This window comes from Pholcus phalangioides, unplaced genomic scaffold (assembly GCF_987345545.1).
Source record: "Pholcus phalangioides strain wild (caught in Gottingen) unplaced genomic scaffold, Ppha-v1.0 ptg000027l_1, whole genome shotgun sequence".
NCBI lineage: Eukaryota > Metazoa > Arthropoda > Arachnida > Araneae > Pholcidae > Pholcus > Pholcus phalangioides.
This window is the reverse complement of record NW_028301617.1, coordinates 13,979,904-14,124,082: the sequence shown is the minus strand read 5'-3', so window position 1 is coordinate 14,124,082 and position 144,179 is coordinate 13,979,904. Positions and strand designations below refer to the sequence as shown.

At 38.5% G+C, this 144,179-nt stretch overlaps 3 protein-coding genes, 1 long non-coding RNA gene and 1 other non-coding gene across 8 annotated transcripts; 1 reads left to right on the top strand and 4 right to left on the bottom strand.

Moving 5' to 3' along the window:
* Positions 1-19,180: 19,180 nt before the first annotated feature.
* On the bottom strand, positions 19,181-21,876 carry LOC149068511 (uncharacterized). Its single transcript, XR_016195235.1, has 2 exons — positions 21,465-21,876; positions 19,181-19,383 (listed from the first exon to the last, which is right to left on the bottom strand). It is a non-coding gene; the product is annotated as an uncharacterized LOC149068511 (long non-coding RNA).
* A 5,449-nt stretch (positions 21,877-27,325) lies between these two features.
* Positions 27,326-36,754, bottom strand: LOC149068510 (putative defense protein 3). Of its 2 annotated transcripts, none has more exons than XM_089251871.1 (4): positions 36,630-36,754; positions 33,303-33,508; positions 29,378-29,594; positions 27,326-27,550 (listed from the first exon to the last, which is right to left on the bottom strand). In XM_089251871.1, the coding sequence occupies exons 2-4, from the start codon at positions 33,493-33,495 to the stop codon at positions 27,487-27,489; spliced, it is 474 nt and encodes a 157-aa protein (XP_089107997.1). In that variant the 5' UTR covers positions 33,496-33,508; positions 36,630-36,754; the 3' UTR covers positions 27,326-27,486. The 2 variants fall into 2 exon arrangements, with proteins under 2 accessions (XP_089107997.1, XP_089107996.1); XM_089251870.1 differs by lacking the exon at positions 36,630-36,754 and adding an exon at positions 36,471-36,599.
* A 6,689-nt stretch (positions 36,755-43,443) lies between these two features.
* Positions 43,444-90,801, bottom strand: LOC149068509 (uncharacterized). Of its 3 annotated transcripts, XM_089251860.1 has the most exons (3): positions 90,654-90,795; positions 63,528-63,653; positions 43,444-45,804 (listed from the first exon to the last, which is right to left on the bottom strand). In XM_089251860.1, the coding sequence occupies exon 3, from the start codon at positions 45,030-45,032 to the stop codon at positions 43,959-43,961; it is 1,074 nt and encodes a 357-aa protein (XP_089107986.1). In that variant the 5' UTR covers positions 45,033-45,804; positions 63,528-63,653; positions 90,654-90,795; the 3' UTR covers positions 43,444-43,958. The 3 variants fall into 3 exon arrangements, with proteins under 3 accessions (XP_089107986.1, XP_089107987.1, XP_089107985.1); XM_089251861.1 differs by lacking the exon at positions 63,528-63,653; XM_089251859.1 differs by lacking the exons at positions 43,444-45,804; positions 63,528-63,653 and adding an exon at positions 79,872-82,241 and having other exon boundaries at positions 90,654-90,801.
* A 6,623-nt stretch (positions 90,802-97,424) lies between these two features.
* On the bottom strand, positions 97,425-140,276 carry LOC149068507 (trypsin-3-like). Its single transcript, XM_089251872.1, has 7 exons — positions 140,211-140,276; positions 117,874-117,952; positions 117,621-117,700; positions 117,237-117,358; positions 110,315-110,601; positions 106,263-106,402; positions 97,425-97,740 (listed from the first exon to the last, which is right to left on the bottom strand). The coding sequence occupies exons 3-7, from the start codon at positions 117,633-117,635 to the stop codon at positions 97,540-97,542; spliced, it is 765 nt and encodes a 254-aa protein (XP_089107998.1). The 5' UTR covers positions 117,636-117,700; positions 117,874-117,952; positions 140,211-140,276; the 3' UTR covers positions 97,425-97,539.
* Positions 114,357-114,428, top strand: TRNAA-CGC (transfer RNA alanine (anticodon CGC)). Its single transcript has one exon. It is a non-coding gene; the product is annotated as a tRNA-Ala (tRNA).
* Positions 140,277-144,179: the final 3,903 nt, after the last annotated feature.

Here is a 144,179-nt window from a genome sequence, read left to right as displayed (position 1 = left end):
TATATATATATTTTAATTTTTTTTTCTTCCAAACAAATGTGTCAAACGTATTCATATACCATAACATGATCAGTCTGTCAAAGTTATTAGAGCCTGGATTATATGCACTAAAAATGTGGCAAATATGAACTTAACAAAGCCAAAATATGAATTTAAAACTGCCTAAATATGCACTAAAAACTCCCCAAATATGCATAAAACTCTTAAAATATAAACTAAAAATCCTGAAAAGTTGAAAATTTCCGAAATATGTACCGAAAATGAGAAAATATGCATAAAAAAAAGAATCACCATGCAAAAAAAAGCAGCTGTTTCTAAAATTTATATTTTCTTTTTCTTAGTGCACATATTAATTTACAAAAAAATATTCTCGCGTATACATACTGCATACGCAAATATGAAAAATATGTAACTTCTACATATTTTTTATATTTAGGCTGGGATCACACTATAAAAATTTCATTAAAGTTCTATCATAAAACTGGCAACTTGTTGAATACAAATTAGCACATTGTATGGAGCCAATTGGATTATTATTTATTTGTTGTTTTTTCAAATTTTATCAAATAGCTTTTCCTAAACTTTTATAGTGTAATCCTGGCCAGTAATTGAAGAATTTTGACACTATTTCTGAAAAATTGAACAGTTTTGACCAATCTCTAGAAATAATCTTACTAAATGCTAATGCCTATTTGTACTACAAAGTTTGTAGTACAAATGTTGTACGATGTTTATTCAAACATCATCACTAAATCCCACCAGCGCGAGAAAAACCCGATGTTATGGAAATATTATAAGCAATATATATTTCAAAAATAGATTGAGAAATATACATTCAAAAATATGCATTTATTCTGAAAATTCTTTGATTTTATGCATTTATATGCATTAATGCTAAAAAAGATCAAGATATTATCTGTGGGCTCTAGTTCTCATGAATCATAAGGAAAGACGCAACATGATTCCATAAAAACAGTTTCAAACATAGGAAATATTCGATCGCGACACAGCAATATAAATGTTTTTCACAATTCTGATGCCTTAGATGGATATCTCAATTCCAAAATATGCTTAATCTTTTTTAATATTAACCATATTTACATGGACAGAGTGCATAGCAAGCAGGGGGTATGGCATTTCACTGATGAGCCATTGATCCAAGACACATACTTGTAATTAGAAAAAGTATCCAAATAACGTGTGGTACTCATATATGTCATTCATGTAGCTAAGGGTTGTGTAGTCATTAAAATAGAAATGTTAACTTTTTATATGGACATCCTGTGCTCAAGGACCCAGATACGCAGTTGTTGCCCTGTCTCTTCTCAGGATAATAAAGAAAATTACATGTTTGTAAGAGCAATGTCCACTGAGATATTCAATTCCAAAAAATGAAAGCAAGTTGGGGAAAAAACCGCATTAAATCTGGGTAAACCGTTTCATCCGCATCTTAAGTTTTTTCTCAACTTTCCTCCGTTTTTTTCGACTGCAAATATCTCAGTGAATATTGCACTTATGAACTTGGAATTGTCTCTTGTTGGCATCAGAAGAGACAGGGCAACAACTTTTTTACTTGGTTCTTGAGCACAGGGTTTCCATATAAAAAGTTAAAATTTTTACTCGAATAACTATAAAACCCCTTGAAACATGAATGACGTTACCTCAGTATATGACATGTTTGCAAATAACGTATGTTATTTGGATACTTTTCTAATTGAGAGTAAGCTATGCCTCTAGGATCAATGGTTCGCCAGTAAAGTACCAAACACCATGTTACCTATGCACCCTGTATATATGCTCATAAAGATGTACTAAACTAATAGGCAGGACCAGAAGTGTGTGGGGAGGGGGAGAACATTTTGAGAAAGAACAAAAATACTGTTATGAAATCATCAAATCTTGCAGCGGTGTGTGTATAGAGCCAGAAAAATCATTTTTGCCTTCCCCCAACAAAAACCAGTAATGCCTGTGACTATGGCTATTGACAATAACCTGCAAAGGGTAGCTTTATTGAAAAATTTATACATAACAGATATTCTTAGCGGGCATTATATTTAAACATATTTATGAATTAATCATTTAATTTCCTCGGGCCACTCGACACAATCAAAGAATATGTTAATCCAACGAAAAAAGTTTTTACCATGTGAAATATCTAGTGTTAATACATTCAAATGCGTGACCTTTCATGTGTCCATAAGGGATACTGAGAAGCACAAAATCTATCGGTGTAGCTAGCAGTATGTTGCATTAAAAGAGTTTCATTAATAATGTAGTTTCCACGTCAATCTGTAAAAAATTACACAGAAAACTACTTGACCTCAAGTGGCAGAAACCTGTGCAAACTGACACAATAAAAAAAAACAACATTTACTCCATTTTTTAAAATAGGATTTGGAAGAATTATTATTGGAATTTTTTTAAGTGAGCGTAATTATTAGGGCTTGGATTTGTATGCCCTAAAGATGAAACGTTGTTGCTGATAGGTTAAAAACCTAAATTTACCTATCAGCAACAACGCTTCATCTTTAAGGACATAAGAATCCAGCCCTAGTAATTATTCTCTCCTACTTTTTATCACTTGAAAGAGAGGTGCAGGTTCTTCCACTGAAATATCATGGCAAGACCAGGGTTTGACGTATCAGAAAAAAAAAATCTAGGCACCAAAACAATTTTTTAGGAGAAAAACAGGCGCAAAACAATGTTTTCTTTTTTAGTTTTAAAGGACATAGTGACACCTTTCCATGTTTGTACATATAAGTTATAAATATTTTATATAGTTCTCGAACTTGAATTTAAAAAACAAAAACCGAGAAAAATTTGGGCACCAATACCAATTCTTTAGTCGCCATGGCGACCAGGGGTTTGTCGAGCCCCCTGGGTAGAACATATTCTCATTCTAAGCTATTTGCTTGGCACTATCAATTCCACTTGGAACTCTTCAGAATGAATCAACATGTGCTTCTTCAGATGAGAACTGGTTAGAAACTTCCGGTAACAAAAATTACATTGATGTGGCTTTTCTCCAGTGTGGACTCTTTTATGGCGAGTAAAATTGCTATGGTAAGAAAATAATTTACCACAGGTTTCACACTTGTGTGGCTTCTCTCCTGTGTGAACTCTTTTGTGGATGTTTAAAGTGTCTGCTCGAGAAAATGTTTTACTACAGATATCACACTCATGTGGCTTCTCTCTAGTATGGACCACATGGTGTGTTTTTAAATTTCCAATTTGAGAAAATGTTTTACCACAGATTCCACACTCGTGTGGTTTCTCTCCTGTGTGGAATTTTATGTGAATGACTAAACTGCTACTTTGAGAAAATGTTTTATGACAGATATAACATTTATATGGTTTTTCCCCAGTATGGACTCTTTTGTGTTTGTTGAAATTGCTAGTTTGAGAAAATGTTTTATGACAGATATCACACTTGAGTGTCTTCGCTTTTGTTTGCACTCTTTCGTACATATTCAAAGTGCTGCTGCTGGAAAACATTTTAGTATAAATATCACAGTGTGAAAGTTTAAATTATCTACAAGAGAAAATGTTTTACACCACAGATTTCACACTCGTGTGAATTTTCCCCAGTGTGGACCGTTTTGTGTTAATAAAAACTGTAAATGTCAGAAAATGCTTTACCACTAAATATCACTTGTACGGCCTTTCTCTACTATAGACTCTCATTTTGTTATTTAAATTGTCTACTTGAAAAATAAATTTTACCACAGAATTCACAATCGTGCAGCTTCTCCTATGCGTGGACTCCTTCGTATCAGTTCAAATCACTGTTGTTAAAAAATATTTAATCACAATTATATGGCTTCCCTCATTTTCTTTCCACAAAATTCACACTCATGTCACACCTCCTCAGTGTTAATATTTGTGTATTTGTTTAAACTGTTGATCTGATGAAACGTTCTTCCGCAGATGTAGCTTCTTTTTATGTAGATTTAAAAGTTGCTGACATCTGAAAATGTTAAATCAGAGATATCACACCGATGTGTTTTCTACTAATATTTCAGTCGAATGTTTTTACAGAAATTAGTCTAAATCATTCCTTTTCATCAATGTTCTTTTGCAACACTGATACTCGTGAGAGTTTTCTTCAATTTGAAATGAATCAGAAGCTATACAGTCTGTCTAGATCAATATAAAACTGGAGTTTTTTCATCCACATCCTCTTTATTATGTAATCTTGAAGATGATTCACCCATATTATTAAAGATATGTTTGAACATAGAGCAGGCAACCAAATCTGTTAGGGCCTATAGTTCCTGCAACTCATCTGAAGTCAGACGTTTTTCAAAAAAAAAAATTCTCAGCATATCCTCTTGTAAAGCTTCTTCTGTTTTTTCTTGAAGATTATGATGGAAATCTTCGATTATCTGCAAAAGAAAAAGTATATCATCATCACAAAGTCTAAACCTATTATAATCAAGTTTGGCAAAGTTTAGGGTAACTCGGTAAAACTCATGGTATTTACCATCCCCAAAGCAGAATATGCCGAAGTCTGTGACGTACGTAGCAGAACAGTCAGTGATATTGCAGAACAATTGGGAAGAAGTTTAAGAAAAATGTAGAAAACACTATTATGGGAACTGCAGAACATTTCCAGTCAGTCGAGGGCTGATTGCAGAACAATGCAAAACATTCTGCTTTGGCGTTTACCATACTGTTCAAAACAGCTGCTTCAAAAACCATGTATGAAAAGTGAAAATCAAAGTAAAGATAATCGGCCATATCAGTAGAAAGAACGAAATGTGCTTACAAGCAAAAAGATCAAAGTAAAGGCAGAAGCTTCAAGTAAATCCTAATCTATCAGTAAAAAGTGAACCGGAGCTACTCATGTTGATACCTGGAAATCTGCTGATTGTGCAGATTACATTGGTTAACAACTTTTAATGTGCTTTTTTCAAATAACAAGAGCGAAATAAGTTTATTTAGACTAATTTTGGGGTGCTGAATTCAAACACGGTTGTAAAAAATCACAGTTTTTTCTGTATCAATGATTGCCATTTCTTTTTTAATTACAAATACACAATGAAAAAGTCTCATATCTAGAAAATGAAGATAAATGACATATATACTATCCAAAGCAAATTATAAACAATTTGTTACGATAGTTTATTTTATCATACTCATTCATCGTTATACATGAAATACCAATACACATATGGGTCAATCTGCAAAAAAATTTAAGCTACGTTCCATATTTTTGAAATGAAAAATTCAAAGTTGAATTTTCAAAATAAAATTGATCTAAACTTATAGCACGGCCATATCTAGGATTTTTGCAGCTCCCACAACTTAAAATTTGATAAGTGTTTTTTGTTCCCACCTAAAACTGCTGCCCACAGCAGTTTTGTTTGCCCCTCCTTATAGCCAGGGGCCGCAACTAGGGGGGGGGGGAGCAGGCGGGTCTAAACCTGAGGGGGAGAAAATTTCATTTTGAAACCTCTCGTTCCGCATTACAAGGGGGGCGTCAAAATGAATGTTTGCCCTGGGTGACGAAGCATCTAGTTGCAGCCCTGCTTATAGCAAAATCACTTGAAGTTTAATATTTCATAAATATATTTTACACTTTATTAAGTAATAATACAACCTCTGACAATAAAGTTCGGTGAATGAAGTCAGAATGGCCGATCTGGCAACACTGGCAAAGCAAAATACTGCACATGCGTAGCGGCAGGTGTTGACCATCTGCCGCCACCGTTGTTCAGTTGAGCGTCGTTTGTGTTCCGTGAAAGACTTGTTTTACAAAGTGCTTGTTTAGTGAGTTGGTTCTTAACTGAGAACAGAAAAATGAACGAACAAAAGATCACTGAGGATGAGTCCTGGTGTCTCAGGTACGACCCTGAAACAAAACGGCAAAGCATGGAATGGCGTTCTCCTGCATTACCTTGTCGGAAAAAGGTCAGAGCAGAAAAATCACGCATCAAAATGATGCAAATCACCTTTTTTGATAGTCAAAGCATTATCCACAAGGAATTTCTACCTGAGGGAATGACGATGAATGCTGCAAGGTACATTGAAATTTTGACCCATTTCATAAAACGTCTACGCTGGGTACGACCATAGTATGCACAACAAGGTTTATGGTTTCTTGTTTCTTGTTCACGACAATGCTCGCCCTCACACAGACAATATCGTCAAACAGTTCCGGGCAAAAAAGGGGATGGTGCAAATTGAACATCTACCATACTCGCCAGATCTTTTTTTTTCTATTTTTTTTCGTAGCACAATTTCAGTATCTTTTAAGACTAACTTGAGCCAAAACAAAATAACAGAAAAGACTCGGTTACAAAAACAATTTTCGGCCAAAAACAGCGTACAAGCAACCACATGTAAATCTTTTCTGTCTCTCCTCACAATATATATTACATTGTTGTTTTTTTTTGGAGTCTTCCAAAATGCAGAGTCTGTCAACTCTCTTCAACAATGCACAGCAAGTTATGAGAGAAGACATGTATGTTTTTGTACAGGAGTGTCATACCACTTTCAAAAGCACAAGTGAAAAATTACAAGATCTGATGTAAGTTAGTCAACTTTTGAAAATAAAAATTAAGGAGGTTTTCGCGCTGACTCGTATTTTACGCTAAAACCTCTCCCTAATAAATACAAAAAGGATTTTTCCAAATAAAATAGGGATTTCGCACACATGGAAGTTAAACCCTTGGGAATAAAATCCCTATGCAAAAAACAAGTGAAATTGGGGGCCAAAACTTCAAAATAGTCTAAAAAAATAAATAACTTTTGTGTTCAATCAAAAACTATGTGAACAAACATTCTGCGCAAATGATCACAAAATCATCGGGAGATGAAGGGGGAAAAAAACGTCAATTTTTGAAGAACACTGACTTTTTGTGACACTTGCTTGATGTTTTTTTCATTTCACATGAGTGATGATGTACAAACAGGACATTGTTTCACTCTTCGCGACTTCTCATCATGCTTTAAAACTTTTCTCTCTAAAAAAAACCATCGCCAACATATAACCAGAAGGGAATATACTATAGCTCTTCAATGCCAGAGCCTAGCTATATTTCTTCTTTTGGTTTGCATTAAAAACTCATTTTAATCGTCACCTCCATAAATGATAAGTTTTTTTCTTTGAACATGGGGCCACATAGAAATGGAATAATTTCTATTTGTTTGTACAAAAATTCATTACAAGATCAATGATAAAGGAGGGGTCATCCATTGCAGATGTGGAGGCGATGGTTTATAACAGGCACCTTCAAACCATTGCTTGTGAGCACGATGGTGCCCTCCAACGCATTCAGAGCGCTTGATACTCATGTCCGATTTTGTGCTCCTGAGGCACTTTAATCAACATTCCAATCAAACACTTTGTAAAAATAGCTTTCTAGGATTGAATTCCTCCCGATTTCATGCATTTATGTGTGAAATTCGCCAACAAGGACGCAGGCAGTGCTCGTGACTAGAAAAAGGTTGCATATAATTATTCTTGCCATGAGCATAAACTTGTATCTGGCCCATGGGGGTCCCGATCCCTCCCACAAAGTATTTGCCACCATCTATCTCCACATTACCTACAGAAATATTGGTTTTGATGGCCTCCCAATATTTCCGGAAACTTTAATGCTTTTTTTTTTTTTCTTGCCCTAGAAGACAAACTTTTCAAAAACTAATTTTCGAAGAATAAACATGATTCGAGATGAGCACTTTAGGACACAAAAAAAAAGATCCTTCGTTGTGTCCTAACGTGATTCGAAACAACCTCTGAAATAGGTCCCAGGACCTCACATGCATCTACTGACCTGTAATTGAATGTGAACTTTTGACCACGAATGGATCCGTCCGACAAGGAAGTGAATCCAAGCACGAATTGATCCTAATTACATCCCCTGGAGACGACCATTAAACAGATCACAATCAGAGACAAGCACGACCTCAACAGCGATGCTCGTTGGAAAAATATTGTCGACCTTAACCACGAAATCTTCTGTCTCGGTTTATACTAGGCCCTTATGCTGCCACGGCCATCCCTAGTATGTTAGATAATTAATACTGAACAACTGAACAACCATCTAGCTTGTATTATTACTCTATAGCCACTTATTACTCTGGAGAGAGTATGACGTCAGAGGTCTTCCCTTGGCAGTGCTGAGAACATTGTCTGCAACATCATTCGTCGGAAGGTCACGTGACTCAGTGGAAACACACAATCCCGTTAAGTGAAAAAGCTGTATGAGCACCCTTCTTAAGTGCCGTTGGCGCAAAGTGCCGAGTCTAGTGTAACCCCGCGAAAAGGAAATAAAAAAGTTTTTTTTCACCACTTGCCTGTTTTTTTGCCATCCTCCACCGCACAACAACAACAATCTCATAGAAATAGGCTGACCATATTTCCCCGAAAGAAATACGGAAACTTGGAATACCAAATACGGGACATTGCCAAAAGTGTACAAAGTTGCCAAATATTGCTGAAATTACACAAAATAGCAATGGCGGGAAACGAAGCGTTACTGTAAATTGCAGTAGATTAAAATTAATTCCACGAAATAAAACGTCCAGCAAGACAAATGTGGGAGATTAATTTTCTTATTTATAGTTGTAATTATCATAATATAATTTATGAGATGAAAAATAATTTCAATCTTTGTGACTTCAGTAAAGAATAAAAATCCAAGTAGGCGTTATGTAAAAAACGGGAAAAACCGGGACACTTTTGCAAAAAAGTTGGGACGGCTAGAAAAAGAAAGAAAACCGGGACTGTCCCAGGAAATACGGGATGTATGGTCACTCTACATAGAAATAATCCTTAGGGCGCACACGTGAAATAATCCTTGGGGCACACACACATGAAATTATACAAAATGTACGTAGTAAATTGAAATAATCCACGCGGGATTGAATGGGCGTTAACTTACACTACCGAGTTTAAAAAAACGTCACGACAATAAGAAATTAAAATCACCAGAAAAATGAATTCCGCGGGGTTTGAAGTTACTAGGCCTCGGCCCGTCAAGAACTAAAAAATTGGGTGCTGAAAACGCGACTGCGAGCAAAATATACTGCAACAACGCGCGATGGAAGTGAAATGACACGTAGTTCAACAATGCATAATCGCAGAAAACGTTTCGTCCAATCGCTAACATAGGTACGCGAATTTGCAAATAAGACGTAGAGGAGGGAACGTAGTAAAATTCCTACAGCTATAATCATAGATGTCATTTTGCTTTTGTCATGACGCCTCAGCTCCGAATAATAATAAAAAAAATGAATACCACAATACAGTGTATATTACAAATATATATTTTCGCGCACATAATGATATATACGCAAAAAAAACGTTTCCGACTATTTTACTAGTAACTGCATCTGTAGGCCGACGTCACTTCGTTCCTCCGGCCGTTAAAGGGGGGGCCCCTCATAGGTGGAGATAGACTTGAAGTCTGGGGGGGGGGGGCACGGTCATTATTGCTGGGGGGCACAATGATGATGATGTCAATTCATATAAGGGGTTCATGTTTTTTTTCACGGAGCCACGTGATCTTCCGACGGAGATGTTGGGGGGGTCACCGTTCTCAGCACTGCCAAGGTGGAGACTGCTTACTCCTTCCCATTGTCGTACGCAAAGGGAGGTTTTAGGTTTCTAACCCCCCCCCCCCCGAGCCAAGATTATAGTGCTATTTTGCAGGAAAAAAACTTAAAACACCCCCCTCAGCAGGGGGAAAAAATCTGAATACCCCCCCCCCCCGAGAAAATTCTGCGTACGCCTATGCTCCCTCCAATAATATAAGCTCGATGGTAGTGACATGTATATGCTGAAGTAGTTGGCACGTATGTAGTAGTAATTGGATACGTATGGCTCTTATTTCCAACTGGATTGCCGCCTGGCAGTCCAGTGGTTAAGGAACTAGCTTCTGACTGTGCAGGTCTGGGTTCGAATGCCGGGTCGGGCATGGATGTCTATTAACACTAACAAATTCCCTTGACAGATAGTAACGATCTCTTGGGAATACGTGCTGATCCCGTTATTTATTATTTAAGTGTCATCATTAGTAAACTGACCATATTCGCTTGGGAAAAATACGGTAAATTAGGCTCAGAAATACGGAATATCGCCAAAATTGATGCTAGAAGTAAGCATATTTGCCAACACGTGCTAAAATCACAGAAAAGTCCCCAATCTCGGGAAATGAAGCCCGCTTCAAATTGCTGTGAATTAAAAGAACAACATGAAAAAAAAATGCGAGTTGATTTTTTCTTGTATGCAGTCGTGATATAATTTCTGAGTTTGGAACATACTTCTATTCGTTGATTTGATGAATAAAATTGAGATTTAAAAGTGAAGTTGGCTTCGTTGAAAAAAAAAGTGAAAAACCGGGACATTTTTGCAAAAAAGTCGGAACAGCCAGAAAAACAGAAAAGACCGGGACTGTACGGAAATATGGGGCGTATGGTCGCCCTCATGGAGGAAAGAATAACAGGAGGTGACGCGACCAGCGCGTCCGTTGAGAAAGCATGGGGAATCTGGGTTGCCAGATGAAGCCTCTATTAAAAGGACCAAGTAAGCCCAAACAAACCGTGGCTTCCCATGCTTTCCTATGAGAAACATCCCCGTTTTTAAAAATCATTTAAAAATTTACTATTCACTTTAGGAACTCGATTTTTTTCCCTCAAATTCTTTGGGTATATTTATACAATTGAACTAGAGCTTTTGCAATTTTAGTTGTTATTTGTTTTCGAATATTAACTTCAACAACATGGAACCTTTTGCAAAAATAACCAAAATTTACCCATATCTTGTGCCCCAAAATTCCTTCTCGGCATTTTAATTAAAAAAAAGTTATGCCAAAGCATGTAATACCTCAGTGCTGAGAGAGACACAATGTTTACAGACACTTGAATAAGCTGTGTTTGAAAAAATCTGACTTTTTTTTTGCGAAAAACATTATATATGCAAAACATTAGCATATATAATGCCTTTCAGCTGTTTATATTAAAAATACTGTAGAAATACTTCCAGTCCAGGTAGAACAACAAAAACTCGAGCACAGACAATGTTAGATTTCAAATTCAATTCGAAACTGTTTTTTTTTTAAACTTTCGTACACATACCACTTTAAAAGCAAAGTAATAGGTACAAAATGAAGAGGGGGGGGGGGGGAAAAAACCAGCCCAAGTGATTATTTTCCTAAATACTACAGGCTATAGGCCAGAGAGATGACTTATCGCGGCTCGTAAAAAAAGTTTTTTATTTTTAATATTTTTTTTGCTCAATACTACATCTACATAGCGGAAGGTTCGGATGGGCGGCATATATTTCAATCATACGTATTTAAGTATATGAGAGTGGAACGGAAGAAGGGTGGTGAAATTTGTACAGCCTACAGGCAGCACAACCATAAATACACCGTGTCGGAGGACGCTCGAGCACTTCCAGTACTTTGAGGCACGGGGGTGGCAAAATGCTGTTTGTCCCGGGTGGCAAAAATCCTAGCTACGGCCCTGTCAGAAGGTGCTCGAGCACCTCAGGATTGATTCAGAAATCAAAATTCCTCATGTAAAGCTTAAGACGAGCGCCCACGGGCCTCAAACACTTTAGAAATGTCCCGGATCTATGATAATGATGAACGAAACGAAAAGGCAAAATAAACAGTTAAAAGAAAAAGTTATGAAAATTGCATTTTAATGGAGCTTCATATTATTTTAATTAAACATTTTCATAGCCATTTAATGAGTTGCATCAAATTTTTAAAATAAATTGAAGGCACTGAACTAAAAACTTGTGACGAGTTGAGAGTGAAAAATGATCTTCCCCCAAAAATAAACTAAAAATATAAAAACCCCTTATACAAGGATAAACTTTTATCTTTCCCCATTATCGGATCATGTAGATTACCTGAAGACGCATTAAACAGTCATGGTGCTTAAATTTATTTAGATATTAATATTTTAATAGAATTCGATCCGGCAAAACACATGTTAAGAGCGGTTTGTTTGGGCTTACTTGTCAGCCCATAGGGTTGCCACAACGGCTTCAATTTTCGTGCCTGATGTCACCTCCTGTTATTCTTTCCTCCATGGGTCGCCCTACGCATGGCTCTTATTATTGCATAGCTTGCTATAATGTAACAGACACGGAGTCAGCCAACTAGAAATATATATTTAGTGCGGTTTTGAGCGCCCCCACCCCATTCTAGAAATATGCACGAATATATATATATATATATATATATATATATGACAGTCTCCCCCTCCGATTTCTTTTTTTATTTAGATCATGTTTCGAGATTAATTTACACGTGCGTGGTTTATCTATATATTCTATAATACAAAATCACAAACTGAAAAAGGGCCTGTTTCTATGCACCAGAAATCCGTTACGTTTTTTGGTGAAGTTTTCATTTAACTCTTGAATATATCGGGAACCGTTTGACCCATCACGACCAAATTATGTGCATGTACCGAGAGGCGTTTAGGCGAAGTTTCGCCAACGCTTGGCGTTAAAAGTAACTCCGCAGATTACGCGCGCCAAGTGACCGAAAAAAAATATACAGTGTGTGAATTTTTGTAAATAAATTAATGTTGTGATTGTTGACAAGTCGTCTTATAATTGGAGCGGAGTCAGATATGCGTTATCATATCAGTCAGTTAGCATCCCAAAGCATGCCCCCCCCCCCACATCCTGCAGCAGGGCTCTTATGCTGGGATAGTTGGCGGGCCCCCAGACCAGCTTTTTCACGGGGGGGGGGTGGCTCTCTGCGGTTAATTTATGCTGTGAAAAATCAAAAAGTGGTAAGAATCTTTCCTGCCCCTGTCAGCCTGTCCTTTTGGGAACCATGCCGAGATGTATGTGTATATATCACCACTGCTCGCAGCACACAAGGTCGGGGTACCCAGGGAGTGGTATTGTACATGTACATATACCTTCACGGGGAAAGCATAAGGTTCCATTTCTAATAGCCTTTGATGGATCTCGTTTTCTTGCTGCTTTAACATTGAAAAATTTGCAATAGCGGAAGCCCAAAAAAAATCCAGTCGGGCCCCATAAAAATCTGCGAACTGGATTCCGGTTCCTTGATTGGGCGGACCTGGATTTTATTCATTGGTAAAATGACTACAAATAAAAATTATTCGTGGCCCTCACAGAGGGGAAGACTGACAAGGTTCCAGGTTGGTAGCCCCATGTGGAAGTTGTCAGGGTTCATTTTGGGGGCCTTGCATGAATCGCATTGTTTTTTTTTTTGGTTGTTTTACACTGCGTGGTAGCCCGGTCGATAAGATACTTGCCTAAAGTACCAAAGGATGTTTAGAGGTGTCGCGAGTTCGATACCCGGTTCGTCCTTGTCAGAAAACTTTCCTGGCACAGGGGTACAACAAAAACGGCGACTTGACCGCAACAAAAAATTGCTACCGCAGGGGGCCCCATCGAGGAGTTAGCGTACCAACCTCTCGATGAGTATAAGAAACAAGCCTGCCGTTCGGAATCGGCATAAATTGTTGGTCCCGGTCTAATTAGCCCTCGTGTGCAGAAAATGACCGTGGTGCGACAAAAATGATCAAAAATGATCTGTACAATTTGCAACTGTGGAAGACCGAGATAAATCCAGTCTGGGCGAATTGGATCCCGGGTCCTCGATTGGGAGTCCTGGAATTTATTTGTACGTAAAATGAACACAAATGAAAATTTTTCGTGGTCCGACAGGGCTCCAGACTAGGCTAATTAAAATCATAATTAATTAAATAATTAGCCATTCAAATTCACGAAAATTAGTAAAATTGCTATTTTTCTAATTTTCATAAATTTGGAACCTTGTCATTTATCAATCACAATTGAGAAAATTGTATGAATGCTGATTTCATTGAGAACTTATAAGAACTTATAAAAATATGTGTCAATTTTGACATCTCGCTTCTGTAAAGTTTGCTTCTTTTACATACATTGCAGTGTGCGGGAGAAAAACAAACGCAGCAGCAATTTAATAATGATTTTTATATTTGTACAATTACATTTTTTGGCCGATTACAGCTTCTTCTCACTTATTTTGTGTGAAAAATTCAATTTTCTCTCACTTTTTAGCTATAGCACGGGCGACTTTTATGGTCTGGAACTGGACACGCTAGTGATCTGTAAATATTCCGCGAGTCAATTGAGTGGAATTTTGGTTCTGGTAGCTTAAGTGTTCTGGAAGTGTGCCGCGGTGATGTGCAAATATGCCGCGGGTCGGTTGAGGGCGGTGTTTGTTTAAATTATAGTCACAGTTTTTGGATAAGGGATTGGTTAGAAACTCGAATTGAACCAAGATGAGGGACCAAGACTTCTATGAGAGAGGCATTATGAAGCTACCTTTAAAATGACAACAAATTATACAATACAATACAATACAAATACAACGCCACAACAGGCAAATTGCCCAACGAGGTGGCTGATTTCAGAACATCATGGATCCCCGAGCCAATTTTTGGAGGCCCTACCTACTACTACTACACCACACATGTGCCCCGCCCACCCCCCCCCCCGGAACCCCCCAACGAATCGGTACATGCGGGAATGTGCGTGTACGTGTAGTGAAACCTGACGTGAAGTTTTGTTGTTTCTCTGTAATGCTTGTTATGTGTAGTGCTGCCATCTGCCACTAGTTTTTCTAACTATGAGTGAAGTGTTATGATTGAATGATTTATTGTTGTAGGACTGTTGCTCGCTGTGGCGAGACTTTTTAACGGGGAGATCGGCTCGCATTTGCGCCTTGAAGTTGAGAACCACAGAAAACTAACTTCAGCCGACCAAAGAACAACGGTGTATATTTGACCAAAATTGGTAATTCGAAAGCCTTTGACACGGACGGAGGGTCACGACAGATGCTCACGTGGCGAAAACAATTTCGCCTGAAATTTAAAAGAAAATCTCGAATGATTTTCGTGTTTCATGGAATGTTTCTATATTGAGCCAAGTCCCCCCTCCCCCCACGTGACTTTCTCCGTCTCTTCCCTTCCTCCTCCCCTCTCGCTCTTTGGTATACACAAAGTTTCAATATCCCTGGATTAGACGCAACACCGCAAACTAAATGCGGCCCTAAATGTTATCTGATGTGGCTTGATCCCCCTCAAACCTGATTTTGCGCTGTAGAATATTTCTCTCTGGCTCGTCAGCTCTGTCTCTGGAATCGGCGGGTAATTTCAAGAGTTCTCATTGGTCATTGAACCATCTTTCACATCCGGGAGCTCATACTAATTTGTTTATGCTCCTGGGAGAGACAAACGGAACGACCAAAAAAAAGTCGTCTGCTCTCTCTCTCGTATCGGGACATTTCAAGCCCGATGGTGTTACTTCTAATCCGGGGATTTTGAAACTTTGCTTATATCAAAGAGCGAGAGGAGGGAGGGAAGAGACGGAGAAAGTCACGTGGGGGAGGGGGGGATGGAGGGAGGGGATTACGAAAAAATATTCTTTGCATTTCGTTTGAAATTACATTTTTTTGTCATTCTTTTCACAAATTTGTTCGTGGCTCTCTTCTTGCAAGATTTTCATCCGTGGCCCCCGCCCTGGAATATGGGGCCGTTCAAGTATTACGTAAGCAAATTTTTAGCCATTTTCCCCCCTCTCCTCCCCCCTTGTCAGCAAAATTTCGTCATCAGCTCTGTCCATCTGAATCCTAACTCATATTTTCATAAAGGGTGGTTGAATACGTAAGCATTATCCAACCCCACCCCTTGTCATCAAAAGTCAGCAAATCGGAAACCCCCTCCCTCCTCCTCCCCCCAACGATGATGACGTAATACTTGAACGGTCCCTATCCTAGGCCCCCGGTTGAGAACCATTGCTATACAGGACGCATAGCAAACAGGGGGTATGGCATTTTACTGGCGAACCTTTCAACATAGAGGTATACTTCCAGTTAGAAAAGGTTTCCAAATAACTTCCGACTACAGCGTCAGTAATGTAGAACTCGTATTCTACATTACTTTAGCTTGATTTCTTTCTTTTACGCTAAACTTCTGTCATTTTTTCCAATGACATCCTCTCTAATATTTTGGTTACAGTAACATAAAGTTGGTTTTTGCTGAAAAAATTTTATAAATTGTGAAAGAAGGAGGGAAAGCTCCAGTGTAATTCTTCCATCTACTCTAAACCGAGATATCACACTTAGTACGAGAAGAGGTTAAAGAGAAGTCGAACTCTCGTAAAGAAACTCTTGATCGCTATTAGTTAATTCTTTCTTAACAATCAACCAGCAGGCAGACTTTCTAGCTTTCATACAAAATAGCGATTTTTTTTTTCGCATGCATTTGTGTTCATCTCAAAGAAACCCCACGCCGCGCGTTTTAGTGATCTCACAGCCCCTCGACCTGGGCTACCGCGCCCTCACGAATCACATCAGTGATCTGCAAATGTCAAATGTGCTCTGGGCCGCAAGAGTGATCTGAAAATTAGGAGAATTGGCACATTGTGTGTATTTGAGGCATCGTGTTGGACGACCGCACACCCCCCCCCACCCCCATGTGTTCGGCAAAGGGTCCCGGACTGCTGCGAGGTATAGAGAGGCGGTCTTACGGCCCTCCAGTTAACTGTTGAATTAACAGTTCAGTCAATTCAACTGACACTACTCAAATTAATTATACTGACAATACTCCGACCTATGCAGCGCTAGTGGACTCATTTCATTGAAACTTGGTGTGTGCGTTATTTGGACCATAGGAAAAAAGACACTGCGATAAAAAAAAAAAAAAAATCGGGGTTCCAATACTTCACCCGATGGTCAAAAATTTAGTTATTTTTTGCTGGATCTTTCTTTTCCCCCCATGGTCCATGTATACACCCCTCTGGCTCCTACGCCTTGTTGTTGTCTAGCCCCCACAGCCCTCCGGTTTTGAATCTACTTCTGAGTAATCGTTTGCTCGTTATATTTCAGATACTCTTCAAACCACCGTCGGTGCAAAAGTTGTAAGAATGTACATTATTCATCCGTTATTATGGAATTCAGTATTCAGTCACCAAATCCTAATGTGAAACCAGCAATTATATGACATATTCAGGGTGGAATGCATTGCATTATACAGTGCAAACTCTCATTCCGGGCACTTTCTCGTCAGCGGACACCTCTCGCTAGAGGACATTTATTTTGATTATGTCAACAGGACAGGTGTATCCTATCCAATGATGAAACGTCCGCATTAGCATCAGTAACATCAAACTGCCTCGCGGGTTACTCAAGTTATTTGTAAATATGCCACGGATCACAAAAGCGATCTGTAAATGTGCTTCGGGCTGCATGAGTGATCTGAAACTGCCTCGCGGAAGAAATTGAAAATTGGCCAGTGTTAAATGATAGCTTGTCAAAATTATGTCAGTCCCTATACAGAGGAACGACACTTAAGGATTGTTTAAAAATTACCCTGCTTCTGGAGGAGTCAAATGCGTCGTGCGCCGCGTGTTTCACCGATCTTCCCTTCATTTTTGTTGTTTTCTTTCCCTTCTCTTAGAACCGGAGCATGCAGGGGACAGAGTACTGCCTTTAGCTGATGCGCCACGCTAGGAAAACACAAACACGTTGCGTGATTATGTAACACATTTTTGCCGGCGCGAAATGGTCTGATTCGGTTCACGCGGTGCAAGAAGCCACTAGGAAAACCCGGCTTAAGAAAACGCGACTTTTGTGTTGTTTTCTTTCACTTCTCTTCAAACCGGAACATGCAGACGACAGATTTCTATTTCGTCAGAGTAGCTGATGCCAGGGGCCATATACTATATAGCCGCCTTGATCTGATGCGCCCCGCTGGGGAAGCGCAAACGCGTAGCGTGATTACGTAACACGTTGCTGCCGACGCGAAATTGTACACTTATACAGTTCGGTTCACACGGCGTATAAAACCTATTCCTAGGAAACCCCGGCTTTAGGTCAGAAATACTAATAGACGTTTCACTTTTAGCGTCATAAAAATCCGAATCGACGTTTTCCATTTAATGTCATAAAAATCCGAATCGACGTTTCCCATTTAGCGTTATAAAAATCCGAATCGACGTTTCCTATTTAATGTCATAAAAATCCGCATTGACGTTTCACATTTGGCGTCATAAAAATCCGAATCGACGTTTCCCATTTAATTTCATAAAAATCCGAATCGACGTTTCCCATTTAATTTCATAAAAATCCGAATCGACGTTTCACATTTACGGCCGTATTCACCACTCACGGTCCTGAAACGCGGATCAGTTGAAACCCGTTTCAGTTTTAGAACGAATTTGGCATTCACCAGTGAGTCTCGAGTGCGTATCAAGTGAAACTCGGTTCAGTTGGCGAGTATTTGGCGTATATTAGCTTGGCGAAAGTAGATCCGACGCTGATTGGATGAAGGGTTTTTGATCTTCTAATGAAGTAGAAAACTCAACGGTTGAATTCTTGTGTTTACGTTTTTCAACAATTTTTTTTTCTATAAGTAAAATATGGTTTTATCATCCCCTTTTTAATGGAAATTCCATTTCATTCCAGCTACGGTTTTCTTTCCTACTTCCGCTATATCTATAATGATGGTTTTTCATTTCACTACGGAATTGCTAATATTCTCAGATTAGATAAATTATATATCGCACGTACAATCAGCTTATGCGCTTTTCATTGCTTTGAAGGGAAAAAAAATGTATCAGCACATACAAATTTTATTAATCGTGAATGAAATGAAGGAAAAAAGGACCGTCGCAATTGTGTAAAATTTATATTTTAAAAAATACTAATAAATTTGGAAATTTTTCAAAAAATAATTTTTATCTGACTATTTTTTAAATTATGATTGTTTTGTACCCGAAATAAAATTTTTAGATACACATATTAAAAAGTACAAAATTCAGTGAATTTGATTTCCAAAATATTTTTTTATGCTAATAGTAATTCTTGCGATGCACATTGAATATTAAATTACTGAACATTAATAGCTATATTTCCTATTAGCCAAATAAGTTAATGTCTGAGACTGATTTTTTGTGATTTGTTGAAACTTGTATGATAGTTGCATGCAATCCTTCCTACACACAAGATGTGCCCCCTCTCAATGTATAAAATGCTAAACCCAACAGTTCAATCAACAGTTCATGATAATCACAATCTAGTAATTCGTTACTTTCAAAATTTGCACTGTAACTTGAACATAATTAAGGCACAAATTCAAAATACGTAAAAAAAGCTAACATTTTCCTCACTTAAGAAATAACGACAAATCAATTATCAAAAATAATTTATTCATATTTATATGGAAGTATTTGAGATTGCTAAAAAAAATAATGGTACGTATAACACACACACAAACATTGTAAATAAATATTGAGATTTTCTTCCATGATTGAGTCAGCTCATCTTCAGTGGCCACATTTTATCATAGATGTGTTTTTACCCTACTTTTGCTCCCAAATACTTGTTTCATCTGAAAAATTAAAAACATGTTTTCATGAAAAGAAATTTCCCTAAAGAATGAAACAAATCATACTCATGTGTTGTGATTTCAAATACAGTGAAATCATACTGCATAATACGAATAAAGCACATGTAATCAGCAATCACGTGGTACTAGTTATGTAATGATAGATTACTTAAATATTATAAATTTCATTCAATCATTGCCCAATGCTGGCATGAACTGCACATAAATAAGGTTCCAAAAAGTAATTTCATGAATTTTTGAATTGGTGTTTTGAGCGCGAAAGGTATGATCACACACTAAAATCTCAATAAAATGATATTCTGCAAATCAAGAAAAAATATCATTGTAGAGGGATTGCTGTTGTATTAAGATTAGAGATGTAAAATTCTTGAGAATATTGTAACGAAGGACTCTGGAAGGACTACTATTGTAAATAACTTGAGAATATTCTTATTATTCTTAACAAGAATATTCTCCAGTTATTTATAATATAATTATATATAATATCCTAGAGAATATTCTTTGGAAAGACTACTTTTATAAATTACTGGGGAATATTCTTATCAAAAATAATAATTATTCTCAAGTTATTTCTCATATTAATATTCTCATCTCACATCTGTAATCGAGTGGCAGCAGTTTAACATTATATTATAGGAATTTATTTTATATCAAGTATCATTGTAGTGAGGTTTAACTGTAAATAATAAACGAATGAACTGCAATAATTATATGCAAAATACTGATGCACAAATAGAATGAAATGAGCTGATAATTATATGATTTTGGATAATGAGAATGCACCACAGAAAATATTTTTTGTTGTGCACGTGTTTTCATTTGTGCAAATACTGTGGATTCTGCTTATAAAGGGTTTTTTTTTTCAAAAAATTACCATGAAAAATGTAAGCGGGAAAAATGCTTTAAACAGGAAATCTTAATAAAAATTAATTCGAGTACTAAGCAGGAAAATATTATACATGGGAATGTTATAAGCGAGATCGACTGAATATAGAAGGAAAATGTCATGTTTACACACAGCAGCAAAATATCAGCAAAGTATCAAATAAATATATTCCTGCCAAGAGGTAAAAGCTAAAAAAAGGTAATATATTTTGCTTGGCATTAATATAAATATTTTCATATTAGAGACAAAACATTTCATACACAAATCTATATTTTAGAGTGTTGTTGAATATTGTTTTGTTTAGGAATTAAAATGCACTACTGTAATGATCGCTTTTGCCTAGTACATTTTGCGAGTTCTTAATGTACGAGGCTCCTCAAGAGAAAAAAAGGCCCCACAAAAATGAGATCTGGTTGAAATTTTCTAGAATTTACCAGGTAGGACCACAGAAAAATTTCTCGTCTCGGGGGGGGGGGGGGGCATCATGCTCTTAAGATGGTCCTGGTTAGGGAAAAAAAAATTTTGTATACAAGTAATACAAAAAAAAATTTTTTTGTATACACTGTATACAAGTGACTATTCCTGCAATTCAAGAGAGATATTCATGACTTCTTTTCAGACCAATGATACATTATTTTCAGAGAGGAAAAAACTTCAAAAGCGTGACACTATACCCTGCCATTTTAACCTTTAGGTCAGGACCGTAAATAAGCTGGGGCAACCGGAGCACTTCCCAAGGGCCGAGAGAATGGGGGCCCTCACAAAAATGTACACTTTATTTTACATAATAATACTTTCAGGGGCCCCCACTCAAGAAAAAAGTCTGCATCGAGAGAGCCCACTACCAGTGCCGTCTTAACGGATGGACCTACCCGGGCACGGCCCGGGGGCCTCGAGAGAAGAGGGGGCCTCACAAAAATGAGATTTGGTTGAAATTTTCTGTAATTTACCTGGTAGGTCCTCAGAAAAGCCACTTGGCCCGGGGGCCCATGGTGTTCTTAAGACGGCCCTGCCCGCTACGACCCTGTTTCAGGTACCATAAAGACGAATTTGTCATTAATATCAATACATGAGTATATTACTCATATTATTAAATAATCATTATTTGATAATGATCATTTTGTTAGCGAATGAAGTTCAGATTTGAAGGAAATCATAGAAAAGTATCATTACTCACCTTCTTTCGGCACTTGTTGATGGCTTCAAGTAATAGTTGAAAGCTTTCATTGATCGGGGATAATTACTTAACATATATTTAATACCTAAACGCGGTCACTCATCACCTTATAATTAATAAATTATTCTAAATTCCCTATTTCATTCCGGGTCATCGTAAAAACAATTCAGCGCGACCGCCATTACTATGTCGATGTTTGTGTTTGCAGCGACGATAATGTTCACTGCGCATGCGCTGAAACTCGATCCACCCTGCTGGATCGCCGATATCGGAGGTTCAGTTTCAGGCTCGAAAAGCTGGTCCGTGGATCTCGATTCAGGGGTGGTGAATACCAATTTTGAGGTGAAACGCGGTTTAGAACCTGGATCGCGTTCTGAACCTGGACGGTGAATACGGCCGTAAATGTCATAAAAATCCGAATCGACGTTTCCCATTTAGCGTCATAAAAACCCGAATCGACGTTTCCTATTTAATGTCATAAAAATCCGAATCGACGTATCCCATTTAGCGTTATAAAAATCCGAATCGACGTTTCCTATTTAATGTCATAAAAATCCGAATCGACAAAAGTCACTTACCTGTTAAGAGTTATCCAATAGTTATCCATTGGAGGGGAGGGGAGGGGGGGGGGGGGGGAAACAGTCACTGAAAAAAGGGGGGGAGGGTAAACGTGCACTGAGGAAAATCTGTGGCTAGCGCACCGTTGCCGTGTGCCGCCAGCCTTGTTTGCCACTACCGGCGAAGAGCACTCGATCTCTTTTGCGGCGTGTTTGAAGTTTTCTCGCTGAAATTGGAGATCAATAATCAATGGGACCCGTCCGGCCTGACTATGGCCTAGGTCCCCGGGTTCTACTCCCTTGGCCGAGCTGAGATATCCTTCTCACCCGGACCCCTACGGGAGAACGATGGCCAAGCGTACAGTGTCTGTCGGATCTGAAAAAAAATGTCATAAAAATCCGAATCGACGTTTCACATTTAATGTCATAAAAATCCGAATTGACGTTTCACGTCTAACGTCATAAAAATCCGAATTGACATTTCACGTTTAACATCATAAAAATCCGAATAAATCAGAAAATTCACAATTTTACTAATTTTTACGAATTTGAATGACTAATTAATTAATTATGATTTCAATTAGCATCAAGATCGTTGAGATTGATAAATGACAAGCTTTCAAATTTATGAAAATCAGAAAAATCGCAATGGAGCGTTATAATGGTATTCCTGTTGAAATTTTTCGGGAGAAAATAAAATTCAGCTTGCAATCGTTCTAACAGTTATAACATACGGGACAAGGGCGTACTTTGGTAATACTGAAAAAAAAACAGAAATGCATTTGATTTACGAAGATGCAAACGGAAGTACCACAGAGGCAGCATGAATGTACTGTGAGCGTTTTCCCCACATAGGTGTTTGCCCAATCCGAAAACATTTGCGTGCTTATTATTACTATGTTGCTCCCTGTATTACGTTTGCATTTCATTTAGACCACAAAGTCTTTGATGAAAATTGTTTGTTTTTGTGTGTACTCTACCACCTCTTAAAGTTTTTCCCATCTTTTCTTAATCACCCTGCATACACGCATTCAGAAATGCCAAAGTTTTTCAAAAAGGTAGAAAAATATGATCAAAATATGGGGGAAAAAAATCGTGCATTAAAAAATGCAGAAACTTGCTTTAAAAATGAAAAACGAGCGCAAAAATATGCACTACAATTAAAAAATTATATGCTCAAAAATGGAAAACAATAATATGCGTATCGGAAGCACTGAAGTATGCACTAAGAGAAAAATATATATATGTGCAAGAAATGAAGAAAACATGCATTTACAAGTGCATAAAACAGTGCATAAACAGGGCCGCAACTACATCATTGGTCACACGCGGCAAGCGCGCATTTTTATAATGTCGCACGAGAGGTTTCAGAATGAAATTTGCGCCACCTCGAGTCTAGCGCCCGGGGCATGAGACCCGCCTGCTCCCCCTCTAGTATCCCTTGCCATTTGATGCGAAGTACCGAGCACTGAGCTCTCGTCTTCTTCGTCTTGGTTTCTCTACTTAGGTAGAGATATTGATCAGTCAATGGCAAAATGGTTGCTTAAAAACAACCACCGGTATTTTTTTTTTTAATTGTATATAACCCTTCATATATAAAATATTCTTACTAATACAAAACAATATCAATATACTGTTAACAGTTTTCAGGGGTTAAAACATCTTCTACTCCATCAGATTACACTTACTTTCAAAATAAATCTCGTCGATTACCACGTCGTTATACCTTTATACGTAAATCAACACTAGCTATTGAAAAGGGTATAAATTTCGTGGAGTATAGTTGTCCTTTCGGTAGTTCAAGGATACCTCGCTACAACAACACTCGATAAAGCTTTCTATAATCGTGTCTTTTTGAATCTTTGTAATCTCATCATCAACAACTATTTTCAATCCACTGCTGGATAAGGTCTCCTCTAAATTTTTCCGTTCTGATGCTTTAGCCATCCAGTTGACTCCTGCCACTTTCCTGATCTCGTCAATCCATCTTGCGTGGGGACGCCTTCTCGGACGTTTAGCACCACGGGGGTACCACTCTAGAATACTTGTGGTCCATCTGTTGTCTTGTCATCTTGCAATATGTCCAGCCCATTTCCATTTCAAACGTTTGATTCTTTCCATGATATCATATACCTTTGTGTGGTTCCTTATCCAAGCGATTCGTTTTCTGTCTCTTCTTGTGATGCCTAACATACATCTTTCCATGCTCCTTTGCGTTATTTGTAGCCTTTGTATCGTCTTGCTTGAGTGTCCGTGTTTCAGCTCCATCAATCAGTGCAAAAACTTTTCTTTTCAGACATAATGACATATGACTCTTCAGAATTACGCAGTTTTGGCCGAAAGTGCTCCATTCACTCCTGATCCTTTTGTTTATTTCATTAATGATTCCGTTGTCCATGGTGATTTCTTGACCCAGGTATACATAGCTTTCTACTTCTTCTATCTCTGTGTTGTTGAGCAAGATTGTCCTCTTCAACGCAAATGGGTTGAACATAACTTTAGTCTTTTGCAGATTCATTTTCAACCCCACCTGAATACTTGTCTTCGCCAATTCTTGTATCATTTCTTCTAGTTCGTCTGGATTATTGCTGATAACAACAATGTCGTCTGCAAAACACAAATGGTTGAGAAACTCTCCATTTATCTTAATTCCTTTTTTTTTTATCCCAATCCAGTTTTCTGAATACTTCTTTTAAAACAGCAGTAAAGAGTTTTGATGAGACAGTATCACCCTGTCCGACTCCTTTCCCAAGTTTAATATTTTTGCTTTTCCTTTATCCAAACGAATCGTTGCAGTTGCTTTGTCATATATTTCCTTGATGATATTGATGTAAGTCTTCTCTACCCCAATTACATCTACAGCTTTAACAACAGCAGATGTGAAGACAGAGTCAAACGCTTTCTCAAAATCAATGAAGGCCATACACAATGCTAATTCGTATTCCTCATGTCCCTCTATAAATTCCCTGATCGTTTGGATGTGATCCATTGTACTAAATCCACTTCGAAATCCTGCCTGTTCTTTTGGTTGAGCTTCGTCCAATTTGGATTCAAGCCTATATGTCAGCACTTTGGTGAAGATTTTATAAATTACTGATAGGAGACTGATTCGTCGATAGTTCTTGATATCCTCTTTCTCACCTTTTTTGTAAAGAAGAACCATCTTCATCTCTATTTATCCTTTTATTTGCGGAAATGATAGTGTAGGATGATAACTATCTTCATCGCTGCTGGAATCGCTAAAAATGTTTTTCCTACCCCGGTTCATAATGTATAGGGAGATACGGTGGTGAACACTGCGTCGGTTTTACTCATTTCCCGGACTTAAAGATTTTTTTTTTTAGTAGCGCACAAGTGAGGGAGAATGGGCAACTAGAGTTCGATTTCAGTTTCCCCGTATGAGGCGGCCCTAACGGTCGCATTTGACTGCTGGTTCCATCCTGAATGCATAGAGACACCTTCACTGACTACAAGCCTTCCAACGATCAGCAGGCAACAACTTCAAAAGATCAAAGACTACCAGCTCGGATAGACAGGTCGGGGGGTCTGTTACGCTCACGTCGTTATACACCTTGGTCGTTAGTGGCGTCACGCCCTTAACGCAAATTCTCAAAAAATAAACTTGATTTTTCTTAGCAGCCGGCGGTACAGTAGAACATCGATTATCCAAACACATAGGGACCAAAGGGTGTTCGGAAAATCGATTTCGAAACTAATTCGATAACACAAAGGAATAACCTGAAATTCAGCAACAAAAACCTTAAAATAATTAAAATTAACCGACTTATTCTGAAAAGTAAATGAAAAAAAGCAGCGCATCACAAAAGAAAAAAATGAATTCATCTTGCTTCAACTTGCTTATACGACATTTTGCCGTCTCATCCCGTAATATTTTCAACATTAAAAATTGAAGCGGATCAGTGTTAGGCCGCGATTCTAACCACGCGAGACATTTTGTGAAACACTGTTCTGTATCACTGTGCGTTATTACATCTGCCGTTGGTTCATCTTCGTCACTTTCACAGTCATCCTTATCAACTTGATCGTTCAATTTCGTAATTATTTCTCAGTCATCCAAAAAAATGATATATCCTGGATCATTTCTATCAATTTTCAACCACTGAGACTCATTCTCTTCATTACAGGACTGGAGAACAGGGAGCTCCTGAAGCATATCAAAGCCTTCTTTCGAATCCGGAAGATTTCGATCGTCTTCAGTGGTTACGTTAGAACCATGAAAATACGGGCATACATCATTTCGTCATATGTATTCCTTCGAAAAAAGTAAATTTTCTTACTTAGGTAGCAAAAAAAAAATATCCGGTCTTTGCAATTTCTCTTTCGTAGTCATTCTTTATAAGATATCATGATCACGTAGCTCACGAAATCAGTTTCCTCTATACAGTTGCTATTGTTATAAAATAAATGACTTAATAGTGTAAAAACTATAAATCATAAATACAGTGTAGAGACTAAAAGTTGGATAGTCATGTATGATTTGTCTTGGTTGTTTCCTCCATCTACGATAATTTTTTCGAACTTGAAACAAGCGTGTATGCTTACACGCATTACCAAGTTACATTATCCATATCATAGCCCCCACAAGGGGGGAGGGGGACTGACAGGGCACGGGACAAATGCTATCATTTTTTTGTTTTTCATGCTGTAAATTCACTATTGAAAGGCCCGTGAAAAGTCTGGCTTGGGGGACCACCAAAGATCCAAGCCTCAGGACCCTGCCCCAGGATGTGGGAGTCATGATCCACATGTACCAGTATTATCTCAATACAATTTTTAACAAAATACGTTTTGAAAACTTTATTCTTATAATAAACTTTATTCGCATAGAATAAGAATTTCGATTATCAAATAACTATATGGGCTATGTCCCATAAACATGAAACGAACGAATTTTTCTAGGATATACTTTTCAAAATATTTTCCAATTGATTTAAAAATAACAAAAGCACAAAAATTCTTTTGTCAGTTTTTCAAAGAACAGTAGAGTGTTTCTTATATAAACTCGAACACTTCGCTGTAGTTAAAAAAAAAATGGTAATTTTTTTCATAAATAAACTTATAAAGCCTCAGCTACACCATAAGCACCTGCAGAACGCTCTGGTCATAGACACATACCGTGCTACAGTATTTTATGTACTATCGAAATTCTTTTCCCCAGCCTGTTTTCAATGACCCTAAGGTGCAGCCGAGACTCTACAAACCTCATGGAGAAAACGAAGTATATAAAACGAATTCATATATATACATATTTATATATATTAGAATCCATAAACACGTCTTAAATATTATTAAAAAACTAAAATTTAATTCATCAATTTATTTTACACTAACAATGATTGCGTAGCTCTATGAATGCTTTCTGTAAACGCACATATTTTCGGCAACTTAGAATGTTATTATCAACCGCACATATTTTCCGTGGTTGGATTCACTTCCAGAAAATGTTAACTGCTGAGTTTAGCTGACAGTCCATGGTAAAATGTGTTGAAGTCTTTCACAATTGTAGCTCTGTGGAAAGAGAGAAAAAATCAGAAGTAAACATTTATGTGTTAAGAAATACTCGTATATGTACAACTATATACAGAGCGATTCCATAATTCCTCTTGCCGCATTTTACTGGCGAGCCGTTAATCCTAGAGGTATACTTCCAATTGCAAAAGGTATCCAAATAACGTGTAGAACTCGTGTACGTCATTCATATTGCAAAAGGGCTCTATATATAGTTATTAAACATAAAATTAACATTTTATACGGACACCCTGTCCTTAGAAACCTAATCAGAAAATTATTGCTCCTGTCTCTCTTGAAGCCAACAAAATATTTCCGTTTCTAAGTGCAATATTCACTGGAATATTTGAATTCAAAAATCGAAGACAATTGGGAAAATAATAGTATAAAAGAGGGAAAGAAGCATTGCCCATTAGTCTCTATGCTGTTCTTGCCTATTTTTTGTCCAATTTTTGAATTCAAATATCGCAGTGAATATCGCACTTATAAATGTTGAATTTTTTTTTGTTAACGTCAGGGGAGACAGGGCAACAACTTTCTGATTGGGTTCTTGAGCACACGGTGTCTATATAAAAAGTAAACATTTCGATTTAAATAACCATACATTCATCCCTTGCGACGCGAATGACATATACCAGTACTACACGTTATTTGGATACTTTTTCTAATTGAAAGCATGCCTCTAGGATCAATGGTTCACCAGTAAAATGCGACAAGGAGAATTATCGAATCACCCTGTATACATATTATATACTTTTTATATATTAGAATAAGAGGAAGTGAATTCTCATCAGTGAAATTTAAACATGACAACAATTATACACAATATAATGACATGTATCTACTACTCTTTAATAAAGAAAATTTACATCCGTATGATTTAGATCTAACTTGTTGAAAAAACTGCCTGGCAATAACATATTATTTGCAAATTGCATTCAAGATTATTAATACTGCAAAAATTTGAAAAACGGAAGAGAACAAATGTGATCGTAGCAATTTTATGACTTCGAGCTATTCCAGACGAAATTAAAATGAAATCAGAACAAAAAATTGTCTGAAATTATGACAAAATACTCTGCAAATATTGTGATTAGACTCATCATAAGATAAATATATTCATTATCTATCTGATTATATGGATTCTTCATAAAGATGATGCTCCAATGAAAATATGTTTTATATGCTACAGGGGCATTTTAGTTATGATCGTAAGTATTGATCTGTGATCATTTGATCATTTTTGTAGCACCACGGTCGTTTTCTGCACACGAGGGCTAATTAGACCGGGACCTACAATTTATTGCCCATTCCGAACGGCAGGGATTTTTTTATACTCATCGAGAGGTTGGTGCGTTAACCCCTCGATGGGGGACTCCCTGCGGTAGCAATTTTTTTTTTTTTTTTTTTTTTTTTTTGCTGCGGTCAAGTCACCGTTTTTTTGTTGTACCCCTGTGTCAGGAAAGTTTCCTGACAAGGACGAAGCGGGTATTGATCTGTGATCATATTTAGCACGAAGAACTTCATGATCATATAGGGCATTCTATTTTAATCATTGATGACAACGACCAATGCGTTCTATGTTATTATCCAATTTTGGTGGTAATTAATTTTGAACGATTTCATGTATATGTTATTTTACCCTTTTCACGAATAAAACATAAAATTTCAAAAATTGAAATTTGTAATTATCCGGACAAAAATATATATAGATGAAATGAAATCGGAACAAAAATTGTGTCTGAAATTATAACAAAATACTCTGCAAATTCTGATTAGACTCATCCTGACAAAAATATATATAGATGACTACTAAAAAAAATTTACCTGAACTTGACGTTTCCTGAACTTCGTGGTGCGCCTACCCATACAATTGTTGCTGATGGCTTGCCCCGGTTGTCACTATGCGTCACCATGTTACATTCTGGAATTTTCTTGAGACCAGCTCCACCTATAAATTCTCCAATTGTTTCATTCGTTCTAGGATCATACGCCTGTACCATAAAACCCTTGAAAGTGGTTTTAGAAGGTGATTGGATGTGAACTGAAATGCAGAAAAGTGAAGCTAGAGTTTGAATGAATCTCGTAGAAAGTTTCCAAATTAGTATGGAAGCGTACATCTAGTGGAGTGCGGTCGCAAATTTTGCTCCGTGCTTTCCTATTATATTTTTCAGGTACACGATCCCGTACGTGCCAAGGAGCCCTTCCCCGACCGGGATAATGAAGAGCGGTGTTTTGCAATGCTGTCTCTTACATGCAAGATTGGTCCCGGAAAAGGAGGAGCATTGGAGACATCTGGGAGAAATTTCCAGGAAATATGTCGAGGATAAGAAGCCAAATGAAAGAGTAACTGAGCTAGTCGAGGCAATTGCTCAGCTCATGTTTGGGCTGAGTAAGGACCAGGTGGCGGAAATCCATGACCAAACCGCCACAAAACGATCCTGCAAGACTTTTTCTCTTTTTAGGTCGACTTACGAGCTATTCGAGAGGACCAAGAAACTCACGTCAGAGGCAGAGAAAATCAACGCCAGGACGGAGTTAATAGATAACTTCTACTTGATGACTGTCATAGCGGACGCGACACACTGCGAGATCGTCCGGAAACGAGCCAAGCAGAGCAAGAAGAAGGTTCCGGAAAACCCTACAGAGGACGCCGGTTCACCAATTTTTTCTCCGGTCCCCTTCCCGTCTCCGGGAAACGTAACGATGCCAGAGGATGCGGCGGTTTCATCTGAAGACGCACAAGCTCCTCCCACTGCATCCACTGAACCAATCAACACCCCTCCTCCTGAGGAGACCACGGTAACCCCGCCTCCCAGCCAGAGCGGGCCAATCGCAACGTCCTCAGCACGAAAGCAGAGAAAAATCCCTCCCATCTACGTCTCAGCAAATGGGAAGTGGAGAACACTCGCAGCTGAGCTGGACAACATATGCCTTCGGGCATTCGATGCAAAAATCCAGAACGGGAAGGTCTTGGTCTTCCCCTCCTCTACTGATGACCACCGAGCCATCACCAAACACTTACGGGAAAAAGGGATAGAGTTCCACTCCTTTTCCCTGGACTCTGACAAACCCGATAGCTATGCTATAAAGGGTCTAGACCCCTCGTCCTCGGACGAGGACATCATGCTTTCGTTACAGGATATAGGTTTCGTCCCGAGCAAGATTCAGCAGATTCGCAGAAGAAAGGATGGAGCCAGACTGCCCATATGGAGGGTAGATTTCCCGAAGGTTCCTGACTCGTCCGCGTTCCTGTTGGTCAATACTCTTGACAAACTCCGGGTCAAGGTCGAGAAATTTCGGCCACTAGGAGCAGCAAAACACGTCATGTGTTTCCGATGCCAGCGGTGGGGCCACCATTCTTCCGGATGTAAAGCGCCCGAAAGGTGCGTGAAATGCATCAGGCAACACGCTACAAGAGACTGTACGAACGTACGCGGGGTCGACAAACCCCAGTGCGTAAACTGTTCCCTGTTTCATACAGCGAACTACAAAAATTGCAGGTTCTCTCCATACAGTAAGAACTTCAAGCAGGCAGAGAAGACCAAACGCTCAAAACCCACGAAGGGTGTCCAGGAAGCAGCGTCGTCAACTCCCAAGCCTAATCCTGAAGCCGAAATCCCGTCAACAGCCGAGGTGTCAACTTCATATTCGCCGGACACCAGTCTGGACGAATCAGAAATAGACCCCATGGACAAACTCAAACTGGCCTTCCAAGATGTCATGGTCAAACTAATCGAGGTCGACGGCCACTCCAGAAATGATGCTATCAACGAGGTCCGCATGACGTTATTCACTACTCAGGAATACGTCGCGGCTATCCTTTCAACTCCTGGCACCAAAGAAAAGCTAGCTGATTGTCGCCGACGAGCTCAAGAAAGGCACCGTCAAAAATTGGCGTTGAAGGACTCCGACGCCTAATTCCTGGCAACTTGTTTCCGGCCGGACCCTCTTCATTTCTTTTTTCTCTTCTCTTTTGTAGCGTCCCCTTTCTAAATGTTATTTTTACTATTTTTATTTATTTTTATTTTTTCTTCTAGGCAAAAAATTTCAAAAACCCAAAAAAAAAAAAAAAAAAAAAAAAAAAAAAAAAAATCAAAAATTTTGAAAAAGAAAAAAAAATTCTCTATCTCTTCTCTTTTTCCTTTCCACCACTGGACTTTTTTATTTCTTCCACAGGTCAACAGCCAATCCTGCGCAGGCGAGCCCTTGGACAATGGCACCCGCTATTGAATGGGGCATATTTTCTTTTTCTCTTCTAGATGCTGGTTGGACTCGGCGGCATTTTACCTGAGGGAAAATTCTTAATGGCTGGAACTTGAACTTAAAAATCCCGAATTTGTCTCTACACCACATCTTACACACATTTTTCTCACACATTCATGCACACGATCCAAAATAGGTCACGTACTTCGTGGCCCGCGTTCTAAGTCTGGTAGAACGGCCATAAAAAATTGTGCCGCGGGACCAGCAAATCACCCTTAATTCAGTTCAGTTCAGTTCAAATTAGTATGGATTTTAGTTCCAAAACTCGTTTAATTAAAAGTGACGAGCATTCAGAGCACGGAATCGTTTTAATTTAATGAAATAGCATCATTCGCGCATTTCGGTCATGGGAGAACATCCGGTTCTGTAATGAATACTCGTAGAAACTCTTTTAGATGCTATTAGAGTTTCGTTCAACGACTTGTGATTCGCTTTTGTATAAACCAGAAACTAGATATTTTTATGTGTCCGCAGTTAACAATCATCAGTTTTGACAATGGAATAAAGTATTATAAAAAGAATGGAAAACGCATAAAAATGAGAATCATGTTTTTTTCCAATAACAGAAACTAACAAATAAGTATCATCATCGGAAGTTGGTGCTATTTGGCTTTTTAATTCTTCATAAAACATGGCAAGTTTACAGCCGTTCGGAATCGGTTTTGAGCTATATATATATATATATCGTGTCGAGGAAAAAAAGAACTATATAGATGTTAGGAAGTACCGATGGAGTTAGCTCTACGGAGAAATACAGAAATGTTGAATATACAGCTTCGAATTGCAATGATGCTGATTAAACCCATCAATTGATGAAGTTGGTATAATGTTTCAATATCTAGATGGGATTTTGAGTTTGCAGCATCGCATTAGTTTTAAACCGAGAAATTTTTGGGTTGAGCTTTTATCAAGAACTTAATAATGTCTTACGCAAACGTGATTTTTAGGAAAGATTGAAATAATTATACTTCGAAACATTATAAAAATATATGTAAATAAACGTAAGAACCAACTTCATATACATAAGTGGATATGACTTAGCAAAGTTTCAGGAAATTCACACATTTCTACTCTTTCAAAAGCTCTTTGTACTTCATACGTAAAAGATTTGAACTTCCAACATAGGCAGAGATAAACATGGAAGTCTGGGGGGGGGGGGCACGATGATGATGATGTCAATTCATATATGCATATATACATTAGATCAGTTGACTTCACCTTTGACGCTGGGCCCCCCTCCCCCGTATCTCCGCTTATGACTTCCAAGCCTAGCGTATTCAACGACTGCATAAGGTCTTTGGATTTTTTCATTTATTAGATTTTTGTAAGATTTCCACAAAAGTTCACCTTTACTCATATGAACTCATGTTTGCAGATCATTTTGAATATTTTTGTTGTTTGCATTTCCTGCCAATCTCTACCATATGGAGAATATTTTTTTTTTTTTGCGATGTATTTAAATATTTTTCATCACCATAATACTCACCAAGAACATGTTCACCTGGTCTGTAATTGTCTGCAGATTGTGTGAAAACATACGGGGATTGGCTAGATGGTCGAGGCCTATTGTTTCCGAGTTCTGGCATCATCGAATCGCAGGCTTTGGCTGGAGCTCCGGTCGGCCATGCATCGATCAAAAATGGAAATATTACAACAAAGATGCAAAGATAAAATTTCATTTTCAGTGACGGACTGAAAAACAAAATCAATAATACATATATATATATTTATTTATTTGTTTGTTTATTAGCAAGACAATTTTTTAACAATGTTGAAAGCCAAAATTATAAAAATAACATTATTATTATTTTTTAACTTCCATAATTCTGAAATTGAAGGAAATGCTACAAAAGGAAGAAGAAAAAAAAACACCCATTATTTTACCGTATCATTACACGTCGCCATTACTCAAAATTTGAAGATGAATAATTTTATGAGAAATTCTAATACAAATAAGATCTTTTCTTTCTACTCTTTGACCTTTATGAACATGAACGACTTATTCCGTTTTTATTTTTGCTTCAATACCCTGAAAAAAAAAGTAATTTTCTGCGAGAATTTACGTGTCGATATCTTTTATGAACAAAGAAAACTCATTATCTCAGGAGAAAAGAAAAAGAGTTGGACTTGACTTGAAAGAAAAAAAAAGAGATAGAAAGTTTTAAAACTACTTTCACGGAATTGTAGAGCACGAAAACACCACTTTCCTCAATCAACATACCAAAAAAAAATGTTCGTGATTTAAAACAAGCGTTCGATCTTTTCATTAAGAATAAGTTGGTCGAAAAGAGAAATGAAGAAAAACGGAAGAAAAGCAAAAGAAGTGATCAATATTCCATTCGTCGTCCAATTTTCTTTGATTAAATGGAATAAGAAATGTGTTGGAAAAGGCAGTAATCGTGAAGAGATCTTCAAATATATGAGAGTGTGAATTGGGGCTTTTAAAAATTTCTTTTCTTGTTCTCGTATTTCCTTTTTCATTCCCAATTTATGAATAAAACTTTATTTTTGCACAAAATTGAAACAACTCGATTTTTTAAAGAAATTTCATTTAAATAAAGCTATGAGTTATGGAAAATGGATCATTTTTTTCAAGATACATGAAACACGAGAGTGATATTTGCTTAATTAATTAATAAGGATGTCAAAATTGAGATTTATAATGAAAAAGTACGATCTTAGTATAAATGTATATTCGTGTGATATCTAACTTAAAAATTTGGAATTTTTTTTTTTTTTCGTTGCATTGACTCGAAGAGTGTGTCTCCAACAGTTGGATCATCATCTTTGAATTTTTCATTTTGGTGTCATTGTTAAAGTCTTGAAAGAAGAACTAGGTTTATGACATCTTTTTTCAAGATCGTCGTATTAATCAGAGTTATCAGAAGTTTCTCGATACAAAGTTTAAAAATATCAAGAATTTGTTTTTATCCTTTAAATTTATATTTTATTTAAATTTTCATTCTATTCAAAATTTTCAAGGGCGGTTGGATTGTCAATGCAAACCTTTTGGGGGTTTAATTAGAATTTTACTAATCATTTTCAAACTTAAAAATTTCATGATAAAACAGTGTTTTCATTGAATGAAAATATGATTGGGCAAAGATTATTTTTGTGGAAAATTTTTGTAAAATATTAGGTACTTGGTGTTTCCCCGGAAATATTAGTATGTTACTTTAGTTATATATAACAAAATGTTAATACTATGTAATTTATGAGAATTAGAAAATTTTATTAAATAAAAAGTATGTTTATTTCTAGTAGCGTAGTAAAATTTTATCGAAACAGAAATCACAGCGTATGATTGAAAAAAATCAGGTGTTTCAGTAATAATAAAATAATTGATCCACCAACTCTCTGAGAAAACACTATGAAAACATGCCGTAAAACATGCCATTTTTAATTGGGTTGCTGTATTTTGAAATATATGACAACCATATTTTTATGGGCATCTTTCTATCAGCCACCTCGTTGGGCATTTTGTCTGTTGTGGCGTTGTATTTGTATTTGCATAACGTTGTTACACCGTTTTCTAGAAAGAAGCTTAAGATAGAGCTTGGCCGTTGTTCGGCTCAAAAGGAGAAAGCAAAGTATGAAGCTGGCATTGGAGCTTAGCTCTAAGAAGAGTAACAGTAAACTTTCTTGAGATTTCTAATATTTCCTGGCATTATTTCCGAAGTGCTCGTGTCTGTCTGAAGTATTTGAGTACAGTGACTCACACACGAACTATTCAAAAATATTTTCAACCTACCGTCGACGAAAATATGCATGCCCGAATAGTACATATACGGTGAAATCTCGATACAAGGATATATATATTCTGTGGGCAAGAAAAAATATCGTTATAGAGGGATTCTCATCACGTGCCATCACATCTATGCTGTTTTTGAAATCTTTTCTAAATCTGCGTTGTTAATATGTCATCAGAAAACGCTCTTTAAAATATTTATTCGACTTGAAAAACTGTAATTAATGAGTTGATTAATCAAATTCATCAATCAGATGCATTGCCTCTGTAAAGAAGTTTACTGTACAAATACATACTTAATACACACTATAGTGTCTTACAGAGAAACTGGCAACACCAACAACTTCATCAACATTTTCGGTTATCATGTGGTGCAAAACATTGATGTTATTAGACGTCCTTGGAAGAATGCACACAAGTGACTAAGTTAAAATTAAAGACGATTTTGAGTGAAATATAAAAAATATCGTTATACAGGGGGATTTATCGTAGTAGAATACATCGTTGTATTGAGAGATGTTTAATATTAGACTATAGGCAATTCCAAACAAGATTTGAAAAAATATCGTTGTAGAGGTATTTATCGTTATATTAAGTATCAAATACTAGCTGGAATATAAAATCTGTGTTAAGGCACGATCACCTAGATAACTAGGTTATATAGGAGGTCGTGGTTAAGGCCGATATCCATCTAATGGAAATAGTCTCGTTGCTGGTGAAATTATTGTTACCGACCCTGACTCGGTATTCATAATAAACTGACTGGAAATCCGAGAAGAAATGGAATTGTATGAGAAAATTACATCACGGGGAGCCACAAGAAAAGGCCGACCATTCTGAGAGTCGAGAACAATAAAAAAAAGCACATACACCAAGAGAAGCCGTGAAATATTAAATGTCACTTACGTTCTGAATGAAATAGAAAAAAAAGAAGAAGAAATATCTGTGTTGTTCACTTCAAACACACACCAGGGATCTCTTCCACCACGAGTTTGAGTCACAAACGTTTTACTTCATTTATAGGTCAGAAAAATGAACCCTTTCTTCAGGTGTCGACGAACTTACCTTACCGGTAGGAGTAGCTTGTGCCACAGTGTGATCCATTTTATGGCCGTATTCACCGACGGCTGTTAACATGCAAGCGCTTGCTAAAACGATGGTTATTTGGAAAACGGTATTCTCCGCGCTTCAGAGACCGGTTAGCAGCCGGTTTTTTCGTGAAAATGTAGCCACTGCTATTTTGGGCTGTTAAAAAATGACAGGCATGTTAACGCATGCGCGATTAGTGTGTTTTCGGACTTGTATTTTTCCACTTTTGTTTCGAATGTTTATTTCGTAGACTTCGATTTTTTGGGGGTATTTTTCGAAAATTCAAATTTTATTCGCGCTATGAATTTTCATTTTTTTTCTTCTTTCTCTTGGTAATTCAAAGTCCGTTTCGCGGAATAAAAAAAAAATTTTTTTCAATATTTTTGACAATTCGAATCCCGTTTTAACGAATATCGTTATAGAGAAAATCTCGGTTTAATGAACACGTAATTTTACTAATTTTCACGAATTTAAATGACTAATTTGATAATTAATTATCATCTCAATGTGTATCAGGATCGTTGTGATTAATAAATGACAAGCTTCCAAACTTATAAAAATCAGAAAATTCGCATTGTTCCGATTAAGTACTGGGATCTGTGGAAGCTGTTCTTATACTATTTAAACATAGTTTTATGCAACGAGGACCGTAATAAACATTAGTTATGCTGTTTGTGTCCCATTTTATTAGCAGAAAACGCAATAAACTATCGAAACAAGCTACACTAGACATGGTTATGCCAAGATTGTCGTGAATTCACAGCAGCGCCATCTGTGATATATTATATTTAAGAAAAAGTGTGTGTGTGTATATATATATATAAACTTCAACGTCGAGACACTGCAACTGCAACTTGTTGCAGTGTGACTCTTTATGGCGAAACACTGTCGTGAAAACAAGTGTCATCGACGTGACGCATATTTTTGATAGCGTACTTTAAAGTTGAAATTTAATATAATTTATTTCACAGGAATATTAAACATTTTTAAATATAATAATGAGTTGGTTCATGCGTTGGTTCTGGTCTCGAGACAGTTAAGAGAGTGAATGTGAGTGTCCTTATCTTTTGTCGCTTGCTGGACTAGGCAGGTGCAAGCAAGAAGCAGGTGCAAGAGTTCGCCACACGTACATTATGGATAGGCTACATGTACCGCTGAGTCACCTCAGTATTCCCCCTCCAGTGTCGTAGGACACGAGATGTCTTGGGAAACGCACGCGTCTCTCGGAGCGAGTTGTTGTGGTCACGGGTGACTCGGGGGCTTCAACATTATGTTGACTGTCCTCTTCCACGACAAAAAAGGCAGGCTTAATGCGATCTAGCGATACCGCTTCTTCTTTTCCCTTAATTTTGAGAAACATGTATTTTTCTTTTCTTTTTTTAATATCTCAAAAGGGCCGTCGTATGTTGGTTGTAGAGGTTTGCGTACCGCGTCGCGGCGCACGAAGACGTGTGTACAGCGCGAAAGTTCAGAATGCACAAAAACTTTTTTCATCCCGTGGGAACTTGTTGCTACCGGAGTCAAACGCTGCATGTCATCACGTAGTATGAAGACCAATGTTGACGGCTGAGCTGCTTCAGTTCTTTGTGGTGTGAGGAAATCACCAGGAAGTCGCAAAGTTGTACCATATACTAATTCTGCGCACGTTGCGCTAAGGTCATGTCGAAAAGTTGATCTGAAACCCAACAAAACTGTTGGTAGTACATCGACCCATCTGTTCGTATTCTGGCACTTCATTGCGGCCTTCAGCGGACGATGTACGCATTCGATCATGCCGTTTGCTTTGGGATTGAATGTTGTTGTTCGTAATTTTTGAACACCCAAGAGGTTTGATAATTCTTGGAATAACGAAGATTCAAACTGGCGTCCTCTATCCGTTGTGATGCGCTTGGGACATCCGAATCGCGATATCCGTACCGACAGGAATGCCTTCGCCACAGTCTCAGCAGTAATGTCCACGATCGGTGCCACTTCTGGCCAGCGCGTAAAGCGATCCACCATAGTGAGTGCATAAGAAAATCCTTGTGATTCTGGAAGCGGACCAATAATGTCAAGGTGGACGTGTTCAAAGCGTTCGGTTGGAAGTTCAAATGAGCCCAAACTGCTGGTTGTATGTCTGTGAACTTTCACTTTCTGGCACGGAATGCAAGACTTGACCCATCTGGCGACATCTTTATTAACCGAGGGCCAAACGAATCGGTCTGTGACCAGTTTGGTAGTGACTCGGGTTCCCGGGTGTGATAATTTGTGCACCGCCTGAAAAACCTGGTAACGGAAGTCCTTTGGAACGTAAGGTCTGACTTTTCTGGAAGAAACATCACAATACAGTTTGCGGTCAGAGACGAGTAGTGTCACTTTTTTGAAGTCCAATGAAGTTTGTGTCTATAACAAGTTCATTAGCTCCGCGTCTGTTTCTTGGGGTTCCGCTATTTCAGTGTAATTGATGGAACATGGTGTTGTAATTTCCTCAATTCGCGATAGAGCATCCGCAACTGAATTTTCTGATCCCTTAATATGATGTATGTCAGTCGTAAATTGGGAAATGTATTCTGTCCGTTTTGCCTCGGTGATAATTTTTCCGATTTTTGGCGAAATGCAGGACCGTCATTTCAACTTTTTCCAGGGGGGGGGGGGCAAAGAGCATGTACTAAAGGTACGCATGTATATATATATATTTATATACCATTTGTAGTGTACTTTCAAAAGCCAGGGGGGCAACGGCCCCTCCCTGCCCGCCCCCCCTAAATGACGGGCCTGATTGCCAGCATGTTTGCTTTCTTTAATTTACCATTTTAGTGCTTAGCGAAGCCTGCAGTTTCAAATGCTCAACACAAAGCAAGTTAAAAAAAGCCACAGATTTGAGAAATAATGAAGCAAAAGTTCACTTCATTTATTTTGCAGTCTGTATTTTACATTTAATATGTTCTGTGAGTAAAATTTGAGGGGAATTAGAAACTGATATAAGAAAGCTGAGAAGAAAAAGAAAGTTAACTGGCATTTTAATCGTTGATTTGTTAATTTTTGACTTTGTGGTTAAAAAGTGAAATTTTAATAGTGACATTTTGGTATATCATGGTAAGTGTAGTACAAAAAATATGAATACAATTATTTCAGAAAATAAGCATTAAGGTGTCCAATGTGTGCAAAAGATTTAGAAAGCATGAAAGGGTTTTCGACAACTGTCAGCAACAAATCTCGTTATACAGACGTACAAGCACATAACACATTATTATGATGGCAAGAAAAACGTGAAAATCAGGTTTCTCTCATTCACTGGTGGACACTTATTTCTGATGTCCATTACCGCAACATCAGAACACGTGAATTTTCACAACTGATCACTACTGTGTGGTGTCAGAAAAAATTACATTATGCACTTACACTAATAATGTTATAGAGCCTCAGTGTCTTTATATTTTTAAGAAAAGTTTGTGTTTCATTTTTACTCGTCATTGCTTATTTGTTTACTTTTTAGATGAGGAGAGAAAGCTTGGTTTGTAGGATACTAGCTACATACAAATATATTTATTAAAAGGAATCAATGTGTGTATTTTATTGGTGATTATTTATCCTAATGTTGTGATGCTTTTATACATTAGAATTTTAAGATTGGCTTATTATTGGCCCAGGGCTGCAACTGGGGGGGGGGGGCATGTGGGTTTGGTGCCCCAGACAGGGTGCAGAATTCATCCTTTAACTGCTTCTACATGCAAGAGGATACCAAAATTCTGGCTCGCCTGGGGAACAAAGTATTTTGTTGTGCCCCTGTATTGACCTATTACTAGGGTCACAGATAACGAAATACGGGTATTTACCATTTACGTGTGGACTATTTTTTGCCATAATTGTAATTTTCAATTTGCAGTTGTTGAGTTCTTGGCTCTCTTAAAGTATTGCTTTTGAATATATATATATTTGAATATATAATATATATTTTTTTTCTTCTCCAGATTAATTGCTGTTGGGTCACGCAGTTCCAAGAAAAGAACTATATTTCTATTATTTAAGCATATATTTTTTTGTAATTCAAAGTTTACTGGTACTCTAAAGCAGCGTAGTAATTAATTACTTAGTGTAGAAAAATATGTGAAATTGTGAATATGATATTTGCAAAATCTTGCTTTCATCAGTTATGTACATTATGTTTGAATATTCTTTTAATAAATAAATTCATTCATTCACTCATTGAGCTCGTCAATTTACACTGCTGGCCACCCAAATTGCAACACCAAGAAAGACAAGAGATATCACAACAATATTTATTTTGTAGATAACATGTTGACCAAGCATCAAATGATTAAATTTATAGACTTCTGTGAAGTGTGGTTCCTGCCAAAATCAGTAGCCAGAGTAGCCGCCATTGTTGGAGATCACCGCTGCCACACGCCTCGGCATTGATTCAAAGAGACTTTGGATGTGTTCTTGGGGTACAGCAGACCAAGCAGCTTCCACGCGTTGCCAAAGTTGATCTGGTGTGGCAGCTGGGGATGTAATCTGGGTCAATCGTTGAGCAACCATGGACCACATGTTTTCTATCGGCGGAAGATCCGGAGAGCGAGCTGGCCAGGGAAGCAATTCAATCTGGCGATTGACGAAGAACCTTTGGACAATGCGTGCCACGTGTGGTTGCGCATTATCCTGTTGAAATATGGCTGTGGGCAAGCCCTGAAGGTAAGGAAGGACAACTGGCTCCAACACCTCGGAGATGTAGCGCTTTCTTTTTAAAGTACCGGCAATGCGTACTAAAGGAGTACGACAGTGATATCCAATACCGCCCCATACCATAATATCCGGTGCAGGACCAGTGTGGCGGTGCATAACGCAGCTGTTCAGCATCCTCTCTCCACGGTGTCTCCAGACTCGAATCCGACCATCGTGGTGTTGCAGACAGAAGCGTCACTCGTCAGTAAAGACAATTTCATTCCATTGTGCCGTCCACATCCTTCTTTCATCGCACCATTGGCGGCGGAGACGTCTGTGGTTCTGCGTCAAGGGTAGACGAAGCAATGGACGTCTTGCGGACAGACCACTCTGCTGTAAACGGCGTCGAACGGTACGCGCAGACACTGTATGATGCGGTACAGACTGAATGTGCTGTGCTATGGTTCGTGATGTGGCTGAGCGATCCGTCACTGCCATACGCCTGTCATCACGTGAAGTGGTGTACTGAGGTGGATGCGATCGAACACGTCGGTCCGTCGTACCCTCCTGCATCCAACGATCACATATCCGCATTACAGTTGTTTGGTTTCGTCCAACACGACTACCGATTTCCCTGAAAGATAATCCACAATCTCGGTAGGCCACTATCCTTCCTCTGTCGAACTCGGATACTTGATCAAAAGATGATCGCTGTTTTCTACGAGGCATAATTGATCGTTTTTTTTGAAAAAACCACAAGAAAAACACAATTGCCGTACTTCAAATCGTCGAAATCTCCAAGCCTTAAATAGCGCTTTGAAGTGGCGCCACAGTCGCACGTGATGTGCGTCTGCGCTGAAATTCTAATCATTTGCATATCTCTCCTCCGCTAATGCATGTTGTAAATTTCATATTGCATGCTTCCTTCAGGGTGTTGCATTTACGGTGGCCAGCAGTGTACATTATTGAACCTGTGTGTGCTATTAAGAATTTGTAATATACTGAAGAAAATTCTGATAAAATAAATGCTCCTAAAATATTTAAGAATTTTTTTACTAAATTTCCAATATCTAGAGGCAGTAGTTTATCAAATCCTTAACTTCACACAATCATTTAATATCCAGAAGAAATTTTCTTCATGTAATCTAAATTGACTATACATATTTTTGTATGCCGACAATCCTAAAATTAAGGATCGGGGTAGGGGATATATAGAAATATTTTATTTTCACTAAAAACCTGAAAAAAAGTTTTTTTTGCTATATAATTTTGTGTTTAATAATTTCGTGAAACGTGGTTTATTACCCGTAGTAAAAATCTGTTCCTTGAAATTCCTCATTTCTCCCACAAATTGAATTTTCCATATGTATTTGCCACACATTTTTAGCGCGCGGGGAATTCTGTTTGTTAGGTTGCTATGCCAGATTTACGGACGCGATTGCTTTTTCCCTGTTTGGCGGTCATTTCCGAAGCGACGATTTCGTGCAGCAACTCTGTTGGACTTTGGCGAGGACCAGAATGCCTGATGGTTCCGCTCGTATATGAAGGCGTCTTAGCAGAATGCCTCCGCGCGAAGCTTTGACATCACTGAAGTCGTCCATTTCACCTGCAGCCGTTGGATATAGCAAGCCGACCCATTCGAAACCGTTACCTTTTTTGCAGTATATCCAATGGCTATAAGTGAAATGGACGCCTTCACTGACGTTACGAGCTTCACACGGATGTTGTATTGTTCGTCAGGTTCCTCTGTGGGTAGTTCTCTCACTATCGTTGCCGAAAGACTACCTCGTACATGTGAGGAATCGGTCAAAGCCGACCAGAGATCCAAGGTCTCCAAGAAGGGATAGTTAGTTTTCGAACAGGCTTGAGAACGACCGCAGTTGGCAGGGAAGAATGTTTTTATATTATTTTTTTACTTTGCACAGCCTTTTAAGTCCTGCCGTATACATTTAAATTAAATATATTTTTATACAAAAGTTCGTCACTCCTCCTTTCATCCACGCACCTATACAATGAAAGTCACAGAAAACTACTAAACCTCATCGATAGGCTAAAAACCTATGCAAACTTATCACAGAATAAAAAAGAAACAAAACATTCTCTTCTATTTTAAAAGAGTTTTTATTAAAATATTTTTTTATAACACAATCTCTATCACTTGAAAGAAATGCAGGTTCTTCCACTGAGGTATCGTGGTGAGACATACTACATTACGCTAAGCCATTTGCTCGATATGCTAGCAATTTCATCTGAACTCCAATCAGAATGAATCAACTTGTGCTTCAAATCAAAACTGGTTGGAACTTTACGTAAAACAACTGCATTTGTGTGGCTTCTCCCCAGAGTAGAATCTTTTGTATCAGTTAAAACTGTCGATGGTCCGTAAATACAGATATCATGCTCGTGTGGCTTATCTCTAGTATGAACTTTTTTGTGTTGGTTAAAATTGTTACTTCGACAAAAGTTTTACTACAGATTGGCCTCTTTTGCGAATGTTTAAATAATTACTTCAAAAAAGTTTTTTTGCCACAGATTTCACTTCTGTGACTTCTCCCCAGTGTGGACTCTTTTGGGGATATTTAAATTGCCACTTTGAGGAAAAAGTTTTACCACAGACTTCCTACTCGTGTGGCTTCTCTTTAGTGTGGACTCTTTTGTGAATGTTTAAATCGTTCCTTCGAGAAAATTTTTTACCACAGATTTCTCTTTAGTGTGGACTCTTTTGTGAATATTTAACTCACAAGTTCGAGAAAATTTTTTACCACAAATTTCACACTCATGTGGCTTCTCTCCAGTGTGAACTCTTTTGTGAACGTTTAACGTGTTGCTTCGAGAAAAATTTTTACCACAAATTTCACACTCATGTGGCTTTTCTCCAGTGTGGACTCTTTTATGAGTGTTTAAATTGCAATTTTGACAAAATTTTTTACCACAGATTTTGCACTCATGTGGTTTCTCTCCAGTGTGGACTCTTTTGTGAATGTTTAAATTGCCAATTACAGAAAATGTTTTACGACAGATTTTGCACTGGTAGGGCTTTTCTCCGGTGTGAACTCTCTTGTGAATGTTGAAATCGTGACTCTGATAAAAACTTTTACTGCAGATTTCACACTTATGTGGCTTCTCTCCAGTGTGAACTCTTTTGTGGATGTTTAAATTGCCACTTCGAGAAAATGTTTTACCACAGATTTTGCACTCGTAGGGCTTCTCTCCAGTGTGGACTCTTTTGTGAATGTTTAAATTGTGACTTTGATAAAAAATTTTACCACAAATTTCGCATTCGTGTGGCTTCTCTCCAGTATGGATTCTTTTGTGAATGTTTAAATTGTTCATTCGAGAAAATGTTTTGCCACAGATTTCGCACTCATGTGGCTTCTCTCCAGTGTGGACTCTTATGTGAATGTTGAAATCATGACTCTGATAAAAACTTTTACCGCAGATTTCGCACTTATGTGACTTCTCCCCAGTGTGGACTTTTTTGTGGATGTTTAAATTGCCACTTCGAGAAAATGTTTTACCACAGATTTCGCACTTATGTGACTTCTCCCCAGTGTGGACTTTTTTGTGGATGTTTAAATTGCCACTTCGAGAAAATGTTTTACCACAGATTTTGCACTCATGTGGCTTCTCTCCAGTGTGGACTCTTTTGTGGATGTTTAAATTGCTACCTCGAGAAAATGTTTTACCACAGATTTCACACTTGTGCGGCCTCCCTCCTGCATGGACTCTTTTGTGCATATTAACACTCTTGTGGCTGCTCTCCACAATGGACTCTTGTTTTCTGATTTGAAACTGCCTACCTACTCAATAAATATTTCAAAACAGATTTCACACTCAAGCAATTTCTCCCAAGGATGTGGAATCTTGTAAAAATATATTTTAGCACAACTCTATCACAATTAACATACTCAGAAGAGTATTCTCATGTGTGGTATGTTTTGTGTGTATCTAAATGTCTGATAAAACATTTTAATAACTTTTCATTCATGTTGCTCCACACTCACCGTGAATTTGTGTGTGCCAGTGTATAGAGTAGCAATTGAACGAAACATTCTCTCAGAGATATGGTTTCTTTTCCGTGTGTTTATTTTTTGTATGGATTTTAATTGCTGATTTGTGAAAATTTGCCATCACATATCACACTGATGTGTGCTTTATACGGTATGGAGATTTCAGTCTGTTCCTCAACCCTAGTCTAAATCATTCTCTTTCATCAATGTTCTTTTTTAGCACTGACGCTCATCACAGTTTGAAATTGATCAGAAATCAAATATTTAGTCAAAATGAAACAAAACTGTCATTGCTTTCATGCATATTATTCTCATTATGTGATCTTGCAGACGATTCACCCTTACTCTTAAAGATGTGTTTGAATGGAGAGCCAGCAACCAAATCTGTTAGTTTTTATGATTCTCGTGAAGCTTCATGGTTTTCGAAAATTTCTCTGCATATCTTCATGTAACGATTCGGCTCATTAATCCTGAAAATTATGATGGGAATGTTCAGTTATCTGCAAAAGAAAAAGTATAGTTGTCACAGTCAAAATCTATTATAATCAAAGTTGACAAGGTTTTGGGCAATTCAGTAATACTGCAAATGATATTCACTATATTGATCAGAATACCCACCTCAAAATCTACTCATAAAAATGAAAAAATTGAAGTAAACATAAGTTCTGTAACCGAATAAATATTTATGAAATTAAAAATGATTGGATTTCCGTTTCACTGGTGCAAGGACGAAATTGGTCAAACTGTGCCCAAAACAAATGTCCAAATCATATAAAATTTGTTTTTGTCGTATCAAGAAGATAAAAGTATGTATGATAAAAAAAAGCAATGACATGTCAACAGGATATGCCAATTTAAATCACTTCATCATCCCTTTAAAACAACATCAAATAACTTCGTGTATTCTTGAATATTCTCCTTGATGAGAGTATTCTTCAGTTCCCGAAATCTTTCCTCTTTCCAGAGAGTATTATAAAGAATAGAGATGTAAAATTCTCGAGAATAATCTTTTGGAGAATATTCTCATCCAGAAGAATATTCAAGAATATTCTCTGCTAGGACTACTAGGCCTATTATAAATAACTTCAGAATATTATAAGTTCTTGATGAGAATATTCTCCAGTTATTTATAATATAGTTACATATAATATCCTTGAGAATATTCTCTGGAATGACTAATTTCATAAATCACTGGGGAAAATATTCTTATAGGAAATAATAAGAATTATTCTGAAGTTATTAATAATAGTCCTTCCAGAGAATATTGTTGAATATTCTCCTTGATGAGAATATTCTTCAGTTCCCGAAATCTTTCCAGAGAGTATTATCAAAAATATATGTAATAACATGTATTATAATAAATAATCTTGATAAATAACTTGAAAATAATAATAATTATTATTTTTGTATAATTATTATTTTTGTATAATTATTATTTTTGTATAATTATTATTTTTTGTATAATTATTATTTTTGTATAATTATTATTATTTTTGTATAATAATTATTATTTTTGATAAGAATATTCTCTAGTAATTTATAATAGTAGTCCTTTGAGAGAATATTCTCTGTCAAGAAGATGGGTATATTGAAGTTTGTAAACCACAATATTGAAGTTTGAAAGCCAGAAAATTAAACCAACAGGACTGAATCACACAACTTTTAAAGAAATGTGAGTGATACAGAATTTAAAAGTGTCTGTGCATTGAAAAAACAACAGTATCTTCTTAGAATGAAGGTGATTATATAAGAATAGCTTCCTTTATCAATCAACTTTGATTTAATTTCTTTGTTGTGAACTTGAAGGTTTCAATCTAAAGGTTTCTAAAATCTTCACAACGAAACTTTTAAAACCTCTCATCATGACTTGGAGAATATGCTGAGAATATTCTTGACCTAGAAGTTGCCCTTCGGGGTGATTACACCAAAAATTGTTTTGTTGTAGACAGGGTTGGGGTTTTTACATGACAAGCATAAAAAACTGGTTTAAACTGTCAAAAACTGGTTAAACTTTTTACTGGTTGGACACCAGTATCGATTGGTGAGGGACAATGCAAGGTTATGGTGTCGCACGGAATTTTTCTCTAATAGGGTTGTTAATAAATGGAATAGCTTACCCCCGGAGGTAGTAAATTGTAACACAATTGACACATTTAAAAAGAAATACGATAAACATGTTAGGGTAAATCGAGAAACTATCCATCCTTAGAATAAGACAACCATAAGTATTCTTTATGGGCATTGTATAATATTTTATCATGTGTATATATTGTTTATAATTGCTGTTAATTGCATTTTTAATTGGGTTGCTGTATTTTTGAAATATATGACATCCATATTTTTATGGGCATCTTTTTCTCAGCCACCTCGTTGGGCATTTTGCCTGTTGTGGCGTTGTATTTGTATTTGTATAAACTGTCAAAAACCATCAAAAATCTAAATGAATGCCTTTTGATGTTTTGAACGCAATAGGTGTACAGCATGATGGAAAACTTACTTTTTGGCATACTACAATGTTTTATTTTTAAACATTAATTTATTACAATAATTAAAACAAAATATTAATTATAATTTGCAATTTAAAATTTTTCAACATAAGAGTCTAGAACATATAAAATATAATTTTATGGTTTACTAAACCATTTAACTAAACCGTTTAGTTATATAAGCTACTCATTACCTGTGTTGAATTTGCTAAGTGGAATAGAGCTGCTTATTCAAAACATGTATAATAGGGCATCAGGGTTAGGTTTTTGACCCCATAAACTAACTCTGTATTAAAACTATCAAAATTTTACTGTCAATGATGTCAAATAGTTTTTGTTAACTTGATAGATATGTTAAATAACAAAACACTTACTTTTATTTAGATTAAAGGGTTTTATATTCAGAATTATAATTACTGAGGAAAAATATATATTTTGATATTTTAAATTTTCTGATCTGCCCAAAATTTTATTCCATATAAAAATTATCTCGCAGCATCTGTTAATGCACTAATTAAACTCATTTATTTTCACCTAAAAATTTCTTAGATCAGGGTGTATAAATTCACAGAGCTTTAAAGAGTATTTTCAACCAAAGCAGAGCTGACAAAACTTGATACCCAAAGCATTTGTTTTGCACGTTTGAAAACAGCTTCAATTGGAAAACCACTGCATTATAAATGCTAGTAAATGTACCATATCATAGTGCAAAAGTAAGAATAAACCAAGTTTGACATATGCAAGCCAGCATTGCCAAATTAAATGACATTTTAGTCCTAAAATTTAGTATTTCGATCGCTAGATATATTTCAATGTTATGCGCAATAAGAGTATCATTTTAAGTATATCAGTGGTTATCTAAATAATTTAATAATAACAGAAATCAACATTACATACACGATGTAATAAACTTTTTTTAAACACTTATCTGTAGTAAAAAGAGTACAGCAGACGGTTTATATCAATGCAAACATATATAAGCAGTTGAAGAAATTTTGGAAAGTCAGGAATCATCTTGAATCAAAGAATGTCAAATCGTTCCATAGTTTCACCTTCATTGTTCATGTTATGCTTTATTCAAATTTTAAAGAAAAAAAGCATATATATTGTCCAAAATAATTCTGTCGAGAGTAGAAAATTATTTTAGAATATATTAAATATTTATTCTTTGTATACTATAGTCACTTTAAACATTACATGCAATTAACGTGTGCATTTCCAATGGGAATTTTTATACTTAAAAGCAATATTTGAGGTTTTTGACAAAGGTTTTTGAGACAGAGGGTTTTTGACATGACCGTCAAAAACCTGCCAACCCTGGTTGTAAATGTTTCAGGCTATGAAAACTGATTTATATTTCACAATATAAACAAAATTAGTATAAAAATTTAAATTATTTAAAAGAAAAATGAATATTCTCGATTATTCTCCAATTTTTACATCCAGGAGAATATTCTTGTTCTCCGAGAATATTCTCACCTCACATCTCTAGGAATAAAAGTTTTTTGTGTAAAGCCTGAATTCTCTGTTCTAATTGTTGAATCAAAATATTAGATGCTGTACCAGCATAAATATCATTGGGCTTTTGACTTTCCTTTTTGTATTTAAATTTTTAGTGGTTGCTCAGTTTTTTTTTAAAAAACTCATTAAATCTGTGAAAAAATAAAAATTTGTTAACTACTTCACCAAACACCAACTCTGGCTATATGGCTATATTGCAATTTACTGCCATTAATGAGATGGATTGGAAATGAAGGCACTGTCTACTGGTGGTCACCTCAAGTTCGTTAGGGAAAATATCTTATCTATAGCCTCCCTCTGGCTCGAACCCAGGACCGTAACAGCAACCTTCACGGTGGTAGACGAGCATCTCACCACCACACTACTCGGACGCACTATTAAGGAACATCATGCAAGACCGAAACACATCCACCAATTGTGCAAGAAACAATCTTGTCAATAGAATTTGTTTTATTTAGTTGATGCTGAATGGCCCTTTCATTGTACATCCAGTGAACTGAGATACCTACACCATATGTGTGATACTGAGTTGCCACCTCTCTTTTACTTTATAATGGGAGGAGGCCCCATGAATAAAAGCACTTTTCTCTACAAGAAAAATTTTAATCCATGAAATTAATTTGGGCTCAACAAACTTTTGTTTCATAAACACAGATTTTTGGTGTTCATATTTATAGTTTATTCATGATTCAGTTTTTATGTTAATGATGTTTTTAATGTGAATAATTCTGTCAAAGTTCACATGTATGTTGATGATACGACTCTTCTCTCTTTTCTGACATTATGATATTGATATTCTCAGCAGAAATGTTTAACTTATTCTCCCATCGCATGGTTCTAAAATCATAATTTGAATTTAATCAATCTAAAACCCAGAATGTTGTTTTATGCTAGACCACATACATAAATTTTGAAGACATTGTCACTGTCTCAATCACTAACTCTATTAAATATCTTGGAATCACCTTGCAACATAAGTTTGACTCAAAGCTTATGTATATGAATTGTCTATCTCAGAAAAATATCTGGACTTTTTTATCGTAACAAAAAATTATATGAATGTTTTTTCAATGCTTTATCATTCACATGTTCAATATCTCATTAATTATTGTTTATCTGTGTGGGGTAATCCTAATTACAGACGATCGTTTTTGCAGAATCCAGCGCCAATTCATGAAACTCTATTCAGAAACAGGATCACGATCACGTGGATAGCCTTTGTGCCTCGAAAAGATATGTATAATGTTTCAGCGAATTAAAATGAACAGATAGCATGACATCATCATATGCAACAACTCTCAACATAACTACGCCACAAGGAATCATAACATACTCATCCCACTCCAAATCAAAACCGAATATATGAGATGCGATCTAAATTTTGTTGGTCCGGTGATGTGGAACAACCTCCCCCAGCAGTCTCAGAAATCTTAATGGCCTTTCAATTTTCAGGAAACATTTAAAAACATGGTTACTCAATTGAAACGCTTTTACAAATTACTTTAGATATCGCAAAACATGCTCAATATCTATTTTGGATCTTCTAATAATTTTTTTGTTTTTTTTCTTTCCTTGTTTGGAATAAAGTGATGTATAATGCAGCTAGTATAATAAACAGAAAAAAAAAAATCTAGCCTTTCTCTATTTTGGCTAAATTTATTTGTAACATTTAAGACCTCTTAATCCTAGAGTTCATTGTTGCCAAACATGATAGTGGGAACCAGTCAGGGCATATAATTGCCCTTTTTTGAGCTGCCAACTCAGTGACACTCGCATAACAATAATCATGATCAAGTTTCTTTTTTTGTTCATTAGCATTGGTTTATGTAAATTGCCCAATCGCCTCCATGAATATGACTTTTTTTGTCTTTGCCTAATTAATTAATGATTTTGTCATTATTGTATGCAGGGCTCCACTCAAAAAATGAGAAAAAGTAGGAAAACGCAGGAATAAAAAATAGGATGGGGAAGGGTAACCCCCTTAGACAACATAATCATAGCATAATGGGAAAAAATCCCTAAAAATTTTTTTTTCATAGCACTATTTCAGTTTCCTATAAGATTGACTCAAGCCAAAGCAATGATAAATGACTTGGTTACAAAACCAATTTTTGGCCAAAACAGTGTACTTGCAACCACAGATAATTCTTTGCTGTCTCTCCTCATATATAGGCCTATTACATTCTTTTTTTGGAGTCTTCCAAAGTGCAGAGCTTGTCAAGTCTCTTCGACAATGCACAGCAAATTCTGAAGACGTATGCTTTTTTAAGAATTACGCTCCTTCGAGACCACTTTCACAAGCACAGTGCAAAATGTGTAGATTGCAAGATCCGATGTAAATAAGGCAAGGTGAACCTGTTTTACTGCGTTGTCCATCATTTTTTAAAGGGATTTGTTCACATTTTACTGTTCAATGCCAGTATAATAATTTTTGACAAATGAAGCACTTTCATTTCTAGCTCTTTGCTGAGCATTGTAAATATTATTTATGCCTCTTCATGCCTTAAAAATACAGGAGACAACTGAATGCTATAGGGTAGCACCAGAATCACCAAACCTAGAATAGGCCTATGTATCCAACTGCTTTGAAATGCAAACTGTTGTTTCACTTATTTGCACCATAATTTTGATTGGTGAATGTTAGTTACTGTCCAAGACCACGAAGTAATAAATACAAAATTATTTTTCACATCCAGACAGAAATTTTTAATGACTACTATACTTGTTGAACCCTCAAACTAAGCAAATGAAAAATTAATCAACCAACTGTGGTCCACATACACCCCCCCCCCAAATAACCTTAAAAATGATAAAATTTCTGCTCTGGCAGAATCATTAATTGCATTCTTCAACATTTGTAATATTTGGCAATATATCAATGATTTTCTGCTCAATTAAAATCAATTACACAAATTTTGTTGGTAGGATTTGGTAAAAAAATAGGAAAAGCAGGACAAAAACTAGAAAGTAGGACAAAAGTAGGACATTTTACCAAACAGTAGGAAAAGTAGGACGAGTGGGAGCCCTGTGTATGTATAAAATGAATGCTGGGTATTAATCCCTGTTTTTTTTTGTTTTGTATTCATCTGTGTTGCGCTTCAGATTGAGAGATAAAGTAGGTGATATGGAATTATGCATTCTTAATGATTAGCAAGATTTGTTTTAATGAATAAGCACTCTCAGTTAATCTTAATAATGAAAAATCTGATTTAAATTTAAAAAAAATCTGATTTAAATAAAAAATCCATTTTTTTTGTTGAAAGGACAGTGCATGTCTTTCCTTAAAACGCTCTAGCCATCCATTGCTGGAATGAAAATTTTCAACTAGGATTGAGGCAGGATTCAATATCTTTATAAAGTTAGAATCTCGAAATCTCTTACGATTTGCAACTCCATCGTGTGCTGCCGAAAGAATCAATTCCCTCCTTAGATATCATTATATTGTTCAAACTTGTACAGGGTATTCCCTTCTTCTTAGCGAATACAACTTTTGTCATTCTCGATTTTTCATATTCAACCACTAACGCTGCTTTGTCTTTAATAGAGAACGAACTTTTTTTTAAATTTGGAGAACATTCTGAGACAATAGGATGAGAGCAGACACAGAAAACTATGTTGTGTATGTCAGGTGAACACAAGAAAAAAAACATGATTTTTTTTCTCTAGTGAACATCAGGGTTACAGATGTTCAACAATCGTCCAGCCAAGATTTGTTTTAAACGTCAAAAAGCGGACAAAAATATTGAATTTTTTTCTCTAAACAAAGCAACACCAACAAAAAAAAAAAAAAAAACAGAAAATTTCTGTCATGGACACCCCTATTTCAGCAAAAGTTACCCAAAAACCACAACTCTCCAAAAAAAAAAAAAAAAAATAGAAATAGCCCAACGTTGACAGAAGGATTCTGTTAACAAGCCCGTAGTAAAAGGCATGGATGTGGCTCTGCTCGAGAAATGCTAGGAATAATATATCTTTGACACAGCAAGAGTGAATGCGAACTTATCGTATATATTGTTCAAAGAGTTTGAATGGTAATTTTCAAAAGGGTGCTTTCCAGGGTTGGGTTTTTACCAGGACATGGTAAAAACTACGCATTTACCAGTAAATACCATGGTAAAAACCCTGTACATATGATTAGTATTGATAATCAATATGCACAGTAAGTTTTTTCTTAACTTATGATTAATGATTGTTTAAATAATAATTATCATAAAAAAATTCAAATAAACTTAAGCCTTAATTAAAAAAGGAAAATAAGAATCCTAGAAACAGAAACTGTTGTAACACGACCAATAAAAATGCAAGGCCACAATAGGCAAAATGCCCAACAACTTGGCTGAGAAAATGATGCCCATAACAAATATGGATATCATATATTTCTAAAATACAGCAACCCCCTATTAAAAATGAAGTTATAAAAACTAAAAACTATATAGATAGTAAGCTTTTTTTTTTCCTTTTGCTACCTCTTTGTATGTATAAAATCTAATGGCATATTTTGTACACAATTTATAACTTTGAATATACTTCAATGAAAAGCCTATATAACGATAACCAAAAGGACCGACATATTGTTATAAGGGAGTTATCATTATAAATAGAGTATATTAACGCTATGAATCAGGACCAGAGAGTAGTATTGATATAGAGGAGATCGTTATATAAGATTATTGTTCAGTGAGAAATTATTACAACTGTAGGAAGCTATTGAGCAGCCACTGAAAAGGAAGAAATTTAATGTGACTTTGTGCTCGAGGGAACGAGTGATTTTTGGGGAACGCTAATCGAACAGAGAGACAGAGAATGAATTGAAGAATGACATAGCAAGGTAGTTGTATTGAGATTATGCATGTCACTGTATTAAGTTTGAAAATAAAACTTGCTTTTTTGTGATCATTACGGAGAAAGCCTGGAATACATTGATAAAATCATAAATTCCTCTATGATATTTTTTCTTCGTCAACGGAATATTGCTATATCTAGGTTTCACTGTATATTACTTTTAGTATAGAGATAGAGCAGCTATTGTCTACTATTTCTATACTATAAAAACTATTATTGATTAATACGAGTCAAGTATACGCTTGATTTTTTACAAACCAATTTCAATTATGATAAATGATGAAATCAATATTTCGGTTCTTTTCTCACTTTTTATTATCACTAAGAGCTCATACAATTATTTTTTAAATGTTCATCAGAGGCGTTATCTAAGGAGAAAAGGATTGGATTGGACTTTTGGTTTAATGGCGCAAGGGCCAACAAGGCCAAAATGCGCCAAAACAAATGATTAATTAAAAATAAGATGAAACTCATTCTTGTCAAGTGCAGAAAATAAAACTATGCATGAAACGTAAAAAATGACATGAATTGTGAAACACTATAATTTGTCATATAAACAAATGGCTTTGATGAATTTAAAAATGTGAGATGCATCGCTATTGTCAGATAAAATGTCACAAAGTGAATGATGATTCTGACCAAAAGTGGTCGTAAAATGATGACGATGGTGCAAACAAGTAAAAGCATGAGCAATGGTTAATGGACTTTGACAATGTGGGCACTCTGGTTGACTCTCTCGTAGTAAAAGATATGATTGTGTGATGTGACTGTGTCGTATGCGCAACCGAGCAAGCAGAACTTCCTCCTTTCGGTTAGTTCTGCAGCTCGAACGCCAATGGCCAAGTGTGGGCTTGATAGCATGTAATTTGTTATTAATTTGATTGTCCCAATGATACTGCCAGCAGCGATACATCACTTCCCGGAGGATTGAGAAGTGGTCACTGGCAGGTACCAAAAGGCTATTATCGATATTGGTTGTTGCTCAAGCTGCGGTGTCTGCTTTTTCGTTGCCCGGTATATCAACATGACCTGGTACCCAGTAAAATTTTACTGTGGTACCATGATGGATGAGGTAATGTAATTCATGAAAAATGGCTTGAATGAAAGGATGGGTGTGAAAACTTAAGGAACACAGTGCTTGCAGTGAGCTGAGAGAGTCACTGTAAATGATGCATCGTCTGTGGCGTTTGCTTCGTATATGACGTAGAGCATGAAGGATAGCGTATAGTTCCGCCGAGTAGATATAGAATGAATCTGATAGTTTAAAAGATGTCTCCTCACAGCAGATGAAGGCACAACCGACATGGCCAGGGCTCTTGGAGCCGTCGGTATATATGGGGAAGTACCTGTTGTACCTACCCCTGTGCCTAAGGAATATCTGTCGATATATGACATCTGCTGTGGTGGCTCTAGGGTATAATGATAATGAAAGAGACACATCTGGCGGAAACTGCTGCCACGGTGCCAGTTGCCGAGCAACAGGTGCCACACGTGATGTCTATTTGTAGTTCTTCTGTGAGTGCCCTCATACGTACGAAGACCATAGGATGGAACACATGAAGGGCGAACAGCAAAAAGTCTATGAAATGAGGGATTGAAAATGACATTATGAAGTGGATGATCTGGCAGAGACTTCATTTTAATATAATATTTCAAAGAGAGCTGTTGGCGTCTTGTTGTAAGAGATGGCTCGTTGCATTCCACATAGAGACTCTCCATGGGAGAAGTTCAGAAAGCTCCTGAGCAAATCCGGAGGGCTAAATGGTGGACTGGGTCGAGCACACTCAGATAACTCCGGGGTGCTAACCCGTATATGATGGAGCCGTAGTCGAGCTTCGATCTTATCAGAGCTTTATACAGGTGAATAAGAGACTTACGGTCTGCTCCCCATGTTGTAGAAGAGATGACCTTCAAGAGGTTCATCGTCTTCATGCAACGAGCTCTCAACTGTGAAATATGAGGTTTAAATGTAAGTGTCTTGTCATATATAATGCCGAGGAATTTTGTGTTCTCTACAATAGGTATTTGACTATTATTTAAAAATAACTGCGGGTCATCATGAAGCTTACGACGCCAGCAAAAATGCACAGCGACGGTTTTGTCGGCGGAGAAAGAGGAAACCGTTGTCATGAGCCCACTTGCTGATTTTGTTAAGAGCAGTTTGTAATTGTCTCTTGGCTGATCTCATATTCACTGATTGATACGATATCAGCAGATCATCCACATATAGTGCACAGTGACAGACAACGGGAGTTGGTTCAACACCCCGTTGAGTCTTATAATAAAAAGTGTTACACTTAAAATGCTACTTGAATTTGGGGAGCTGATAATGTGTTTCCGATCCATACCTGGAAAAGGAGAAAAGGGGGATCCTAAGCAGTCTGTAGTTCAAAGGGCGGGGACTTCAAGTAATCTGTGGTCAAAAACATCATATTAAAACAGGAGAAGGGCGACAATACGCTAATAGCCAGTGGGCGAGAAAGTCATGGATCTGCTTCTGCTATTTATAGACAGATACTTTGACTAGAATTTATAGCATGTATACTTTTTTCTTTTAATCCATCAGTATATGATAACAATATGAGACTATCTTTACCAATAGGGCTTGACAAATCAAAATATATTTATGCACCAACCAAATTACTTAAGAGAAAAGCATAATATTTTGCTCAAGAGAAATGGTCCTAAATAGTGTTTTTTCCGACTTTTACAAGAAAAAAAATATATAGGGGAGAGGGGGGCACGTGTAAACATGATGTGTTTAACCCAGTTAACTTCACAATTTAAAAATATATATATCCATAGATGGCAGTAGTGATACCATGTGGTGACTAAAATTTCAAACCAATTAGCCAATTTTTTCCCGTATATTCCCATCCTTTGCTAAAAGGCACGCTGTCATGAAATCACACAATTTTGTGTCATTTATAGACTTTGATTAAACCATTACATAAAGAAAATTTGAGGTGCCAATGCAGATTTTCTAGTTACCATGGTGACTTGGAGCCTTGGATTTGTCAGGACCCGCTTTATGACAAGAAAGTTTATAACAATAGGATCAAATGAGCACATTATATTTTAATATGCATACTAGTAATAATATAATAATTTTAGTGTTCAGTATTCGCACAACATTGTATAAGAATTATGCATTTTTCAAAAGAAAAGTAGATAAATTTGTAAAAAAGAATAGCAGAAACAGTAATTTTTCCCCCCGAAGATGGTACAAACCATGAGAAAAATATGTTTTTACCAAGATGATAAACACCGTGCCAACCCTGGCACTCACATGGCTTCTCTCTAGTGCAAACTCTTTTGTGTTAACCACCAATTTAAAAAAAAAAAAGTGTAATGCCCTCACTACATAAGTACGAAATACCGAAAGTTCCTGTTTCTGCTAAAAGTTTGGTTACTAATACGTCTAAGAAAGAGAGTTCATTGTTAGTTTTAAATTCAGCTGTGAACTGAATCCAAACTGAAATCACAGTTCCATACCTTGGTCTATCGTAAGCCTTCAGCGGTTTCATTGCCACCTCATTTCAGATCTTGTCATCCCATGCAACAGAAACTTATGCGTTTCGTACTTATGTAGCAAAAGCATTTAACATCTGTTCAGATCGGAACACATTAGACCATGAACTTGAAACTGTCAGAGCAATTGCGAAAGAGAGGAGGTTGAACTCTAAGATAACTGACGAAATAAGTAGAAAATTCTGGAAAGCGGCATGAGGAACCACTTTAGAAAATATTACAGAGAGCCCACTCAAAGAAAGTATAGTCATACCCTACGATCCAATAATCTCACTGAAGATCGAACCAATTCTTAAAAGTTTAATCTAACAACCATAGATGTGGCTGCTGTGGTGGTCGAGTGGTCATAGTGACGGACTCGCATCGCGGGGACCCAGGTTTGAACCCCACCGTCGCCACAGTGGTGGTCGGCTGAAGTTGGTTTTCTGTGGTTCCCAACTTTGAGGAGCAAATGCGAGCCGATCTCCCCGTTAAAAAGTCTCGCCGCAGAGAGCAACAGTCTTACAAACAGTACAAATATTCAGTCACTACATATCACTCACTTCTGAGATATAGATGGCAGCACTGAAAAATCATACACAACAGTAGATATGCACTCAGACTGTTAGGTACACACACTTACACTTCCAGCACAACTCACTAGGTAGTAAATTGCCTATGGCGATAGACCTGAGATGTGTTCGGTTTGAAGAAAAAAACCATAGATGTGCCAAGCCTTTTTTTACATGTTAACTGGTGGGGATTTTGCCCCACTAGACTTTCTATTTGCCCCACCAGTGAAGACAAAAAATGACCACTGGTGGGGCAAAGCACTTTTCTTGTTTTGATGGAGCAGCTTCAACTTCAAACCCTACTAATATGATGAGAGTCAAAGAAAAGACTCACAAAAACATTTTGTCATTTGCGAGGCCCATTTTTTTATGACTGATCTTTTTTTTTTCAAGAAGGAAAAGAAAAGTTCAACTGAAAAGATAAGTTTTCCAGGGGCCGACTTCTCTGGGATAGGTCATTTGCTCTCATAAAAAATCAGACAAAGAACAGACGGAGGATGGCAGAGGCGAAGGATATGACCATTGATTTATTCTTTTTTATGCTCATTAAAGTGACAACGATTTAGTTATATAACCGTGGGAGTAGAAAAGATCTAAAGTTACCGAGTTGTCATCAGATGCCGGGGTTAAAACATTCTATTTTAGAGCAATATAGATAGATAGAAAAACAGTGTAGTTACACAAAACCATGGGCGGTCTTGAGATCCGAAGGGAGGGGAATGAAGAAAAAAAGAAATACACTGCTCAAAACAAGTAGGGGAGCAAGCAAAAAAGTGAAGAAAACCGTGCGAGACAGCCACGTATTGGCATACAATGGATAGTACACGGGTGTCAATGCGCAATACAGAAAAAAGACGTAAAAAAATTTGGAATTAAGCTTTAATTCTTTGAAAATATGGAAAAAACATGAAAAGATGATTTAGGGCAACAATTTGGTTACATGTAAACGATAAAAAAACTACTGTTTAGACATGATGCATGAGTTTTAATAGGGCGTGCGGTCTCCTCGAACAGCTAAGACTGCTGCACACTTGTTTGCCATGGATGCGATGAGGTTATCGATCAGACTCGATGGATGGATGGCAGAGGATACTGTTCCACTCCTCAAGAAGTGCAATTAGCAAGTCTCGGACAGTAACAGGCGTCCTTGGTCGCACAGCAATGCGTCGTCCGAGCATGTCCCAAACACGCTCGATTGGATTCAGGTCAGGAGAGCACGCTGGCCATTCCATACGCTGTATTGTTTCAGCTTCAAGCATGTTCTCCACCAGACGAGCTGTATGCGGTTGGGCATTATCATCCTTTAAAACAAAGGAATTTCCAATGGCTCCAGCGTAAGGGATGGCATGAGGTCGCAGTATCTCGTCTGCATACCTTCGGGCCATCAAAGTGCCATTCCGAATGATATGCAGGTCCATACGTCCGCCTATGCTGATTCCACCCCATACCATCCAACCAGCTCGTCTGTATTGTGACCTTTCATGAACGAATGCGGGGTTATTTCGAGTGTCCCTGTCCCTCCATACCAGAACATGTCGGGTGTCACACTCCAGACTGAATCGGGACTCGTCTGTAAACAGCACTTGGCTCCAATCATGTTGCACCCAATCTCGATGTTCAGCAGCCCATCTTCTTCGGGCCGCACGGTGGCGTGGGGTCAATGGAATGCAGACCATTGGCCTACTTGCATAGAGCCCTCCCTCATGAAGCCGATTACGTACTGTTTGGCTGGACACCCTTCGTCTTGTTGCCAAGAGCAACCGTCTTTGCAGCTGCGTAGCATTCTCTGTTCTGTTTCGACGGGCTGTTAACCGTATATACTGGTCATCAGTTGCTGTAGTGGTGGGTGGCCGACCTTGCCCTGGTCGACGTCTAACATTTCCTGTTTCTTGCAATAGATTCCACAGCCTTGCAACAACACTTCTGGCGACTCCAACAGCGTCCGCGACACTACGTTGTGTTTGCCCGGTTTCCAGTCTGCCTATAACACGCCATGCCATGGATTCCGGTAAATCACGTTGTTGAGACATTCTCAAGTCACCTTGTCTCAACAAAAAATACTGCGCAATCGAATTTCACAGTTATGGCAGTAAAACAGACGTTTCTGCAACATCCCGATTTCTGCCCTTATCTTCTTTTTCTGGTTTTTGACGTCATGAACTTTGATTTGCATATGAAGTTTTCTTCTTCCGTTTCCTGCTAGGCTTTAAATTATGGATGATTCATTTTATGTTACTTATTGGTATACATCTTTGCGTAATTTTGTTAAAACCATGTGCTCCACTAATTGTTTTGAGCAGTGTACATTGGAGAGAGCGAGAGAACCCCGTTTATGACTTTTCATAGACCAAACCACAGCATGGTTTTTATTTAGCCCAGATTCTCCCATAATTTTTAACTTTCGTATTACTTTCTGCAACATCCCGATTTCTGCCCTTATCTTCTTTTTCTGGTTTTTGACGTCATGAACTTTGATTTGCATATGAAGTTTTCTTCTTCCGTTTCCTGCTAGGCTTTAAATTATGGATGATTCATTTTATGTTACTTATCGGTATACATCTTTGCATAATTTTGTTAAAACCATGTGCTCCACTAATTGTTTTGAGCAGTGTACATTGGAGAGAGAGATTTAGCCCAGATTCTCCCATAATTTTTAACTTTCGTATTACGCTTAAAAGTAAACTGAATATGAAGAAAACAAAGAAAGGTCATGAGTCCCAAAACAGAATGTTTAGCACTGTTCTGCGACGAGTCCTCAACTGACTGGAAATGTTCTGCGGTAAAAATCCCTGAACATGTAATAATGTTTTTTTTGCACTTTTCCTTAAAATTCTTCCAAATTGTTCTGCAGTAGCACTAATTGTTCTGCGACGTACGTCTCAGATTTTGGCACATTCTGCTTTGGGGGTCATGAGATTATGATTTTTTTTACAAATTTAATGCAATGATGACACTTTGCCTTTAATCTTTCTATCTCTCGAGAATTCTTACAATAATTTTAAAAATGACGAAAAAAGAAAATTGAAAACAAATTTGTAAGATTTTCTGCGAATAATACTGTTTATATTTACAGATTTATTTTTATTATATTTTTTGCAACCGTCCCTGAAAGTAACTCGGCATACTTAATTTCTTCACACGTTTCACTCTTTCATACATCCAGATTTTTTTGTCGAAATTTTCATTTTACTTTCAACAGGGAAGGGGGCTTTTCTTCTTTTTTTCAGGAATCAATAAAAGCTAATTCCACGCAGCCAGCTAGCAAGCAAGAGATACCACAACCAAAGGAAATTCTACTGGAAATGAAAGAACAAACTCATATATTGTACTTGTTTCTCACCAGTAGACCAGTTACAAATGCTTCAGAAATAATACTGGGAAGCGAAGCACTAACACGATAAAAAAAACTAGGAAGGAACATGTAGTATGTGACGTAGTATGGTCTGTACATCTAATATGGTTGCCCTTCAACAAATGTAAATTATTTTGTTCATGGCTCACAGAGTTTCCGTAGTTCTCAAAAACTTACAATAAACAAACCATTTTAGAGCCTAATTTAAAGGGGTCACAAGCTTGCTGGATGTTTATGTATCTGTTTACACTCACACTAAAAATTATGACTTTTCTGGCGATATTCATAAAAATATTAATTTCAGTGATGTCTTTTGCTACCTACAAAATTAATTGAAATCTTATTGACAAAAATGAAAACTATTTTGAAATGAAAACACTGCATAATTGATGTTGTGCGCCTAATAAATTAAATATTTTAACATTAATATGTATAGGAATAAACTGCAACTGAAGCCAAACATGTATAATTAATGAGTTAATAAGTAAAAGTCATATAAATGAGAGTCATATTAACGAGTGTTCCACTGTATAGTGGTTTTATGAGTTTCTGTGTATAGTGAACCACACTATGTGAATACAATAATTGAAGACCAATTCCGTTACTATTGAATCTCAAATGTTTGTAAAAATTAGAGGTGGAGGAAGGGAAGAATACCATGGTGTCTGTTTTTAGTGGATGTGTTGGTGACAGAATCTTTTTGTGATGAGCTAGCCAATGGCCACTCTCAAGCGGAGCCATACAGTAATAACAAACCATAAAAAATACCAATCAAGACCTAGGTTATCATATGTCAATGTCTTTATAGGAGGATCCGTGTTACGCAAGATAAAATTTGAGATGATTATAACCGGAAATTTCATGTTGAGAACTTATTATTCGCAAATGCGGACTAGTGTAAAATTACTTTTTGTTCAGATTTTTTTAAAATTGAATATTTATTTTTCATGTCTTGTGATGTTCATGTCTTTTCATGTCTTAATAAAAACCTATCAAAAAAGATAGGTTTTTATTATAATTGAAAAAAGGTAGAAATAAAAATCTACATTTTAACATCGAAAAAAGGGTAAATTTTTTTCTTGCTTTTATTTTCCATTCTAAAATTGAAGTGTTTAAATGCGTTTCTTTAGTGCCTACTCAAGCTCGAACAGTGTAAACAACTTAGTTATTTTCCAACTAGATCAAGCCTTTTTCTTGGCCATTTGGATGGAAAAACTGTCCATCTTGTTGTTTGCCTTTTTCAAAAAAAATTTCCTGTATACTATTAGTCTATTATTAAATCACGTGAAAATACAGGAATGTTCTGGGAAATACGAGAAGTATGTGGTCATCCAAATAAATTTATTCTGTTTAAGTCTGGTTTCTAGTTGTTTTCGATAAAGAGATGAATCTATTTTTTGAAAAACATTATAATTTTATAACGCTATACAATGTCATCTTGCTTCCTTTTGTACTTGCAATAATTTTCTACCTCGCATATGTTTTTTATATTGTTTTTAATCAATGCCAGCACCACGCAACCATCTCCGATCATGCCACACACACACTCTTCCTTTTACCTATTTAGTGCATTTTTTGAATACCTTCATTGATCTGTTTTTGCAAATGTTATATACTCCTGTTCTGCATCTTATATACAATTTCACCTTGCATCTTTTTGTACATGCAATAATTTCCAACCTCACATGTTTTTTATATTGTTTTGAATCAATGCCAATACAATGTGTCATTATCCCCATTGTGCATAATTTTTGATTGCAGCTTGCGCTATAAACTTCTGATAGATTTCTTGCTATGTTTTTTTTTTCAAGTTTGTACATCGCCACCCTCCCTGTTTTGCATGTTATGCATTAACACAGAGAGTTATAATTAATGAGATTAATAATTTAATATTAATATTTTTATAAATTAATCATTTTATTAAAATTTGAAATTCTCACCTGCTATGTCATTTGTATGAACACACTGTAACTTACTCCGCTTCGCTCTTTTTTTCTAGTGCCCCACCAGTTAAAATTTCTTATAAATACGAATACAACGCCACAACAGGCAACATGCCCAACGAGCTGGTTGAGAAAAAGATGCCCATAAAAATATGGATGTTATACATTTAAAAAATATAGCAACTCAATTAAAAATGCAATTAACAAAAATTGTAAACAATATATATACACATAAAATATTATACAACGCCCATAAAGAATACTTATGGTTGTCTTATTCTAAGTATGGATAGCTTCTCGATTTACCCCAACATGTTTATCGCATTTCTTTTTAAACGTGTCAATTGTGTTACAATTTATTACTTCCGGGGGGGTAAGCTATTCCATTTATTAACAACCCTATTAGAGAAAAAATCCCTGCAACACCATAGCCTTGCATTGTCCCTCACCAATCGATACATAAAATGGCCTGTATCACACTCACCCAACGTGCATGATTTGGCTCCCTTGGACTACGTCATGTCTGAGAAAATGAAGGACAACATGCAAGATCAGCAACTGCAATGTGATGGGTATTGCAGGCTATTGTTTATAGATGGTGCACCAATACACCCATGGAATGGCTTGCCACAGCTGCTCAAAAACTTTCAGCCAAATGGAAGAAGTGCATGCACATGAATGGGGAGTATGTGCAATGAATGTAATATCTGGTTTTTTTTGTGAATAAAATATTTTCCACCCTTTGACTGAATTTGTGTTGATCATTTCTGTACAAAATCTATCCTGAATTGGGAGCATAATTTTTAGTATTTGAAATGAGCTGGGGCGACACACAGTTAATATCTGGCAACTGATAAATGTTTTAGTGACCATACAAGAAGATCAATGTTCCTCCTAATTTTTTTTGCTATGTACGATTACAGTCATCAGACACGTGACAACCTCACACTTCACAGTGTTCTCTCACAATCTGGCTGCCTGGGATTACATCATGCTTGACAAAATGAAGGATGACTTTTGAGGTCAACAACTATATTGTGATGGGTTATTGCAGGCTATTGTCACTCACACAATAACATAATAGCAATAAAATAATAGCAATAACACACTCACAGAATGGTTCACCACAGCAACTTGGAAACTGAGCCAAATGGCAGAAGTGCATGCACATGAATGGCGAGTATGTTTTATAAATGTTATTTCCAGTTTTTGTAAATGAATTTTAGCATTTGAAATGAGCTGGGGCGACACACAGTTAATATCTGGCAACTGATAAATGTTTTAGTGACCATACAAAAAGATCAATATTCCCCAATTTTTTTTTTATGTACGATTTGTAGAGATTTAATAACAGTGTAGAAAGTGGTCATGATTATTTTTCAGATGTAACTTTGAAGATTGAGTCAGAGAAAAAACGACAAACAGAAGAAATAAAGTTAGCTCAATTTTATTAGCTACTCTTAGTGACTAATTCCCTCTCAAAAATTAAGGGGTTGAAATGACCTAAGAGAGAATCCACAGCAAGTGGATAAATTTTTTTCCTCTACATATTTCTGGCGGTGGGAAGAGGCTGATTTCTTAGTTTAATTTATATAAACCAAGTACAAAGTGTTTCTGCCGAAGCTGCATTAAGAGTTTTAAGCTTAACTTTCGAGCAACTGTGGTTTCTGCTTTCTATGAACCTGTCCACGTCATAAACAAACTTCACCCTTTCCACACCTGGGGAGCTATCAATACAGATATTTTACACGGAAGCAACATTTTCATCCCAATGCACAGTTTCTGGTCAAAGCTTAGCCTTGTTTAATTTTTTTCTTTTCGTAGTTATTCAACCTGTTCTTATCACGGCCTTCTTGAAGGTGTCAACTGACACTTTTTTTGGGATAGGGCCCGAATGTTGTCAATAATTCTTCCCGAAGAAACAGAAATTAATTACTTATTTTTATAATTAATTTCTGTTTCTTGAAATTTGTTGTCCTGTTCTCGGCATTTGAACATGGAATGAGACTCAAGATGGGCACCAGGTCAGATCTTGCTCAGTGGGTGGTCAACGGGGCCCAGACCCCGAGTTCCGAGTCAAACAATAAGGAGTTATGAACGTTTCTTTCATTAATCTACGTGATAGAAAAAAACTTTGCAAAAATAATTTAAGTTCCGGAGACTCTCCGAAAAATATTATTCGCACTCGCCCCCAGAACAGTAAATAATACCTTATGCGCATCTACTGACCTGGGGGCCTATTACGCTCATGTCGTTATGCCCGCGTTTCAAACGTGTTTGGGGTTTGCGGTGCATTGTGGGATAGATTTACGTCACCATCGCTAAAGGTTGATTTTTCTCACATCGTTACTAGCGATTTTCGTTATCGACATTGCAACGTGAAACGTTAACTAACGAAAACCGAAGACCACTCGTTATGTTCGCGTTACGGAAATAAACATGGCCGCTCGCGCGTACATTTTTCGATGGTGAGAGCAACGCAGACAAATTAGAATTGATAAATTAATAATCAATGAATAATTTCCAAATTGTTCATTATAATGAATAATAATTCTCTGAATTACATTACTTAATTTAGTAACATGATTCAGAGACAGCATTATCGTTTAAAATGTTATCTGTACACATACTGATTGGAAAAAATTATTCATAGTGGTAAATCGTTATAAATTATTATACTCGGTACAAAGATAAATCACTCTACACAACGTTATTATTTTTTTTAATCTTGTATGGAAATGTCTTTATTCTAATCTTAAACTCATCTCAATATAAGAATATTATTTAACTGGTAAATCTCTCTATCGCGATGTTTTCAAGACATTTTGAAATTTGCTCAATATTTTTTTTACATCTCGTTCAAAATCGACGTCAATATATATTTAAACGTCCCCAGATTTTCCCCTTCTTAATTCGTTTAATAACATTGATATTTTGTAATATCAATTAAGTGTTGCTACCAAAGCCGCTTGTAAGTACTCTTAATGCAGCTTTGGTCGCTACTTTCTGTGCAGTACACAGAAGTGTAATGCAGTAAACACCATTACACACACACTATACTCTGTACACTATAAAAAATCAAAGTAAATTTTATTAATCAACAAATAAATTTTTTCTAATCCTTGAGTGCATTTTCTGATCGGAGTATAAAAAAGAAATATCAACAACAGTGTAAATTTGGTAGCACTTCATTTTCATGTGTGAAACAAGAAAACCAATTTTCTAATTAATGATGTAAATAAAAGGTTACTTGTTCTTGATTTTGACTTAATATCAAGACGGTAGATAAATGTGTTAAAAACATGGTAAGATATGATATTTTTGATAGTCGTTTTGGAAATTCATAACATCATTGAACTTCAATAGAAAATCATTTTTTAAACGTAATAATTTAGAAAATTTCCCCGCGCCAGTATCATGTGCGTGCATAGCCTACCTTTTTCTCAAATATTTGATGAAAATAAAAATAATCCGGATGAATTAAAAAAAATGCAGCTTAGAAAATTAGGGACAACCAACACACACTAACGCGTACAAATAAATAAAATAATAATAACCAGGGCTCAGCACGGATCATGGCCTCAAAACTAGTGAAAATAGTGACCAAAATATTTAAAAAAGTGACCAAATAGTGACCAAAATGTTTGAAAAGTGACCCAATAGTGACCAAAATAATTTTAGAAAGAGACCAAATGGGCAATGAATTTTGATTATTACCAAATTGAATGAATTTAGTTTTCACTAAACTTTGTATTTCAATGGAGCTCATCGAAATTGCTTTTTTTACATATAGCAGTGTGAAATAAATCAAACTCGAATGCATTCTGCTAACCAGAAAAGTTTTGAATAACTTATCAAATTTATCAACAACTATGTGTGAGAGAGTAACATTACATCCTTTCTAAGTAACAGTAGTAATGCCTTTCCCCCCCCCCCATAGGGGCCGTTCAAGTATTACGTCATCACATAGATGGGGGGAGGGGGTTTCCGATTTGCTGACGGGGGGGGGGGGGTCGAAAATGACTAAAAATTTGCTTATGTAATACTTGAATGGCCCCATATTGCTATCCACAACCCATCTTAAAATCAATTTAAGCAGGAAAAACTTCAAAACGGGAAAAAATTTTCACATTCAAAGAAGGAAAAAAAAATGAAATAACACAAAATTTGATGAGAGAATTTGTCCCATCTACATTCTAGTGGATTTTTCATTATGTTATGCTATGAATGACAGTATACAAAATGTACTCAAACTCTTTTTTTTAACTAAGTACAAATTGATTTACATAATTAGGTTTGTATAACATCTTCCAACAAATTTTAAGAAATTTACTATAATGATTGATTTAAAAAAAAAAACTAAAATTACATTTTTAACAATATTATTTTAAATTATTAAATTAAAATATTACTTAAACTACTGAATTAAATAAATTATTTAAATTAACTAAATTATTTTAATTGTTAGGGGCCGTTCAAGTATTACGTCATCATCGATGGAGGGGGGTGTTTCTGACTTGCTGACTTTTGATGACAAGGGGGGTTTCGATAATGCTTACGTCATCAACCACCCTTTATGAAAATATGAGTTAGGATTCAGAGGGGCAGAGCTGATGACGAAATTTTGCTGACAAGGGGGGGGGGTCAAAAATGGCTAAAAATTTGCTTACGTAATACTTGAACGGCCCCTTATACATTGAGGGAGGGCAATCCATCCCCCCCCCCCAACGTCAATGGCAGAGCCTAATGATGTATATCAATTGTCATCTGCCGCATCTCTAAGACCTTCAAGTCTATCTGCACCTATGGCTGGAGGACTGGGAAGGGTGGGTGGGTCTACTCTTTTACAGGCGGAGGAGGCTCCAAAATAATACTGCCCTTGGGTGAGGGAGAAAACAAATCAGTTTTGAAATTGTTTGGTTTTTGAGAGAAAAATTTTTAAATATATATTTTCCTTTTTTTTTACACACAACATACACCCTTGCAAAAAAAACATTTACTACTTTACCCAGAAACAATATAATTTTGCCTCCCCCCCCCCCCCGTAATTTTTAACAGAAAAAGACTCCGCGGTCTTCCCCGGTAAATTTCCCATGAACCTTGTAAGCACCAACGTGGCGACTTTTTTCCTCGCCAACCAATCGCCGTTTTGCGGCGATCAATTCAAGATGGCTGACAAAGGGCACATAAAATTACAAAAAAATATATAATTTATAACATGAATCAACCAAATATGCGGCAATATGCGAAAATCGATAGAAATATATCGGGAAATACGGAAAATTAGGATAAAATGAACACAAAAATCGAATCAACGACATACGGGGTTTATAAATGCGGTTGATAGAGTTTATGGATGCTGCTGTCAGGGCTACTTATTTTAGCGCGAAAAAAAGTCGCCACGTTAGCTCGGACTCCTCCCGTAATTTTCAAAGAACAAAAGCAGTGAATTCGCCCCCACCCGGGGCACCCGATTTACCATGGCCGTAATACGATATTTTTTCTGGAGAGGAAATGTAATTTTACTGCCCCTTGACTGTGAAATTCGATAATTTTGCAAAGGAATTTATTTCCTTTTCTTAAATATACCATTCCATCAAAAATTCCATTCGAGGCATTGCCCCCCCCCCCTAGTTTTGGATTTGATCACGGTATGTAGCAACCCGGGCCGCAAGTACGAACGAAAATTTACTATCGCCCGGGGCCGGTATCCATTTTTAATAACGGAAAAAAGAGTAAACTCGGCACCCTTCCTCGTTCAACACCCGTGGAACCAGACCCCGCCCTTTCCTATTGCGGTCATAACAGCGACTCGAGACAAAAACGTTGTAATAACTTCCGAGGTCTGAAAAGGGGATTTTTTTTACACAACACCGAGAATGGAGCGCAATATGTCGATATTAAGTCAACAATCAGCATCGTGAAGATGCTCTAAATTAAGTTACGGCCAGAAGCGGATAAAGGTCAGTTGTTGACGGCCCCGGGCATAAAAAAAAATTAATATTACGCCCCTTAAATTATGAAAAAAGTATAAAGTAGGGGCCAAAGGCGCGGTCGCTGTGCCCACCGTTAAATCCACCTCTATGTACGGCTCGCATGCACGTTAACTGAGTTTTCATCAGCCTGATGACCAATTTTCATCTGATTTGGTTAAATAAACGTTGAATCCGAAGGTTTTTAACAACTGGCTGTTGCGAAGATATATTTTGGAAAGAGAGAAAATTCAACTGCCCCTGCGGGGAATCGAACCCACGTCCTTTCACTTTCCGGGTGAACGCACTAGACTACAGAGGCAACGAATCTCTCAATCTTTCCTTGGAGCTCGTGTACACTGAAAAGGACCGTACATGGACGGCCAGACCAGACTCAGGCCAAGCTCACAACTGCTGACGCTGCCACTAGATGGAGACTTATGGAAGGATGACGTCACTCTCCGCTACCACACGAAGGTTTTTAATAACTGGCTGTTGCGAAGATATATTTTGGAAAGAGAAAATTCAACCGGAAAGTGAAAGGACGTGGGTTCGATTCCCAGCAGGGGCAGTTGAATTTTCTCTCTTTCCAAAATATATCTTCGCAACAGCCAGTTGTTAAAAACCATCGTATGGTAGCAGAGAGTGACGTCATCCTTCCATAAACGTTGAATTGCAGGATTCTGTGATCTTATAAACAGTTCTCCTTTCGATCATATCTGGGGCTACGGTTTCTTGCTGAGATTTAAATCCAGTTAGAAAAATAGTACGAATTTTATTTCTAGATAGATCGCGATTTTCAGTCGGATGATTTTTTTTTTTATTCTAAGTAAATTCAAAATACTTGCGAGCTTCTTTAACGTTGGCCAGCTACAAGAGTATTCTCCAAAGCGTACTAATAATACGCTTAATACGTATTAATAGTATGCATCTTTAATATGCGCGCTTTGGTATTCTCCCGCTGCGCGTAAGTTAATTTCTGCACGGGCTCTCTTTATAAACTCGCTCAATGTAAATGAGCCTTTAAATCGTCATTTCAAATGTTAAAAAAAATTAATAAAAGTAACGATAGAACAAACAACAAATGTAACTTGCTCGATGCTCCAAGAAAGGAATTCGGCCCTTAGGACAAACTTTTTAAAACTAATAAAATAAAGGATCAATTTTAAAATAAGATGAAAATGAAAGAACGAGTGGGGAAATAAGAAAGAATGGTAGTAGAGGAGGGGAAAAAATTCTTTGTTGTAAATACGCTATTTTTTTCCGATCGGCTTTTCCATAAAATGACGACTCTTAACTATAAGGAGCTTTCTTTCCAAGCGCCTTGAAATCAAGTTATGCTGACGTCACACGGTATGCTCCCGGGAAGATAAAGACGCCTTCATATATATATATATATTATATATATATATATGGGTTCCTTGTACGATCGTAGTTCAATGAAGGGAGGGAGAAAATTAGCGACCTTGAACCGGTAAAGTTCGTCCTTGAAGAAAAGAAAAACACTGACACCCGAAAAGCGCGCGAGACCGAGGTTTTTTTGCTAAAAAAAGTGGAAAAAGTGACCTGGGCCCGAAAATAGGTAATAAAAGTGACCAGCTTCTAAAAAAGTGACTTTTAGGGGAAAAAGTGACCCGTGCCGAGCCCTGTAATAACGCACGTGCTGCAGCACTCGTTGATAGTGATGATGATTATCAGCAGCGGAGAAAATTATCCGATTGGTCCATCCCTTTCGGAGCTAACGCAACTCTCGGACCAGGGAGTTTTTCGTAAAATAGAAATATAGAACGACATACCGCTGGTTGCTGAGAAAAATCAAGTTTTTGACGATGGTCGCTGAGATTTGCGTTATGAGGCTCGTTGAGAATTTGCCTTAACGCAAATATTGGTTTTCTTGTTTCACACATGAAAATGAAGTGCTACCAAATTTACACTGTTGTTGATATTTCTTTTTTTATACTCCGATCAGAAAATGCACTCAAGGATTAGAAAAAATTTATTTGTTGATTAATAAAATTTACTTTGATTTTTTATAGTGTACAGAGTATAACGTGTGTAATGGTGTTTACTGCATTACACTTCCGTGTACTGCACAGAAAGTAGCAATACTTAATTGGTATTACAAAATATCAATGTTATTAAACGAATTAAGAAGGGGAAAATCTGGAGACGTTTAAATATATATTGACGTCGATTTTGAACGAGATGTAAAAAAAATATTGAGCAAATTTCAAAATGTCTTGAAAACATCGCGATAGAGAGATTTACCAGTTAAATAATATTCTTATATTGAGATGAGTTTAAGATTAGAATAAAGACATTTCCATACAAGATTAAAAAAAATAATAACGTTGTGTAGAGTGATTTATCTTTGTACCGAGTATAATAATTTATAACGATTTACCACTATGAATAATTTTTTCCAATCAGTATGTGTACAGATAACATTTTAAACGATAATGCTGTCTCTAAATCATGTTACTAAATTAAGTAATGTAATTCAGAGAATTATTATTCATTATAATGAACAACTTGAGAAATTAATAATGAATGAATAATTTCCTATTCTAACTAATTTGTCTCCGTTGCTCTCACCATCGAAAAATGTACGCGCGAGCGGCCATGTTTATTTCCGTAACGCGAACATAACGAGTGGTCTCCGGTTCTCGTTAGTTAACGTTTCACGTAGCGATGTCGATAACGAAAATCGCTAGTAACGATGTGAGAAAAATCAACCTTTAGCGATGGTGACGTAAATCTATCCCACAATGCACCACAAACCTCAAACACGTTTGAAACGCGGGCATAACGACATGAGCGTAATAGACCCCCTGTACTTGAATGTGAACTCGACACGAATGAATCCGACCAAGGAATCAGTGAATCCGTGCAAGGTGGAATCCTAATTGAACCTCTTGATCACAAGTTACGACCATTTAAGAATCACGCCGCAACAGCATAGTCACAACCAAAGCTGCATTAAGAGTGTTGACCGCCGGTTAAACATTTTTGTCTGTGACTGCACTTGACTCTCAAGATAAACAAAGAGTTCAGTTCGTAGTGGTTGTTATCGAAGGTTTCTAGAATGTTTAGGGCCGTATTCACCGACATGGTTTAAACCTGAAGTTACAATTTTTGGATAAGAGATCAACATAGATTGGTTAAAACCCTCAATTTAACTAAACCTGTTTTGATCTCTTATCAAAAAATTGTGACTATAGCTTAAACCATGCCGGTGAATACTGCCCATAGAGTTCTAGAACATATAAGGTTGTTATCATGGAGGAAATATTACATCATTGTTTTCTTTTCGACTGTTTGCGTCAAACTTTCCAATTTCATCTCCATTAAACGTTCTTTAAAATTGTTTTTGTCAGGATGAATATAATCGAAAATCTTCAAAAAAATATTTTTGGTTGTTTTCGAAAGAACAACCACAACGAACTATTACCCTCAGGGGCGTAGCCAGAAATTTCGTTCGGGGGGGGGGGGAATCACTTTCATTTCGGGGGGAGGGGACCAAAGTGACAGAACAATGGATTTGGCCATCTTTTTCCCTTTTTTCGGTCATTTTCTCACATTTCGGGGGGGGGGGACCAGACCCCCAAGTCCCCCCCCCTGGCTACGCCCTTGATTACCCTTGTTTATTTGGTGAGCTGAGTCAACACCTTCTAGAGCAGTGTTTCTCAATCGTACCGGGCCCAGAGCCGCAACTAGAAGCTTGGTCAGCAGGGGCAAGCATGCATTTTAGCGCCCCCTTGTAATGTTAAAAGAGAGGTAAAAGTGTGAAATTTTTGCACCCCCTTCTAGTCCAGCGCCCGGGGCAGAAGATCCGCCTGCTCCCCCCCTAGTTGCGGCCCTGACCGAACCGCGAGAATATATTCATTACCCTTTCATTCCTCACAGCATTTCCACGCGAATAACTAATTGGTTTATTTCACCATTATGAAAAATATTATTCGAATTTTTCAGTGTAAAAATCATACAAGGGATGATGATAGATGAAAAAACCTGCAATCGTAAGCTATAGGAATTTGGAGGATTCCTCTTCCCCTATCGCACTGAAAATCATTCGTTTTGTTGCAAGGTCCCAAGGAAAGTAAACGTGTCTCTGGTCACCACCGTATTTTTAATTGTATTTTTTTTTCTTTTCGCAATTTTGAGTACCCGTCGTCATGAAACCCGAACAATACAGCAGGGGGAAAAAAATCTCCATACTCTCGGTCCGTCTTTCCTGAAAATATTCTACTGCTACAGGGTTCTCTGTTGACAACCAGATGACTCTGCTGTTTGCGTGTTCACTATTTGCCATTAGGTACCACAGAAAATGTCCTGAAAATAATGTCATGAGATAACTCGGTATCTGTAGAATTACTTGGAGACTGAAAAAACATCTGTGCAACTCGCCAGTGACCAGGCCTCGTAACTTCAAAGGGGAATAATTATAAGTGATTGGGAATTTTCGGGCAATAGAAAACTACCTTCGACCATTGGACCCGCTATTTATGACCGGCGGTAAAAGCCTCTAGCAGTCCTACTATAACGATGAAGTATGTATTCATCTGTTCTCGGAAATGAACGAAGTATTTTACATATGAATATGGCAAATCTCAGAGAAGCACCTGAACGTTTACCGAAAATATTGTTTTGAATCGATCATCAAGGTGCATATAACTAGGGGTGTTGATAAAAAGAATACTGTTTTTTTCTTTTTTTGCAAAAACACAGTGAATTACGTTAAGAACGTTTTCGTTTCGATTTTTTTCAGTGACGTATTTTTCATTTTTGTTCAAATGATAAATTTTTGAAATTTATTAACTTACACAAATTAACATAAGCCTCTATCGTGAATATACCGAAACGAGTGTTTCGTCCAAAATTCAACAATTTTCTGCTTTTCAGCTGACTTTTATGGTGAGTTACAATACACAGGGCCGGTCTTAGACCTAGTGGCGACCCCCCCCCCCCCGACGCGAATCCAGAGCGATGTGTCAGAGGAGGCAATTTTTGCTAGTCATTACCAAAGCGCTTGAAGAGGCGCTTCTCTGCAAGCGCTTTGGTCATTACTGTCCCGTATTTTACGGGACAGATTCATTCTACCATATTATCAAACTCTAGGTGTGGTGATCGTCACCATGCCCCCCCCCCTCCTGGTTGGATATTAAGGGACGAAGAAGTCGGAAAATCTTCTTCTAGAATGGGATTACTGCTATTTAACTAGTAAACAAGCATAAAACCGCAACTTTTTTTTATTAAAAACATTAAAAAAAAGCAAAACATCACACATTTATGGAGGATACTCATCACAAAGGATCTATCTTCTTCATACTTATTTTAATTGAATTTTATGGTAAAATTCATGTAATGCACGCATCACGTACGGGAAAAGCTGATAATAAAAGTGATAAAATTAAAGTATTTCCGTACGATTTCTTTCATATTTATAAAACTCATAAACTTCATTTGAAGTTATCCCTTTCAGACACAGTACTAAGAAACAGAAGGGGCAAGCGAACACCAGCCAAAGCACAGAGCCCTGCAACTTGGGCGGTGTCCCGAGCCGAATTGTGGGGGGGGGGGGTGCTTGTAACTCCTCCTTTTTCTGAGCATAACCATTTCAAGGAGACTCCAAGAAAAGACTGCCCCCGAGAAAGCCCCCTACGGCCCTGGGGAAGGAGCAGGGCCGTCTTAAAAGCATCATGGGCCTCCGGGACAAGTGCTGTTTCTCAGGCCCTACCTAGTAAATTCTAGAAAATTTCAACTAGATCTCATTTTCGTGAGGCCCCTCTACTCTTGAGGCTTCCGGGCCGCGCCCGGGTGGGCCCATGCGTTAAGACGACACTAGGAAGGGGTTGTTTTTTCTCTCTGTAGATTTTTTTTTAACCTCAGGGACTTCGGCTTTAATTTCAGCGATAACGCACAATTCTTGACGTTTGGGCTGAAAAGAAGCAAACCCTCACGTTTGTGCATACACGGTCTAAAAGGATTATGCATAATTACCTGTAAAAGTGATAAATATTGCGAAATTTATCAAACTTACCGAAACCATTAGTGTTTGTGAGACTTGTACAGACAGAACTGTTCTGAAAAAGGAGTTCGATCTATGGTTCTATTATTTCGAATTTGCTCAGCTAATCGTAACTTCCAACTGTTTTTCCTGCATCTTTTAAATGGCAACAAAAGACCATTCAATTTGCTCCTGGAAAATCTCGCATTTCTGTCTTTCAGATGTTATCTTTCCATTTCCTAAGAATTTTCAGTTCCAGAACTTCTTTTTTTCTTGTTTCGCGGCGCCAATCCAAATGTTTTCTCCAATATTTTTTGTATCCAATATGTTTCCCCCTGTGCCCCAAATCGTAATTAATATATAAGCTTACCTTACAGTTACACAGGCAGCTAGATTAAGTTCACACTATGATTCGTATTCGTGAGACATATCGCTGTTACACCTAGCACCTTTCCAAGGTGCAAAACAATTCAGTGACGCATATTTTAGGGAGAACGATCCCAATGGAGTAAAGCAATATATATTTTGCACCTCAAACTTTCTTCTAAGTTTCAAAAACAGAATTGTGGGGGTCATGATTGGGGAATCGAGTTTGTAAAGCTGTTTAAAAAAATATCAAATTGAATCTCCAACATACGTTCCTCATTAGTTTCTTGAAAGGGAAAAGGTGTCTTTTTAGAGTCCCGTTGTGGCCACACCTTACCAAGGCCGAGTCTCATAGTATCTGGAACAAGATCCATGAAACTCCGAAAAGATGTTCAGTTGTGCATGTATTGTTTGTTACAATTTTCGACACACACATACGTTGCACTCAAGGGTGGCTCGAGACAAAATCTCCACCCGAGCGGGACATATTTTTGCCCCCCCCCCTGACCTCCCCAATTAAAAAAAAGCTTTTGTTTCAATCGCTTCGTTTTGATGCGTTCAAAGGAACAGAGATTTTTTTTTCCCTTTTACTTTGGCGATTTTCCCATTTTTTCGCCCTTTTACTTCGGACTTAACGCTCCTCCTAGAGAGACGGGCACAAATAAGTTTTCCTAATTTTTTTTTTTTTTGTGTTTCCACTTTGGATATGACGCCCCTCCTAAAGCGAGCGGAAATGATTTTCTGTAATTTCTTTCACCCTTTTACCTTGGATTTGGTGCTCCTACTAGAAGGGGTAGAAATCATTTCTCTTAACTAGACTTGGCGCCCCTCTTACAGCGGGCACAAATAATTTTTTCTAACTTTTTTTGCCCTTTCACTTTGAATTAAACGCCCTTCTAGAGCACGCCCAGTCCACCGAACTGCCCCTGGGTGAATTAATAAGAAAGTTTGGCGAGTCGGGAGACTGGCCAGTGATCGGGGTGTCAAAGTGCATAGGTTTTCTCGTGTGAGCACATTTTACTTCCTCCTCATGTGACAGGTAGGAACGAGGCCCAAGTGCAGGATCCCTATTTAAAATGGTCAGCAAATCATAGGTTTTAATTCATTCATTGGTTTTTTTAAAAATATTTATTCAATATTTTTTTTTCGAAATATTGTACTGTATTGGCGATTTGATTCTGCGTTTTTAATAAAAGTAATACAAGTCGGAAAAAAAGAGGCAAGATTGATTTATAGATTTTTTTATATAAGTAATAAAGCACCCCCTCCCCACCCATAATTATATTGTGTTTTATATGTGTGTGTATATATTTTGATTTTTTCATTTTATCATGATTTTTTTCTCTCTCAAAAATTACTAAATACTGTAATTATATTTTATGTTGTCAATTGTTAGTGTTTATAAATTAACTTCATTGTAACAACCAGTATGGGACCTGGGTGTCTCCTTGGTGGTTGTCATTAATCAAATGTAATATTTTTATTAACCTTATATTAATTAATAAATTGATTCGATTCGATTTGAAAGGCCTTTGGCTCAAAATCTTTCCCCATCAGAAGACACCTTCAATTCTTGTAATACTCCTCACAACACAGGAAAACACTTTGGCTCTCGTTAGTAGAAAAATCGAGTGACCAAGGGTGATTCCTTCATTATTTTTATTTTTTACTGCACAACAAAAGAGAAAGAAATTGCGTCTCCCCACACAAAATCTCCAGCAGGGGTAAACGAAAAGAGCTCGAGAGAGAGAAAAAGTGTGTATTTTTATCTGACCAAAATCGCTATGTACTGTACGTATATAGGTGCACTGCCCATCGGTTCTTTTCTTTTCGAAAAATAACCGTAATATTATATCCACAACAAACCTCCAATTTTTTCTCATCTCGGTCATTTTTCATGTATATTTTATATAGTTATTTTTTTAAATAAGTATCTTAAAGATATTTTTATAGTAATGTTTATTTAACGCGTTTCGGCGCCCCTTCTCGTGGCACTGCCCTAAGACCACCCCTGCACGGCTGCCACACATTCGGTGGCAGGAGAGAAGCTATACCATCTCCTACAAGAACATGGTTTGCCCTTTTCTCGCAAAATTATCCTTATGAGACTAGCCGATGGATATGCTCGTAGATCCGACGTCATAACTATAACTGTGGACATCAACGTCCAAGGTAAAGTGATTTCCACCGAGGTGATGGTGCTACCAGAGACCTGAGTAAACCGAACCTTCCTCAGTACCGACTTTCTCAGAGACGCTGGAATCAATCGTCCTTGATGTTCAGCCTGGAAAATGGTACTTCTCTGAAGCTCCTGAGAACCGACATCCGTTCGTCGAAAGTCCCTCCTGGCACTGTCTGCTGAGTCATACCCGCATTGACGTCAGACAAATGAAGATACCCACCATACTTCTGAGCAACGAAAACTTGATTCATTCTCGAAGAGTTTAACAGATGCTTCAAGCCGGGGGAGGCCCGCTACGAGAACTTCATTCCTTCTCAAAAAAATCCCATAGATGCTCCAAGTCAGGGGAAAGAAAGCCTCTCCTCGAGCACCAGAGTAACATGAGTGATGTTGACAGGGTATACCGCTGTAGATGTGACACTAGTGAAGACTACGAAAAGTGTTGCGCATCAAATTCTCTCTTAACCTTGCGAGGAAGTGGCCATATTGCCCGTAACTGTCCAAGCAGCCAAGCTGATAAGCAAAGGAGCCAAACAGTGTGAGCTGTTGAACTTCATTGTAGTGGAGACGAGTTCAAGGACTCTCCGGGAGTCCCAACTTGGGAATGCTGCTTCAGATGAAATCATCGAAAACGTTGAATCTACCCAGGGAAATGAAGATTACGCAAAGGGGAAAAAACGGGAACTCGTTTTGAATCCAGTGAAAGAGTACCGACTCCGAAGGAGTTGACTCCATTACGAGATGCTGAGACCACAACCGTGGTTACCCGCACCCCAAGAGTCTGGTTTCGGGGTCCTGCTCAAGAATGTGGGAGCCATGGGTGTACCCTCATTTTTCGTCTCTATTTATTCTTTTATAGGTGGAAATAGTAGTATACGATGATAACTATCTTCATCGCTGCTCTCTGGAATCGCTAAAAATTTTTTTTCCCACTCCGGTTCATAATGTATAGGGAAATAAGGAGGTGAACACTGCGTCATTTTTACTCATTTTCCCGGGCTTTAAGATTTTTTTTAGTAGCGCACAGGTGAGGGAGAATGGGCAACTCGAGTTCGATTTCAGTTTCCCCGAATGAGAAGGCCCTAACGGTCCCATTCGAATGCTGGTTCCATCCTCAACGCATACGGACACCTTCACTAGCTACAAGCCTTCCAACGATCAGCGGGCAATAATTTTAAAACATCAACAGACTTCCAGTGACAAGGACCAACTTTTCATCACCACCTGTTCGAGTAGACAGGTCAGGTCAACATCTTAGCAGAAAGCCACTGCGCGAAGCTTTGACGTCACTGAAGTCGTCCATTTCACTTGTTGCCGTTGGATATAGCAGGCCGACCCATTCGAAATCCTTACCTTTTTGCAGTATATCCAATGACTATAGGTGAAACGAACGCCTTCACTGACGTCACGAGCTCCACGCGAAGGTTTTCTGCTATAGAAGGTATTGGGTCAGGTTCAGGTCGCTCTGCAGGTCTCGCTATTCCAGGACTACCTGTGAGGAATCGGTCAAAGCTGACCAGAGAGTCAAGGTCGCCAAGGAGGGATAGTTGGTTTTCGAACACGCTTGAGAACGACCGCAGTTGTTGTCAGGGAAGAATGTTTTATATTATTTTACTTTGCAGCCTTTTTAGTCCTGCCGTATACATTTAAGTTAAATATATTTTTATACAAAAGTTCGTCACTCCTCCTTCCATCCACGCACCTATACAATATTAAAAGTCGCAGAAAACTACTAAACCTCATCGATAGGCAAAAACCTATGCAAACTTATCACAGAATAAAAAAGAAACAAAACATTCACTTCATTTTTAAAATAGATTTTGAAAGAATTTTTATTAGAGATTGTTCATTTAGTTAATCTTTTCTTATAACACCATCTCTATCACTTAAAAGAAGTGCAGGTTCTTTCACTGAGATATCGTGGTGAGATATACTCTTACGCTAAGCCATTTGCTTGACGCTAGCAATTTCATCTGAACTCCAATCAGAATGAATCAACTTCTGCTTCAAATCAAAACGGGTTGAAACTTTACGTTAAAAAAAAAACTGCATTCATGTGGCTTGGCTTCTCCACAGAATAGAATCTTTTGTGGCAACTAAAACTGGCGATGGTCCGTAAATACAGATATCACGCTCATGTGGCTTATCTCCAGTGTGAACTATTTTGTGTTGATTAAAGTTGTTACTTCGACAAGTTTTACCACAGATTTTGCACTTGTGTGGCCTCTTTTGTGAATGTTTAAATTGCTGCTTTCAGAAAATTTTTTACCACAGATTTCTCTCTAGTGTGGACTCTTTTGTGAATGTTTAACTCGCTACTTCGAGAAAATTTTTTACCACAGATTTCACATTCGTGTGGCTTCTCTCCAGTGTGAACTCTTTTGTGAACGTTTAGCGTATTACTTCGAGAAAATTTTTTGCCACAGATTTCACACTCGTGTGGCTTCTCTCCAGAGTGGAATCTTTTGTGAGTGTTTAAATTGCAACTTTGAGAAAATGTTTTACCACAGATTTTGCACTCGTATGGCTTCTCTCCAGTGTGGACTCTTTTGTGAATGTTTAACTCGTGACTTTGATAGAAATTTTTACCACAGATTTCGCACTCGTGTGGCTTCTCTCCAGTGTGGACTCTTTTGTGAATGTTTAAATTACCAATTCGAGAAAATGTTTTACCGCAGATTTCACACTTGTGTGGTTTCTCTCCAGTGTGGACTCTTTTGTGAATGTTTAAATCGTGACTTTGATAAAAATGTTTACCACAGATTTCGCACTTGTGTGGCTTCTGTCCAGTGTGGTATCTTTTGTGAATGTTTAAATTGCCACTTCGAGAAAATGTTTTACCACAGATTTCACACTCATACGGCTTCTCTCCAGAGTGGACTCTTTTGTGAATGTTCAAATCGTGACTTTGATAAAAATGTTTACCACAGATTTCGCACTCGTGTGGCTTCTCTCCAGTATGGACTCTTTTGTGAATATTTAAATTGTCAATTCGAGAAAATGTTTTACCACAGATTTCACACTCGTGTGGCTTCTCTCCAGTGTGGACTCTTTTGTGAATGTTTAAATCGTGACTTTGATAAAAATGTTTACCACAGATTTCGCACTCGTGTGGCTTCTCTCCAGTGTGGACTTTTTTGTGAATGTTTAAATTGCCACTTCGAGAAAATGTTTTACCACAGATTTCACACTCGTGTGGCTTCTCTCCAGTGTGGACTCTTTCGTGAATGTTTAAATTGCCACTTCGAGAAAATGTTTTACCACAGATTTTGCACTCGGGTGGCTTCTCCCCAGTGTGGACTCTTTTATGAATGTTTAAATTATCACTTCGAGAAAATGTTTTACCACAGATTTCGCACTCGTGTGGCTCCTCTCCAGTGTGGACTCTTTTGTGAATGTTTAAATTGCCACTTCGGGAAAAAGTTTTACCACAGATTTCACACTCATGTGGCTTCCCTCCCACGTGGACTCTCTTGTGCATATTCCCACTCGTGTGGCTTCTCTACACAATGGACTCTTGTTTTCTGATTTTAAACTGCCTACCTGCTCAATAAATATTTCAAAACAGATTTCATACTCGAGCAACTTCTCCCAAGTGTGTGGAATCTTGTAAAAATATATTTTAGCGCAACTCTATTACAACTTTGCATTCATGTGGCTCCATACTCACTTTGTATTTATGTGTGCCTGTATAGAGTATCGATTGAATGAAACATTCTCTCATAGATGATATGGTTTCTTTTCCGTGTGTTTATTTTTTGTATGGATTTTAATTGCTGATTTGTGAAAATATTTCATCACATTGATGTGTGCTTTATACGGTATGGACATTTCAGTGTGTTCCTCGACACTAGTCTGAATCGTTCCCTTTCAAGAATGTTTTTCTTTAGCACTGATAGCTATAAGAGTTTTCTTCAGTTTGAAATCGATCAGAAATTATATATTTTGTCTAAATTGAAACAAAACTGTCATTGCCTTCATGCATATTATCCTCATTATGTGATCTTGCAGATGATTCGCCCTTACTCTTGAAGATGTGTTTGAACGGACAGGCAGCAACCAAATCTATTATAGTTTTTATGATTCTTGTGAAAAGTTTGATGTTTTTCAAAACTTCTCTGCATATCTTATTGTAAAGATGCAGCTCGTTTATACTGCAAATTTTGATGGGAATGATCAGTTATCTGCAAAAGAAAAGATGTCATCACTAAATCTATCATAATCAAGGTTGACAAGGTTTTGGGCAATTCGGCAATACTGCAAATGATATTTACAATACTATCCAAAATACCTGCCTCAAAAGCTATACATAAAAAATGAAAATTGAAAGAAAGATAAGTTCTGTATTCAAATAAATGTTTATGAAATTAAAAATGATTGGATTCCCGTTTTACTAATGCAAGGACAAAATTGATCAAACTGCGTCAGAAAAATTCCCAAATTATATAAAATTTGTTTTTGTTGTATCAAGAAGATAAAAGCATGTATGATAGAAAAGCAATGATGTGTCAACAGGGTATGCCAATTTAAATCCCTTCATCATAATTAAAATCACTCGATTTTTTAAAAAAAGTCATTGATTTAAATCACAAAATTTAAATTTTGTTTTTTCTTTACATAACTTCAATGATATTGAAGTAAAAGTAACCTGGTATGGTATGCATGTTACTGATATGTGGCAAAGTTCATGATTAAAAGAAATATAGAAAATCTTTGCTATAGTTATAGATTCAAACTTAATCCCTAGATACAGTGCAGAAAGAAAGCTGCTCTATTTTTAGATTTTGTGCATGGAAAAAATTGCATAAAAATATAAGGAGTTGAACTTAGCTATGAACTGCACTAAGTATTTTCAATACAGTACAATGTGGCACCAGGGTTTTTTATAATAAGACTTGAAATTTTGGATGACTCCTTCATAAAGTGGTTGTAACACAGAAGTGACATTTGGAGGAAGATAAATTAACTTGATCGATCACAATCTATTTTTTATATATATATCTATCTTTCACATGAGCCGCAATTGTCAGCAATAAAGACCACTTTTCTATTGGTTACATGAAACTTATTATCTAAACGTTCCAGAGTTTTTTCCCATATTTTAGACCTCATCCATGATTAGAGTTAGCTTCATAAATTAATTGTAATGATTTAACTTGAATGAAATATTGAGGTCTTACCTATAACAACAGGTTTTAGTTTTTTGGTTCTGGTCATGTTTGCACCAAGCAGAACTGTTATCCTATTTTTGCTTGGGCGCCATTCAAGTTTTACGTAAGCAGATTTTCAGTCATTTTTGACCCCCTTCCACCCCCCCTTGTCAGCAAAACATTGACCCCCCCCCCCCCCGTCAGCAACTTAGAATATTTCATATCTTCAAAAAGGGGTGGTTGACAATGTAAGCAACCTTCAAACCCCCTCCCCCCCCTTATCATCAAAAGTCAACAAATCCGAAACCCCCTCCCTCCGATGCTGACGTAATACTTGAATGACCCCTCGTCTTAAGACCTGAGCACTTTTTGGTTCGAAATGTCAACGCCTTGTTGGCAACAAGCAGAAAAACAAACTAGTTCTATCAAAATTAAACACATCATGTGGATCATGATGGCCTAGAACATTTTTGAGAACAGACTATTTCCAATTATCTATGGCAGACATATCAGCAGATGCAGAGACTCACCTTTAATTTTTTTGAAGGACAGTGCATGTCTTTCCATAAAACGCTCTACCTATCCATTGATGGAATTAAAATTTTCAACACAGAGTTCACTGGCAATATTCACATCATTTTTCTTTCAACAAATTTCCTGAAACTGGAACATTGTTTGCCTAGCTTGCTTGAACCATTCAAGCAGGCAGGATTCGATAACTTTGAAGTTAGAATCTGGAAATCTCTTATGCTTTTAACCCCATCGTGCACTGCCGAAAGAATCAACTCCCTCCTTAGATATTATTACTTATATTTATGGACTGACACTTTCCTTAGTCTTAAATTCGCATCTGATAACTTGTTAGTCTACACAAAAATATAATTTTAATGAACCATAACGTATTGCCGGGCCATACAAATCTTAAGAAAAATTAGGTGCCAGCAAAATGTTTCCTTGGAGCCAAACATTTTACATCTACTTTCCAGAGACTTACTGACAAAAATTTCACGCTGTTCTCAGACAATAATTTAGCGTGCAAATGCTTCGAGGCACAAATGCAGGCTTATCTCCTCGTTATCCCTTTGAGGGGCACTGTATAAAATAATATTTTTTTGGCCAAACTAACTTCATATACTCGGTATATAGGACTCATATAAATGTAATTTGCAACTATTCTTTTATTTTCATCAAAATCCAATGAACAACAGGTGGTCGCACAGTGGGGACACTGCCCACCTAGAACACTGAAAGTGACCCTGGGGTGTAATGCTAGAAAAGCAACATTTTGTTCGAAAAATTCCTTTTCCATCGATTTTGTAGGCCAAAATGATCAACATAAGCATATTGATAGCAGGTACATCTCTTTCAATGAGATGGGAATGTAAATTTTCCTTCTTGAGTGGGCTATAAATTTGTTCGAAATGCCAAATTTTCCATCAGTGACAATGAGAAAAAGAATAAAAACATTGTGATTGGCGATCTTATCTGGCATTGGTAGAATTCCCCGAGATGGTACCACTTCTTCCTTGAAATCTGGGTTTTGGTTCTTGCCTTTTTGTTCCCGAATCATCTGAAATTGTCGACAAGATCCAGGCACTAGGGGGAGTGTATACATCAGCATCATTTTTGTCATCATCCATGCAGTATATATAAGCTTTGTTTTATTTTCTTCATCTGGGATATCATCAGATGCATTAGACTCCGGATCAGAGGGAAGCTCTGAAATTAGTATAATATTGCTTCCTCTGTACTAAGGAATTTTATATATATGCATTTCACCACCAATAAAAATAATAAATGCATAACAATTGGAAATAGGGGGGGGGGGGGACTAACGGCAAAATAAATTCTAGAAAAAAAAATTAAGACAATAGAAAGAAGTCATCAGCAGCTACTCTAGAACCACTAGAATGAAAGGATGGCTATATGTGGGACAAAAAATAGCATATATATGTTGTGTCTTCCATTCTAACCCCCGAAACTCCCCCACAAATACACATCTGAGATGTTTCACCACCATTGCTGCTGTCACCTATTTTCTAGTAAACAAGAAAGAGGGAAGAAAATGAAGGTCGCTTCATGTCAGAGTGATGGTTTCATGCTGACGACACTTGTGGTATCTCATTGTTCTAGGTGTGTGGTGTCCTCAGTATGTAACCACCTTTTTAAAACTTCCATAATTTGATTTTAAACTATTCTTAAGTTTATTAAATGACTTGCTTCCAACAAATAGGGCAAAATCTATGAAAAACCATCCACAATTTTTGAAAAAAAAATTCTTAGGAAATAAATTTTAAAACAAGTTTCACAAAAATAGAGAAAATGGTGGAATTTTTTTACCACTTGCAAAACAAAACCAGTATGATGCTGCCATCTCTGACAGAAAATCTAAATCTTAATCTAGTTAATAGGATTTAAATGATTTCTGTGCAGAAATTAGTTATTTTTGGATGGAATTTTGAAAAAATGGTTTCACTATTGGGACACCATGCCGGGAATGATTAAGAAGTCTCGCCACAGAGAACAACAGGCCTACAAACAGTACAAATAATCAATTATCACACTTCACTTCTGAAATATAAATGGCAGCACTGAAAAATTAGACATAATACTACGCATACTCACTCAGACTCTTAGGTACACACACTTACACTTCCGGCACAACTCAATCAGTAGTAAGGTAAGTTGCCAATAGATGGCAATAGGCATGAGTTGTGCTCGGTGTGCAAGAAAGACAAACATTAATTTAATAATAACGAATAGAAAATTATAAATGCAAATGCCAATTTTTTACAACCTGGGATTCATTAAGTCCGCACTTATGGTTCAACTTATCTATACCCTTCGAAATTTTGAATATTGCCATTATGTACCATTAATTATTCCTCTATTCTAGGGGCAAGGATTCACCCCACGTTACTGTATACAGCAAAACCTGCATATAACTATACTATCTATAACGATAAACCTGCCTATAACAATATTATATTTGGTCTCGGCGGAATTCTTATTCATAAGGAAATAGCGCAAATGCTCAAACTGTCTACAACAGCAGTTCACAACCTTTTTTGACTCGCGGAGCCCTTTTAAGTAAAAAAAGTTGTATGGTGGAGCCCAAAGGCCAATTTTTTTAATTATTCATTAAAGTTACTGATTTATTTTTACTATGTGCTAATTTATATTACTATGTAAAAATATTTATAATAATTTTTTTAAATTTTACTGTTTTTTTTTATTTTCCTCGAGTGGCGGTGGAGCACGGAGCACCGGTTGAGAACCGCTGGTCTACAACAATAACCTGTTTATAACAGTATATTTTCTAGGTCCCTACAGTATCGTTTCAGACTGGTTTCACTGTAATAATTGAATTACTAAGTTATACGTGTGACTTCATTTTTATATATGAGGGTTAATATCCCTCTCACTTAACAATTACTTGAGTCGTGTAAAAATGATTGATTCAAGCCCTCTCAAGTCGTAAACACAAATTCAGCATGCCAGCTAAACACCGAAAAATAGACACCAAGGGTCAGTGAGCTATGCAGAAAGCACGGATAGTACTGGCAAATGGTTAAAGGGCCCTACACACGTTCAGTTATGCCTGCGCAGTTATGCCTGTACGTTATATGCCTGTACAGGCATAACTGAACGGTTCGATGCATCCACACCATTCAGTTATACCTGTGCAGGCGAAGCTTCTGGAACCGGTTCTAGGCAATCTGTGGGGATATTTTCATTCTTCGACCTCTGTCTTCGCAGTCTTTTGATCAGTTCGGATTTTTTCATAGTCTATAAAGTTCGGAATTTTCTAGTATGATTTCCACAGATGATGCTTTGGGTGTGGTTGGATTGGTTATGGCACTGAAAGTTATTAACTCAAAAAAAGAGGAAAAAAAACGGGTAATGTGGTGCAAAGATTGGTTAAAAAAAAGGCAACAATATTCGCACGTTAAATTATTACAGGAATTGAGATTTGCACCAAAAGATTGGCATAATTTTCTCAGAATGGATCAAGATACCTAGTCAAAGCTACTAACTTCGGTGACTCCATTAACAGTGTAGTGAATATGCATTATTTGAGCCATTTCCCCCCCCCCCCCCCCCAGGTGAGGCTGGGATCAGGATTCTGGTTTCAGAGCCGGAGACGATTCCCATCATTCTTTTTCCCACATTAAAAAATTCACTACAGTGGCGGCCCGGCAAAGAAAATAGCCTCTATGCCCTGCGGCAGGATGTGGGTGGGAAGGGGCACGGGAATGAAGCCCAAGAGCCGCGACGCACACTTTGAGGAATACTGCTGTAATGGAAGATGTTGAATCTACATCATATAAAGTACAATAATGTATTTTTTTCCTTCAAAATTTTGATGCTACAAAAACCTCTCATATTGACCGATTGTTATGACTTGAGTAAAAGACACTACTGCCTACTCATGCTTATCAAGAATGCTATCCATATCTACAGTGATTACGACAATATAGGCAATAAAAGAGAAATTTTGGTATTACAGTCGACGCCCGATATAACGACCCCCTTCGTCCCGTCGAGAATGGACGTTATATTTGGAGCAAGGTCGTAGTGAGAGGGGGGAGACTTGAGGGTGTGGTCGGGCTTGATTGGGAGGGTCGTTATATAAGTAAAACATATCATCGTAGTTCTAGGAAAACATTTGAAACTTATCCTACCAGTCGTTGTAATAGAATGATCGCTATAACGTGAGGTTGTTGTAACGAGCGTTAACTGTATCTACGAAAACAAGCACCGTTTCTCCTCTGAATATACGGATAAGGGATACATGCTTCTTCAGCATCGTATGATAGTATTTTTTTCCCGCGATAGCGTCGATTTTAAGAAAAACACAATTTGACTTGGAAAATTTTTATGGTAACTCACGTAGTGTTTTTCTTTGAAAGAAAACAATGCATTTTTCGCGCGACCTCTTTAGATTAATTCAAGTCGATTCGAAATTGACTTATGGTATGTATATTAATAGTATTACTCAATATAATTATATTATCAATCGTATCTCTCTCAGAATTTTTCGATTGTTTTCTTACGTTTAACTAGCGTAATTTCATCTGAATTTTTTCTTTCAATGTTTGAGCTGAAAGTTGAAATTCGTTGCAATCTGACGAGATGTGTCCAAAAAACTAATTCAATGAGATTCATGAAATGTAAAAGAAAATAATAAATTGTAGTGATTTTTGTCCTGTTGATGCTTGCTGGTTTTAGGTCAAGAAAGGAGTAGGAATCCTGCGTTTGAAATTGCAAACAATTGCAAACATTAACTGACTCATATAAACACCTGCTGGATTTCTAGGAATCTTGATTTCTATAGGAACTACATGTGAAAGAATACTAAAATAATCTGACGTTATATACAGGCCCTATAAAATCTCCAAGAACCCTGGTCAACCTCCTCTTCTCTAAATAATCAATAAACAATTAATAGTCATAGCACATAATGTGAATACAGAGTTTGTGTGTTTCGGTGCATAATTTCGGGTAAATTTATTGAAAAGAGTGATTTCAGAAACAAAATTGTGAATTTTAACAATGGTCGAAATATTTCTAAAATTTTATTTCGATTTTTTTATTCGATATGAAATTGTAAGAAAATATCGTGAAAATTACACATTAGAAAATTTTCTTCTAATTAAATGCAATCTCTCTCCAAGACAAGTTATTCAGTTATTATTGTTCTATTACATTATCAGTAAAAAAGAAGAGGGAAGAAAGTAGGGCGGTAGTAAAAAAAGTGGGAAAAAATAACTGTGCAGTTATACCTGATGGTCCATACACACGGTCAGTTATACCTGCGCAGGCATAACTGTACAGTTATACCGAATCGAAAAACCATTCCCTTCAGGTCGCCTGTGCAGGTCAACTAACGGCCCCTACACATGCTCAGTTATGCCTGCATAGTTGGCCTGTACAGGTATAACTGAGCGTGTGTAGGGCCCTTAAGGAGTACTGTTATGGGTGGGATGCAATTTAGACCCCTTCCGAAAGTCACCAACTGTGGCACCTCAAAAATTTTTGTTTACCTTCTGCTTCAACTGGAATATACTGTCTTCTCGGTCTGCTAGGGCTTAAATCCTGCTTAGTGAAATAATATTGTAATGTTTTCGGTTATGGTGAAAATAGAGTTGATAATTTCAGTCTGGGAGCAGGGGCCCCCCTTTAATGGCCGGAGGAGCAATGTGGAGTCCGAGCCCAAACTTTGTTCGCGGGGATGGAGCTGTTTGCTGGGCGTACAGGTGGTTCGGCCTATAGTTGTATCCACTGATTTGCATATTCTCATGCATCTATGTTAACGATTCTACAAAACGGTTTTTGCGCTAATGTAAATTTTAGCATTTGTAATGAGCTGGGCAACACAGACAATATCTGGCAACTGATGTTTTAGTGAGCATACAAAATGATCAACATTCCCCATAATTTTTTTTATGTACGATTTGCAGAGATTTAAAAACACTGCAGAAATTGGTCATGGTGTGATTTATTTTTCAGCTGTAACTTTGAAGATTTGAGTCATTGAAAAAACAATGACAAACGGAAGTAATAAAGTTAGCTCAATTTTCTTAGCTACTCTCAGTGACTCATCCCCTCCCAAAAAATTAACGGGTTGAAATGAGCTAAGAGAGCATCTATAGCGAGTGGGTGCATTTTTTTCTCTAGAAATTTCTAGAAGTGAGAGCGGCTGATTTTTTCATTTAATTTATATAAACCATATAAAGATTATTTTATAAACTTCCATAAAACTAGTTGAATCCATTAACGTTGAAATATGATACCCGATATTTCATACATGAGATAAAACTAAGTCACTGGCAAGTTTTGGCCAGGTACAAAGTGTTTCTGCCGAAGCTGCATTAAGAGTTCTAAGCTAAACTTTCAAGCAACTTTGGTTTCTGCTTTCTATGAACTTGTCCACATCATAGACAAACTTCACTCTTCCCTCACCAGGGGGAGCTATCAATACAGTTTTACACGGAAGCAACATTTTCATCCCAATGCACAGTTTCTGGCCAAAGCTTAGCCTTGTTTAATTTCTTTTGTTTCGTATTCATTCAACCTGTTCTTATCATGGCTTTCTTGAAGGGGGTCAGCTGACACCTTTTTTTGCGATAGGGCCCGGGTGGTGTGAATAATTCTTTCCCAAGAAACAGAAATTAATTATAAGTTTTGGCATTTCAACATGGAATGACACACTCAAGATGGGCACCAGGTCAGATCTTGCTCAGTGGGTGGTCAACGGGGCCCAAGGCCTCAGCTTCGAGTCAAACAATAAGGAATAATGAATATTTCTTTCATTAATACACGTGATATTAAAGAATTTTAAAAAAAATTACAAAATAATTTGCGTTCCGGAGACTCTCCGAAAAATATTATTTCCCACTCTCCCCCAGAACAGTAAATAATACCTTATGCGCATCTACTGACCTGTACTTGAATGTGAACTCGACACGAATGAATCCGCCCAAGGAGTTAGTGAATCCTTGCAAGGTGGAATCCTAATTCAACCTCTTGATCACAAGTTATGACCATTTAACGATCAACACCGGCAACAGCGCACGGCCTCAACAGCAATACAATACAATACAATACAAATTATACAGGGCTCTCGGCTACTAGGACCATACCCTGATCATGAGAAAAAATAGAGGAGAAAATTGACAGGAAAGAAGATGCTCGATCATAACAAGAACCACAAATAAAGCATTTTCACAAACAATGACAATAACAAAAGCATTAATAATGCCTCATAGTTAAACAGATAATGAAAAAAAAAATTATTACAACAGTACAAAGTTACGAGTATGGAAATAACTGGAGAGGGAGGAAAAAAAAAAATTATATATATACATATGCACATGCAAATAAGTAACAAAAGAAACAGTAGCACGCATTAGCCGAAACACTACGAAAACAAAGAATCAAAATACAACAATAAATATTAAAATGAAATGTACCTTACATTCAATGAAAGAACCTTAATACTGCTGTCACATAATTCATTAGGAGCAATCAGGAGAAATAAGTAAAAAAAATTATGTATATAATAATAATAAAAAAAAAAAAGGAAAAAATACATCTGTTAAAAATAGCCCAGACTGATGGGAGGGAAAAAAAAATTTTTTTTAACAAGATAACAATGAATTCTTTTCACTGAAAGCGGAAAGTAAAACAAGAGAGAAAGAGGGGGGGGGGGACACAAACATAAAGGCAACATTATCTACTTGATAACAATCCGGGGGGGGTGCTTAAAAAACCTTTTTTTTTTTAATGTTCGACGTTTCCTTGCTCTTGCCGCGGGCGAGATGAAAGAATCGGTACAATCAATTGCACAAGAATTATTGGAACCAGGATCTTCATCAGATGGAAGGGGCCTCCATTACCTGAGGCCAAATACCTGAGGCCTCCATGGCCACATTTACACCTGAAGGTGGCATGCACGTGTTTTGGAGAGATGATTTGACTGAATTCACGATCACCGGTATCAAGGATCTAATAGAGTTATGAAGGGATTCTTGGAGACTGGAGGTAAGCTCCTTGAGAACGTTTTCACGAAGCGCATTTATTTCCTCATGTACCAGAGATATGATCTCAAGTTTCAAAGAGTTAATGTCCGACGACGTTGAAATATTAGCACGACCAGCATACGACGAATTATTTGATTTACACCTTGCGCGTGCGATATTTATAGGGACGTGGTTTTCAGCTTTGTATTTGAGGACTTTAGCTTCAAAAATAAATGACGAACAATTCCGGTCAGTGGCTAGGTGTGAAGCTTTGCAGTTTATACAAGAAACTGAATTTTGACATAGCTCAAAGACATGGTCATCACCACCACACTTTTTACATAATTGAAGAGGGGCTCTACAAAACTTTTTTCGGTGCGAGTAACTAAAACATCTAGGGCATTGATTTGGATGATCGATGAAGCGACGGGGATGGAAAATCAAGAACCACAGTTTTACCTCACTTGGTATACTTTTACCAAGAATCGTAACTAATACTGTGTGTAAAGGATTATTGTCTTTGATGAAACGACGAACACTGATAACATGGAGGTTTTCACCAAGAAGCTCTTCAGCAATCTCGCTGACTGGAATATCAGTAGGAACATTATTGAGCACAAACTTAGATGAGATGGATTCCGTAAGAAGGAAAGGTTTAACCGGAATATCAAATATATTCTCAATGTTTAAGAACTCCTTCGCAATTTGTGGATTACCTGTGGTGATAAGAAGCTCACCAGCACGTGTGAAGCGGATTTCATGAATATCTTTGGAATTAGAGATTTGGCCACATATAAATTTTTTCAGTTCAATAGGTCTTGTTTTCGGAACGGCTACCGGACCCGAAAATTTGATAGTATATAAACACGCGCAGGTTCAATAAGATCGATGATTTCAGCATCACAAATCGAGGACGACCAAACATTAGAAAGGCTGGGCACCTTACCTTTGTTGGCCGAAGAAAAGGAATCCGCCTTGGCAGAACACATGGTTTTCGGGAACTCTTTCGCACCTTCAACCATAAATTGAATTAGTTTACCATTGTTTTCATCTTACAAACAACATGACCACGTGGGGTAACTAAGCCTTTATTTAACTGTATAAAAATTCACTTTGAAGCGAGAAGGAAAAAAAAAAATTAAAATAAAATATAAAGCAGAAATTTTTTTTTTTTTAACACCGAACCACTAGAACACCGACCTTAGAGATCATTTAGAAACATTGAATTTGGCCTCAACAGCAATGACTGTCGAGTAAACATTGTCGTCTGTAACTGCACTTGACTCTCGAGATAAACAAAGAATACAGTTAGTAGTGGTTGTTATAGATTTTTTTTTTTTTGATTGGTAAACATCATTGTTTTCTTTCTATTGTTTATGACATTGCTTCTGTCAAACTTCCCGATTTCATCTCCATTAAACGTTCTTTAAAATTGTTTTTGTCAATATGAATCTAATCGAAAATCTTAAAAAAAATTTTTTGGTTGTTTTTGGAAAAACAACCACTACGAACTACCATCCTTGTTTATTTGGTGAGCTGAGTTCAGTCACAGTCAAAGTCACTTGAATCAAGTTGTGTTCCCAGCTAGAGATGTAATGCATCAAAATAATTAGCTTCTTCCGCCAATTACTCCATCCAATACAATCATCCCCACAGTGGCGTCGGAGTCGGGGGTCCGAAATCCACAGTAATTTGTGGCATGGATCCGAGCACTCCCAGAATTGATTCAGCAATTAAAATTTCCGATATAAAACTAAAGACGAGCACCCACAGTTTAGGAACACTTCCGACGCCCCTGCATCCACATGTTTTTTAAAACCGAAGCCCTTACAGAGGTTGCAAATGATAAATTTCCTAGCAACAACACAAGACTAACGAAGACGGACAAACTGACAAAAACTTTTGCAAAAACAATTTTATATAAATCTTTTACAGTGTAATGTGGTCCATTTCCTTTATAAAACAAATTTTATAAAAATAAATTGAATAACAAAATTTATAAAAGATCTTTGCCAAGTTTGATAAAAGTTTTATCAGACTTTTATAGTGTAATACCAACCTTACGCTCTAACCACTGTACTAATTGCGGTTATAAAACTCCTGTAAAATTAAACACATTTATCATTAAACGTCGCCAAATATGTTGGCGTTAATTAACAATCGTGCCAAATTACCAAGACCATATCCTGGGAGGAAGCTCTAGTGCAGATGAGAGGAAAAAACCCTCTCCACACCCTATTTACTGACGTCATAAAATGATGCTTTTTCATGAGTTGCTGGTTTTGGGTCTACCGCAGGCTTTAGACGCACGTCACTTGAAAGACTATTTGGCTATTTATGCAGCACTCCAAAGTTGTATTTAAGAGCTTATTAATACTGCTTTGCTGAACTCGGATCCGGGCAAAAAACTCGGACTCTCGCTCCCGGAGAGAACGCATGCTGCAAAGATACTCCGTAACTGGACTATGGTTTGGGAATGCTGTTTTTCATGGAGAACTGACTTGAAATAGAGATGAGGTTGACCGAAGATAGAGGCTGTGGCCCTGCCGTATGATTAATCAACGAATGCTGTGGCCGATATGGTTTACCTTGATCGCATATTATCGCATTGTGTTCCTGCTAGGCCTACTCCCCGTGGTTGCTGCACGAGGGCGGTGGTGGCATCTTCTGCTGTGCCAGACGTCGAGGAACCGGCTGTGAGCACTCAGGATAGGAGTAAGTCCCTTTTGTGTTGACCGCTGTTTTTCTGGAGTGATTAAACAATGAGCAGTGATGTAATGCTTAGTTTGGAGGACAAGTGGAGAGGACATTTCTATATGCATGTGGCCATCTGGTGGCATATGTCATTCACGAGCTATTAGTTGATTGCTGCTGCCGTCCATGTGCGGAGCCTTTCAACTATATATATATATATATATATATCTACACACTGAAGAGCCAAAAAAACTGGTACACCTGCCTAATATCGTGTAGGGCCCCCGCGAGCACGCAGAAGTGCCGCAGCACGACGTGGTATGGACTCGACTAATGTCTGAAGTAGTGCTGGAGGTGATTGACACCATGAATCTTGCAGGGCTGTCCATAAATCCGTAGGAGTAAGAGCGGGTGGAGATCTCTTCTGAACAGCACGTTGCAAGGCATCCCAGATATGTTCAATAATGTTCATGTCTGGGGATTTTGGTGGCCAGCGGAAGTGTCTAAAGTCAGAAGAGTGTTCCTGGAGCCACTTTGTAGCAATTCTGGACGTGTGGGGTGTCGCATTGTCCTGCTGAAATTGTCCAAGTCCGTCGGAATGCACAATGGACATGAATGGGTGCAAGTGATCATACAGGATGCTTACGTACCTGTCAGAGTCGTATCTAGACGTATCTGGGGTCCCATATCACGCCAACTGCACACGCCCCATACCATCACAGAGCCTCCACCAGCTTGAACAGTCCCCTGTTGACATGTAGGGTCCATGGATTCATGAGGTTGTATCCATACCCGTACACGTCCATCAGCTCGAAGCAATTGGAACTGAGACTCGTCAGACCAGTCAACGTGTTTCCAGTCCTCAACAGTCCAATGTCGGTGTTGTCGGGCCCAGGCGAGGTGTAAAGCTTTGTGTCGTGCAGTCATCAAGGGTACAAGAGTGGGCATTTGGCTCCGAAAGCCCATATCGATGATGTTTCGTTGAATGGTTCGCCTCTGACACTTATTGATGGCCCAGCATTGAAATCTGCAGCAATTTGCGGAAGGGTTGCACGTCTGCCACGTTTAATGATTCTCGTCAGTGCCGTTCTTGCATGATCTTTTTCCGGCCGCAGCGATGTCGTAGATTTAATTTTTTAGCGGATTCCCGATATTCACGGTGCACTCGTGAAATGGTCGTACGTGAAAATACAAATTGCCTCGCTACCTCGAAGATGCTATGTCCCATCTCTCGTGCGCCGACTATAACACCACGTTCAAACTCACTTAAATCTCGATAACCTGCCATTGTAGCAGAAGTAACCGATCTAACAACTATGCCAGACACTTGTTGTGTTATATAGGCGTTGCCGACCGCAGCGCCGTACTCTGATTGGTTCCATATCTCTTTATTTGCATACGCATGCCTTTACCAGTTTTTTGGCTCTTCAGTTTATATATATATCATATATCATATTTATACATATATCATTGCTGAAGGAGCGTGCACACACACACACACACACATCCCCCTATCCTTAAATTCCTCGTAATATTCGTAGAAGTGATGCTTGTTTTCGGAGATAGTACCAAAATTTCACTTTTATTCTTATATTGTCATAATCAGTGCGGATACAGATAGCGTTCTTGATAAGCATGAATAGATAGCACCTACCGCCCAAGTGTCTTATTCAAGTCATGGAAATCGGTCAATATAAAAGGACTTAGTTATCAATATTTTGACAAAAAAAACCATTATTGCACTTTTTTACTGTGTGGATTCAATAAACATTTTCTTCCGCGTCTTGACAGTTTCATTTCTTTTCGGACACCATCGAAATTACAAATAAACACAAAGGCCACAACAGGCGAATTGCCCAACGAGGTGGCTGAAATGATCTCTGTTTGAACCATCCCTTGTGTCAAAAGCACTTTCGATATATGACTTTTAACACAAAAATTCAATATTACTCGTCTGTAACTCATATTTTGACACTTCCACAAAGATGTTATCATTGGGTTTGAGTAATTCACGAACGTACATGAATTCGATAAAAAAAAATGTTTCCATTACGGCAGTATTCCCCAAAGTGAGCATCGTGGCTCCTAGGGGCGTCATAACCTCTATCAGGAGCGACGCTGTTGACCATTGATGTTTGCGTCTGTGCGCAAGCAGTTCTGTTGTGAATGCACAATAGCTACCACACTTTTCCCGAAAGCCGCAGATAATAACCATTACTTGGAGCCTAGGGTGAAACCAGTTCAGATAAAATAGTTAGCATTTATCGTTTTTCCAAGAAGTCCCCTAAGAAAACGGAAATTGGTACGATTTAATTTTTTCTCATGAAAACGGGGACAAAAACCAACACCTTCTAGAGCAAGAAGGTTCTTTAGAAGGTATTGCAAAAACGTGAACTTGGCCAAAAATTCTTTCCGTTTCAGCAGGTTTTTTTTTTAAATCGAAAATACACTAAATATGCGTTCCGTTTTCGCGTTAGACACTTTCTGTCTTAAAGAGGTTTCCCCCCATCATGGAAAAAGCATTCATTATCCACTAGAATATGTCTTTGTTCCATTCAAGACAGGTTTCCGTTTTATACAGTGCGTCCATCTTCGACAGGTTTCACTGTAGCCTCCTTTTCCCAAGTAGGTTTCTCTTAAGAACCAACGTAGCTCCTCCCTCTCTCCACGGGACAGTGATGTTCCAGTACTTGAACCCCGTTATTAGTGGCCCTCTATTCAACTGATAACACTAAGGCAAGCCAACGCGTCACGACAACAGTATTAACAATCAGCATAGAACATACGAATACTTCAACTTTCTTAAGATAGATAACAAAAAAAATGGCCTTTACTTTTTATAATTCCCCTTATTAGCTCGTGTAGTGGATGATTCAAAGTTTGATTCTCGTTATAAATTGTCACCTTGATACCGTCTTCGAAACAATGACAACTTTTATGAAGCAAATTTTGAGACAAAAACAAACATTTTGCTCATTAGATAAATATTTAACGACGTGATTTATTTCGTAATTCTATCGCTTGCGGAATCACATAAGTCGTGTTTCGTATACAATTATGCTGCTAGCAGATGGTCTCCGACTGTCGATAACCACACAAAGCAATCAAATATTTTACTTCATAAAATCGACGAAACAAGGTTCGCAGGAGGCACTCTCGGTGGCACTGTAGATCCAATCCGAATATGCTGCCAGATTGACATACAATCCTGGTAAATCTACTCCACACTGGTCATAACCGTATGAAGTGGTACCTACGACAACGTAGTCCTTGATCTGAGGTACAGGTAAAAGTAGGGGTCCTCCTGAATCTCCCTGAAAAAATGAATAGATTTTTGTTTTTTTAGTTTTCCTTAAGACAATAGATAAAGGGAGAACCGAACGATTTTTCGGGAGCTAACTTAACAGTCTGATCATTCACTTACAATTAATTACGTAATTAAGAGGCGTTCTAAACGAAAATAGAAAAAAAGCATCATGTACGTATGACATCATCAAAGTAACTACTTTCATGTCTTGTAGTGACATATTTGCAGGTGAGAAAAAAAAAAAAGATTTGCGTGTTAAAAAGAGGCAAGTTGACAATTTCATTCTCGTAGAAAGTTCTGACAAGTGACTGGAACCGAATCATGGGCAGTTGGAAAACTGGGCGCGCAGCGAAAAAATACATTCTAAAATTGATCGGACATCATTGCGCGAACCCTTTTTTCTTTGGCATGGTTAAAATACCCAATTCCTTCTAAAATTCTCGATTATTTAATGTTTTTTAAGTTTTTAATATTCTTTACATCAAGATTTTTGCTTTGAAAAGATCTTTTAATGCAACAAATTTTTTTTTATAATGGGACCATTTAAGCAAAAAGTGGCACAGATTGAACGAAAATTGTAGATTTTTTTCGAACACAGAGGCACTGACAACTAGGAGATAATGCAAAAAAGATGGACTTTTCATTTCCAATATTATTTCTTCGTGAGCTTGGACGTAAATAGGTCTTATAAATCTTCATGATTTTTGATCGTCCCAAAAAAAAAACAGACCACAGATTTCAAATAGTTGAATAGTTTGATCTTATAGATAAAATGGCCGAAAATAATGTTAAACATTTCGTTGGGAAGATGAAGTATCACATTTTTTAGTGATGGGAGTTTGATCTCAGTATAACGTCATCAGACGACATAATTGTCGCAAACGTGAAATGCTAAAAAACTGTCTTTTCACCCATCGAAAATTGGTTCAGCTTGCAACCTCGGTGCGTTGTTTGTTACTTAATGTGAGGTGTCCTTCGATTTTTCGTTGCGATTTCTACCAAATTGCAGTAAAATAGAAGCTAATAAAGAGCATTATAACAAAAATTAAAATTTAAAAGTCACGTGCTTTGATGAACGTAGACGGTTTTCCAAATATTTTTGCTGGTCAGTGTCTTTTTCAGGATGCTGCTTTTCGGACGATGGAGGAAGTTTTTGGCACGTATGCATCTGTCTTTTTGTTGGTTGGCTGAGGCACACTGTCGGTAAGCAGAAGGGCAGGTTTTTTAAAATGTCGACCGATACCGTGGACGGTTTTCCTTTTATGAGAAGGCAAAATGTCTTCTCACCAAGTTTAAGCACGTCGTACGGTCCGTTGTAAGTGGCGACGAGTGCTCGTTTCACTGTGTCTGACCGCAGGAAGACGTGGGTGGTGTTGTTCAGTTCCGAATGTACGTAGAATCCCTTTTCAGCATGCGTCGCTGCAGGAGTTGGTAGTAGCTGCTGCATCTGGTCCCTTAGAATGGAGACGAATTCTGTGGGACACGGTATGTTGTTACAACTGTTGGTGATCAGATCGCCAGGCAATCTGAGCTCTGTGTCGTATACGAGTTGTGCTGGTGTGGCTTTGAGGTCTTCTTTGTAGCAGGATTGTAGCCCTAAACAGGACTGTTGGAAGTGTGTTCACCCAGTTCATGTTTGGCCTAGCTATCAGAGCTTCTTTCAGTTGTCAATGAACTATTTTTATCATCCCGTTAGCTTGAGGATGGTGAGGTGTTCTCCTGATGTGCTGAATGCCAAGGAGTTTCGTGAATTCATGAAAGATGAAGCTTTCGAACTGTCGACCGTGGTCAGTTATTTTCCCAGGGGTTCCGAAACGACTGATCCAACCAGAATAGAATGTTGAAGCAACAGTGGCTGCTGGGATGTCCTGCATCGATACGACTTCAATCCAACGGCTGAATCGATCGATGCTTGTAGTGACGTGCAAGGAGTCGCTGCCAATCTTCGTCACAACCGATTCACGGTTGTTGCACGGATCATGTCCTTTGCATATCCTCAAAAATGTGAAATGTATGCTGTGTATAAAAGGATTGAGCTATGTTATGTCGTTGCTGCTTCACTCCGTTCACTCGCTGGTTGTACCCTTTGATTCTCAAATGTAAATTTGCATTCTGTTTGCTCGCAGCCCTTAGTGCTGTGAAGCATATTTTAACTTCTAACGTAATTATGTTTAAGTGTTAATTGTTGCAATAAACCTGTTATTTGTTACCGCTGTGCCATCCGTTTTTCCGTGAGTGCCTTAATCCGTTGTGAGAGATGAACACGCTTAGTCCTGCCTGACATCGTCTGTAAGGAGCCCATTTTTAGAAGCACCTATCTACTTGAGATATCTGGCCCCCCTCGACAAAAGACCTACTTGCCCCCTCCCCAGCTGCGACCCTGTACCGAGCAACCTGGCAGGATAAATTCAGAAATGAAAATTTCGTACATGAAGTTTTCAACAGAGCACCATAAGTCTAAAACACTTTCGTTTCCCTGTAAGGAAGGAGAATATTTCGATTTCAGAATAAAGTCTAAGCTTAGGCCAGGGGTGCTCGAGCGTCCTACGCCACTGTGTATTTATGGTTTGGCTGCCAGTAAGCTTTATAAATTTTGCCACCCTTCTTCCATTCCACTCCCATATCATTGAACACGTATTGCTGAAATATATGCCACCCATCCAAACCTTCCGTCAGAGAGCTGAAAGATCTCCTGAAGAGTGCCAAGAACGATCGTGGGACCCAGAAAGACAAGTCGTTGGGAAGCTGGAAACGCCACGAAAAGGCAACCCTGGAGCGAATGCTCAGTCGCAGCTACCGGTACGGAAGATGCTCCATGCCGAGTGTACCACGTCTCACAGCTGCACGGAGTAGACCACGCACTCCACGTAAGAGGAGAGATTGATCGACTACCGTGTAGGATGGTCATCGACACCGGAGCCAACGTGAGCTTCGTCAGGACGGACCTGGCTCGGAAGTCCCAGCAACGACTTCTCTACGTACCACCATCGTTGACGCTGCAGACAGTCACAGGAGAGAAAATAACTGTGCGCGGAAAATTGGAAGTCTCAGTGAAGTTCGCCACGGTCACCTAACGACACACCATCTTCGTGGCCGACATAAAAGACCCGTGTATCATCGGACTGGACTTCTTGAGGAAACACGGATTTTCCTTGGACACGAGAAATGACCAGTTGCACACGCCGGAGGAATGTATCGCCCTACTCGGATGTGGTCGTAACGAAGTACTTCAAAGGAAAGTGATGGACATTCCAGAAGCAAAAAAAGAGTACATCGCCGATGCAGACAAGACCAATGGCAGGACCGGAACTGTTCTCTCACGAGAGTCAGATGGCATCAAGAGGACGATCCAGCCTCGTAAAGAAAAAGAGCATGGAAATGCCGACACCCTGACGAGAGGACCGGGTTCACATCCTAGTCGTCGTGGCCCCAAAGCAGAAGAAATGTACGGGCCAGTGAACCTTATAGTAAGACGGATAACATCTCAAGGGACGATCCTTGTAGCGACGAGAACACCAGGAAGGCCCAACTAGAAGATCCCGACATATGACCGATCATGTAGTTGAAGGAATCCACCCGGAGTAAACCAACGGCAAGACGTCGCCTCTTCCAGTCCGACAACCAAGAGATACTGGGCGTTATGGGACTCTCTGGAGATGAGAGATGGCGTGCTGTACCGCAGATGGGAGTCGGAGGATAGAAAGACGTTCCGGTGGCAACTCGTCCTGCCAAGGAGCCCGTGTGAAAGAAGTGTTAAAAGAATTTCACGAAAGCCCGACTGGTGGACATTTAGGCATGATTAAGACTCTCCAGAAAGTCCGTGAACGTTTATGTTGGGACAAATCCAGGATCGATGTGGAAGAGTGGTGCAAGAATTGCGACACCTGCGCCACCCGCAAAAATCTTCCGAAGCGCACCCGGGCCCGTCTTTGACACCACAATGTCGGAGCGAAGAGCACCGGATACTCGCCATCGCTCATAAGACAAAACATTCTCCTGTCAGTTGATCTGATGTTTCGGCGACCGAGAGATGCTGCTCTTCTACCAGAAGCGGAAACAGTATGTCTGTGCACCTTTGACCTTTGGCAAGGCACACAACATCGAGTCCAGATGGCGTAGTCTTTGCGAATTGAAGGCCATGCAAAGCGATCGCAGACAAGACGTGTAGTGGCTTTGATGCCTGGGTGACATAGATCGTGAAGAACATCGAAAACGTGTTTTCGAAGAGTATTCGGTATACATGGATGATACATCTGATGCAACCCTAACACTAAATCAATCTCGAATGGAATGTATGAAATATAAATATACGTCACACAATATATATATATAAAGCGTGTCCTGTTAATGGACCGACAAACTCAGAGGGTTGTTGGTAGACATCAAGAGGAACAAAAATTGCTAAGGAACATGGTGTCACAAACCACGTTGATAAGGTGAAAATCGCGAAAAACGCGTGCAGGTTTCGACGTCACGCTGGAACGACAAAAAGGACAATAATAACTACAAAAAGATTTATTTGATTAATTATTACAAGATTTGTTGGAAGTGGCGGTCGCTGACGTCATTGCACAGTCTACAACGACGTAAAAACGATTCCCGGACACGCTCGATGATAACAGGTATGCTTTTTATGTCTGCCGCTGCGACGACAATGCGCCCAATGAGATCTTCCGGCGTGTCCACAGGCGTCGGATAAACGAGTGATTTAAGGAAAAAATCACACGGATTGAGATCTGGCTAACGTCGAAGAAAAGCAATGGGCCCCGTGGGTCCAATCTACCTCCTTGGCCATGTAACGTCGAGGTATTAGATACCTCATCGGATATTGCTGTTGGTACATCCGCTGTGCTAAGCGCCCATAGCAATCTGCTCGACCGTAAATCAGATGCATATCAGCGTATTCCGTGTTCAACTAGTCAGCCATCACGATACTCATTGAAACAGACAATCAACTGCTACACGTGCTTACTACCGCAATAGCGCTTTCTTTCTTTCAGACCGAGCACAACTCAGGTCTATTACCATTCATGTAGACTCAGAGCCTGCATGCGTTTTTCGTCGTGATTTTCACCCTCTCAACGTTGTTTGCGACACCATTGCGATTTCTGTTCCTCTTGATGCCTACTAACAACCCTCTGAGTTTGTCAATCAATTAACGGAACACCCTGTATATATACACACAAAAAAGAATTATATGAAGAAAAAGGAAAAAATTTGAAGTTTTTGACAAAAAAGTGAATATTTTACAAGGATTCTGAAAAATGTCAAAAATAAATAAACGAAAAAATCACCGGACACACCTTTAGAAAGGGGAGATTGTTATTTTGGAAAAAACTTAACGAAGTCTTTTCTTTTGTCATGGACACCTGTTTCCCATTTATTGTTGTTTTTGTATATTTCTATATCGAGGAACAGTATTATGTCTTCTTTTGTTGTTTCTCCTTCAGAAAAAGCCCTTCAGGATAGATGTTGGGGAAAATATTGTTAAAATTGCATTTTTGTTGAAAATGATTAGATCATCAATGTAACGAAAGCCAACAAAGTTGTATTGCAGTTTGGATTTTTGTTCACTGCAATACAACTTTGTTGGCTTTCGGTACATTGATGATCTAATCATTTTCAACCAATACATTTTTAGCAGCATTTTCCCCCAACATCTATCCTGAAAAGCTTTCTCTGAAGGAAATCACAAAAGGAGACATAATAATGTTCCTGGATACAAAAATATACAAAGCTACAATAAATGGGAAACAGGTGTTTATGACAAAAGAGAAGACTTTGATTTCTCTGTTAACAGTTTAAGCCACTGGCATTCAAACATCAACACCAAAATATTCAGAAACACACTCATTTCGCAAATTTGTAGATTCGGACACATTTGTAATAATAAACAGGAATTCAATACAGCCCTCCTCAATCTTTTCAAAACTGCATCTGGCAACAGTATTCCAACCACTTTCTTCAACGACATTTCCGGGGGCGTCGGGAAACAAGGGTTGGCATTTTTAATGCATTTAGGCATAGCTACCCTTCAGAAACGACTACTTTTTTCGAACCATGAATACGGTTCCCCCTGATGAAGACCCACATACACTGCATAAGTTCTATTTCACTCATAAAATTCCATTTTTTACTTTTTCTTAATATAATTCTTTTTGTATATATATATATTTTTGATAGAACAAGTGAACAGCACCAGCGCTTTTTTGTTAGCACCAGCGCTACACCCGGGTAGGCCCATGCGTTAGGACGGCGCTCAGTATGTGGGAAAACCCCCATGGCCGTCTTAAGAGCATCATAGGCTCCAGGTCCCAGTGATTTTTCTGAGGCCCTATCTCCTTGCAAATTTTTGAAAAATTCAGCTACTTGTTATGTTTCTGAGTTTGTCATAGTTCTTATTTTCTTAAGACACCCAGGTAGGCCCATGCGTTAGGACGGCACTGAAAACTCCGTATCTCTCCAAAGTAAACATAAGTCAACTCAACTTTCAAGTCATGACTTCTATAGTTGAAAATGAGTGTCCCCGTGTGAGGAGGCCCCTATAGTCATTGGATATACTGCAAGAAAAGGTACAGATTTCGCATACGTCGGCCTGCTATATCCAATAGCTACAGGTGAAATGGACGACTTTAGTGAAGTAAAAGCTTCGCGTGGAGGTTTTCTGCTATAGAAGATGTCGATTGTGGTCACCTACTGCACATTTTGCAGTTAGAGTCCAACAAAGTCATTTTATTTTTTATTAACTTCTCCCCCGGCTCGTTGCCTGTTGAATGCTCCGTGTATCTGTGGCTTAAAGCCTGCGTCCAGAGTTCACGAATGAACCCGTGTTCCAATATGCACATCCCCTCGCTACGCGTGGTGGGGCATGTTGACGTCACCGCTATCGGGTCTGTCACTCGCGAACACTGCATGCTGCTCAGTTTGCTCGTTCCCTTACGCCTCTACTTCAGCTTCTCACGTTACAGTGCCTGAAATCAGGAAGGCAGTGTCGTGTCTCTAGTGGTGTAGTGGTAGCATGCTTTCCTGGTTTGCTAGAAGGGAAGAATTAGAATCATTGTAAATCATAGAATTCGAGGTATCTAAAAAGAGTAGTCTTTGATCTCGATATAACGTCATAGGATGGAATTATGGTATGTCAAAGTTTGAGTTAAGCCGAGATTACACTACAAAAGTCTTACAAGTTCATTTATAAAACTTGAAAAATGCAACCATCGAAGCGCATCGGTAACATTCGAGCGAATGTAACCATTAGATTTGTTGGTTTTTCAAGTTTTGTAAAACATCTTTTATCAAACTTTTACAGTGTACTCTCACCCTTAATAAAATTGCCTTATCACACAGTGAAAAATCAACATTTCTTGAGACCCGGAGTGTCGTAAGTTTTGACGTAAATGCGTTTTTTGCGTCTTTTCCCGCGTGTTAAAATGTTGTTTGCAAGGCTAAAAAAAAGGCATTCGTACTTCTTTGCACTATAATTTCCTCACATGCTAATAATCTGGTTTGTTTTCCACACTCTCGTAGAAGTTGCTAAGACAATCTAACAACAACTCTCATAAGGTGATGATACGTGACCCAGTCTTTTTTATAATCTATTCCGTGCCACTTCCCTTGGCAATATGTATTTTGTAGCCTTTGTAGAGTTAGTACAGTATTTGTGCAAATATATTTTTGTTCTTATATACAGTGTGATTACTTAATTCCCCCTCGCCGCATTTTAGTGGTGAACCGTTGATCCAAATAACGTGTAGACCTCAAATACGCCATTCATATTGCAAAAAGTTGTACATTTATCTATGTATGTAAAATTTATATTCTCTCCGTGAGCCTGTCTGTGTGCGCGTGTATGGTCTCTGTACAAATCGCCAAATTTTGCGTATATACCGAACGGTACCCGACTTGAAAGATAGGTTACTTTAAAAGTTCGTCAGATCAGGGAAAATGCCCGAAATAGGCAACGATGGTTCCTGGGCCTCAACAATCACTTTCGGAATGTTTATTTTGGCTACCGTGGTTCCCTAGTAATGCGTTTCAGACGTGCATATGCCTTCACAATGCTCTGTCACTTATTTAATGTAAATCTCCGAATTCAAAAATCGCAGAAAAGTTGAGAAAACAGCATAAACTAACGGACAAGCCCATTCTGTGTTGGTTTCAATTTTTTCAATTCAAATATCTCAGTGAATATTGCCTTTAGAAACGTGGAATTGTTATGTTGATCTCAGAACAGAGCAACAACTTTCTAATTGGGGGTTTTTAGGACAGGTGTTCGTATAAAAAGTTAATTTTCTTTTATTTCAATATTTGCACAACCCGTTGAACATGAATGACGTATATAATTTTATCTGAGGTCCACGCATTTTTTGAATACCTTTTCTAATTGGAAGTACGTCTCTGGGATCAACGGTTCGCCTATAATGCGTCAAGAGGAATCAAGTAATTACCCTGTATATTGCTCTAAATGTTATCTCTGACATCTATGTTTCCAGCAGTAAGCAGATATACATGTTGTTGCTGTGGCGTACTCACTTGGCAGGTATCATAGTTCGGGATTCCTCCGGCGCAAAATTTATTCGTTCTGTTGTTCATTATCCCGTCCCATTCATCGCAAAATTCCATCATAACCACTGGAAGACGAACGAAGCGCAAATAATCAGCCGGTCGTTCATCTGAAAAAATATAAAAAAATGAATAAAGAATAAAGGTCAAGCGTCCAGTAAAAGAAAGATTAAACAGGAAGAAAGCTCACGAAATAGAAAGTTCATTCGGTCACCAATACTATTAGAGAAATCGATCACAAATACAAGAATCTTGGTAAATTTATTAATATAATTTTTTTTTTTTTTGGTGAAAGTCTCTATCTCATTAATGCATAAATCTTAGTAATCTATGTTTGAATATTTTATGAAATTTCGAATTTTGATCTTTCAAGGGGTCTCATACCTTTTCACATGATGAGAAACTATGCTCTAATAAAAATATCGATGACAAAATGGCGGCAAACGATGAAGACGCCAGTTTTCATGCCTCTTGTAAATAGGGTGACCATACGTCCCGTATTTCCCGGGACAGTCCCGGTATTTTCTGTATTTTTGGTCATCCCAACTTTTTCACAAATGTGTCCCGGTTTTTCCCGTATTTTACACGACGCTTACTTGAATTTTTATTCTTTATTGAAGTCAAAGATTGAAATTACTTTTCAACTAATAAACTATATTATGATAATTACAGCTACAAATGAGAATATTTATCTCCCACATTTGTCTCGGTGAACATTTTTTTCGTGAAAATAACTTTAATCCACTGCAATTTGCAGTAACGTTTCATTTCCCGCCATTGTGATTTTACCGTAATTTTAACAATATTTGGCAACTTTGCTCGGTTTTGGCGTCATTTTTGGCGATAATTGGCGATGTCCCGTATTTTCCCGTATTTGGAATCTCAATGTCCCGTATTACTCTCGAGGAAATATGGTCAGTCTACTTGCAAATAGTTGTTAAAGACGATTGAAAGCGCATCGTAATCGAAAATCGAAGAAAATCGAAAAATCGAAGTGCAATATGAATAATTAGGGTGACCATACGTCCCGTATTTCCCCGGACAGTCCCGGTATTTTTTTGGTCGTCCTGACTTTTTTGGCAAAAGTGTCCCGGTTTTTCCCGTATTTTACACGAAAATCCTACTTGAATTTCTATTCTTTATTGAAGTCAAAGATTGGCATCATTTTTCTACTCATAAATTATTTTATGATAATTACAACTATATATGAGAATATTAATCTCCCACATTTGCCTTGGTGAACGTTTTTTTTTTTTTTTCGTGGAATACATTTTAATTCAATGCAATTTGCAGTAATGCATCATTTCTCGCCATTGTGATTTTTCCGTAATTTCAACAATATTTGGCAACTTTGTTTGGTTTTGGCGTCATTTTTGGCGATAATTAGCGATGTCCCATATTTTCCCGTATTTCTCTCGAGGAAATATGGTCAGCCTATGAATAATCAAACAACGGAAGTTGGAAGGAAGTCTTTAAGTGAGTTGAAAAGTTTGTGATTATCATTCATTTCGAGTGATTAAAGTCTGCTAGTTTTCGTAAGGCTTGTGAGGAGTCCTTTTCAAGGCCGGTGAAGCTCAGTGGTGTGTACTGTGCCGCCATGTATCACGCCTTTGGTAAAACAAGACCAACGATTGTCACAAACGTGTGATTTATTTGCCAGTCCGATTGAGGGTCAGAAATGCTCTTCGGAAGAGGCCAAAACCTTATCAAAGAGCAAATAAATCTGCGAGAAATTCGGGGAATCCAAGGGCTGAGAAAAATGCCAAATGATAAAGTTGTGATTAAATGTGTTACCGAAAATGATAGAAAGAAGCTCCGCGAGACTTTGACGAAAAGATGCTCTAACCTGGTCTCAGAAATACTGAGGGGCAGGCGACCATCGATCTTGGCCTAGTATGTACCAAATTCTGTCAGTGATGAAGAGCTGGTCCAAGAAATGTTTGACCAGAATCCGGAGATATGTTCCTCTGACAATGAAAGCAAACAATCGAGGTTCAGACTTGTGTTGAGGAAAAAGTTCAATGACTCGAGACATGTTATTATCAATGTTCCTCCGGCAGTCCGAAAGCGATGCTTACTACAAAAACCTCTTAGATTTAACTGGTCGATGTGCACTGTGGAGGACTTTGTTGTGATGAATAGATGCTTCAAAGTGTTTGGATTACAATCATATATCTAGTGAATGTAGAGGTGTTCTTGCATGTTTTAACTGTGCAGGTCAACACAAAAGTGTTGATTGTGATAAAAAAAATCAAAATCTTTGTGCCAACTGCATTCGTTTTAACGCAAAACCAAAAATCCATCAAAGCGTGTGGATGTAAATCATAAACCATATGACAGTTGTTGTCCGACTGCCAATTTTATGAGAACTCTTATCCTTTTTAGAATTCCTTATGAATAACAATTTGAATTTAGGCTCTTGTCTGCGAGTTGCTCAACGTTAATCTGCATAAATGTAAGAGAGCTACGCAGAAACTTATTTTAAACATGGAATCTGATGAAGTGATATAGCTCTTATTCAAGAGCCGCATTTTTTCGTAGGCAGTCTTGTGGGGTTTCCTTCATCTTACACAGTACATTTTCATCGGTCAGCGGATGTGGTAAAGGCAGCCATCGTCATCCGATCTAAGAAAATATTTTCTTTTCTAGATGTTCGTAACACTGACTTCAACAGACGGTTACTGAGCATAATTCAATTGAAGGCATAGATTTCTCTCTCATTATTTTGAACAAGCTAAAAACATTAATCCGGATCTTGGTAAACTCTCTTCAACTCTCTCGAACATGAATGCTACTCGACTTATTTGGGGGATGGATGCCAACAGTAAATCCTATCTGTGGCATAGCTCTAATAATGATTCTTGAGGACTCAAACTCACAAACTTCTTTTGCACATGGCATCTTGTTGCTGTAAATGAGTACTTTGGCCCAACTTTTGTTGGTACTCAAGGGAGCAGTTATATCGATGTCACCGTTGTCAGACAAGAAATTCTTAGACAAATCATAGATTGGAACATTTCAGATATAGATTCAATGTCTGATCACAGAATGATTGCTTTTAAAATACTTCTCTCAAACAGAAGAAATCCGCTACCTCCTTTGGTGAGGAAAGTCTTTGACACCAAGAGAGCAAAGTGGAGCCGTTTCAAAGCCTTTTGTTCGCATTTTGAAGACGATTTCGTTCGAAATCTACATGGATGTTTTGATCCTGAACTGTTGGGGGTTTTAGTCGAAAGACTCCAAAGCCCCGTTTACATGGGCAATAAAATATCCCGGGAAGTTACCCGTAACAGGGATTTTCGCTACAACCCGTTTACATGGCATTTAGTTTATGCCGGTATTCCCCGTCTTCTTTCCGGAAGTCGTCACTGGTTACGTGGGTTGAACGGAGTGATTGGTTCAAGATGGCTGATGAAGGACCTTACAGTAGTTTTCGCGGCACAAAGGATTATGGGAGAGGAGGTCGGAGTCAACCACCATTATTATGCAACAAAGATGGGACTCTTTTGACGGATCTTCGTCCCTCGTTTTTTTTGTTCCATGAGGAAAAAAAGTTGCCATGCGGGTAATAATTAATTAATAATTAATAAAGCGACCCCCCGATTTTGCACATGTGAACTGGGCTCAAGACTTAATCACCAGTGCATCAAATGCTTCTATCCCGTTTAAGAGAATAAAATAACACATTGTTCCTTGGGCGACAGCTGAAATTTCTTGCTCGAGAAAGCAGCTTAATGTCATTAGACCTTATTGCACAATGGCATCCACTGGTGCTATATTGCGCTTTCGAATTGCATTCGTATGTTGTTATTACACATGCTGATCTGATTTATCTTTTTCCAAAAAATTAAGGATCTAAGATATGTAAAACTTTATACCAGCATAGGATATCACATATAATCAAAAACATGTGTAAAACATTTGGAAAAAATCGATGGTTAAATAGTATTTTTAATGACATTTCTATTAGAGCATAGTTTTCCACCATGTTAAAAGGTATGAGACCCCTTAAAAAAATTTACCATTTGTGAAACGGTGACCCCAACCAATTGCAGCGAGCCATGTTCCAGGCTCCAGCGCAAAGTCTTTTTTTGGCATCTTGATTGTTGTGACGAGGATTCCACGGGACCAATAGTAGCCAAAGTCGACGGGCGTGTCGAGCTCGATCAGTGCGAGGTCGTTATCTTTCGTTAGGGGATCATAATCCGGATGCATAATGTATTTAGCGGGATGACTTGATAGCCTCTCGATTTTGTCCAATATATTCACTTCGCCGATGGTCAAAATGATGTTGTGTTCTCCTTGGATACTGACATTTCGTGCGAATGAAATTGTACAATTAGAGCATCTATAATGATACAGGTACAGCATTTATTATAAGAATTCAACACACTGATGAGTACGCAGCGTATGAAGTTTGTAGTCTCATTGAGACCATCCAGACGAGCGTCTCAAATATAGCGTCATTGTATTTAAGTCTGGTTGTATTGAAATTTATTTTCTCCGAAGGGATCAATTTTGATCTCTTGTATCGGGCATTTTATCATACACACATTTTTGAATTTAATTTCTTTCTTTTTTTGAATTTATGGACATTTTCAATGAGCTATCGTTTGGGCGTGATGATGACATTCAGAGTGCCCCTCGCGTTACATTGGTCAAAATGTTCGTCTTGATGATCAAAATCTGAAGCTGCAGACGTTCCGTAAATAAAGACATGAAATTTTCGTCATAAACTGCGCGCTTGCATGATCGCGCTCTGAAAATGGTTACCATATGTGCCAATGTTGTGCCGCAGTTAACTGTCCAGTGCGCTTTCAAAATAGATCGATATTCGAAAGAAAAAAAGGCCGGTGCCAGACGAAATACATGGTGTTCGTGTTCAAAATTTGCGGAGCGGTGTGCGTGTCTTATTGATTTCAATAGAGTGAGGTAAGAGATTTATATGATTTCAATAGCAATAGAGTAAGGCTTGTAAAAACGTGGCGGTCACCCCTGGTTACACGATTTGAGCATTTCATTATAAACTCTAACGTATTTCGACTTTTTTAATGCCCAACGATAAGCTAATACGTCTGAAAAGTTCGCGGCAGACCCGTGATATACAACATGAGTGCCGTGACCATATGTCTTTTATGGGACATTTTCGTATATTCAGGTATTTTTGGCCCTTTTGTCTTTCTTTTTTAGTTTCTCAGAGAAACTTATAGGAATTTGTAACCTTCACTAAAACTGTGAATGGAAATGATTTTCACAACTTATAAATTTATTAAAACTCTGATCATAATTTAAAAATATATCACACGCATTTTGATTTTGTCCAAATTTTTTCCCCCTGAATTATATTTCGATTAACTACAATTTTTAGTAGCCCTTCGTTTCCCAAACATCGATAATTTTTTTGGAATTTTAGCAATGATTGGGGATTTTGCGTACTTATGACAACCTTTTTTGGTGACGTTTCTTTTTTTTCTTTTTTAAGATTCCTCATATGTTCAATATGTAGAAGATTCATTGAAAGACTGGTTATTTTTGGAGATAAATATTACAAAGATGAAAATTCAACACTGCCCCTACGGGGACTCGAACCCTGGTCTCTCGTTTGCGGGCCGAGTGCTCTACCATCTAAGCTATGGAAGCAGATGGAATATTTCAACCTTGAAGCGTGTGTGTGTGTGTGTATGTGTGTACATGTTGAAAGGCTCCGCACATGGACGGCAGCAGCAATCAACTAATAGCTCGTGAATGACACATGCCACCAGATGGCCACATGCATATAGAAATGTTCTCTCCACTTGTTAGTACAAGATTCATTGGAAGACTGAATCTTTCAATGAATCTTGACTGTAGTCTTTCAATGAATCCTGTACTAACAAGTAGAGACAATGTAGTACTAACAAGTACAGTATATACAATATGTATATATATATATGATCTGGGGAGGGCAATTGCAACTCGCAACACCCCTCCGGGAACCAACCATCCAGGGAATGAAAACAGCGTTGCTGAACGAGTGGGACCAATTGCCACAGGAAATGATAAACTGCCTTATTTCAAGTACGAAATCACGCTGCGAGACCTGTATATCTGTAAAAGGGGACCATACCCCCCTATTAACCCATTTTTTTGTTCATTCTGCAACCGCTGTTTCATACCTTCCGACTCCAACGAGTGTTACGCACGATCATGCGTGTGTATTACAATTATTGAATGGTTATTTGTTTTGTATTGCATCAATGTGTGTGTGTGTGTGTGTGTGTGTATATATATATATATATATATATACACTGTACTTGTTAGTACTACATTGTCTCTACTTGTTAGTACAGGATTCATTGAAAGACTACAGTCATACTCCAGTCATACTACTACAGTCTATACTCCACCCATGTGCGGAGTCTTTCAACATATATATATATATATATACACTGCTGGCCACCCAAATTGCAACACCAAGAAAGACAAGAGATATCGCAACAATATTTATTTTGTAGATAACATGTTGACCAAGCATCAAATGATTAAATTTATAGACTTCTGTGAAGTGTGGTTCCTGCCAAAATCAGTAGCCAGAGTAGTCGCCATTGTTGGAGATCACCGCTGCCACACGCCTCGGCATTGATTCAAAGAGACTTTGGATGTGTTCTTGGGTTACAGCAGACCAAGCAGCTTCCACACGCTGCCAAAGTTGATCTGGTGTGGCAACTGGGGATGTAATCTGGGTCAATCGTTGAGCAACCATGGACCACATGTTTTCTATCGGCGAAAGATCCGGAGAGCGAGCTGGCCAGGGAAGCAATTCAATCTGGCGATTGACGAAGAACCTTTGGACAATGCGTGCCACGTGTGGTCGCACATTATCCTGTTGAAATATGGCTGTGGGCAAGCCCTGAAGGTAAGGAATGACAACTGGCTCCAACACCTCGGAGATGTAGCGCTGGCTTTTTAAAGTACTGGCAATGCATACTAGAGGAGTGCGAGAGTGATATCCAATACCGCCCCATACCATAATACCCGGTGCAGGACCAGTGTGGCGGTGCATAACGCAGCTGTTCAGCATCCTCTCTCCACGGTGTCTCCACACTCGAATTCGACCATCGTGGTGTTGCAGACAGAAGTGTGACTCGTCAGTAAAGACAATTTCATTCCATTGTGCCGTCCACATCCTTCTTTCATCGCACCATTGGCGGCGGAGACGTCTGTGGTTCTGCGTCAAGGGTAGACGAAGCAATGGACGTCTTGCGGACAGACCACTCTGCTGTAAACGGCGTCGAATGGTGCGCGCAGACACTGGATGATGCGGTACAGACTGAATGTGCTGTGCTATGGTTCGTGATGTGGCTGAGCGATCCGTCACTGCCATACGCACAATACGCCTGTCATCACGTGAAGTGGTGCACTGAGGTGGATGCGATTGAACACGTCGGTCCGTCGTACCCTTCTGCATCCAACGATCGCATATCCGCATTACAGTTGTTTGGTTTCGTCCAACACGACTACCGATTTCCCTGAAAGATAATCCACAATCTCGGTAGGCCACTATCCTTCCTCTGTCGAACTCGGATACTTGATCAAAAGATGATCGCTGTTTTCTACGAGGCATAATTGATCGTTTTTTTGAAAAAATCACAAGAAAAACACAATTGCCGTACTTCAAATCGTCGAAATCTCCAAGCCTTAAATAGCGCTTTGAAGTGGCGCCACAGGTGCACGTGATGTGCGTCTGCGCTGAAATTCTAGTCATTTGCATATCTCACCTCCGCTAATGCATGTTGTAAATTTCATATTATTTGCATGCTTCCTTCAGGGTGTTGCATTTACGGTGGCCAGCAGTGTATATATACTATATATATGTTAACATGACTGTAGTCTTTATGACTGTAGTCTTTCAATGAATCCTGTACTAACAAGTAGAGACAATGTAGTACTAACAAGTACAGTATATACAATATATATATATATATATATATATATGTTGAAAGACTCCGCACATGGGCTCCGCACTTTTCTATATGTATACACACACACACACACACACGCTTCAAGGTTGAAAATATTCCACCTGCTTCCATAGCTTAGATGGTAGAGCACTCGTCCCGCAAACGAGAGACCGGGGTTCGAGTTCCCGTGGGGGCAGTGTTGAATTTTCATCCTTGTAATCTTTATCTCCACAAATAACCAGTCTTTCAATGAATGTTCTATTGACAAGTGGAGAGGAAATTTTTCTATATGTATTCACACAATATGTCTTTCAATAAACCAGGGCCACTGTCATGATGAACAGTGGTTTTGTTCCTCCTTGAAATGTTCTATCGTTTACTCAATTTGTAGTGGCTTTTTATTTTCCCGTGCTTTAGCATTTTTAGAAATAATTTTTCAAAGGTTAGAATTTTTCGGTTACAATTACACTGGTGAAATAAATTAAGAGAATTTGCATATTTTATAGAATTTCATGAAAAGAACTGAATGTAAAACCACTGCTTCTAGACAAAAATGCAAATCTTCTACGTCAAAACGTAAGCGTACACGTGTGTGTAGGTGGAGCCAGTAGAGAAACAGGCTTTATAAGCGCGCGTAAGTTAAGACGCATTTCGTTCGCTAGCACACCTCGGCGAATTTCTTGGTGTCATTTTGCAGCAATCGGTTAATTTCAAATTGTAACAGTAAAACTGAGGTGGCGAATTGTGGGGAAGCAGGCCAATCTCAAGTCCAGATTTGTAGAGAGTTCAATTTAACGCCCAGCGTCGTGTGTAACTTATGGAAACAGTTCCAGGATACCGGATCCATCGAGAGAAAGCATGGGCAAGGTCGTCCAAGAGCCACGACGGCCAGAGAAGATCGCCATTTGTCGATTATAGCGAGGCGTAACAGGAGTGCTACAGTTTCTCAGATCTCTCGTGACTTGTATGAGCCACAGGTACCCGTGTATTAAGGGTGACTGTTTCCAAAAGACTTCATGAGAAAGGGTTGTTTGCAAGAAGACCTGCTGTTTGCGTCCCGCTCACTTCTACGGACAGGAGAATCCCTTTATCATGGCGTAGAGAGCATAGAGATTGGAGTAGGGATCAATGGGCGACCGTTCTCTTGACTGAGTCCCGGTTCAGCCTAAGCACAGATTCACGCCGTACGTTCATATGGAGAGAACCAGGGACCCGCTACCTACCCTCCAATGTCCGCGAAATCGACCATTATGGCGGAGGAGGTTTAATGGTCTGGGCAGGCATCATGTTTGATGGCCGCACACCTCTCCATGTCTTTGAAAGAGGCACTGTGACTGGTGTGAGGTATAGGGATGAGGTCTTGGAGCCCTATGTTCGCCTTTTCAGGGGTGCAGTTGGCCCTGAGTTCATTTTAATGGACGATAACGCGAGGCCACATAGACCTCTTCTGCTCGACGATTTTCTAGAGAGTGAGGATATTCGCCGGATGGATTGGCCAGCCAGATCTCCAGACCTTAACCCTATAGAGCATGTCTGGAACGATCTGGGGAGGGCAATTGCAACTCGCAACACCCCTCCGGGAACCATCCAGGGAATGAAAACAGCGTTGCTGAACGAGTGGGACCAATTGCCACAGGAAATGATAAACTGCCTTATTTCAAGTACGAAATCACGCTGCGAGACCTGTATATCTGTAAAAGGGGACCATACCCCCCTATTAACCCATTTTTTTGTTCATTCTGCAACCGCTGTTTCATACCTTCCGACTCCAACGAGTGTTACGCACGATCATGCGTGTGTATTACAATTATTGAATGGTTATTTGTTTTGTATTGCATCAATGTATGTACATATCAAATTTCATTAAAATCGGTACAATAGTTCTAGAGATAATCGACCAAGTCTGGAAATTGTCTAAATTTCTTACACCAGTGTAGTATTTGAGATCGTAATTTTCGGTACTTTCAGTGAATCTTAGTGTGAAAGTCTAGTTTTTTAGCAACCCCTAAGCCAGAATTCTTCAACCTTTTAGACACCGCGGGCCAAATTGAACATTTTCCACGGAGCCTGCGTGCCACCAAATCATACTGAGGTATTCATTCCCGTTTATTATAAGCACGGTTCTCCAAATCGTTAAGCACTTGTATTTACTCTAAAATTATTTCTTACATTGAATTTGGATATTTATTTATATAGAAACAGCCTCTTACACCGATTCAGATTTTTAAAATTTTAACTATTTCTTTATTTCCCAAGTTTTTTTTTTCACGAATCCATAACAGTTCTGAAGTTACTCAATATTTTTTCCAGTAATTCTGTAACCCTTTTTTAATTAAAAATATTCATCAATTATGAAATCATTATTTTTTAATAATTACAAAATTAACAATTGCTTTGCTTATTTCATTCATCAAGGTGTTTTTCAGCATTTCTGTAAATTATGTATACCTTCGGGATGTTTAATTTTGCCTCTCGAAATATGTATGAAATTATAGGCCTAAGTGTTTTAGCTCCGGGTTCCCCGAATTCGTTACTCCGACCTTTCCAAAGTATCAAATGCACAGCGGCAATGTATTGAATCTGGAAATTATCTTCACAATTCTAAACACAGCAGTACGCATTTCGTTGACCAGAGCTCTTTAACGAAGTTTGGTTTTCAATTTAATTGTTTTTCAATGTAATGTAGCTATTTTCTTAAAATGCTCAGCGGGTCATGCCAAATAAAGCTCCGATGGCCCCATTTGAACCGCGAGCCATGGACCGAAGACCCCTGCCATAAGTTATTGGTAATATCGGTGATAACAATCGAAGCGTATTTCACATACTCAATTAGAATTAGTTTATCAAGATTATCTGTGAACCACCTGTGCCGTCGTCGCAGACCACAGTTTGAGAAAAGCTGATTTATTCGATCATGTGCGTGGAGGTTCAGAATTTTCAGTTCACATTCAAGTGATTCGATTCTGAAGTTGAATCACGCTTGTATTAAATTTACATTACTTACTTAAAAAAACAATGAGCAGCCGTCAACACGTGTCTGTCCGTCACTAATGACCCAGAACATTGTATATCTCCAGAGTAATTTTTCGGTGCTGTCCCCGGTACTTGATTGATTCGAACATACGCCTTGTGAGAATGAAATTTACATAGTTACTCTCTCTGAGTGACACATGTTATCGCCATTGCAAAATTCAATAGAATTCTCGTCAACCAGGATGAAAGTTGCAGTTTATAGCCTGCACTGGTATCGAACAGGAAATATTCAGAACTCACCTTTTCGATTCCCCGTGCCACACCATGACCCAACCTATCTCCTCAATAATAACTGATAGAAATTTTAATTCGTGAATTATCGTTGAAAAAAACTTGGAATCAAGCACAAACTTACAGCAAAAGGGAACATCCCTTCAGCAGCTACTTTTCCCCCGACGATGAGAGGATCTTGATGGTAACAAGGGCAAATATTTCCTGCAATAATGAAATATGAATCCTGCACTGCATCAAAAAAAAACAACAACATAGTTTTTCTGAGAGAGAATAAAACGTTAATTTTAAACTCGAATTCCACTTGCATATATATATAACACAGAAATTTGGTTAATATCATGCGTTTAAAAAAAGTGGTAGATGAAACCACGTACTTTTACGTAGAACCTTTAGGTTTTCATCCGTGGAAAGGGATCGTTCTCCAACGGATGAGACGATTGTAGCTTCTTTGACCTAGGAAAATATAAACGCATTCCCATCAACATAACTCTTGACTAGGATAGACCTCGAGCAAAACATACTCTACACAGAGAAACGACGTCATTTCAATTGCTCATACGAGGAATAAATTACTGGATACCCAGCGGAGATGAATTCAGGACAAAAATAATAATTCATTTTTGTACCTCTGCGGGAAATCTAACCACCACCGTCACCTTTGCATTCCGGGCGAGTGCACTAACCGGAACTGGAGAAACCGCGAGACACCCAGACTCTGTCGCAAGAAGCAACGTAAGCACTTCGGTCCCCCCCCCCCCAGGGGGTAGACCGGGGCATCTTCGGCAAAACAAAGATTTATTGATACTTCAAAAATCACATGCAGTGCAAGGTAATTAAAAAGTATGTAAATCGAAGAGTCAAATCAATCAAGTTAAAGTCAAGGTGCACCGGAAATGAACGATTATAGAAAGTTGTATAAAATCGTATCGCAAATGGCGCAATCAGAAGTTTGATTGATCGAAGATTGTATGACAGAAGGGTGTACCGACCGATACACTACGGATGACTGATACTTTCTTCCCTTAAAGAACATATGTATGCTAAAGGGGACTGTCTGGTCCCATCGGCTTATTCCACCCATACAGACAAATGCACATGATGGGAACTCCAGTCAACTATGCCAAAAAATGCAAATTTACACTGGCTGGATTGGATTGGATTTTGATTTTTTTTGGCGCAAGGACCAATATGGTCAAGCTGCGCCAAAACAAACGATTATATAAAAATAAGAAAAATCATCCTTCTGTCATGGTAAAACACTAAAACTGCGCATCAAAAAAAGCAATTTGAAACGTAAAACAATGACATGAATCGTAAAAAATCTATAATTTGTTATAAAAACCAATGGCTTTAATGAATTTAAAAATGCGAGATGCATCGCTATTGTCATTTAAAATGTCATGAAGTGAAAGATGACTATGATTAAAAGCGGTCGTAAAATGATGGCGATGATGTGAACAAGTAAAAGCATGAGCAATGGTCAATGGACTTTGACAATGAGGGCACTCTGGTTGACTCTCTCGTAATAACAAATATGATTGTGTAAGGCGACTGTGTCCTATGCGCAACCGGGCAAGCAGAACTTCTTCCTTTCGGTTGGCCCTGCAGCTCGAACGCCAATGGCCAAGTGTGGGCTTAATGGATTGTAGTTTATTATTTATCTGGTTATTCCAATGATCCTGCCAGCGGCGATGCATCACTTCCCGGAGGATTGAGAAGTGGTCACTGGCAGGTATCAAAAGGCTATTATCAATGTTAGTTGTTGTTCGAGCTGCGGTGTCTGCCTTCTCATTGCCAGGTATTCCAACATGACCTGGTATCCAGTAAAATTTTACTGTGGTGCCATGATGAATGAGGTGATTCAATTCATGAAAAATGGCATGAATGAAAGGATGAGTGTGAAAACTGAAGGAACACAGTGCTTGCAATGCGCTGAGAGAGTCGCTATAAATGATGCATCGTCGGTGGCGTTTGCGTCTAATATGACGTAGAGTCTGAAGGATTGCGTACAGCTCCGCCGAATAAATAGAGAATGTGTTGAGAAGTTTGAAAGATGTCTCCTCACAGCAGATGTAGGCACAACCGACATGCCCAGGGCTCTTAGAGCCGTCGGTATATATGGGGAAGTACCCATTGTACCTACCCCTGTGCCTAAAGAATATCTGTCGATATATGACATCTGCTGTGGTGGCTCTAGAGTATGATAACAATGAAAGAGAGACATCTGGCAGAGACTGCTCCCATGGTAAATTTACACTGGCATGGGTAGAAATTCATCCCCCACCCCACAAGAGTTTGTTTTGTTTTTTTTGCATTTCAACTTCGAAATAAAAAACATTCATCCTACTTCACATATTTATTGAGATGACATTTTTCTACATGTTCAAAAAGGATGTGGGATAAAGAAAGCAATGTCTCTAATTGGCCGAAGCACACACATGTAACAGAAAAAAATAAATAAAACTCCGAAAACAACAAGAAACAATAGTTTACCCAAACAATGGTTAATCAAAAACATAGACACCGATCTGAAAAGCTTTGTCAAATGCTTACACGCTGACGAAAAACAAGAGTCTGCCCCTCACTTGATTTATAAAATAATGTCCTTTACTTTACGTTTTAAAAGAAAATTATATGAAAATAGATATAAATACCACTTATAAGTATTCCTGTCATTTTATTTACTTATTCATTTTTAATAAATAAAATAAAACGATAAATGAATAAAAATAAATAAAAAACCTTACATTTACGGCCTGCGATGCGGAAATAAAGCACAGAAACACATGGAATAAAGCTCCGAGCTTGGAATGTGATGACGTTCGTACCATTTTTGACGGGAAATGGCTGGTTCTTGGATAGTCAGAACTGTATAGAGGAAGAGACTCTAATGGATGATGGAAGAGTAACGTAATATATACATACCGATGGCAATCGTGTCTGTGACGTTGATTGTCACCATTTTCAACAGGTGCCTAAACGATTTCTTCAGTCTTTTGTAATTTTCTCAGAAACAAAAATATTTCTTCAATCGTTTGGAGACAAAGTGTAATTGTTAGACGGAAATCTTGATAACCTATTCATTGGATTTTGAATTGATTGCGCACAAATGTACCAACCAAGGTTGGTAAGGTGAATGAAGGGGGGGGGGCAGAACAAAAACAATTGCTAACAGAGTATATAACACGTTCACTGGTGTGGGTATGAAAAACCGCTATTTCCACGGAATGGTGAATATTTGCAACAACATTTCCTTATCGGAACACACTAAGATGAATGTAAACACAAATCAAAAATCGCACAACACCATATCGTACAGCACTTTAACCCTACAAATGCCGTCGACGTCAGTGTCAATCGATTATTTAAAGTTTCGCCGATTTATATCCTCTGGTTCACAATGGCTAGGAGATATTGTTTTTATACATGACAACCATTGAGAACGAACATCCACAGCACCCAGCTCCGATGTAACCGATAACAGTATTTGTGTGGAACTTCCTCCGATGAAGACGAGTATCCCCGGGTCCACGCTTATTTTCCACTACAGAGGACAAATATGTTCACGGATCCCGGCTGATCACACCTAGTCATATTCCACTATCGTGGCACTACTACTACTAAACCAGACATATACCTCGTCCATATTCCTGTGCGGAACCTCTAACGAATTGGTACGTGTTGGAATGTGTGTGTACGTACAGTGAACCTTCCGTGACGTTTGTTTCCGTGTAATGCTTGTTATGTGTAATGCTGCCATCTGCAATCAATTTTTTAAACTATGCTTTTTTCCTCAACTCAGTGCGTGAAGTGTAATGAATGAATAATTATACCGTTGTAGGCCTGTTGCTCTCTGCGGTGAGACTTACTACCGTGACACTGAAGACCCTGTTTAAATATATATTGTATATGTATTTTGCATTTTCAACATCAACCCTCTCTTCAACATGCACACTGTTTCTTTTTCCTTTTGCTCCATAAATCTTCCACCACACTTCTTTACTTTTGAAATCACAAATTGTAGTATCCGGTCCTTATGCGCCACTGGGCGCATGGTCCCTTCTAGGCAATGGCTACAACTATCCAATTGTAGTCAAATGTCGAGCGTAGGGCAGGGTTCCACCGCTGTAAATCTGACTTTAACTTTCCGACATAACCCTGCCTCATTGAGGTAACGGAAGTAAGTTGCTTTTGTATCAGTCCCTAAAGTCATTTGCAGTCGCATCAGAGGTCCTCATATCATGCCAACTACACACACCTCATTCCATGACACTGCCTCATCAGCTTAGGAATTACCCAGCGGATATGCGGGCTCCATGTCTTTATCGGTTTCTCCATACCCGTACATGCATGTCCATCCGCCCGATACAACTGAAAACCTGACTCATCAGACCAGGTAACGTATTTCCAGTGGTCAATAGTCTGATTGAAAGCCTCCAACTCAAATTTAGCGCCCGAGTGACGTGGTGGTCAGATGCTCGTCTACCACCACGAAAGTTGCTGTCACGGTCCCAGGTTCAAACCAGAGTGAGGATATAAATAAGATATTTACCATAACGAACTTGAGGCGACCGTCGATAAACAGCATCTTCATTTCCAACCCATCTCATTAAGTAGCAGTAAATTGCATTATAGCGATATGGCCAGAGTTGAAGTTCGGTGAAGCAGTCTAATTACGGCGCTGGCGTGGCGCAGTTATTTTCCCTTTACAGTCAAAGGTAGAAGAAAAGAGAGCGAGTGCCCAAAAGTTTGAACAAGGGAAAAGAGACTAAGAGCCCGACGAGAAAAGGGGTTGAGTCCACAAATTGAATCAGCTAGAAAAGCATTTTGCATTGTACAGGTAGGTATTATGCATATATGTAAGCCGCCAATAGTGCCCATATAAGTAGGCTCTCCTCCCTGTTTTTGTAAATAAGTCTGCAACATCCTATTCTCGTACATACTAAATCGAATACTTGTAATCATTCCAATGTCATGTTACTCTGCATTGCCATGTGTCAATGGTGACCCCCCCCCCCCATAACGGGACCCCTGCATTGGTTTTGTAAATAAGTCTACTTTTTCTCTTTCGCAAGTGCCAGTAGGAATCTTCACTAATTTGTAACATGATTACTTTATTTTGCTGTTAATTACATTCAATGTACTGCACATATCTGTGAGCAAATGATATCGCTATAATGGAAGTTGTGTAGAAACTTCTTGGCACGCTACAAGAGTGGAGGTTCCGGGGGAAGGGTTGCTCAGTATTTGAAACTTTCTTTGGCACGACCATGTCCTTCGGGGACACTGAGCTTATATCGCAATAGTGACCTGGCCTGGTCGCGATCGGCCCGTTCAGTTTGGTCATCAAAAGGTACTCGAGTGGATCTTCAGCTGTATCTGCATCTGAAGTATAGATGATAAATTCTTAAATTAGTATCATGCGTTAAAGGTCTGATTGCTCTCTGCGGAGAAACGTTTTCAAATGAGTGACCGGCAGTTCAATCCCATTCGTGCCGCGAAGTCGGAGAACTGCATGAAACCGATTTCAGCCAATCACCACTGTGCCACCAAAGGGGTACGAACGGATCACCACAATAAGAGTCGACCACACTACGATGTCGTAAAACCGCACAGTGGCTATTCCCTGGGGACGGGAGAATCGTGACAATGAAATGCGGTAATATGATTTCATACAGTAATTATGCGAACTTTTGTGTAGTCAGGACCGTCTTAAGAGCATCGTGGGCTCCTGGACCAAGTGATTTTTCTGAGACCCCTACCAGGCGAATTATCGAAAATTTGAACCGGCTCTCATTTTCTTGAGGTTCCTGGGCTGTGCCCGGGTTAGCCCATGCATTAAGACGGCACTGTTGTAGGCACCTCAAGCTAGGTAGGTGCTTCCAAAGTATGACTTATAAACCAGATGTCTATGGTGCAAGCAAAATGATTTTGGCTTCCGATGAGGTGTTTTACGTTCAGCGTGGGTGACTTTGATCATTTTGGAATCCTCACAAGTCACCCTCTCAAATGCTTTTTTAATGCTTTCAAAAACAATTCGTTAGTCGTATCTTGGAATGCTGATTTTTTAGAGTCAGAAAAATTTTTGCACTCTCTTTGTAAACGAATTTCTTTTTGAGACGTGAATAGCTCTTTTAAATCATCTGACGGTACTACTTTACCGCACGCCAACTCCAGTCATATATCGCCGTATGGCAATTTCCAACTATCGGAGTTGGGTGGGAAATGACGATGCCATCTATCAGAGGTCACCCAGAAATAAGAACTTATCTGATGTTCTTTTAGCTGGATGGCAACGGCAAGTGGAAGACGAGCATCTCACTGCTGCGACACTCGGACGCATCTGACGATACTGGGAAAAGTTGCGCGACGAAATACTTTAAGCGCTCATATCTCAGGAAGTACCAAACACAAGTCAAGAGCAGTGGTATCATCAGATGCACACATTGCAAAAGTGAGTTCAATTATATAACTCTGTTTTCGATATCTCTTTTCGTCTGGGCACCAGTTCCGTGGCCTTGATTCCTTACAAAATATTTTCTTCTATATCCCAAGAGGTACAAAACGAACGTCAAACGAAATGGTATCATCAGATGGAAATAACAAGTGGCATTCAATGATATCACTTCGTTTTCAATATCTCTTCCCGTCTGGGCATGCTGCCCTGATTCATAACAAATTGTTTTCCGCTATATCTCGCGCAGCTCACAACGAAAATAGACGACATTGACATCGTTTGTTATTGATATTCCAAAGACAAAGCCGATGATAACGACTTGATATCATTGTGTCAGTACCGGCGACGCGATTCAATGCACAAGAAACGTATTCATGTCGAAACTTGCGGCCGTGTCTATGACACTGCCTACCAGAAATTTTTCTTTTGCTAGATATTTGTAGAACTTACGAAGACAAAATATAACAGCACTTTATATCAAGGGATAGCAAGCACACTGGGGTCTCCAAGAATATTAATCTCCGCACGTGATAAGACGATTTTAGTACTTCGTGTTTGAGGCACTATAGTGCCGTCCAAAGACGTTATATCGAGATTATACTCTTCCTCCTAAAATATACATTAAATTCAATTAATTCAAGCCTTTTTTTTTACATGTTAACTGGTGGGGATTTTGCCCCATCATCATCATCATCTGGCGTCCCATAGGGGAAAAGCCTAGGCAAATTTTGCCCATTGCTCTAACACCAAGTGGTTCAACATGAGTTGTGGGTCATGTGAGAATGAAGAAAAATATTATTCTGTGGAAATACCCAGAGTTTGGTGGTTGCTCCGGGGACGAGAGTTATGGTATCTATTACCACGTTATATTGAATCTCTGTATATGGGAGATTGTGGAGAACTGCCACCGGTAAAGCCGTGTCAGAAAATTTGAGGCTGCTCCTGTCTGCTGTGCCCTTTTAGAAAAGGAGCAGAGAAGGTCTCAGGGATATGGCTGAGAACTCAACATGAAGGTATTCAAGCCTTTTTTTTTTTACATGTTAACTGGTGGGGATTTTGCCCCACTAACCCTTCTATTTACCCCACCAGTGAAGATAAAAAATGGCCACTGTGGTGGGGCAAAGCCAGGGGGTGCCCTAAAACCGGTTTTCTAGCTACTCTTTACGAAAAATCAAGTTGAACATTATACTAGGCAACTCCAAACAAGATTTAAAAAATATCATCGTAGAGGCATTTACATCATCGAGTGTCGTTGTAGTGAGGTTTTGCTGTACATACAAACTCCGTAGCGTACGTAGGATTTTCTCATCTCGGGGGCATTCACTCAGCATTCCTTCCCGAAAAAGGTTTTCTTTTACAGCAAAAATAAGCCATAATCTCAGCTCGGGGGAATGCGCAAAATTTTTCGTGTGGGGGCCATGATCTCACTCCACTTACAGATTAACATTTTTGCTCTCCTCGAAAAACACTTCAAGATTTGACTGCATACGTCAGACTGCGTTTACAGCAGAAAGTTCCCTGATCTGCAAAATCTTAGCGTCAGAATAACGGGCGTGATTACTACTATCAGTTCGCAAATGCTGCAAAAACGTCGACTATCAACTGCATACCATCCGTTCAACAAAAGCTGAACACATGCAGAAGTGCACTGCGGCTTTTTACAAAAACACCGTGGACGTTGCTTTCAATTTGTATACTTTTGTCATCCTTTCCAGCTCCTTGTAAAGTGTAGGAACCGCTAAAAAATAGAGATATTTGAACCGGACACAATGTAGAATATTTCAATTGGCAATGGATTCATTGCAAGACGCGGAATCTGGAATAAATTCCTTTATTGGAATTCCAAGGGTTTCAAGTCCTGATTTCTCCGCATTTATAAACATGTAGCGGGAAGTTTTCGGAAATAAGTGTTGAAAAATCGCTATCGACAAATGACATTGTGAGCCGCGACACACTGTGGCGCCATGGTATCGATCAAAGGGTTCACGAGATTGATTTTGGGGAAAAATTATATTGAGCATAATGGCGCGGTGGCTCCCAGTCACTGTTCGTCCTTGTCAGAAAACTTTCCTGACACAGGGGTACAACAAAAACGGTGACGTGACCTCAGAAAAAATTGCTACCGAAGGGTATTGCTATCCCCATCGAGGGGTTAGCGCACCAACCTCTCGATGAATATAAAAAACAAGCCTGCCGTTCGGAATCGGCAATAAATTGTAGGTCCCGGTCTAATTAGCCCTCGTGTGCACAAAATGACCGTGGTGCGACAAAAATGACCAAATGATCACTGTATTTCTGGGCGCCATTTAAATGCTTCAAGATCAAGCGACGGTCCACGGAGAAAATTTAAAATTATAATGTCATTACAGATGGTATCATGGACGAAAAAAAAAAACACTTCCTGAAAAAAACAGTTTGAGTTATTTTCTTTACTTCGTTTCCTGATAGAGTGAAATGAACTTTATTTCCGAGCATCTCGTCATAAAGTAAATGCGACAGTTGTTTATTGCCACAAAAAAATTTAAATTCCGATTAAACGGACGACCCACATCCGATTTGTCAAATGAAGGGTTCGCAATTCAATATCAAAAATGAACAAGCAAAAAAGACAAAGCTTTTATTCACAAACAGCAATAAACATTTTATTTTTCAAATGCATTATCGAGAGCTTCGTTTGATTCACGAAAATTCCCACACCTATGACCTGTCTTCAGTGTGAACTCTTTCGTGATTCTTCAAACCTCCAAAGGCACTAAACGTTTCCCACTTGCGGCGTACGGACAAAACCTCCTAGATATAACTAGGGCTATCTAGGAGGCTTTGGTACGGCTTATCTTCACTATGGAGTCTTTTGTGAGCATTTAAACGTTCCATTCGAGAAAACTTCTTACAACAAAAATCGCACTCGTACGGCTTCTCACCAGTGTGAACTCTTTTATGTCTGCTTAAATGCCCGATCAAAGAAAATGCTTTGTTACAGACATCACACACATATGGCTTCTCCCCAGAGTGAACGCTTTTGTGATTATTTAAACTGCCGATATGAGCAAACGTTCTACCACAGAAATCGCACTCGTACGGCTTCTCTCCCGTGTGAACTATTTTGTGTCTGATTAAAGAGTCGTTTCGAGAAAACGTTTTGCCACAAACAGCGCACTTATACGGCTTTTCTCCAGTGTGAATTCTTCCGTGGTTTTTTAAATTGGAGATTTTAGCAAACGATTCACCACAGAAATAACATTCGTGCGGCTTCTCATCAGAGTGAAATCTTTTGTGAACGTTCAACTCGGAACTCTTTGAAAATGTTTTCCTGCAGTACTCACACCTATGAGGATAATTTTGAGTACCGAAGTGATCATGAGAAATGAGTTCGGAATTCATTTCACTCGATGTTGCCTCGATTGGAATACGATTAGAATTGCCTTCATCTACATCATGTCCGTTATGTGATCTCAGAGAAGATGATTCGTCCATTTAAAAGGAGTTGGAAGATGACGTCGAATATGCATTTAAGTTGAGAGTAGATCCTTTGTAATTCACTACATTTCTCGTCTGGTTCAATATTGCTGAAGCGTTTCGACTTGTGCAGAATTAGGAGAGAGACAGTATTCTCTTCTTGAGATTATAATAAGTACCTTCAATAACCTGGAAAAAAATAGAATAATCATAATGTAAATCTGCTTACAGTTAGCAAGATATTGAAATTACCACCTTAACAATGATTACAGTATATAGTGGATAAGGGGGATTACCGCTTAAAAAATGTTATACATTTTTCAAAGAACCGTCTTCAAAAAAAAAACGTTGCAAGCGACATAACGCTTTAAACGTAAATTTCGATGAGTATTAATAGGAGTTGGAACAACGAACGGAAATCCGTCGTACAAAGGGGGAAGGCGTTTAAGCCTGCTTTTCCTAGCAGCAGGTTTTCTGTACCGCGTGCAACGTGAATCGCCCAGTGCGACACGCCGTCCACTCACCAATCAGAAAAGCAGTTATGACTGTTTTCCTACGCAGCGCAATACCCCTCACGACAGTGCTTTACGTCGGGCGTGATTGGCCGACTGTTTCTGGAGGAGTAAAATGCGTCGTGCGCCGCGCGTTTGACCGATCTTCTCTTCGCTTTTGTTGTATTTTATTTCCCTTTCCTTCAAACCGGAGCATGCAGACGACAGAGTAGTTGATTCCACTAGGGCCATATACTATATAGCAGCCCTGGTCTGATGCGCTACGCTAGAAAAACAAAAACGCGTAGCGTGATTATGTAACGCGTTTCTGCAGTTCGTTTCACGCGGCTCAAAAAACCTATTCACAGAAAAACCCGGCTTTAGCAGGAAACGAAATAAGTGATCTACTGTATAAAGAATCCATGACTAAAGTTCTTACGATCTGAGCTAGAAATTACACTGATACTTCTTAACCGTACATGCAACTCTCACACATTTCTCTACGGAATTGCTAACGAAGAAGTATATGCCGGATTGTGTGTTCTGAGTGTATGTGTGACCTTAACGTATATACGTTGACAGAGTTGTGTGTGGTTCGTGTTGGTGCTCCTATCTGTCTCATATATTTCGAAATAAGGATGGTCAATGCTTGAAGTTTCATGTCGTATCCGTGTTGTAGATCTGCCTGCTGACGGCGGAGAGACATTTCTAAATGGAAGACCGGTTCGAATTCACGCCTTAGAGTTGGAAAACTGAAGAAAACCAACTTTAGCCTACAACCACTGTGCTTCAAAGGGGCCCTCACGATGTGAGTCCAGCACGATGCTCACACGATGGCACAGCGCTTGCCAACACTTATATAGGAGAATGTGCATATACAAACATTTGGTAAATGGCCTAGGTAAGGCTGTTACGACTGATCGATCAAGTATTGATAGCGATTAAAATTTTTAGAATCGACTCAACCAATCCAATTGAAAAGTATTGCGATTCAATTAAAAATTTGCAAACTGACGCTACAGACCGTTACAGGGAACAAGATAACTGTGCATGGGAACATAGAAGTCCCTTTGAAATTCGGTGCGGTCCCTTATCGTCACACCGTCTTCGTGGCTGACATTCAGGACCCATGCATCATCGGATTGCACTTCCTGAAAAAATACGGGATCCCCCCTGTACTTGAAAAATAATCAGAGGCGCACGCCAAAAGGGCAGGTCGCCCTATTCGGATGCGACAACAAAGAGGTCATTCCCCGAAAGATATTGCTCAGTCGACAATCAAAAAATTTCGAGATGTTTTCTCTACATTATCAGCCGAACCACCTTGACGTAACATCACATCGACACCAGGGGCCATTCACCAATCAAACAAAATCCTAGAAGACTTCTGTTTGCCAAGCTAGAAGAAGTTGGAAAACTGCAACAGGAAATGCGAGTCAAAAACATCATCGAGCCTTTAACGAGTCCATGGGCATCGCCGATCGTGCTGCTGAGAAAAGACGGTTCCACCCGATTCTGTGTCGACTATAGAAGATTGAACGACGCAGTGCCGTCTTAAGGCATGGGCCCACCTGGGCACGGCCCGGGTACCTCAAGAGAAGAGGACCTCACAAAAATGAGATTTGATTAAAATTTTCTATAACTTATCTGGTAGGGCCTCAGAAGAACCACTTGGCCCGGGGGTCTATGGAGTTCTTAAGACGGCCCTGGAACGACGCCACCACGAAAGACAGTTATCCACTGCCAAGGATGGACGACACTCTTGACACGCTTTCCGGACATCAATGGTTTTCTACCGTGTACCTGAAGAGTGGATATTGGCAAGTGGAAATCCACGAGGACGATCGCGAAAAGACGGCCTTCACCATCGGACAAAAACTGTGCCATTCCAAAGTGATGCCATTCGGCTTGTGCAATGCTCCGGCTACCTTCGAATGGCTGATGGAGACCGTTTTACATGGACTATCTTAAGAATCGTGCCTCATGTACTTGGACGACATAATAACAGTTGGAAGGACATTCTCGGAACAGCTAGAGAATTTGAACAAAGTTCTTCAAAAGATGAGTGATGCCAATTTGAAATTGAGCTCGACGAAGTGCCGTCTGCTTAGACATAAAGTCACCTATTTGGGTCACATCATCTATCGAGAGGGGATCCTGAGAAGACCAAAGCCATGGAAGGCTGGAAGCAACCAGAGAATGTGCATGAGCTTCGGAGCTTTCTGAGTACTTTGCCCATATTACCGGAACTATGTCCAAGGCTTTGTAGTGACCGATCATAAACGATGCTGTGTGACGTCACGATGTCACGTTGTAGCGTTTTTCGCCTTGTGATGGATGGTAACCTAGCAACGGATCGCCAGAGAGTTTTCGAACGTCTTACTGAGTTGATTGTATTTCGTCGTACAGAATGGATGTCGCGTATAACTTGTCCATGTTTGTGTAAATAAAATGTTCATGTCTTTAAGAATGAAATTTACATCTTCTCATTGCCGTCGCCTTTACTGGTGACCCGGACGTGATCCCGAACCTGCCAAGAACTTATCGCCATGGCTGAACAGCAAGAGAGCGATCTTCGAGTTCAAGCTGTCCACGCGAAACTGCCGACATTCTCGAAGGACAATATCAAACTTTTGTTCGTCCAGCTCGACGCTGCCTTCAAGATCAACCATGTTACAGCCGAAGGAACCAAGTATAACTACCTGGTCAACTGCCTAGATGTGGAGATCTTGTCAACGGTAAGTGACATTGTTTTCGATCCTCCCGCATCGGATCCGTTCTCGAAACTCAAGGAGAGACTTCTCGCTGTGTATAAACATTCAGCCGCGAAAGAGGTCAAGATATTGTTAGAAGACCTATCCCTAGGTGATCAGAAGCCTAGTACGTTGCTACGTAAAATGCGCGAGCTTTCGACAGGGCGAATTAGCGATGAGACTTTCCTCAAAAATTTGTGGCTTCAACGGCTACCAAAGAGTATACAAACGGTGTTAGCAGCTAGCAGTGAAGAACTGGACAAGCTAGCCGAGTTAGCTGATCGAGTAGCTGAGCTCACCGAACCCAATTACGGTCATGTAGCAGAAGCCTCGTCTTGCTCGGAGCTAAGAGACCTTAAACTGCAAATCTCGGAGCTGACTAAAAGAGTTGAGCAGTTGGGCAAATATCCGAGGAATAGCCGGAACCGCTATCGAAACTCCAGTCGAGACCGACGTTATTCTGGTTCAAGGAATCGCTTGAGATATCAAGACTCCGATGAAAACACTGACGTGTGTTATTATCATAGCAGGTTCGGAAATAAAGCTTTCAGATGCAAGTCCCCCTGTGCTTACAACGCTCAGAATATTCAGGGAAACGGTCCAAGCCCCCCGCAGTAACGGCATGCGGTGGCGGCGATAACAGTCTTCACCATAGCCGTTTGTTCATTATGGAAAGGAAAAGCGGCATGAAATTTTTAATTGACTCTGGAGCTGATATATCAATTTTACCTTACAAAGGCAACGGCAAACCGACAACTTTTGAGCTTTTCGCTGCAAATAGTTCCCGTATATCTACCTACGGTTTGAAACTCCTGGAATTGGACTTGAACTTACGGCCGAATTACAAATGGCATTTCACCCTCGCTGACGTTGAGAGACCAATTATCGGATCGGATTTCCTTGCACACTACGGACTCGTCATCGATATCAAGAACAAGCGCCTAATAGATCCGCTCACTTCTCTCACGTGTAAAGGTTTTACTTACAATGGACCTTCGACAACGATTAAAACAATCTCAGGAAACAGTGCTATAACTGAAATTTTGAAGGAATTTCCCGAATTAACGAGACCTCGTCCGTTTTCGAGAAAAGCTTCCCATAATACCTTGCACTACATAGAAACTAAAGGTCCTCCTGTTTTCGCAAAGCCACGCAGACTGCACCCAGCTCAACTCAAGATTGCCAAGACCGAATTCCAGATGATGTTAGACCAAGGTATATGTCGTCCATCGAAATCAAACTGGGCTTCCCCGTTGCACATGGTTTCAAAAGGACCGAATGAGTGGAGACCAACTGGTGATTATCGAAGTCTGAATCGAATTACTGTGCCGGATAACTACCCAGTGCCACATATACAGGACTTCGCGCAGAATCTGCATGGATGTAAAGTTTTCTCTAAAATAGATCTGGTCAAAGCATTTCATCATATTCCTGTAAATCCCGACGACATTCCCAAGACAGCAATCATAACTCCCTTTGGATTGTTTGAATTCGTTGTCATGCCGTTCGGACTCTCAAACGCTGCACAAACGTTCCAACGCTTCATCCACGAGGTGCTACGTAATCTCGACTTCTGTTTCTCGTATCTTGATGACGTGCTCATCGCCAGCCATGACGCAGAGCAACATCACAAGCACCTTAGAGAAGTGTTTGAAAGACTCGATAAGTACGGACTGACAATGAACACATCTAAATGCGTGTTCAATGTACCGGAAATTTCCTTCCTGGGCTATTTGGTCAATGAACACGGCTCGAAGCCTCTCCCGGACAGAGTTCGTGCAATCCAAGAGTTTCCTCTTCCAGAAAACATCAAGCAGCTTCGACGATTTCTGGGAACTTTGAACTTTTACAGGCAATTTCTACCATCTACAGCAGCTGTGCAAGCACCACTTCATTCCTTCTTGTCCAGCACCGAGAAGAATGACAAGACGTCAATTTCTTGGACTCTTGAGACCAGACAAGCATTCGAAAAATGCAAAACACAGCTCGCTAATGCTACTCTTTTGCACCATCCTTCAGCATCATCACCATTAGTTTTACATGTGGACGCCAGTGATTTTGCTATAGGTGCCGCCTTGCATCAAGTATCTAACGATAATCAGCTACAACCACTTGCATTCTTCTCGAAGAAGCTTTCAAGCGCACAAAGCAGTTATTCTGCATACGATAGAGAATTACTTGCAGCTTATTCTGCTGTCAAGCACTTCAGGTATATGCTAGAAGCAAGACAGTTCTGCATTTGTAGTGACCATAAGCCGTTGGTGTATGCGTTCAGGCAGAAACCAGAAAAGTGTTCACCACGCTAGCTACGACAGTTGAACTTTATCAGCCAATTCACAACAGAAATTCTCCATATAAAAGGTGTCGAAAATATTCCAGCTGATACTCTTTCTAGAATATCGACCATTTCTGTACCCACACCTTTAGATTATGTGCAACTCGCAGCTGACCAAGAGAATGACAACGATCTCAAAACCATCTTAAATTCTAGTGTATCATCTTTACAACTGAAAAAATTCAGCCTTCCTGACGCAACAGCCGAAATTTGGTGTGATGTGTCAAACGGCAAAATAAGGCCTTTTGTACCAATTTCTCAACGACGACGAGCGTTTGAATCATTGCATTGCTTACCACATCCTGGCATCCGAGCAACATCAAAACTGCTGAGCGACAGATTTGTTTGGCCTTCAATTAGATCTGACTGTCGTGAGTGGACTAGAGCATGTATTCCATGCCAACGCTCTAAAGTTCACCGACACACTCGATCCGCGCTGGCTGAATTCAAGGTACCTAACAACCGATTTCAGCATATCAATATTGACATAGTTGGTCCATTACCATTATGCCAAGGTTCTCGGTACCTCCTAACGATGATAGACAGATTCTCCAGGTGGATCGAAGCCTCTCCAATGTCAGACCAAACTGCCGAAACAGTCGCCAAAACATTAATTGCCACTTGGTTTTCAAGATTCGGCATACCGCACAGGATCACCACCGACCAGGGCAGACAGTTCGAGAGCCAGCTTTTCCAAAGCTTGAGCAGATATCTAGGATTCCAACATCATAAAACGACTGCTTATCATCCACAAGCAAATGGGCTGATCGAGAGACAACACCGATCGCTGAAAACTGCCAAACTGCCCTGAGATGCCGTATTCAATCGAATCCTGCTTGGGTTGATGCTCTTCCATTCGCCCTACTGGGTCTAAGGGCAGCAGTGAAAGAAGACCTGGGATGCTCTTCCGCAGAAATCCTCTACGGAACACCATTGCAGTTGCCCGGCGAGTATTTTTCGAAAACACCAGACATTATACAATCCGATTTCGTCCATCAAATCCAAAAGCTAATGCGTTCAATGAAGCCCGTGCCTACAACAACTCACGGATACACGCCGACGTATATTCCTAGTGATCTGCAATCCGCGTCGCATGTCTTTGTACGCAACGACGCACCACATCCTGCCTTACAACCAACATATCAAGGCCCGTTTCCTGTCAAAGATCGCAGAGAAAAATTTTTCGACATTAGCATTAGTGGGGCAATCAAGAGGATCTCCATTGATCGTTTGATTCCAGCTTTCCTTGGCGATAGCTTTAAAGTACCTTCAGAAGTGCCCATTCAGCCATCCAGTACAGCGTTGCCAGCACAAGCAGTACCAGCAACTGTGACTTGCTCCGGTCGTCACGTCCACTTCCCCGACAGATATTCGACCACAAATTTCATTGACACTAGGGGGGGAGTGTGTAGTGACCGATCATAAACGATGCTGTGTGACGTCACGATGTCACGTTTTCTCGTTGTAGCGTTTTTCGCCTTGTGATGGATGGTAACCTAGCAACGGATCGCCAGAGAGTTTTCGAACGTCTTACTGAGTTGATTGTATTTCGTCGTACAGAATGGATGTCGCGTATAACTTGTCCATGTTTGTGTAAATAAAATGTTCATGTTTTTAAGAATGAAATTTACATCTTCTCATTGCCGTCGCCTTTAGCTTCTTCAAAATAGCAAGACCCTCTACCGACTCATTGAAGCCAAAGAAAAATTCTTGCGAACTGAATGAGTGCGAAAAGGCCATTACATCACTAAAATCAGCACTAACATCGACTCCAATATTGGCGTTTCCACGAGCAGAAAAGCAATTCATCCTCGACACGGACGCGAGTAACAACAGAATCGGAGCTCTTCTATCACAAGAACTGGACGGCAAAGAACATGTCATTGCCTACTTCAGGAAAAGCTTGTCCAAGACCGCGAAGAATTATTGCGTCATTAGGAAGGAGCTGCTCGTAATCGTCAAAGACGTAGAACATTTCCATCATTTCAACAACACCAACACATCACACACATTTCCACATCATCCAACATTTCCATCCACTACGGCTTGATGATGAAAAAATTTTTCTCTTTCGCACGGACCACGCCTTATTGAGCTGGCTGTTAATAAACTTCAAGAACCCCGAAGGTCAAGCAGCTCGATGGATACAACGGCTGCAGGAGTACAACATGAAGATCCAGCATCGGAGCTGGATACTCTCGGATACATCGGAGCTCTCCGATGTATCCACGGGAGCATCGCACGGAAATGCCGACGCCGCGCCGTATCGAGAAGACCGTGTCCACAAAACTGTCGCCATTGCCTCAAGGCAAAGTATGGGCCGGTGAACCCGACAGTGAGACAACATATGAAGTCTCGAGTGACGATCCTTGGAGCGACGAGAACACCGGGAAAGCCCAACTAGATCCTGACATGCGACTAATAATGGACTTAAAGGGATCCTTGAAGAAATCGGGAGTAAACCAATGTGGCAAGACGTCGCCTCTTCCAGTCCGACGACCAAAAGATATTGGGCGCTATGGAACCCCCTGGAGAAGATGAGATGACGTGCTATACAGCAAGTGGGAGTCGGAGGACGGAAAGACGTTCGGATGGCAACTCATCCTACCAAGAGGACGAGCAGAAGTTTTGAAAGAGTTACACGGAAACCCGACCGGTGGACATTTCGCATTAAGCGACACTCCAGAAGGTACGTGAACGATTCTATTGGGACAAGTCCAGAGGACCGATGTGGAAAAATGGTTGCTTTCACAAAGGGACACCAGCATCGTTTGGCAAGGGACAATGCTAGGTTATGGTGTAGCAGGGAATTTTTCTCCAATAGCGCTTTTAATAAATGAAATAGCTTACCCCGGATGTTGTAAATTCTAACACAATTGACACGTTTAAAAAGAAATACGATAAACATGTTGGGGTAAATCGAAAAGCGATCCATATTAGAATAAGATAACCATAAATACATTTTATGGGCATTGTATAATATTTAATCTTGTATGTATATATTGTTTCTTGTTCTTGTAATTGCATTTGTAATTGGGCTGTATTTTAGAAATATATGACATCCATATTTGTTAAGCGTATCCCGTTCCTGATCAAGAAGCAGTGACGCTGGCTGAAGTTTTGGTGCGAAATTAGGTGTCCCCATGCTGATCTATTCCGACCAAGGAAGAAACTTCACTTCAGCAGTTTTCGGCGGCATGTGCAAGTTTCTAGGATTGGAAAAGACGCAAACTACGCCGCCTCATCCGGAATCTGACGGGATGGTCGAGAGATTCAATAGAACCGTCCTGTATCACCCCTAGCTCTTCGTGTCGCAGAACCAACAAGACTGGGAATCAACGTTACCGCTTTTCCTGCTGGCCTACCGAACTGCCATCAACGAGAGCACCGAATTTTCACCAGCGCAGATGCTCATGGCACGAGATCTTCGGCTGCCGGGTGGCTTGCTGTTCGGGCGACCACCGGAAGAATATGTTGAAGGACTTCAGGAGCACCTCGAGGACGGGCATCGAATCGCCAGAGACCGGATCAAAATCGGCTACGATGCAAAGGCCACGTCTTATGATTTCAAGGAAAGAGACCTCGTCTGGCACTGGAACCCAAAGCGTTAGAAAGGACTCTGCCCGAAACTCCAGACTCTTGGGAAGGACCCTACAGAGTCGTGAAGAAATTGAACGATGTGATTATTCAGGATTCAAAGACTCAATCATCAAAATGCAATGGTCTATCTCAACAAACTGGCTCCCTACCACAGTGAGTGACTAAGTGCGACCCACCGACTTGAGGACTGAATTGTCTGGACAAACAATTCTTAAGAAGGGGGGGGGGGGAAGCGCTGTTATGAAAATTGTGTTTTATCATTGTCACTGTCAACCTGTAAATGTCGGTAGTGCAATTATTAATAAACCCCTCAAAATGCCATCAAATCGAAGCCATGCCAAACCGGAAATGTGAAGATATACTCGAAGCTTCTAGATTGATCTAGAAAATCTCGTATGACCCTGAGACGGTGGCTTCGGCAGTTTTGAACTATGGTTAGACTTTTCTCGAAAATTTTACATGTCTATGAAACGATGCCACGAACGTAGAGAAGAGGAGAAGTGTTAGTTCGTTGAACTTTATGCTCAATGCGAGAACTCCTAACGTATTTTCGGGAAATCGCTGCTTGTTAAATAACTGTAAATAGCCGTCTGTAGATAAATCTGTGACATCTCGCATTCTGTTTCATCCTCTGCTCATTTCAATGATTGCTTTTTCAAATTATTAGACACCATCTGAAACAAACTAAGAAATACCACATAATCATATGGGCCTGCTGCATGGGCGGAGATACGGGGGGGGGGGCAGCGTCAAAAAGGGATTGGGTATATGTTGTGTAGGAATTGACATCATCATCATCATCTTGCCCCCCCCAGCAATAATGACCTTGCCCCCCCCCCAGAGTCTATCTCCGCCTATGGCCTGCTGGAAGCACCTTACAGTCCCTTGGGGCTGCAATAATGCATATAATATATGTGTGTATTTTGTACCATTGTCTTTGTGTAATTTATGTTTGTATTTGTATCTTATAATTTGTTGTTTGTTTAATAAAAAAAATACCACATGAGAGAGAATTAAATGAACTACAAGAAATTTAAACTGAAATTTTGTAAAATTAAATTATCTAAAGTCTCGGACATGTTTTATACACTTTTATAGGGAATGACTCTCATATCTCAAACACATTCATGTCATGCAAAACGAAAATATTACATTGAAACACGCATGCAAGATGTGTGTGTTTTACAAGACACATACGTGTTCTACAAGCCCCCAAAGCAGAATGTTTAGCACTGTTCTGCGACGAACCCTCAGCTGACTGGAAATGTTCTGCGGTAAAAATCCCCATACATGTAATAGTGTTTTTTTGCACACTTAAAATTCTTCCAAATTGTTCTGCAGTAACGCTAATTGTTCTGCGACATACGTCACAGATTTTGGCACATTCTGCTTTGGGGCTACAAGCTATATGTGTGTGTGGTTTTTTTTTTCGTGTGGCAAAATATAACAAAAAGGTGTGTGTGTGGTTTCAAAAGACACATGAAGTGTTGTACGAGATATTAGGTGGGGAACAAAGTTCTTGCCAGAAATTTTTTGTTTGGAAAAAAAGATACAGGGAAAAAAAAAGCAAAAGAGAGATCTTTTCAGAAGAAAGTCATAGAAGATTATTCCACGGTGATCCCACCGAACAGACAATATGACCTTCTTGTGCGTCTGGCCACCTTTTTTGCCCTCTCACGGGCCAATTCCCAGCTGTAGACTCAAGGGGAATGTCCCCCCTCGATAATGTAGAAACAGTATCTACTTATTTTTTGGCACTTACAGTGGACTCTCCTAAGATGGAATTTATTGCAGATTAAGCCCTGAAAGCACTAAGTTTGGATTTTCAGAGAAACTAAATGATGTGATGAATTTTAGATTTTTTTACAGACATTTTACTTGTCCTATATTACACTTAAAGGTTCCAAACAACAAACAAAATTGTGTGTACCACCAGAACACATTTTAGTGTTTCCAAAATGATCACTATTATGCAAATTAGACTGTAAACAGGACTGCTGCAGCTCATCTGGCACTACTTATCATTCCTGGCAAGAACTTTGTTCCCCACTTAAAATCTCAAAAGGTTTGCATTAAAAGGTAAGAAAGGTAAGATTATGCACATGACAAATTTTTAAATGTAATAATTAACTTATATATATATATACTTTTGTTTAAGGGGTTCATGCACAATAATTAAATATGCATGACTTGTAGGAAAGAACTTGACAGTCATGTGCTATGTTAAGATTTTTAGCCTGATGAAAAGAAGCCTTTGTTTTGATTGTATTTATCGACAGACAGACTATGACCCACAGATGTTGAGCGATTCCGATCATTGACTACACTGACTTAGAAAATTACTTATTGCACTACAGCAATGTCTCCCAACTTTTTTTGTCACATCGCCCCTCCCCCTTAAGAAATTATTCTCTACCATCGCCCCTCTTCTCAATGCAAGTTAACTCATAGAATCTTATGTTATACCCGTAGCTTCTACTGCCCCCCCCCCCCGGATCATTATATAGTGCTCCAGAGGGTGCTAATGCCCATGATGGGAAACACTGCACTACAAACTAGCCTAGGGGTTCTCAACTACTGACACACTGCAGGCCACATTCAATGTTTTAATGAAGCCTGGAGGCACTAAGCTATTATACATAAGTTATCAGAAAGTTTGGTAGAACACAAATGGCGGCAGTGCTTTGAAGACTCCTGGCCAAGCCCTGTTTTTTAATAGTACCTCATCAATTTTTTGTCTCAATACAAAGTGTACCACATACCACCTCGTTGGGCAGTTTGTCTTTTGTGGTGTTGTATTTGTATATGTCATGGTCCATCCTGTCTACGCCTTTCAAAACTTTCAACATTCCTATTATGTCTGCAGCATTATTAAGGCCACTGTTAGTATTTGATGACTGATAAATGCTTTATTAACTGTAGAAAAATAATGCTCATAAATACTTTTTTTTTAGATTTACAGGTCATTTCATGAACAATAACTTAAGCCTGAACGATTGAGAGCGAAGAATCCAACAAACTTTGTTTGAATTTCACCCTCTTGGCAATTATTAAAGTAAATTTTTTTTCTTTATTTTAAGATTAAGGGTTAAAATAAGTGAAATATAAGAGCAGCCATACATAACGGAAACTTTATTCTCCTCTCAGTAAATTGTGTGTAAACATTTCTAGGAACTGATTCCATTACCAAACGAAACAGATTATTTTCTAGAATTATTTTATGGACTTCTGAAATACGTAACAAATATTTAAATTAAGTAAAGTCCAAACACAACATTTTTTAAAAATTAATAAATAACTGATCTTACGGATAATAAGAAGCATGTGATTGGTTCTTGCCAATTATGAAGTGTTTCTGTTTTCACTGAAATTGTCCAGACTATCATCCCCCCCCCCTCCCCACTAAGGGGAGCTATCAATACAGATATTTTACCAGGGAGAAAATTTTTAATCTTAATGCGCCATAATATGCGTGGCTACAGATATGGTATAATCCCATATTTCTTTGGCGACTTCCTTTCTACGCTGTTGGCTGACAATTATTATTTCCGCTTATGGAATATTAGCCGTGGGGGGGGGGGGGTTCCCCAAATTCACAGCCCCACGTGCATCTACTGACCTGCAGTCGAAGAGTTGACGACGAGTGAATCAGTACTGAGGAATCTGTGAATCCTAATTGGTGACCATCATTTTAATGATGGTTTGACTTTTCAAGATCGTGGAGAGCATTTACATCTTCCCTTGACTTGACTTAAGCCCTTTTGCACCAACCTAGGACGAGAAAACAAACAAATCAAAAATACAAAGTTAGATTGTTAGTTTTTTAGAGTGAGAAAGAATTTGATGCATCAGAATATATAAAAATCACCGTATAATTGGAAGGTATTTGAAATATATATGAGATATTTACCATCATGTTTTCATTAAACACACACGGGTGTGAAATTATTTAACAAAAAGCATCTACAAAGACGATCAATAAAAGACGACGGGTAAATATAGTCGACTATGACTGCATTCGACTCACGAGATAAACAAACAATAAAGTTCGTAGTGGTTGTTGTCTTTTTAATGGTCTTCGTGTGACGTCATCGTCCTATTTCCGGACCGTTTCACACTTTTCTTTCGTTTTAATCTCAAATAACTCCCCTTTCGAAGTATTTATATTGAATGAGATATTTACTATCTCTTTTTGATGTTGAATTTTTTCCTTTATTTTTAGAGCATTCTATGCCTCACTATTTCTTTTTTTTTTTAATTTAAGTAAATGAGCATAGTGGTGACCATATTTCCTCGACAGAAATACGGAAATTAGGATTCCAAATACGGGCTATTGCAACACCTTCTAGAGCAAGCTTTAGAAGGTATTAGCTATTGCCAATGATGCTTTTCGAATAGACGTCATAATCAACATCAGCATCACTCCTGAGGGACAGTGGATGATCCCCCATAGAGATCAATGTTAAAATTGCCGATTTTAACATAGAATTGCGGAAATTTAGTAAGGTTTTCCGCCGCATCAATAATTTTAAAAATTGAATTGAATCTTTGGTTTTCGAAATATTGAGCTCGCTTAGAGATACGAAGTCTAGAAAACTATAAAATAACGAGCCAGACCCACTTTTGAGGTGGATATTCATGCAATAACATTGATTTCAAATTTTTATTTATATCTTCTCAAGCGGGAAAATAAGAATTAATGTCTCCGTGTTGTCTTATATTATCCGATATTGCATCAATCCATATAGTTTAGGATGTTTTTAAATTAATTATGGGCCCATATAAATTACATCGAAGAACCGCATCTTTATTCAAGCAGTTTTTAAAGGAAAAACAGGCAGATTGATAACGAAGTTAAAAAAAAATTCAAAATTTCTAGCTCTCATTAAAAAGAAGAAAAAACGATTCATTTCTATGTTTCTATAATTTAGATTTGTTTCTTTCATGATTAGCACAGGAAGTCGCCATATTGGTTATCTTGTATGTCCCTCAAAATATCACGTGATCCATAAAGCCTCATTACCGCCAAATATGACGCCGAAAGTAAAAAAAGTTGCCAAATATTACTGAAATTACGATTAAATCATAATGGAGTTAGATGAAGCATTACTGCAAATTGTAGTGAATTTTAAAATGAATTCCACAAAATTAAACGTTCACCAAGATAACTGTGGGAGATTAATATTCTTATTTATCGTTGTAATTATCATAATATAATTATGAGTTGAAAAATAATTTCAATCTTTGACCTCAATAAAGATTAAAAATTCAAGTAGGCTTCGTGTAAAAAAAAGGGAAAAACCAAGACACTTTAGCCAAAACGTCGGGACGGTCAGAAAATAGAAAAAACCGGGACTGTCCCGGGAAATGTGGGTCGTATGTTCACCTTACATAAGCGCAATCTTCCGGAAAAACAGAAACGTCGTCTGCCATGAGATTGAATCATCGAGCTTATATTACTGGAGGAAGTATGACGTTAGTGGTATTCACCTTGGCAGTACTGAGAACGTTGTCAGCAACATCAATCGTCGGAAGATCACGTAACTCAGTGAAAACACACACAATCTCTCGTTATTTTCTTACGACATCCGTAAATAGGAGTTTAAAACAGTAAATGAAAGAAATAATTTCAGCATCGATGAGATAAATCTAAAATTAATGAAAAAGGTAATTTCAGCATTAATGGAAGATAATTCCAGCATTTATGAAAGATAATTACAGAATTAAGGAAAGCGATAATTCCAAAATTAATGAAAGCGATAATCCCAGCATTAACCAAAGATAATTTTATCATTAATGAAAAATAATTCTAGAATTAAGGAAAGAGATAATTCCAATATGTATGAAATACAAATACGAAAACAATGCAACAACAGCCAAACTGCCTAACGAGGTGGTAGATAAAAAGATGCCCACAACAAATATGGATGCCATATATTTCAAAAATACAACCCAATTAAAAATGCAGCTACAAACTTTCATGAAATATTATACAATGCCCATTAAGAATACTTGTGATTGTCTAATTCTGAAAATGGATAGCGTCTCGATTTACCCCAACATGTTTATCTTAGAGTATTTCTTTATCGTATTTCTTTTTAAACGCGTCAATTGTGTTAGAATTTACTACCTCCGGGAGTAAGCTATTCCATTTATTAACAACCCTATTAGAGAAAAATTCCCTGCAACACCATAACATCGCATTGTCCCTTACCAATCTATACTGGTATCCCCTTGTAAAAGCATTCGATTGTTAAAAGCATTGTTAAAAGCTTGCGAGAAACTACTTCTTTCTCCTGCTAAAGCCTCCTAGAAGTACTGTCTAGCAGGCTTTGGTACCACCCAAGTAGTCGCCTGACGTCAAATATGACGCGAAAACTTGTCACTTTCTCAGAATGAAGTCAGTCAAAAAAAAAAATCACGTCATTTCAAAGTCATTCACCGACCACCAACAATAAAGGGCAGGAAATAACGTGATACTTGATTATCTTAATGAAGTACTAGATCATTTCATAATCTTCATTGTACATGAAGGTCATGAAATGACATGATATTAAATAGCGTAAATGATTTTGCGTCATAAAAATCATGAATTTCTTTCGAACTGGAAAATTATTCTCCGGTTGAAAATATCAAAACTATCCAAAAAGTTTTTTGAATGTACCATGAAAGGGAGTTTCAGGTTCAGGCCTATTCCTAGGCCTATTCGTTACTGGTTGTCACAAGATAAATGAAATACTTTTATTGCAATTTTGTTCGAATGGAAATGTAAAATTTTACATAGGCTATATTATGTTTTTTACGGAAGATCAGAGGATCTACGAAATCTGTCAACGATTAAAAAGATGCAATGGATTCTTTGACGTGTACATTGAACTGAAAAAAATGAATTTTTTTAAATCTTTTTTTCGATAATTATAAATAACGCAAATAATTATATTTATAACTGTTATAAAATTATATTTTACAAGGATAAAAAGAAAATAAAAGAAAACGACAGAATGACTTCCACATCGGCTAAATTTAGTAGGAAATTACGTATTTATCGGAAATTCTGATATAACTAATCAATACTTGTGAAGTCTTTATAAAATAACACTCGGCTAGTACTACAACTGTAACGAGATCGGTAGAGGCGTGAGATTCATTGGGCAATCCTCGGACAAACTCGGTTCGAATCCAAGCTCTGCCGCAAACGCGTAAGTTTTTTTCATTCCGTCTCTTCGAATATCGCCATCTATCTTCTGAAAGTCGTATTATTTGCAAATGATCATTTTTTTACGTTTCCAAAATGGACATAATGACCATTTTTATCACGTCATGTTTGAGACATTTTATGACTTCCATAAAACGTTTTTATTGACGTCAGACGACAACTTGGGTAATAATTCATGGTCCATCCTATCCATCCCCTTGAAAATTTTGAACACATCGATCAAATCTCCCTGACACCTGCGTTCATCCACTGTAACAATATTCAAAAAATGAAGTCTCTCTTCATAACTCAAGCCCCATGTGCCACCCAAGTTGTTGCATGACGTCAATAAAAACGTTTTTTGGAAGTCATAAAATGTCTCAAACATGACGT

Excerpts from the sequence above, each read along its gene's own strand:
- LOC149068510 (XM_089251871.1), bottom strand. The coding sequence starts at position 33,495 with ATGAAATTTTATCTTTGCATCTTTGTTGTAATATTTCCATTTTTGATC. Across the intron at positions 29,595-33,302 it reads ACCAGGTGAACATGTTCTTG|TTCACATCCAATCACCTTCT; the intron begins GTGAGTATTATG and ends TCTGCATTTCAG. Across the intron at positions 27,551-29,377 it reads TCAGGAAACGTCAAGTTCAG|AGCTACAATTGTGAAAGACT; the intron begins GTAAATTTTTTT and ends CTCTTTCCACAG.
- LOC149068509 (XM_089251859.1), bottom strand. The coding sequence starts at position 81,538 with ATGCACAAGAGAGTCCACGTGGGAGGGAAGCCACATGAGTGTGAAATC.
- LOC149068507 (XM_089251872.1), bottom strand. Across the intron at positions 106,403-110,314 it reads GGGTCACCGTTTCACAAATG|ATGAACGACCGGCTGATTAT; the intron begins GTAAATTTTTTT and ends ATATTTTTTCAG. Across the intron at positions 97,741-106,262 it reads CGAACTATGATACCTGCCAA|GGAGATTCAGGAGGACCCCT; the intron begins GTGAGTACGCCA and ends TCATTTTTTCAG.